At 39.4% G+C, this 131174-nt stretch overlaps 1 protein-coding gene across 1 annotated transcript; it reads left to right on the plus strand.

The window, feature by feature from the left end:
- The first annotated feature begins 21889 nt into the window (after positions 1-21889).
- Uba5 (Ubiquitin-like activating enzyme 5) lies at positions 21890-93988 on the plus strand. Its single transcript, XM_067159315.2, has 7 exons — positions 21890-22121; positions 30351-30486; positions 49139-49335; positions 55947-56133; positions 76230-76357; positions 77372-77583; positions 93624-93988. Exons 1-7 carry the CDS (start codon positions 21976-21978, stop codon positions 93821-93823), a joined length of 1206 nt encoding a protein of 401 aa, XP_067015416.1. The 5' UTR covers positions 21890-21975; the 3' UTR covers positions 93824-93988.
- Positions 93989-131174: the final 37186 nt, after the last annotated feature.

Raw genomic sequence — 131174 nt, forward strand, 5'->3', positions numbered from 1 at the left:
AACAAAAGTAATGGAGTGCAGTCGAACGAAGGCAGGTGATGTAGGGAATATTAGATTAGGAAACGAAGTCTTAAAGGAAGTAGATGAATATTGTTACTTGGGTAGTAAAATAACCAACGATGGCAGAAGTAAGGAGGACATAAAATGCAGACTAGCACAAGCAAGGAAGAGCTTTCTTAAGAAAAGAAATTTGCTCACTTCAAACATTGATATCAGAATTAGAAAGATGTTTTTGAAGACTTTTGTGTGGAGCGTGGCATTGTATGGAAGTGAAACATGGACGATAACTAGCTCAGAAAGAAAGAGAATAGAAGCTTTTGAAATGTGGTGTTACAGAAGAATGCTGAAGGCGAGATGGATAGATAGAATCACGAATGAAGAGATACTGAATCGAATTGGTGAGAGGAGATCGATTTGGCTACATTTGACGAGAAGAAGAGATAGAATGATAGGACACATTTTAAGACACCCAGGACTTGTTCAGTTGGTTTTTGAAGGAAGTGTAGGTGGCAAGAACGGTAGGGGTAGACCAAGGTATGAATATGACAAACAGATTAGAGCAGATGTAGGATGCAATAGCTACGTAGAAATGAAAAGGTTAGCACAGGATAGGGTGGCATGGAGGGCTGTATCAAACCAGTCTATGGACTGATGACTCAAACAACAACACAACAACAACGATCTCAGTGGTGCAATAGATTTATCTCTCTTTTTTTTTTTCAAGAAACAGCATTCGATCCTTGCGTTTGAAGTTTGTAGTTTGGCTTCTAGACAAGTTAAGAAATTCCGACGGGACAAATTTCGACACCCACGCCGCTTGCTAAGTCAATTCTGGTGGGATAGGCCTACTGTATTCAGAGTACACCATGTCTTCTGGTGTGGGTTCTATCAAGTTTGTTACATTAATTTATCTGTCTCACACTTGACCATGACAGTTTGAAAGTGATTGAGGTTTAAGTTTTACAGAGTCCTTATGCAGTCATTCCCTGTCCTGAATGGTGTGAAATTATTGCTCATAGGGTCGATTATTTTGTGTCTTCAGTAGGCTTGGTAGACTGAAATGTAACAGCACCTTTTGGCTCAGCGAGGAAAGCGATGGAAAATCACCCGACTCTTCAAGCCCTCCTAGTGGCTATGATCGTTAGGGTGTCAAGTCTGCATGGCCTCAAACCGTGGTCAGCAGGTTCGGGTTCCGTTGGTGGAAGAAGACTCACTATCAGAACGTTGGTAAGAGAGGTGGTGGTAAACTATTCATAATCACTAGATTGCGTGCCAAATGCCTGGTTTCAATTCCAAATTCTCCGCATTATTCATCTAGAGTGAGAGCATATGACGCTGTTGATGGTGATTCGTCCATCGGATGGAGATGTTATGCCTTCAGCAGACCCTTTGGTTTCTTTTTCAGGGGGGGGGGGGGTGGCGTAGCCCGCTTTCCCCGCATGACCATCGACTCAATCTACATGGCCTCCGACATGCTATTAGTTCTAAGAAGGGAGGAGTGGGATTGTGATACTATAGGAGTATCTGCCTGTCCCCATGCGCAGCATGCTACCAGGCCAGATGTGGTGGTTGGTATTAAATAGCGGTGTGGTCGGGTGATAAGGGTCAGGACAAAACCACATAGGCGGAAATAGAAAGATGCCTACATGTAAAACCTGACATTTTGTAGATGGCACATGCAAGGATGTGGGCTGGACTTTTCCAGGTTGTGTTAGTGAGGAGTATGTATCATGCACAAGTCATGTCCATTTTCCTGCCATATTGTTTGTTATAGGGGGTCAGCCTTCTTGGCACAGCGGGATTCCATGCGCGGGTCCAATGGCATCTGGGCTTTGGGACACAGGACAAGTCCCATTGTCCAGCCGCCAATGTTCCCTGGTGCCAAGCCTCCGTTTCCGGAGAAGGGATGAGCCAAGCCAGCTGTGTAGCTGGGGCTGACGTCTTCTTCTCTCATCCCTTTGGTGTTATTCGGTAGGACTAAGCTGTGTGCTGACACCGGGTTTCACCCTATTCCTCTGGGAGGAAACACAATATATCTAATTGGACGTAGTGCAAGGTCATGCAGTGACCTTCCCCTTGTAACCTAAATCCACTCATTTTCCTAGAACGCCTCGTCAGTGATACCTAGGTGACCTATGACACCTGTTGAGGATCCAACCATCCTTCGGGTCGAGGACTCAACAAAGAAAACGTACATATACGATTATATAATTACTTTATTTAACGAATTCAGTAATTATTTGAGACATGACAGCTGAATGCATAGTCTCTGTCTCCTCATCAAGACGTCCGTGGTTCCAATCGCGGTCAATGTATCTCGGAATTTTAAAATGGAAAGCCACTTTCCTGTTGTTCATATTCGGCGTAAAAAAGGAGTTCCCGTTGCTATGATCATGATAACAACAATCATCTAACATTTTGAGCTTGCTTATTCGCAAATATTCTTACGCATGCTTCAGAAATCGACTACCTCGGCTTAGATCGAACTCCTGAACTCGGATTTTGAGTTGCACAATCTAATTGTGATTCACTGAGATGATGATGATGATATAATACATAGAAACATACAGTGCATAGATAATTATATAACATTAACGAATTTCATGATGTACAAATGATGCTTGAAAAATTGCTTTTTTTATTATTACTAGTACATACGCCTGTCTTCGACAGTCTAAATTACTATCTAAGAAGTAACTGGAAATTTTAAGTGAACCGTTAATAAGTGTTATGAGTAAAAGTTACGCTTCCCCGGTTTTATACCGCGTTTGAATGAAATGAGAACAGGCATTGTAGTATTAACTTACAAACCATATTGAGTACAGTTGTAGATTGGATTGTTTTCGACGTCTACGGATCTACGTACTCTATATAGAGCTGTCCAAAATACCAGGCAAATGCCGGGGTTGTACCTTAATTAAGGCCATGGCCACTTCCTTCCCACTCTTAGCCCTTTCCAATCCCATTGCCGCCATAAGATCTATCTGTGTCGGTGTGATGTAAAGCCAACTGTAAAAAAAAGAATCGTCAGTTGAAACTATTAAGTATGCTACTTTGCCGCATCCCAGGTAACTGGCTGGAAAAAAAAAGGAAAAGAGCTAACGAAGGATTTGAAACTCCGAACCCTCGAGCACTGTTCACCCCGACCACACCCCTAACAAGTGAGCTATTGCAGGGATTTATGTGCACCGGCCAGTTCCACCCTATACACTCACTACCTGTTCCTGCCCTGTATATGCACATCCTGTTGTAAGGTACATGTTCTTCGCACCTATGCTACTTTTACTGGCTTATTCGTGACAGGCAGCATAAATTAATACTGGCGGTAATGATCCCTGCTCTTTTTAGCCCGTAATTACACATGTCGTTTAGGGAGAGGGACCAATGTACTCGTATTTCAGAATTGTACAGTATTAAAATGGCGGGTTGCATAAAACTAGATCGCAAGGGTGAGTGAACCACTCGGGATATATAATTCCTATACCGTCTGTCATTCACAGCGATATTGAGAAAACGAGAATTGGTAGAGTTTCACAGAGATTTTTTAAATCTTTTATTGCAAGTTTGCAACACGTCACACCGACACAGATAGGTCTTATGGTAACGATATGTTACGAAAGGCGTAGGTGTGAGAAGGAAGCGGCAGTGGCCTTAATTAAGGTACAGACCCAGCATTTGCCTGCTGTGAAAATGGGAAACCACGGAAAAACATCTTCAGGCCTGCCGATAGTGGAGTTCGAACCTACTATCTCCCGGATGTAAGCTCACAGCTGCGCACCGCTAACTGCATGGCCAACTCGCCCGGTCAGAACAGGTTTACTGTGCAATCAGATCCATATCTGGTGAGATACACTGTGCAAAGTGCACTATGTTTCCTCGTATATGCTACTGTAGATCAAGGTTTTTTTACTTTCATTTCTTTGCCTCGGTCTCATCCTTTGCTTTAAAGATATGGACGTGACTGAGGTATGCGACTATTACGAGGGCTGTAAATAAAGTACAGTAGTGGAAATATTGATAGAACGCAATATTTAACGAAGTAACAAGTAAAACCGCATTACATTCCTTCAATGTAGTCACCCGCAAAGTCTATTACCTTTCTTCAAATGTCGGGAAGCCGTTGGAGACCGCTGGCGTTCTCTGTTGATGACAGCGACGGAGCGCTCTACTGCGCGGAGTACAGATGCCACGTCAGGAAATCAGCGGCCTCGGAGGGGTTTCTTCAATTTCGGAAATAGGTAGAAGTAACAAGGACTCGCGTCTGGTGAGTACGGAGGGTGTTCCAAGACCTCCCGATGCCACCGTTGCAATAAGAGCTTGAAATTGTTTGCGACATGACAATGTGCGTTGTCATGCAACACGATAGAGCGGAAGTCTCACAAAAAAGCTTGGATGTTCGCGCCGCATATCCGGTCGCAAATGTTACTCTAGAAATCGGCAATAGTAGTCACTGTTGACGATTTATCCCTCAGTCACAGCTTGCTTAAGAATAACACCCTCGTAGTCGTATACACAATCAGCATAAGCTTCACCCGGCTGGGTTCCTGGCGAAATTTCTGTGAACGTGGCAAACCTGGGTGACGCCATTCATTCCATTAACGCTTTAAGTCAACCTCGTAGCCTCGTGTCCACGTCTCATCAGTGGCGACAATACGCTGCAGTAATGCATCTTATTTGTTGCAGTATCTGTCCAGGTGGATGCCAGCCAGTCCATACCGGTGACATTTCTGTATGTCGGTGAGTTTATGTACAACGTAACGGGTCGCAATTTTCCTCATGTTCAGACATTTCCTCAATATGTATCACGCCATTTGGTGACTGAGATCTCCTCTACGGATAATTCCCGGACAGCCCATCGATGATCTACGGAAACGAGATCACTTTTTGAAAGAACATGCTTTTAGAGTGGTGAAATCGACACTCTTCACTTCAACGCCATACAGCAACAACACTCCCAACTGTATGCCCGTCAAATGCACCCTACACATCGACAACAGCGCCTTCTGACCGCTCCCATATCCTATTTGCACATGTCCAATCTCCTGCGAGTGTCTGGACTATGTTGATACTACTTTATTTACAAGACCTCATAGTAGCAGCCGGTCCCTATGATGAATGGTATGAAAGTGTTGTTCATACGGTCGGCTGCAGTACACATTTCGGTGGGCTTGGCACACTGATTTGCTACAGCAATTTCTGGCTCTGCGAAGAAAGCAACAGAGAATTACCTCAATCCCATTTCCCTAGTAGGCCTCTTGTCCGCCTCCATAGCGTAACGGTTAGTATTATTAGCTGTCATCTTCGGGGGCACGGGTTCGATTCCCGGTACTGCCAGAACGGCAGGAGGGCTGGTATGGGGTTGAAATGGTACATGCAGCTTACCCCTATTGGGGGTGTGCCTGAAAAGAGCTGCACCACCTCGGGATGAGGACACGAGTTTATTATTATTATTATTATTATTATTATTATTTGCTAGTTGCTTTACGTCGCACCGACACAGATAGGTCTTATGGCGACGATGGGACAGGGAAGGGCTAGGAATGGGAAGGAAGCGTCCGTGGCCTTAATTAAGGTACAGCCCCAGCATTTGCCTGGTGTGAAAATGGGAAACCACGGAAAACCATTTTCAGGGCTGCCGACAGTGAGGTTCGAACCTACTATCTCCCGAATACTGGATACTGGCCGCACTTAAGCGACTGCAGCTATCGAGCTCGGTACGAGTTTATTTAGCACGCCTCTTCAGTCACAGCTAATCGTTGATATGTTGAGTATATGATCAGCTTTTAGGCCGAGGACTGAACATAGAAGGGTAACATCATTAGCGTTGTGTTCCCAATGGTCCCGATTCAGCAGTTTTAGACCAAACAAACGACGTAACGTGACGCAAAATGAGTTAAACATGTTTTTGGGGTCAAACTGCCACTGCTTGTTTACCAGTAGAATGTAGAACGATGGCACGTCAGCATTACAGAAAATGTTGGTGATATTTCACTCATCCCGGGGAAAAGCCGAATAAGTCAATTTTTCAGGTTTTCTTTCATTTTTGTAGTAACCTACTAATGACAATGTTCTCTATAATTTGACACTAACAAGATAAGTCATTTCGTTATAATACTGAAGAAAGAGCCAAATTTTACTTCCAGATTACTCAAGAATACACAAAAGTCACCGGTGAGAACCAGATAAGTTGAGTTATCTTGTTAACATTCTGAATATTGTTAACAAAAGTGTCTTCAAACAGATAAGTCAGTTTCTCCTGTGTGTAGTGTATTTTATGTTGGTATTGTGGACGTGGAAATTATTGCGAATTTACTCAGATGCCTTTGTTAAATCTTCTTATTCTCCTTAATCTGCTTATCCTCCAGGGTTGGCTTTTCCCTCGGACTCAGCGAGGGATCCCACCTCTACCACCTCAAGGGCAGTGTCCTGGAGCGTTAGACATTGGGTCGGGGATTACAACTGGGGAGAATGACCAGTAACTCGCCCAGTCGGCCTCACCTGCTATGCTAAACAGGGGCCTTGTGGAGGATGGGAAGATTGGAAGGGATAGACAAGGAAGAGGAAAGGAAGCGGCCGTGGCCTTAAGTTAGGTACCATCCCGGCATTTGCCTGGAGGAGAAGTGGGAAACCAAGGTGAGCAATTGAACTTTCGACAATGATTAGTTAGTGGTTCCCTTCCTCAAAGTTTATGCTTTTAAGTGAAACGATGCCATTCGCACTAAGATATTGGAAAACTATAAGATTAGTACCTTTGAATGGGTCCTGTAACTTTAAAGAACTGATAATGATCAAAGCTCAACACCACGGCGTTCTTCAATGTATAATACAGTAGTCCCCAAAAACGTTTGTGACTGATATTAATCATGGCATTGTTGTTATTAGACCACCTCGATATTATCTTAAATTGGTTTGAAGTATATTGAACAAATTTGGAATATGTGTGTGTGTTTCGCTTTCAGATAGTTTGCCTGATATAGCCTTCCAGAAGATTTATTTATATTTGTTTCTGTGTGTCCTATGTCTTTCAGAATTTGGTAAAATATCACAGTAATTATGTAAATAATAGGACAAACTATGCTGCATTAGAAAATATTATCAAAACACATTTCCAGCAATTTCGTGAACCATGGAGAACGGCTGATTGGCCTAGTAAGTGATCCTGAGAATTGAGATTCCACCTCTTGTGAACTAGGAGTGGACATCTCAGACATCTAAGTCGTAGCCCTCCTTGTGCTTAGACGGCCAGAACTATACAAACTACCGGTGGTCTCTAACTTGTTAGAGGAGAGAATCTTACAGGGATTTTGGATAATTAGGGTAACATTCTACTTCGCGGGAAATGTACCGAGCACGTTCAGAATGTTTTAAGCAAGCCTCGGAACTGTAGGAGTGACGGATTCTTACTATCATTTGACAGGCCAGGGACTCCTTGGAAACAACTTTTCAGACGAAAATGAATTGATGGAGAGCTATCAATATCGAAATGGCGCATGGCTTTTAGTGTCGGGAGTGTCCGAGGACAAGTTCGGCTTGCCAGATGCAGGTCCTTTGATTTGACTTCCGTAGGCGACCTGCCCGTCGTGATGAGGATGAAATGTTGATGAAGACGACACATACACCCAGCCCCCGTGCCAGCAAAATTAACCAATGATTTTTTAAATTCCCGATCCTACCGGGAATCGAACCCGGGCCGCTGTAATCAAAGGTCAGCACGTTAACTATTTAGCCATGGAGTCGGACGCTATCAATATTAATGCGACTTATCGAAGCACGAAAGTAGAACTGCCTGAGTCAGTAAAGAGGATGGGTTAGGAGTTAATGATGCTCAGGTAAGGGGATATAGCAAGGAAGAGACATGATAAGTCTTCTTAACAACAGGTGTCAAATGAGGGATGGGATTATTCATTAGGAAAACGGTAACACGGAACATAATTCCTGTTCAGTATGTCATCATCATCATCATCATCATCATCATCATCATCATCATCATCATCATCTGTTTACCCTCCAGGTTCGGTTTTTCCCTCGGACTCAGCGAGGGATACCACCTCTACCGTCTCAAGTGCAGTGTCCTGGAGCCTCAGACTCTTGGTCGGGGATACAACTGGGGAGAATGACCAGTACCTCGCCCAGGCGGCCTCACCTGCTATGCTGAACAGGGGCCTGGTGGAGGGATGGGAAGTCTGGAAAGGATAGACAAGGAAGAGGGAAGGAAGCGGCCGTGGCCTTAAGTTAGGTACCATCCCAGCATTTGCCTGGAGGAGAAGTGGGAAACCACGGAATACCACTTCCAGGATGGCTGAGGTGGGAAGCGAACCCACCTCTACTCAGTTGACCTCCCGAGGCTGAGTGAACCCCGTTCCAGCCCTCGTACCACTTTTCAAATTTCGTGGCAGAGCCGGGAATCGAACCCGGACCTCCGAGGGTGGCAGCTAATCACGCTGACCACTACACCACAGAGGCGGACCTGTTAAGTATGTAAGTGGACTAATGATGTGGATAGATGTATCAGGAGGAAGAATTTGCACTAGGATCGCCTCAGTGTATTCATGATGTGAGGAAGCAGATGAAGATAAGAAGTTTTATGAAGCACTGAGTAATATTGTAGTCAGGGTCAACTGGGGAGTTGAAAAGCTAATGGGTGATTACAATGCAAGAAATAGAAATTGAATTGAAGGATATAATGTGATGGGTAAATGTGCGGAAGATATGGAAGCTAATATGAAAGGAAAGCGTTTACTGGACTTGTTGTCAGTATGGGATTAACAATTACGAATTACCTCGTCAGGGAAGTATGGGAAGATAATAGCAAACAGATCCACAGATCCATACTCCATAATAATTCAAACGTGGAGGGTGTTGTAAATAAACACACGACTGGTAGCGTTTTACTTCTACGACCAAGATTTATTAGTTAATAATTTTTCTTACACACTTCAAAGCTCCATACGTATATCAGTTTGCGCTCCATATACATGGACTAACTCGGTCACACCGGTTGTTCACTATTTCACTTACAAACCAACACAATCACACTAACTACACATTACACATTGTTCCACTACTGTCATTTATACTAACTGTACATTTACACAGTCACACATCTCACACAGCTTAAGCACAATACAACCTAGCAATTTCGTACGTCGTACACTGTCTGTCACAACGGCCACTGGCAATCGTCCATTGGTCGTACACTCACAACATTCTTCGTTCACTGTCCCTTGCCGAACCCTCGTCGAAACCTGCAAACCCCACCCCTACGCAGCACCAGAGACACAACGCACACTTCACAGAAGCTAGACACGTGAGTCTCAACTCCTTGACGACAGAAAGAACAAAAGGACAGGCTCAGCTCTACGGACGGAACACACTTCACGGCACTGATTGCACTCACTCAACTGTCGCACTCAAACTCACCGTCAGTACATACACACGAACAGCACTGGGCAGCACTCAGACGCAACTATCCACTGACTGACCTCACTGGGTCAGCCCTGGGTATCTGTATGTTCCACCTTTCTCCGAATGAGATAGGTGATTTGTGTCGTACCGATACCGGTCCGCTATTCCGCGCTCCTCTGTCGGTCTGTAGTGAGTGTATGCAAGTTGTGTGGTGTTGAGTGATTTTAAACTGTTTAATTGTTGTATTACAGTTAAAGCAGTGATGTAGTTGGAACAAAATATTTACAGGAACTCACCTTATTAATTCAGCAATTTCCAAATGGACTAGTATTAGGTGTCAAAATCAGCGGCCTTATGTTTCCGACAAGTTGTTTCATCAGCTGAACGTTTCCCCTTTCGTAGCCATGACGTGACGTATGGTTGTGGGTTAAATATATGCACAGGGGTCCAACGCTGCTTATGAAAATAAGTCCGCTTGATCTTGCAACCAGCAGCCTATTTCTCTTTTCGGCGTGGATCTTATTGTACACCCATGACGTCTCAGCGCTATGTATAGATTATAAGATGTTCTTACTGAATGTAAAAATGTTACGTCATTCTAAAGCGGCAAAATATTTTCCGGAACGGCGTTCCGGCCCGTTCCGGTCCAACTAAACCACTGAGTTAGAGTACGGGTAGGTGGTCACCCATCCAGTGAGTGGACCACGCCCGATATAGCTTAAGTATGTGTGCGTTATTGTGTGAGTGTCCGGGGGTCGAGACCCGTTTAGAGTTGGTTGACACAGCGTATTAATATATACGGTGTGGCTTACCCTGTATGGTTAACCATACGGGGTTTACTTAGCGAAATGTTGCGTTATGAAGGTTGCAACGCTTGCACCGTATGTTTTGTCGCAACTTATTTACGTAATATAAATAAGTATCTGCGGATGTAATTTAGAAGAAAACAGCATTTGAAATTTGCAGCATTTAGATCATGTTTGCGGTGCACCCGCCGCGGTTTCCGTAAATTCCAGTGCTTTTGGCTTAGGTGTTATAATTTGAGAAAGTGAGGACTTTACATTGTAACTTGGCGGGTAAGGGTGGAGGGGTTCTGGTTTGAGTTACATTAGTATGTGGTGGTAATTGAAACTGGGTTCTGTCTGATCTGGTTCGTGAGTAGGTTTAGGAGTAGGAGTTGGAGGAAGTTATGGGTATCTTGAGTTGACTGTGGGGGGACTAGTGTAGGTACTGGGTTCGATGGGGGAGGGACATTGAGGTTTAGTAGGGGCGGAGGATGAGTGTGTGTGTTCGTGAGGTGCCGCTGCACTCTGTAGTGATTCTTTATTGCCTGTTTAAAATATGGGCAGCCAGGATACGAAGCGGCGTTACTGCCTTGGCAGTTGGCGCACATCGGCTGGTCCCGTGGTACCGTACACACACAGTGGTGGTGTGAGCCACCACATCTGTTGCAGCGGATAGATTCTGAGCAATCAGCTGCAGAATGATGAAGCTTCAGGCAATTGAAGAATTGTGTGTCTAGGTTCGGATAGGAGGGTGTGTGGATTCGAGTTTCTGTATTAGTGTTGTCTGTAGTCGTGGCTCAGGAGGAGGGTTGGCCCGCCTTCTCCCAGTTTGTGTACTTGTCCTTTGTGTGGTCAGATGCTTGGCTGTTTCCGGGGGGGGGGGGGGTAGTTCAGCCACGATCCAGACTTCTGTTAGTGTTGGTGTTGATGTGGTCGGGGGTGGTGGAGGTGTGGGGGGGAGGGGAACGGCAATTGGTGAATTTGGTAGCTGCGGGGGTGGAGGTAGGTCGGTTTGGACTGCTGATTCTGAGAGGAGAGGAGTGGTTTGTATGATTATGTGACGGGTTTTGGTTGTTTTGGTTTGGGAGTACTTGGTTCGAGTTGGCTTACGGTGGGTGACCTGGGTGGTATTTGTGGTTTGTGGAGTGGTCTGGACGCAGGTTTCTGGGGTTGAATGTGTGGGAGTGGATGTAGGAGATAGATCACGTAGATTGGTTGAATTTAGGACGGGGTTGATGAGAATGGGTGAGGGAATACCGATGCGTTGAAGTAAATTCAGGATGATGGGTATTGACTTGTTGCGTAAAGGGGTTATGATTAGGTGATTATTATGAGTTTCCTCTATGACAGCAATGTGGTGGCTAATAATTGGTTGAATGGCTGTGATTATTATTTGACGGATGACTGGGATGGGTCCTGGGTTCGTAAGGGGGATGATTAGGAAATTGCATTTGTGGGCTATTGGGAATGGTGTGTTTTTTCTTGGTGTAGTGGAAGGGATTTTCGAAGGGATGTTCTTCTTGTTCTGATTCTTGAACTTCTTTTTGATCTTCATTTTCTTCTTCTTCCACTTGTTTAGGAGCTATTGTGGGTTGGGTGGTTGGGTTATCAGGTGGGTGGTTGATTGTTGTAGCTAGAAGCAACATTTGTTGGCGGTTAGATATTGCATGAACATATGGTTGTCAGCAGGCTTGTTGGGAACGATGCGTATGAAGTGACTGAGATCTTCTTGGGGACTATGGATTAGGTTAGTGATTGAGGATAGGACTGTACCAATATGCTATATGTACTCAATTAGATCTTGTAGAGAGGGTTTTTTCGGTGCGGCAAGAGTAATATAATTAGTCATTAAATGGGCAGGTATGATTAAAAGTAATTGTAAGGGTTAGTGAGAAGTCGGAATATGGGCTCCACAACGAGCTAGAATAACATAGAGAGGCGAAAGCGCTGCCTGGGTGAACCTAATAGAACGAACGTCCGCCATGTTTCCTGTTGTCACACAAGCAAGGGGGCATGGCCTTTAAATGACGAAAAGTGTAGAAAGTGCGCATTTTAGAATCGCTGGGGGAGAATTAAAGTCCGTTGCCGAAAGCTTGAAGCATGAAAGCGAATACCGCCACTTCATATTTCGGCACGAGGCCAACATCACGATCAGTTGATTGTAGGGTAGTTCGAAATCATCGCACAGTGACATACGAATAGGCCTCGAAATCGGAACAAGAGCGTTACCCTGCTTGGCTGTTGTGGTTAAGCGTAAATTAGAATAAAAACGATGGACATAAATATTTATGACAGGAAACCTTAAAATCATAGGGACCTATAATATGTTACAACCTCATTCTGTTAATATTTTTAAAATTATTGCATCCTCATGAGTACTGTGTTCCTTTTTAATCTGTTTACCCTCCCGGGTTGGTTTTTCCCACGGACTCAGCGACGGATCCCACCTCTACCTCCTCAAGAACAGTGTTCTGGAGCGTGAGACATTGGGTCGAGGGATACAACTGTGAGGGAGGGCTGCACCTGCTGTGCTGAACAGGGGCCTTGTGGGGGGGGGGAGAAGGAAGCGGCCGTGGCCTTAAGTTAGGTACCATCCCGGCATTTGCCTGGAGGAGAAGTGGGAAACCACGGAAAATCACTTCGAGGATGGCTGAGGTGGGAGTCGAACCCACTTCTACTCAGTTGACATCCCCAGGCTGATAGAATCCCGTTACAGCCATCGTGCCCCTTTTCAAATTTCGTGGCGGAGCTGGGAATCGAACCCGGGCTTCCAGGGGTGGCAGCTGCTCACGCTAACCAGTGCACCACAGAGGCGGCCCATGAATACTTTACCACAATAATCGTTTAGTGTAATTATTTATTGTAATATAGGGGGATATCATGTTTCTCCCATTACCATATCATTCTGGGATTACTAGCTTGAAAGTTGTCCATTATGAAGTGTGGCGTAGTTTTAAAAACCAAGGCAACAGACATCTACAATAAAGGCTGTATACATTTCAAAAATAGCAGTAAAATGCTGTATTTATCATACTTGGTGTACGTTTGAACGAAATAAGTGATTGTTTGTGGTTACGTTTTCTTGGTGGTGGGCGTTCCATTTCCTTTACTTGTAAATGTGAATGAAAATTAAATAGGGCTGGAAATGTACAGAGCATAAGCAACTGAATTGAGTGGGATACCATTTATCTCTTTTCGCCCTCACAACGCATTGTTCAGTTAATTCCTTGTTCTTTAAACGAAATCTGAAACAAAATACGACAAATAATTACCGTGGCTATCCGTACTTTCGCTAAGTAAACAATAAAATGGACTTAATTACAAACAGAAATTACAAAAAGGAATCTCGGCTATAATTCAGTAATACTTACTTAAAGTACGATATATCCTTGGTTTAATTACTCCGATTAGTACAACCATACGCTGAGCTTACGGCTGGCATTCTTGAAAGCGAGAATCTATCTTTTCACTTCTTAAAACTTAGGGAATTAAATTGGCAAGCACGATCTCCCTGTCACCTCAACATATGCTCTCGCGCCAATTCGCTTTGTTTTGACAACCGTTAACATGGCTGCCCCTTATCAACTTGCTTCAAGCAGGGAGCGCTGATGTCAGGTATACAGCCCCTCTATGTTATTCTAGCTCGTTGGGGCTCCAGCTACTTAATCCACCAGGGTTATCCATATTTCTGGGTGGGGGTGTGTTTTGAGGTGTATGAAGGATGGATTTCTGGGTAGAGCTGGGAGAAAAACACTGGAATGGTCAAACTCCTAGGAGGACCGGTTTCGTATTATTGGGTGCTGCTTAGTGGGCAACTGTCGGGCCAGGTATAGTTTTCGGATCACTCCGTGACAAGACCCCAACGATTGCTTCATTAAGAGCCTGGCAAATTGCTTTCTTCTTATTTGAGCTGAATAACTGCCCCGATTCTTGGGGGGCAGTTGGCGATTGTTAGTTTGAAGTGTGCTAGGCAGTTGGCCTATAGTTGCGGGTAAGGGGCTCGCTGCTGGCAGGATCTTCGTCTGGGAGCTCGACGCTGGATTCGGTACTGGGTACCGAGAGCTGTATCCGGCTCCATGGCTAAATGGTTAGCGTGCTGGCCTTTGGCCACAGGGATATCGGGTTCGATTCCCCTTAGGGTCGGGAATTTTAACCATCATTGGTTAATTTCGCTGGTACGAGGACTGGGTGTATGTGTCGTCTTCATCATGATTTCATCTTCATCACGACGCTCAGGTCGCCTACGGGAGTCAAACAAAAAGACCTGCACCTGGCGAGCCGAATATATCCTCGGACACTCCCGGCACTAAAAGCCTTACGCCATTTCATTTTTACCGAGAGCTGTATGATGCCGGTGATGTCTAGCGTACTGGGAGCTAGTTTGCTAACGATGTGGTCTGTTCAAGCTCCGGGTTAGGAGTGTGGTGACCTCTCTGGGATCGTCCTGTTCGCCTTAAGCAGGGAGGCCGGCTCCTCGACATGTTCCCCGAACGAAGAATCTCCGGGGTTCTCTCGACAAGGAATGATTTGGATTTATTTTTCAGGTTTTTCTAGTGCCATCGAGAGACCTCTAGTAAGAGGACAGAGTGATGAGAGAGAAGGGCTGGTCTTACGCTCCTAACTTGTACCTGACTGGTTGCTTCGGCATGCGAGCGGGCGGCCAATAACTCGGTGACGTTGATTGCTGGCGGGGACAAACTAACTCGCTCCTCCCAACTTGGAATCAGCATGGCGGGCAAACCGACAGTATCATACTCGACTCTGAATTCAGGAAATCTGTCAGGAATGTGCAAGCATTCTGGGTTTTTTGACGATATAGACCACCATCTGATCTGCAGCGAACTAGGTATCTCTAGGCCAAGGATAGAGAAAGTGAAATATGTCTGCAGAACGGTAAGGGTAGAAAATTTCCAGGATGAGATAATTAGACAGAAGCAAATGGAGATGATCAGTGAAAAGTTCCAAAGATAGACATTCAGCATTTTCAGGCTATAAAAATAGAATGAGTGGAATACAGGGATGCTGTTATAGAAAAGGCACGGGAATTCCTAGGAATAGGCCTAACTGTGTGTAATGAAGGAGAAAAGTGGACATCTTGGTGGAATAATAAAGTCAGGGTAGCCTGTAATCGTAAAAAGAAGGCGTACTATTAGTGGCTCCAAACAAGGACCGATGCAGATAGGGATTTGTACGTAAATTAAAGAAACATAGCGAAACAAATCATTGCTGAATAGAAGAAGTCATGAGGATATTTCGGTAATAACTACGAAAGGCATTGTCAAACGGCAGGATCACCTTTCTGAACAATAATAAAGAATTTTAGAAAGGGAGGAGAAAGGAAATGAATAGTGTTTTGGGTCAATCAGGTAACTCGAAGTACATCCCGGGGAATCACTGGACAAACGGAGGGTAACGTTTGAAGTTCTCAACGTAAAAGGAAATCATTCGGTAAACGTCCGTAAACAAACGAGTTGGTGGGGAAGAACAATACTGGCAGTGAAATTGCACTTGAAGTAATTGTAATTAAACTACTTTGTCGTAAAGCAGCAGAAATAGGTTAAATTAGGCCTGAATTGGTCAAATATTATGGGAAGGCAGAGATGAAATAGCTTTACAGATTAATGAGATGAGCATGGAGTAAGGTACCTTCTGATTAGACAAAAGCAGTAATTGCACCTACCTGTAAGAAAGAGAGAAAGGAAATTAGCTTTGCTACGCTCTGATTGAGATTCGCTTAATACTCTACCAGTCTGGGAGAATACACATCCTAAATAATTGCAATGATTTGCCTGTTCCAGTTTTGCATTCTTGACCTGACATTCAACCCTCTTAGGTTTCTTTCCTGCTGGCATACCGCAATTATTTTTATTCTTAGAAATGCTTTCATACTGCACCTCTTTTCAAATTTCAAGATGTTAGATTTCCGCCTTTCAGCACAGTTTACTATTAACACCAAGTCGTCGGCATAGGCCAAACTGTATAGGCCTACTTAATTTTCACCTAACTCAATCCCTCCCAGCCATTTTATACCTTACACCTTTCTGTAAGCCCACTTCGTGGTCATAGTATTTAAAGTGCCAAGTCTTAATGGGCTGAGATCGTGGTTAGCCGGTTTAAGTCCTGTTGGTGAAAGTAAATGTTCACCGTCAGAATGTTGGCGGGCAGCGTAAGAGAGGTGGTGGTATACAATTTATAATCACTAGGTTGCATGCCAAAAGCCCGTATTTAAATCCAATACTCTCCAACATGTTCGTATGGAACGAAGAGTGCGTTTGACGTTGATGGTGATTCGTGCGTCCGATGCAAACGTTCAGTTTTAAACAGATTCCTTTATATTATTCGACAGGCGTAGGTTGTGTATCGATACCATGTTTCAACCTCTCCCTACCTCATTATGATCATCATCACCACATCTAGACGCACAGGTCACCTATCGGCGTCAACTAGAAACACCTGCCTCTCCGTAGGCCACACGGCATCAACAACCTTTCAAGTAATGATACATGAAAACCATGAACAACAATGGTGACTGTGCGGTGAAAATGGCTCAACGAACACATATTGATGTTATGAAGGGTAGAATAATAGGGCGACTGGAGGCTGGTCAAACACAGAAGGTCGTAGCACGGGCCCTCCATTTCCACAAAGTGTGATCTCAAGATCATGGCAACGATTCCAGCAGACAGGAAACGTCTCCAGGTGCTACAGTACGGGACGTCCGCAGTGTTATAACACCACAAGAAGACCGATATCTCACCATCAGTGCCCGCAGACGGCCACGGAGTACTGCAGATAGCCTTGCTTGGGACTTTGCCACAGCCACTGGAACACTTGTCTCCAGACACACAGTCTACAGACGACTGAACAGACATGGTTTATTCGCCCGGAGACCTGCAAGGTGCATTCAACTGACCCCTGTTCACAGAAGAGCCCGCAAAGCCTGGTGTCAAGAACACAGTACATGGTCATTGGAACAGTGGTCCCAGGTTATGTTCACGGACGAGTCCAGGTATAGTCTGAACAGTGTTTCTCGCTGGGTTATCATCTGGCGTGAATCAGGAACCAGATACCAACCCCGTAATGTCCTTAAAATGAACCTGTATGGAGGTAGTGGTTTGATGGTGTGGGGTGGGATTATGATTGGTGCACGTATACCCCTGCATGTCTTTGACAGAGGAACTGTAACAGGTCAGGTGTATCGGGACGTCATTTTGCACCAGTATGTCCGCCTTTTCAGGGGTGCAGTGGGTCTCACCTTCCTCTTGATGGTTGATAACGCACGACCCCACTAAGCTGCCATTGTGGAGGAGTACCGTGAAACAGAAGGTATCCGGCGAATGGAGTGGCCTGCTTGTTCTCCAGACCTAAACCCCATTGAGCACGTCCGGGATGCTCTCGGTTGACGTATCGCTGCACGTCTTCAAACCCCTAGGACTCTTCAGGAGCTCCGACAGGCACTGGTGCAAGAATGGGAGGCTCTACCCCAGCAGCTGCTCGACCACCTGATCCAGAGTATGCCAACCCGTTGTGCGGCCTGTGTACGTGTGCATTTTGATCGTATCCCATATTGATGTCTGGGTGTATGCGCAGGAAAGAGTAGCCTTTTATAGCACATATGTTTTGGGACGGTTGTCTCAACTTATCACCAATACCTTGGACTTACATATATGTTTCGTTTGTGTTCACCATGTGCCTATGCTATTAGCACCAGTTTTGTCGCCACAGTAACAATGTTATTGTAGACTTGTCTGGGCTGAAAACAGACTGTGTTTTGCTTCCCCTGAATTGTTTCGCAGAGAACACGCACACGCTGCACGGTCGGTCACTTTGCTTGAATATTTAATAATATATCTACAGAAGTGATAAATTACACTCATTTTTGAATTGTTGAAAGAATCTATTGGTTCATCTTCCCAACTGGATAATGTTGACTGATCAAAAGTAAACTTGTTGAAAATTTCTTCCTCGGCTGTACGGGTACTATAGATTTTGTCGTTTTGAAGAATAGAGTGAGATCATCGAATTAGTATATAATACACTAGAGGTTGCAGCGGCGCTACCGTCTGCTAAAGAATCGCTGTAGCGAGCGGAGCATATTGACATCTCAGCTATTTGGAAAAAAGCTCGCTCCGCTGTACTCATCAATGCAAATAGGGGATATTTAAAACTGAGTAGATATTGATATGATAAAAAATTCTTACATGTGAACATTCTCAAAGACTAAAGTAAATTTGCGATGTTTCTGTCCAGTAGAAAGAAAGCCCAAAAAGGAGAAATACAGGAGGAATGCATGAAAAAAAGAGGACGGTGTTCAATTGCAGTTAAGTAAACAAAATCAATTTACTGGTCATGTTAAGCCTTCTAAGAACATACATTTAGAATGGGGGTACATATATTTCTCTATCTTTTGCGTAAATGACGAGGACTTAGGCATAATTCTACCCAACGACCCAAAACATTCTCTCTCGTGCGAAACGAATGACTGAGTTTTTAGGCCTAAAGGCGTTGCCGAGATTTTGGGGCAAAGTAGACAAAATGCAGTTATCGCTGCTGAAGGCGCTGGCTTTCTGAGCCCAAGTTGTCAGGTTAGATCATACCTCAGTTCGGTGATATTTGAAGATGCTCGAATATGTCAGCCCCGTGTCGGTAGATTTGCCGGCTCTTAAAAGAACTCCCGTGGGACAAATATCCGGCATCTCGGCCTCTCCTAAAACCGTAAAAGTAATTAGTGGGACGTAAAGTCAATACCATTATTAGTATCATCATCATCATCATCATTGTCATCTCTGTTTTCCAAACATGATTACAAGTGGAAATACGACACTCGGTTGTGGTTTCAGTCAATTATGGAGTTTTTATTTAGCTTTTCCTGAAATTTTTGATTTGCTTTATGATTTTAAGTTGTAAAATGACAACCTTTAATGGAACATGAGAGTGGTAAATTGTATGATTTAAGAGGCCTGAAAACATCTTGATAATAATTTATTGTTTGTTTACTATTTGCTTCACGTCACACCGATACAGATAGGTCATATGACGACGATGGGATAGAAAAGGGCTAGGAGAAGAAAGGAAGCGACCGTGACCTTAATTAAGGTACAGCCCCAGCATTTGTCTGGGGAAAAATCGGAAACCACGGAAAACTATCTTCAGGGCTACCGACAGTGGGGTTCGAACCCACTATCTTCCGATTGTAAGCTCACAGCTGTGCCACCCAAAACCCGCACCCACTCGCTCGGTATTATGCACACCAATGGCATTACAAGAAAGGAAAAGAAATCCATCAGGTTAATCTCCATGACAAGCCAGTTATACTTGTCAGTATGTCAAGAAATCAACCTTACTTTCCGATTATAATGAAGAGTAACTGTGTATCAATCTACTGGTTACGAAACAAAATTTTCTTTGTTAACCTACTTCTAACATTAGGATCATGCATGTATGAACTGCCAACACGATGTATATGTAGGCCTATATTCGTATACTCTTTTACTGAATTTTCTGGATATTCGCTTTCAAAGGCATGGCCATTCAGTGAAAAAAAGAAATTTTTAATTTCAGTCTTCAAGGTAAGGGCCAAAGAATCTTATTCACACCGACACGGGAAAGAAACCGCGAAGTTAGCACAAGTAGGCTAATCCACATGACGATAAGTGTCACGCAAAATATTACTTTTTACGCACGAAAATGAATTTCAAATAAACATACCTGTAAAATCATACGCCACTGCCCTTTATGAACCTCTCTGTGCAGCAATAAGCTGCACAGGAGATTGGCACTTTCCTTAAGAGAAGTATAATACATCAATTTATCGGAACGCTCCAGTTTTCACAGTGCTAAACAATCCAGCTTTTGCCAAAGAGGGCGCTCGTTCAATTTCACACGCGTTGGCAGCGCCAGTGCTACCTCTAGTGGATATTTTACTTACTCTGTGAGTGAGATCTTTTGAGAGTGAAAAGAAATGTTATTTTTCATTCGACTATTTGAAGCCCGGGACATAGCAAGTTGTAGGCCTATTCCCATGCAGTAGTAATTTGAAACATATGCCGAAGTATACATGACGATGATGATAATGTTTGTCGTTTAAAGGGGTCTAACATGTAGGTCATCGGCCCTTTATGGTGCGAAATGAGACAAAATGTAACGATAGTTTAAAATTCCAAAATTCGTCCACTGACCGGAATTCAAAACGCGATGATGAAGAACGATTGGATGAATGTGATTGTAAAATAATCAGTGAATCCAACTCAGATATTAAAAGTTAAAGAATAATTCCAAAATCCATCCACTGACTATAATTAACAAAGACGACGATGAACAGTGATTATGAACTTAAAACAATCAGTCGATCCGATCCGCGACTTCTCAGAAGGGACTGATTCCAAAGCACAATCCTCAATCGATGATGCTTCTTGTCTAACGGGTTCCAAAATTCAGATCAACGACCCCCCATAATTGTACTTATCGCTAGTAACGTAGAGCCATGATATTTCTCATGCAGCGGTACTAATCACAAGTAACGTAGATGCACGGTGTTCCACACATTGTGGTACTACTCACAGGTAATGTATTACTCACAGGTAATGCAGTCATATGGTGTTTCTCTCATAATGGCGCCACTGATAGGCAACGCAAACCTATAGTGTTCCTCACTTAGCGGTAGTACTAATCAGAGGGACCCTTAATATCCCGCGGTGTTTTTCACATAGTGGGTACTAATCACAGGCAACGCAAACTTACGGCTTCGCTCATATATTGGTTCTAATCACAGGCAACGCCCAGATCCGTGGTGGTCCTCGGAACGCAGACCCAGGATGTCCACAATCAGACGCTGAAACACCCCAGCGATTATAGCCTCATTTTACCTGCTTGGGGTGTACCAACCCAATCTGGACAGAGGGGAGCCTCCGTCATAGAGGCGGATACTACGGGTATTGTAAGCCCATAGTGATCCACTCACAGACTCATGGTATTCCTCACATAGTGGCACTAGTCACAAGAAAAGTCAACTCATGATATTCCTTGCGTGAAGGAGGTCACGGTTCAACATTCAGCATCGCTTGGTCGTCCCCTTTATTCGCCTCTTAAGACAGACAGGGGATACCGTGGGAGTATTCTTAGTCTCTCTGTCCCCAACCCACAGGGTGTTGTGTGTTAGGTAAGCAAGAGCTACTTGATTTCGCTCGAGTCCGCCGACAAGGCGGTTAGGAACCCCCTATTCGCCACCTAGGGTGTGCCACGTGAGAGTACCACCTCCGCCCTCCCCCCTACCCACTGCGGCACAGCGTAGTAGTTTAGATGTCGAGGTATACGTCCTACTTCTCAAAAAATATTTTTCACTATTCAATTCACAAAAAATCAACGCCAGATATTTCGGCCATTTATAAGTTCCGAATCAGGTCGGAAAAATATTTACGCACTTTTGCCTTAAGCAGACAAAACTCACGCCTATTTGCCTTTATATCGAGAGCAGCGCTGCAGGTGGCAAAGCATATTCATGTCGTGCCTGTTACATGTGATTCTCTAAGGGAGTCGTCACTCCCGTCATTTCTTTTCGTCTTGAAAGAAGACTACCTAGCTCGTTTGTCCCAGTCCTGATTCAACTATAGTTATTCTTTGGAACTGTAATGTTGGCAGAAGTGGGTAAAAGCCAGGGAGTAAAGAATACAAAAATATACGAGAGCCTTCTCCTCTTCTTTGATCTCTGTGATTTTGTTACCTGTGCTTAATGTTTGACATATGGTGGGAACGAGGAACACGTTGACAGTTGAAAATAAGTAAAAAAATGGCATCGTTGGACGAACTGAAAAATGAAATTAAAGCTCTGAAAGAGCAGCTTAAGGCTGAAAGAGAAAAGAACAGTCTTCAACATCCTGCTAGAGAAAAGATTACTCAAATGTCTTCAGAAGTTGTAGATTCCAATCCGTACAGGTTAGGTGTCATATCAGGTTATTTACTGCTTACATCATAATTGTCTCAATTTAAACAGTAGTCACATATTTAACCAAAAGTAAGCTAAGTACTATGGTTAAATGAATTGTAGCATGCTTTCAAATTCATAACTTTAATGTAAGGTCAGTTGGTTGCATACCACCTGTTTGTAAGTGTTGGTTAGAGATGTCATGTTACATATAAATTTTAACTAGCGTAATCTGCAGAAGTATTTCTGCCTATACTAAATATTACTTCTGTTAAATGATAATGGTAACTGTATTTCAAACATTTATTTTGAGAATTCTCTACAGTAATTTGTTCTCTACCGGGCGAGTTGGCCGTGCGGTCAGGGGCACTCGGCTGTGAGCTTGGATCCGGGAGATAGTGGGTTCGAATCCCACTGCCGGCAGCCCTGAAGAGGGTTTTCCGTGGTTTCCCATTTTCACACCAGGCAAATGCTGGGACTGTACCTTAATTAAGGCCACGGCCGCTTCTTTCCACTCCTAGGCCTTTCCCGTCCCATCGTCGCCATAAGACCTATCTGTGTCACTGCGACGTAAAGCCACTAGCAAAAAACGAACAGTTCTCTGAATGTGAATAACATTGGCAGTATTCTACACTAGGTGAGTGACGTCATCTGTCGTCTTATGAATTCTTGTCAGTGTTTATGCGTTTTTTCAGATGTAAGGTCATGTTCTTTTGGTTCTAAAACCAAGTTAAACTGGAGGCAACAGTCTCAGACTGCTATATTACTCTAGCCTCCTGACCCCGACTTGGCAGGTTCGATCCTGACTCAGTCCGGTGGTATTTGAAGGTGCTCAAATACATGAACGTTGTGTTGGTAGATTTACTGGCACGCTACAAAACTCCTGCGGGACTAAATTTCAGCACCTTGGCATCTCCAGAAACCATAAGAAAAAGTAGTTCGTGGGACGTAAAACCAGTAATTATTTACTTGCTTTATTATCCTGTGTTAGGAAAAAATCTCATCTTGTGTTTCCCCGCAACACATGGTTTTCATCACTGCGTGTGAGCTAACAAAACTTTTCACACCCCGAGTAAGGAATATATATATGTATTGTGTGAGAAGACTTGCGACTTATGTTGTGACGTGTACTTAAAGACAGATTGGACTAACCAAATTCTGCTTAATGTAATTAGACATGTAAACATATTTTAATGGCCATTGCAGGGGCGTATGCTGGGATCAAGACGTGGGCTACCACTAGACTTAGGTTACACCCTTTTCGATAGTTGGTTTAGTGAACGTGAAACCTTCAGCACATTGAGCTGCAGCCAATAGCCAACGGAGAAGCCTGTTGCGTGTGTTGTGTTGTGAAGGCAGCTTCACGAGCTACTGCCCTGGCCACTGCTGCTGTCAATACTCAACATGTGACCAGTCGAGATAGAAGCCTAAGTTTTAGCAAATTAAAGTCCAGTTTTGTGGCTAAATGGACAGAATGCTTACCTTTGGTCCGATGGTCCCGGTTCGGTTTTCAGAATCAACCCCCTCACACTATTAATTCCCCTGGCTTGGCGACTGGGTATTTATGATGTCTTCACCATTCATTTTATCTTCATTAGGACACCACCAAGCCTATACAAATGCCATGCACATTATTATTATTATTATTATTATTATATAAGCATGTTGAATTTTACAGCGGTCGTATCCATCGTTCACTGGTTAATTAGCTTCTTCGGGAGATCAGTGATGGTGTTCGACCCATGATCACGGGTTCAATTTCAACCAACAAAAGAGAACACTAAACCTGAAAGAATGCATTTCATTTTAGCAGATCTACCTATAGAAAGAAAACTACATTACTCCTATATAACAGGAGCCCTGCAGTGACTTCCTACAAGGATGTAGAAGTAAACGGGAGTGAAATACTAACACTCCGTTACCTATATAATTACGCCAGACATATAGAGGTGAAGAAGTATATATGATGAGTAACACATGGTTGACAGTTAGCAGCGGCGATCTGACGGAACGAAGCCTAGCACATCTATCACCCCGGTCCCAGCACGCATCGGACATACATCAGCAAGCCGGGTGAAGTGGGTCGAGGGGAGAGGGACGAGAGTCAGGGCTGCGATATCAGTCTCCGATGCTTAGCTCCCAGAAATATGTGCGACGTTTTTTCTCGCTGCTTTTAAGTTTTGTAAATAGAACAATGTGTCAGATGCTTACATTATAATGTGCTTTAGACTTCCATCATTCTCAATTGAGTTTTGGGCTTCACCGATAGCCTTGGTAGCCCTCAGTATACGCCAGTGGGCCATTGGCTGCAATAAATTCTTTATTATTTCCCTGTATGCTCCTCAAAAATTTCATTTTGGCCGCTTGGATCTAACTTTAGTTTTGCTCAAGCAGGATCCAAGCTGTTGAAGCATAGGTCAAAATAGGATGTGTAATAAACCTCTTTGCATGTTATTGACACATTCTTGTTTCATACAGTGTCTCACACACTGGTACAAACTTGCAGATTACTGTATTGTTAAATTAATTTCTCCATCCTGTGAACTAATGCTGCCCAAATATTTAAAAAATTTCCTACTTCTTCAAGACGTCCAAGATTCTTTTGAGGATCTTAGCTGTATGAGGGATCATTGTCACTCTATAGTTTTCACACAGCTTCCTGTCTCCTTTCTTAAAGATTAGTATGATGACACCTTTAGTCCACTCCTTTGGAAGAGTCTGTACAACAATTGTAGACCAATTGTTCCTTCTACTGTTATCATTTCTTTAGTGACCTCATCAATTTCAGCTGCTTTCCCTTGTCTCATCCTTTTACTGGCCAACTGAATCTCTGCCATGGACACCTTATTTCCCTTACCTTCCGTGTGCAATGAATCTGATACTTCCCCTTCTTGTACGTTTTAAAGCTACTCAAAAGTATCTTTCCCATCTCTGCAATTTATCCTTGTGCAGTGTCATCATTCTCCTCTTCATCTATACTAATATTATAAAGAAGAAACATTTGTTTGTTTGTAATGAATAGACTCAAAAACTACTGAACCTATTTTAAATATTACTTCACCTCTAGAAAGCTACATTGCGAGTAACATGGGCTGTATTTTATTTTCAAAACAATTCGAGGCGGGGGCACGGGTGGGGGGGGGGACACACACATAAAAATAATAGGCTAATATAGGCAAAGTATCGAATTTGTCGTATAAGGACAAAACAAAGCTCAATTCAATCCTCTTGACGCAAAGAACAAAACTCGGTAAGCCCTACGAGCCTGAAAACCATATTTTAATGCCCTAAAACCAACCGTTACGGAGATATTGGCACCACACTACCCCTGCTCTAGAAATCGGATAAAGTAATGAACTGCCATAACCATGGCAACGTCAGCTCCAGGATTCTACAGCAGCGAAACTATCTACAATAAATCACAAAAACCTAACATGTTACAGACATGAAAATTGATATTTGGATTCCCCTTTAAAAATAAAAGAACACAAATTTTAGTTTTCAGAAAATCCACTTGGGTGGGGCGTGAAAAGAAGTGAGGAAGGAGTTGAATTATTTATATGAGGATACATACTGTATATCTCAAAAAATGATGATGTTACAGACTTTAAAATTGGTACTTGGAATCTCCTTTAAAAATGAACACACTCTTTTTGGAAAGTCCACTTAAGGGGGTGAAAAGAATGAAAAAGCGGGTGGATTTTTAAAATGAGTATCTTCTTCTTCTATCGCTTTACCCCACACCTGTGGTTTTGCGGGTGCGAACTGTGTGGCTCGTGGATTTGACCCTGTTTTACGGCTGGATGCCCTTCCTGACGGCAACCGTATGTGTAGGGATGTAATCTATGCTTCTATACTAATATTATAAAGAGGAAAATTTGTATATTTGTGTGTAATGGATAGACTCGAAAACTACTGAACCAATTTTAAAAATTACTCACTTATAGAAAGCTACATTGCCAGTGAGTAACATGGGCTGTATTTTATTTTCAAAACAATTCGAGGGGGGGCGATGGGGGAAATATTAAAATAATAGGCTAATATAGGCAAAATCAAATTTGTCGTACAAGGACGAGACAAAGCTCATTTTAAGCCCCTGGACGCAATGAACAAAACTCGGTAAACCCTTCAGGCCCGAGGCCCTAAAACCAATCTTTATGGAGATATTGGAACCACACTACCCCTGCTCTAGGAATCGGATAAAGAAACTAACGGCCGTAACCCTGGCAACATCAGCTCCAGGATTCTACAGCAGCTAGATTATGCATATATGTTTGGGCATAGCTGCCAACCAAAATTGATACACATATGACTTACTATCTGGAAAAAATAAACTGTTGTGTAAGACGCTCATTAATATTTAGAAATTTCATGATCCGTATTGAAGTGGGATTACAATATTTGAAATTAAGAGGGTTCCTCCTATTCAATACAAAGATGTTTATTAACATGGAAGAATCACATATCGTTCACATGAGGTACTAGTTTCGGCACCAAATATGTGCCATCATCAGCCACAAAGTCAAATCGGGCAAACACAATAAAACATTAAAACAACTTTAAACACACTATAACACCAAAATGAAATGCAACTTCATCATGTACCATATTTTATTTCATATTCATCTGTGCAAGTGTTATAGTGTGTTTTTAAAGTTGTTTTAAAGTCATATTTCATATTCATCCATGCAGGTGTTATAGTGTGTTTAAAGTTGTTTTAATGTTTTATTGTGTTTGCCCGATTTGACTTTGTGGCTGATGATGGCACATATTTGGTGCCGAAACTAGTACCTCATGTGAACGATATGTGATTCTTTCACGTTAATAAACATCTTTGTATTGAATAGGAGGAACTCTCTTAATTTCAAATATTGTAAGACGCCCATAGCACTCCTTTGGGCGGGGATGGAAAGGGAGTGAAGTATAAAAATAATAGCCCCGGAGATCTCTGTAGTACAGCGACCAGCGGTTGCCGACGGGCCTCCGTTTTTACGTACTGGCTTAGGTTTCAGCATTTTGCGGAGTCTGTTACCTATAGTTTAAACTATTTTCTATCAAATCATGGAGTAGTAGGATCACTAATGTTATTAGTGCCAATATTTTGGTCCACTTTTACGATCATTGTAACCATGAAAACAACCTATATCGCCCATGACTTGAAAACATTTCTCAACATTTATACTCAGATTCATTATATGATGTGCGACATGACTGACAAGCCCTGAGAATTATAATTCTTGATAATTATAGTAGTTTCTTTTATGCATCGCGTATTTCCTTGATCATTTGTAATAGTTACGAAATGTCGGATCAAACAAATACATTCAAAAATATTTACATTTGTGGTACTATCTAGCGGAAGTATACTTACACTAAACCTGCAGCTTTGTAAAGAGAGCAGGTATATCTAGGTGGGAATGAAGGAAAAACATGGTAGCGAAAGATCTTAGAGGTTGACGCTAATTAGGAACTAATATTTAGAGGCCCCCATGAAGAAAAGAAAAAGAAGATACACTAATTCCAAACATGACAAATAATTTCTACGTACTTAAGTAAATACACCAGTGATATAAATATCTAATGAAGTCAGTCACACCGATAGTATGAGTGACTAAAGCCAGTTTCTGATAACCCATACGAAGAACGGGTACTTCTGCTAGTTTTTAATAAAGTTAGCACTTTTACCTGAGATTTTCTTGCTTTTTTTCATTCCTCTTACATCTGTTTGCAGAGAATCTGTGAATTTTTGCCGTTATTTCTTTTTCTCTTCTTGAACCACTTTGGAGTATTTCTTCTTGCAGTTCCTGTATTGTGTTTCTCAGCCATATTTTCATGTTTGTTTCTTTCATTACACTTTACCCTGTCATTGCACTGGGGCGTTTCTTGATCTTTCTTCCTTCCTTATACTCCTCCACAGGTCTTTTCTGGAGCTCCCACCATGACTTAAAGTATGCCCATTCTTCCATCCTTCAGATGTCTTCCTTTAGTTATCTTGTTTTTATTGTGTGCCTGAAACACTCCTTTTATTTCCTTTTTCTGTAATTCCACACCCTTAGCTTTCTCAGTCATATCTCAATCATCTTTTGTTTTATCCCATCTTTAACTTTGTTACCACTGTGATCTTCATAAGATTCACTTAACAGGGCTGTTACACCTACCAACATTTTTCTATTCCCTTTCTCGACCAAAATGTAATCTATCTGGGTTTTGATTTTGTTATTGCAGCTATAGCCTCTTATCTTCTGTTTTTCTTTCAAAATCATGTGTTACCAATAATAAACTCATTTCTTCTACAAAAGTCTGTCAGGATATCTTCTGCCTTGTTGCTCTTGCCATATCCAAATGGTCCTATAATATTATCTCCTTTTCTTTTTTTGATCTATGATTTTCTCCTATGATCATGACTTGTTTGTCTTGTACATGGCTTTTCAGATCTTTCAAGGTATTCCTCTAAATCTGTATTCCCTGTTTGTGGAGCATACCCTTGAATTATATCTGTTACACCAGTTTCAAGTCTCAATCTGAATTTAATCTCCCTGTCTTTTATAGGCTACTTTCCACCAACTCTAGGTTTTCCTTTAGGTCTTGTCTAATTGTGAAGCCTACACCATTTGTCTTCTCTTCCTCAACTGTAGTATAAGGTGTACCCTTTCTTCAGTTTTCTCTCCGTTTGATCTTGCTGATTCCCAGCAATGCAATCTCATTGTTGATCAAGGAATCTTCTATTTCTTCCACTTTTCCTGTCACTGCATTGATGGTCCTTGTCTTGATGTATTCAGTTGCTGGTTACCCATTTCTCACTCTCCCAGTATCATAAGAACTGCGTGTCAACTTTGGGGAACGCCCTAGCTGTTTCCAAGGTTTCAGTACATTTGTCATCATATAGACTTTTATTACGATGGTTTCACAACTCCAAAGGCCATTTTAGAACTACTGCCAGCCAAAACTTGTGGGCCACTTCTAACATGGAGAACAGATGCTTTTTGTTGCCATTCCTCTAGAGTACAGACGCTCCTGTTGATACGGGATTTTAGTGGCATTTCCTCCATTGAGGGCCCATTTTCCTTCTATAAGGACTCTTTGCCCGCAGCCTTTGGTCCTTATAGTGGGTCAGGTTATTTACCGCCGCCCAACTTGCGGTATGGAGATGCTGGCTGTATGATCTACTCTTATCACCATAGCAGATATGGTCAGATAGCTTATGCTTATTGCCAATCAAATAGGGTGAGTGTACTAGTAAATGACTAGTAATGACCAGATAGAACTTGACATTTTGAATAAGTTCCTCCAAGATTCTATCCGGTCACAGAAAATGTGCATAGGCAGCTCGTGTTTTGTTTTCCACTAATTTATAAATTGAAGTCATTAACGGTTGATACAATATTAGTATGCCTTATTGATATTTCCAGATTTGTAAAAACGTATCGCCGAGCTCGATAGCTGCAGTCACTTAAGTGCGGCCAGTATCCAATAATTGGGAGATAGTGGGTTCGAGTCCCACTGTCGGCAGCCCTGAAGATGGTTTTCCGTGGTTTCCCATTTTCACACCAGGCAAATGCCAGGGCTGTACCTTAATTAAGACCACGGCCACTTCCTTCCAATTCCTACGCCTTTCCTATCCCATCGTCGCCGTAAGACATATCTGTGTTGGTGCGACGTAAAGTAAATAGCAAAAATAAATAAAAACGTATCTATACCTGTATGTATGCTTGTACTGCCCCTTACATACTTTTTAAAAAATTAATTAAGAAAATGAAGTTCTTATAACTTTGTTTTATTTCTTATCATTTACTGGTACAAGAGTAGTCAACAAAAAGATCAAAATGGCTATTCATTGGTATTCAAGCAAACAGGAAGTTTGTTACCATGCTGTATTTCTTGTACCTTCTGTTGTATTTCAGGGTACTAAACTAACTAATTAAGCACTCATTCTTCAGACATAAACTGAGGAAAATTTTGTTTTCTCAGATAAATAATTTTAATAATTAAGTGGAAATGTTTAATTTTATGGACCTTAAATGGTCATTTACTGGAGCACTTACTCTACCATGCTTGGCCGTATGTTGAGAGGCAAAGGCAAAACACTGTATATATATTGACATATCACCGTTTCTTCTAATTCCGATACCTCATAGAGCTGCGCATGATGTACATGGTGTAATAGTTGCATGCAGCATTAGTTGGTTGCTTGGTTGTGTATTATTTCAAATATTTCACATACTGCCTTCAATTTGTTTCAGTCGGTTAATGGCCTTGAAGAGAATGGGAATAGTCGACAATTATGAAAAAATTCGAGAGTATACTGTAGCAGTTGTCGGTGTTGGTGGCGTTGGAAGTGTTACTGCCGAGATGTTGACACGTTGTGGCATTGGCAAGGTCATTACACACTGATATTTCATTTCTTGTGGTGGGTCAGATTATGCATCACTTTTTAAGTTTTAAGTTATTTTAATAAGTTGGTGTTTTTCACTTGATAAAACATTTCAGTTAACCCTTAATTACTTGTGTCAGGTCACAGAGATCTGAGAACATTTTCTTTTTTTAAATTTTCTTTGATATATAGTAATATAAATTATTGTTAGCACCATGTCATTTCATCTGCTGTTGAGCTATTTGTCATAGTGCAGTAAGGGTCATTGCTGACTAATTTCTTGCGCATCTGCTATAGTTATGGGATTTGACCTGACACGAGTGTGTGTATTCTGCAAGAAGATATATGTAGAAAGACTAGAAAATAAGTGAGCGGCTAAACAGATATCTTATTTTATATGTAACTGTTATGTTATGGGGTGGCTCCATAGTTTAACTGGTTAGCATGCTGATCTTTAGTTCAAGAGTTCCTGTTCGACTCTCGCCTGGGTCGGAGATTTTGCCCTTCATTGGTTATTTCCTCCAGCTCGGGCCTGGGTGTTTGTGCCCTCTTCAATATTAGATTTCATTGCATGTATTTCCCCCACGCTCACAAGTGGCAGGTCGCCCATGGGTGTCAACTGGAAATACTTGCACAGGCCCTCTCTGAAGACCATACAACATAATATATAACGTTCTGTAATAGTCGTTAGAGTGGTGTGTGTAGCGTGTGTATTAAGACTGATACAAACATCCAGTGCCTGATCAAGAGGAATCAACCACATGAAGTTAACATCCTCGGCCCGGCCAAGAATTGAACCCAGAGCCCTTTGAATCGAAAATCATCACGGCGATCATTCAGCCAAGGATCAAGACTTCATATTATGCATAAGAGTGAATAATTTTCTTCATATTACACATATACTTTTCTATTTGCAACTGTGGGTCTAAAAGATCCAACGCATGTGTTCATGTAGGCCTACCTCTATGTCATGCAAGTATTTAAGCGTTAAAGTGGTTAACTGTAGTTATTTGATAACATTGTCACAATATTGACTAAACACTGAAATCATAAGCAATATTGACAAATCATATGGATATGTTCTTGTTAGTGGCTGATACTTATTTTGCAGTATACGCTATTATTTGATATAGATGTTGATTCCCATATGGGACCTGAAATATCTGTCCCAAATGAGTAAATTTATAATACCAATATAAATGGTCTGTCATTGGACATTATAAATTTTCCAGCTGACTCATTCCTGGTTGACCGGGCGAGTTGGCCGTGCGGTTAGGAGTGCGCAGCTGTGAACTTGCATCCGGGAGATAGTGGGTTCGAACCCCACTGTCGGCAGCCCTGAAGATGGTTTTCCGTGGTTTCCTGTTTTCACACCAAGCAAATGGGGCTGTTCCTTAATTAAGGCCACAGCCGCTTCCTTCCCATTCCTAGGCCTTTCCTATCCCATCGTCACCATAAGAGCTATATGTGTCGGTGCGACGTAAAACAAATAGCAAAAAAAATTCCTGGTTGCCAGTGTTTTGCCCCAGTGTGTAGGTTCCCTATGGGAATCAACATCTATATCATCTAATGGCCAGGCGGGCATCAATTTTTGGTAATGAGATGAAGTCTCTCGTAGTGCATTGTTACTGCCGGTGGCTTCAAGTAGCTTACGCAGTGGCCTCCACGGTATGCACTAGCCATGCGTCTTGGTGGGTGTGCTATTTAACATTTGATGAGCCCAACTTAGCACACTGGTGCGAAATCCTGGCAACCAGGAATGAGTTAGCTGGAAAATTTATAATGTCCAATGATGGACCATTTATATTGGTATTACACTATTATTTTCTTTACAATGTATTGAACAGGTGGAAACCTTTTATCCTTAATCAACATTGTAAATTTCAATTCAATATGGACCATAATGAAATTCTTAACATTAAATTATTTTCTTATTAATCCTGTCTGCACCTAGTTCATATCTCTCTCTCTCTCTCCTGTGTGTGTGTGTTTTTTGTTCGCAAAAGTTTTAGTGATACTTCTTTGTATGGGGGTGAGGAGTAAGGAGGGAGCTAGCCTGGTTCCAGTAATACTGCCAACTGAATGGAAATGAAATCTGAATTGAATCAATAGTATCATCGATCGAAAGGAATTTTTTGAACCTTTACTATCTTAAGCCAATAACTGTGTCACACGCGCATTATATAACATTTCTGGATGCGAATTTTGTTCCTAGCATGAATTCTATATTTTGGCTTTGCTGTGAAACAACAACAGTACTAGTACATAAAGTGTACGCCAGATGTCTCACGGCGACTCATAGTTAGTGTTCAAGGTTGCCAATACGAATCTCAAAGATTGTCGAGGTCTACCGATTCAGCACTAGGGAGTCCAGGTATCACCGAAAGTTTCACAAGTAGTACTTTTCGGTCACTAAACTGGCTATGTAACATTACCCTTCAGGAAAATAACATTACAATAAACAGCTTAATGGAAAAATAATATTGTAGAAGTGATCTTTGGTGTTCCATGTTTATATTTATTACCTTTCTTCTCTTGAAAATGTAGAATATTTTATTGTGCTCTGTATACAAACCATGTGTTTGATATTTTGTTGAATGTAGGTTTACTATAGCTGATGGTTGCATGATCAGTTGCTGGTTGTCGAATCTAAGACACTGTAAGGTAATAGATTTTTTGTTTTGTATTCTTCTGAAAGAGCAGTGTTCAAACTGAGATTGAACTAAGAAGCTGATTGAAGGGATGTGAAAGAGTAGGATGGTGAAAATGTTTTCTTTCATATAAAATACATTCTATAGACTTGACATTAGGTTTTTATAATTGTATGGTGTGTGGTTAGGGCCGCGCAGCTGTGAGCTTGCATCTGAGAGATAGTGGGTTCGAACCCCACTGTCGGCAGCCCTGAAGATTGTTTTCCATGGTTTCCCATTTTCACACCAGGCAAATGCTGGGGCTGTACCTTAATTAAGGCCACGGGCGCTTCCTTCCCATTCCTAGGCCTTTCCTCTCCTATCATCGCCATAAGACCTGTCTGTGTCGGTGCGACATTAAGCAAATAGCAAAAAAATTTTATTGTAGAGGAAAAATAAAGGTGAAACTGATAAGTAACAAAATGGGAAAACTGGACTAATGCCATTCAGATACAGTAATAGAACAACAATGATTATCATCTTTCTCATTATTTATTATAATTATAGAGTAATTTATATTCACTGTACTGTAATTTTATTTAGAATGGAATAAGGCAATGAGACCGGGACTGGAGCACAGCAGTGTACGAAGATGTTATTTACTATTAGCTTCTTCTGGGATTAGGGGTAGATTCTTACTGGCAGTCAGACATTTATGTTGGCAGTTGCTTTGCTTTGCTTGGAGTTACAGGCATAGGCTATAATCTTTCATCCTTGTTGTTCATTAGTATACATGGGTAATTTACTGAAAGGTGTGAAATGGCAGCGATTCAGTTGGGTGGAAATGTAAGCAGTTTGGCCTACGCCACAATGTGCATCTTAACCCTTTCAGTCCCAATGTTGCTTTAGGTTAACATGATATTCAGTACATACTGTAACTACTCCTACCACTACTGTTACTATTAATTTCCTTCACACAATATACTTTAAATTGGTTGAGCGCCAGTTGCTGTAATAAGCAACAAAATTCGCAGAGCTTGCCTCTTATATTAATTATACTCAAGACGTGAGTTGATAAACTCTCACATCTGGCAATATACAGGAATATGGATCAGGAAAATTTTAGATTATGGTTGCATTTCCACAATTGAGGATTGTACGTGGAAATGTAATGACTTATTATTAAAAGAAAACTGAATTCACGACTATAGTTTACATCGCAATGAACTTGCATTGCCGTACTTTAATTTAATATAATGAAAAATTCCCTGTGAGATTTATTGTTACATAAAACTTGATCTGAATTTAAAAGCTATGGGCATTTAGTGAGAATTAATTGCGAGATCGCCGTTGATTAAATTCTTCTTCATGTTATTTATGCATAACGTGTCTGATACTGTAATTACCTGATGTCTGCACACACCACTGTTGAACTTGCAATTCCTGGAAAAACTGTTGGGTCGAAGTTGGCAGTCGTCTTCTGTTATCTCCTCTTCTTACATAACCTGGAGTTGACCTACTTTCCCTGTCCGAGTGTAGTGCCCTCCAATGCGGTTATGTCCACTCAATATTTTTTGTTAGAAATTGGGAACCACTACAGAAGAACCTGTAATATTCAGGCATGCTGTCTACCCTAGTTTCACACATCCGGATAGCTAATATAGAGACTGTTGAAATAAATACAACAGTTCTGTGCAGTGTTAGATGTATCTATAGTTCGCGCACCTTTTAGTGATACATGGACACTAGTGCTGAATCGGTTGACCTCGATTATCTTCAAGATTCGTATTGGCAACCTTTGAAACAGTCGCTTAAGTGCGGCCAGTATCCAGTATTCGGGAGATAGTGGGTTCGAACCCCACTGTCGGCAGCCCTGAAGATGGTTTTCCGTGGTTTCCGATTTTCACACCAGGCAAATGCTGGAGCTGTACCTTAATTAAGGCCACGGTCGCTTCCTTCCCAGTCCTAGGCCTTTCCTGTCCCATCGTCGCCATAAGACCCATCTGTGTCAGTGCGACTTAAAAGCCAATAGCAAAAAAGGAACAAACTTTGCATTGAGAAATGTTATATAATGTGTGTATGACACATGTAAATGTGAGGAAAGGAACGTTAAGGATGACACAAACAACCAGTCCCCAGGGTAGGGATGTTAATCATTTACAATTAAAAACCCCTGACCCTGCCAGGAATCGAAGCCGGGGCCGCCGGGTGACAGGCGGTCGCGTTGCCACCTTCACCGTGGAACCGGACTGTATTAAGACTTATTATAGATAATAAAGGTTTAGAAAATTTATATCGATCAATCATATTATCGATTCAATTCAGATTTAATTTCCATTCAGTTGGCAGTATTACCGGAACCGGGAGAGCTCCCTCCTTACTCCTCATCTCCATACAAAGAAATATTGCTAAAAGATGTGCGGACTATACGTTTAATTTAATTCTCGAACAAAGTTCGCGAATTGCATAGTAGAATTCAATAAAGAATTTGATGAACACTGACTTGTTAACTGCATGTATCGGTTAAATTCGATATATATACTGCCTGTACATCTACAGACCACGGCACTAAGTCTCCAGTCAATCTACAGTAATAAACTTGTATTAAGAGTTCTTTTTTTAATGCTATTTGATCTGGGCGTCGACCTAGAAAGATCTTTTGCCCCTACCTGCACCATATGTGAGGAACCTGCATCTATTTTGTAAATGGCGGAAGTGTAAAGTGTTGAATGTGAGGAAAGGAACGTTAAGGATGACACAAACAACCAGTCCCCAGGGTAGGGATGTTAATCATTTACAATTAAAAACCCCTGACCCTGCCAGGAATCGAAGCCGGGGCCGCCTGGTGACAGGCGGACACGTTGCCACCTACACCGTGGAACCGGACTGTATTAAGACTTATTATTTCGCAATTAAATGTTGCTGCTTCTCCATGAGATTACACAGATCAGAACACTCCTCTTAGATCAGGCCAGACCTCTTAGACCTCCTCGACCACACAATTTAGACCACCTCTTAGAGGACACAACTATCCTTACATCAACTTATATAAACTCGTGATGACCACTCAGATCCCGTCTATCTGGTCATCCCTTCCACATCGACACGCACTTTGCAAAATCAGTCATGTGTCAAAATAGCTTCCCCACACGTACAAACGGTCACCACCTAGATATGTCAACAGAAAATTTGCTTGCCTAATACCACCTCGGTTAATTGGTTGCAACATGTCATGCCAGCTCATCTGCCTACAGATACCAGTTAAAGTATGACTATTTCAAATCAACAAATCTCACTTTATTTACAGAATAATTACAAATAGAATTCCCTTATCCAGTGATTAAATGATATAATATGCATTATACCTAATTTTATTACAGTCTAAATGATGAAAATTAGAATATAAAATCTAATGAATCGGGTCAGTTAATGAAAATAATACTAATAAAGGCTCAATGAAATCTGTAAACCTGTTGTACAGTTAAAATACATGCACTAAGCTTTTTATTTTCCCCTACGAGGCAAGAGGGGCGTGCAGCTGTGAGCTTGTATCCAGGAGATAGTGGGTTCGAGCCCCACTGTTGACAGCCCTGAAGATGGTTTTCCGTGGTTTCCCATTTTCACATCAGGCAAATGCTGGGGCTGTACCTTAATTAAGGCCAAGGCCACTTCCTTCCCACTCCTAGCCTTTTACTATCCCATAGTCACTCTAAGACCAATCTGTGTCGGTGTGACGTAAAGCAAGTTGTAAAAAAAATATATATATTTTTCCCTGAGTTCCAATGTTGCTGTGAATTAACTGCAGATGTAAGCTTTCATAATCCGTCAACAGATGGCAGAAAAATCAAAGTCGTATGTAATTTATCTTACGTAAAAAAAAGGTTGAAAATGGTGTACTGCGTGGTATCTACATTCTGTATATTATAAGTGAGAGTATGTTGCATTAAGAGTGTGTTTATTTTATTTGGTGTAAAAAGCTTTAAAAATGCTGTGTGTACCAGATAAATTTAAATTTAAAAACATTATTTTGTTATAAAGAGGTTTGATGTTGTTAATCTAAAAGCAACATTGAGACTCAAGGGGTAAACCGTGCTACCATATCCTAACCTCGAAAGATACAGAAATTGAGGATATTCTTGAGAAACTTGTTGACGGGACAATGCCAGACTTCAAGATAGTGATTCAGTGGTTCGATAGGAAGGTAATCAAATTTATTTCTACACATGTAGGTATAGATCCAGAAGATAAGTGCCAGCAATGGAGCCAGTAGGAAAAGAAAAATGTGGAAATAGACTGTCCCCACCAAGTGATGAAAGAATATAATCAGTTCACGGGGGGGAGTAGATCTAGCAGATATGTTGCTTGAGCTATACAGAATAGACATTAGATTGGTCAAGTGGTATATGGGAATTGTGTTTTGGTGTATTAGTGTTGCAGTAATCACTGCATGACTACTGTAACATAAACCTAAAAAGCAGCGAGGAGAAAAATGTATGTATTCCCTTGTAAAATTTCACTTAGAAATATCTCAAGCACTGACTAAGGCAAGGATGGATCTGAATCAAAAGCGTAGCCGACCAAATGACAGTCCAGTTCCAGAACCCAATCAAAAAAAGTTTACTCCAAGACCAGTCGATGATGTCAGGTATGATGCATATGGATCCATGCTCAGTATGAAACGAAGAAAGGCCAATGTAAATTTGATCCTAGCGGAATTACCCAGCTGACCTGCTTTAAATGCAGAATTAATTTGTGTTTGACAGGAGCTAAGAACTGCTTTTTCTAATTTCATAACAAGTGATTGAGGAAACATTACATTTTGACACATGATTTACTGCTCTATTTACTTTTGTAGAATTAAATAATGAAAAACTGTTAGATTCAGCTTACTTTGTTTGCTAGATATAATTTTGTAAATTGCTTTGTGAAATATGTATGTCGCATTTGAATGTTACCACTGGCTCCCAATTTTAACTGAGAGCAACATGCTGAATTTTCTAAATTTATGGGGGAAATTTTTGAAAATTGTTAAGAAACATGATCAAAACATGATCACTGTGTTCCAAAACAACTGTTCTAAAGGAGAAAAAATTCCTCCAAAAAATGATTTGGTGGTTAAAGGGCTAATGGCAGACTGTGCTGAAAGCCTGCAATCTAATATCTTGGAACTTGAAAAGAGGTGCAGTGAGTATGATACAGAAAGTAGCATATTCAAGACTGCAGTGATGTCATTAAGTAAAAATCCTAAGAGGATTCAATTTTAGGTACAAAACTAGAATAGGTAGATCATTTCATCAAAGATAATGCAGTTTGCTCGCACTTGCGATCAACTGTATTCTGTTACAGAGAAGTCCCAGACGTAACACTCTTTACACTGGTCTTTCTTCAGACCTATTTTGCTGTATAGAAGTGAAAGCTAGGTGGATTAAGGATATCTTATTCGTAAATTAGAGGTAAGAGATATGAACGTAGCAAGAATGATTGCTGGTACAAACAGGTGGAAACAATGACTGAAGGGTACTTGGAAAGAGAAAATAATGCCTAAATTAGGAATGTGTACTCTATGGATGAAACTCTATGCATAAACCAGTTTTGGTGGTGGGGTCATGTGAAGCGAATGGAGGAGGATATGTTACAATGGTTAGACTTGGTTTGTAATGATTTTAGTTAATGAAAAGAAGTGTGGAGCTAAGTGAGGCCACAGAACTACGTGTAAATAGAGGGTTGTGGAGATGCTTATTTCATTCACAGGGGCTGTCAGACTGAATATTGAAAGGCGTTAATAACAGTCTATATTGAAGGTGTAATGTATGTAAGTGGTACATAAGACATAGATCTAGAAATGTTAACAGTCATCAGTGTTAATTACTCTTTTTTTTTTTTTTTAATCTTGCAGAATTTGGACTAAATATTTCTGGAGATCTTCCTTAAATTTTCTAGTTTCAGTATATTTTTGCTATTGATTTAAGGTACAAAATAAGGTCAGTATCATGTAGTTTGTTTATTATAAAACATACAGAAACCACATATGGCAAGTAAGAGTCCAGTACTCAACATGTCAGGACACTGCACATTATCAATCATTTTCCTTTCTTTTGGCAATCATCTAGTGTATTTACAAATGCTAAGATAGATGCTGAAATGCAGTATTGCATCAGCTATACTTGTGTGGTGTTTAGCTGTCCTTTCAAAAGGGGTCTTGGACAACCATCAATCAATCAGGCATCAATAATCTGCATAAGGACTGTTGCCAGGTGACAGATTCCCTATCAGTTTTTTTTACCTAGCCTTTTCTTAAATGTTTTCAAAGAACGAGGAAATTTATCAAACATTTCCCATGATAAATTATTCCAATCCCTGATTCCTCATCCTATAAATGAATATTTGCCCCAATTTATCCCCTTGAATTCTGACTTTTTTTCATCTTATGATCTTTCCTACTTTTAAAACTTCCATTCAAGATTATTCGTCTGCTAATGTCGTTACCATCTCTCCACTGACAGCTCTGAATATACTACTTATTTGAGCAACTTGTCTTCTTACTCCCAACTTCCATCATCACCATCATCATCATCTTATCCTTCCAGCCCAAAATTTGCAACATTTTTTGTGACATTTCCCTTTGGTCGGAAATCACTAAGAACAGTTTGAGCTGCTTTCTTTAGATCTTTTATAGTTCTTGTATTAAGTAATCCTGTCATGGGTTCCATACTCTAATTTGGGTTTTACCAGAGCCTTGTACACCTTCTCCTTTACATCCTTACTACAACTAAATACTCTCATAACCATGTGAAGAGATCTGTAACCTTTCTTTAGAACCTTATTAGTGTGATTACTCCAATGAAGATGATTCCTTATATTAACACCCTGGTATTGTATGATCCCCATGAGGTACTATCACCCCATCAACACAGTTATTAAAATTGAGAGGACTTTTCCTCTTGGTGAAGTTTTTTTTTTTGCGAGGGGCTTTACGTCGCACCGACACAGATAGGTCTTATGGCGACAATGGGATAGGAAAGGCCTAGGAGTTGAAAGGAAGCATCTGTGGCCTTAATTAAGGTACAGCCCCAGCATTTGTCTGGTGTGAAAATGGAAAACCACAGAAAACCCTTTTCTAGGCTGCCGACATTGGGATTCAAACCCACTGTCTCCCGGATGCAAGCTCACAGCCTCTAAACACACGGCCAACTCGCCCGGTCTTGGTGAAAATTACAACTTGACTTTTCATCCTGTTTACCATTATACCATTGTTTGCTGTCCATCTCACAACATTGTATAGGTTTTTTTGTAGTCTCTCACAATCCTGTAATTTACTTACTACTCTATACAGTATAACATCATTTGCAGATAGTCTTATCTGTTTCCAGTTCTTATATCATTTATATATAGAAGAAAACAAAGGTCCAATAATACTGCCCTGTGGGACCCCTCTCTTAATCATTACAGGGGTAGATAACACTTCACCTGCTTTAATTCTCCGAGTTCTGTTTTCTAGAAATTTAGCCACCTATTTGACTACTCTTTTGTCTAGTCCACTAGCCCTCATTTTCGTCAGTAATCTCCCATGATCTACTCTATCTATAGCCTTAGATAGGTCAATAGCAATATAGTCCATTTGACCTCCTGAATCTAAAATAAGCTATAACTTGCTGGAATTCTACAAGTTGAGCCTCACTGGAATAACCTGTCTTAAACCCAAACTGCCTTCTATCAAACCAGTTAGTAATTCCACAGACGTGTCTGATATAATCATCCCGGCCCCATGGTGTAGGGGTAGCGTGCCTGCCTCTTACCCGGAGGCCCCGGGTTCGGTTCCTGGCCAGGTCAGGGAATTTTACCTGGATCTGAGGGCTGGTAACGCTTAGGTGAAATTACAAAGTATTTATCTTCGTAAGAACATCTTAATAAATACCTGCATCAGCCGTCGCTCCTCCAAGGACACAGATTTTGTCAACAACAAGATTTTGGGGAAGCTCTTTTAATAATAGTAAGACAGCAATCAGCTTCAATGATCCTGAGTTAATTGAATTCAGAGACACTTTTATAAAATTAAAACAAAGGAGCAAATGAAGAGAACATCCTTGTAAAATATAGAACAGTGACAAAGGAAAATTATTTTTCAAAAACATTTCATTAGTAGACAAGCAGAATATCATATATCATAGTGAAAAGTGCTGGAAACAAAAACATCTTTTATGACATCTGTTTCAATGAATAGATATAGTTTTAAAATAGGCTAAAATAAGTAAATCCATTTCCCTCCCATTTCACCACCCCATTCAACCATCCACATTGATTTTAATTTATTTCAATTTTTTTTTTTTAATTCACGTAGATTTTAAGTAAAACAAGGTACTTAATAAGATGTTCTTAAGAAGATAAACACTTTGTAATTTCTCCTAGGTTTTGTAATACAGCTGAAGATGTTCCAAATGGAATGAAACATGTACTGTATATGAATGATTGATTGATTGATTTGCTTAATGCAAATATAAGTATCAAAAAGGTGGAAATTTACTGTTATTGATTCATTGTAAATAGGATTTGATACGGGAAATGAAGCTCATTTCTTGCAAATTAAATTCTTATCCTTGCCCTGCAGGAAACTCTATTTACTGATGATGCCACCTTGAATTATGGAAATTATCGTATATTCAGAAGTAAAACAGACCAAAAGATTGTAAATAAGACCCCTTTATTTGGTGTGAGCTTCGTAGTACAAAAAAGTATACTGAACTCAATCCAAGAAGTTAACTCCAACAACAATCGCCTAATGACCCTGAGGATTCAGTGTGCCAATTAAAAAAAATGTACATTAAGAAATGCACACAACCCTAACAATATAGAAAACAAGAACCACCCCCAAAACGTGGATAAATTTTGGAACAAACTTGAAAAGGTAATGTCAAAAATTCCAAAGGATGACATCAGAATTCTGTTAGGCGATTTCATTGCACAAATCGGCAGAGAAAAGGAATATAGGAAAACCTTCAGACTCTACTGTACCCGGCGCACAAATTTACCAACAAAAACGGTTCAAGACTCATTGAACTATATCCACAACCCTCAGGAAGCATCCCAAGAAACAAAAAGCCTGGAGGTCCCCCATTGAGTCCATTAGCAAATTTGAGATTCATCATGTAGCTATCTCATATCCGCTACAGAAGGAGGTACAGGATGTATACAAGTGAGAAGAGGAGCAAACTCTGATCATTATCTGTCAAGAGTTAAAGTAAAATTTACTCCGAGAAAATACCACCCCAAGAAAATCCAACATAAATTTGACATAAAAAGGATTCCTGTTACGGATCTAAAAGAAGCATGGGAAAATCAACCAGCGAAAACATGGGAAGAATTCCACACTAAAATCATACAGAAGGCATGAGAAATGGCAGGTACCTTTAAAAAGGAATACAAAACACCCATGATGGAACTCAACATGTGACCAAGCCCTAGAGATAAGAAAATCTGCATTTCAGAAATACAACAATAGAAAAACCCAGAAAACTCAACAAGAATTTTGTGAGACCAGTAAACAAGTATCCAAAATCATCAGGCAAGAAAAAAGAAAGCACCTGAAAGAACAGCTGGACTCAATTGGAGAAAACTTTAGAAACCACAACATAAGGGATTTCTTCAGAATGTTCACAGAAAAAATCTGAGGATACATTCCACAGAACTTATATTTCAGGAAACAAGACAGAAAATTGGCGCTTACTAATGAAGAAAACTGCCAAGAACTTGCACGATACTTCTCAGAACTTCTTAACTTCCCCAGACCCACTGAAAGATTTCTTGAAGCATCCAGTTTCACTCACTCAGAATCACCTCTACCAAACCAGGAAGAAATTCAGAGCCACATTAAATGACTAGAGAACAACAGAGCCTCATGAAGAGACGAAATTGTTGCAGAATTTCTTAAGAATCTTGGTCCAGATTCACTTAAAGAACTTACAGAAAATCTGGAAAAACGAAATACTCCTCAAAGACTGGAATTGTGCCTTGATTCACCCACCTCACAAAAAAGGAGACAAAACTGATGTCAACAACTATAGAGGAATCTCCCTCCTTGAAGTTGGCTACAAAATTTTCTCTGCATGCCTGTTGAAAAGAATACAAGAACAACTAGAGTATAAGACTGGTGAATATCAAGCTGGGTTCCGCCCTAACAGATCGTGCTCTGAACAGATCTTCAACCTCAAAACCGCTCTAAAATTCAGGGCCCTCAGAAACTTTCCAATCATCTGCACCTCCACAGATTTCAAGAAGGCTTATGATTCAATTGATTGTCAGTCTCTGTTCAGCATCCTGAAAAAACGCTAAACTTGACCAAACAGACCCTCACTGACACGAAGTCAAGAGTGAAATTCATGGGAGAAATCTCAGACGAATTCCTGATAAAAACTGGTGTCCGGCAAGGAGATGGATTGTCACCCCTCCTCTTCAACCTCGACCTAGATAAGGTGATGTGGGAATGGGAAAAAGAACTGAAAGTGCAATATACCTGGAACCCAGTAAACATTGGGACAAAAAAACAAAATCATCTTGAAATTCCATGCTTAGCCTCGCAGATGACCTGGCCCTTTTGTCCAGTGATGAAGTTACAGCGATAAAGCAAGTTGAAATTCTCCAAGAATGTGCCAGCAAGGTTGGACTTCATATCTCCTTCCAGAAAATTGAATTTTTCTGTTCAAAACTAGACATCCATAGTCTCATTACAAAATACGGACAAATCAACAGAGTCTCTCACTTCAAATACCTGGGTGAAATCCTCGAACCAACCAGACAAGAAAAAATAGCCCAAACCACCCTGTCCAAAAAATCAGAAGAGCATATAGGAGAACAAGAGAGATCTACAACAAAAAATGTATGTGTCTCCACGTTAAGATTAAACATTACAATTTAGTAATCAAACCTGAGGCTTTATATGCAGGGGAAACTCTAATGCTTCATAAAAAGGGCAAGCTCAAAATATCCTAAAAGAACAAAAAATTATGAGGAAAATTTTAGGTCCAAGACACACGGAAGAAGGGTACCGCCTCCAATCAGGGAAAACCACAGAAAAATTATCTAATATTGTGGCAGACCTCAGAAAAAGAATGCTAAAATTTTATGGACATCACTAAATTCTTGAAAGAGTTGATAAACTGCAGAATTTCCCTTGGAAACAACAAACAAAAGTGGACATGAAAAACGCACAAATTCAAGCTGAAGATATTTTGAATCAAAATATATATAGAAAGAAAATCGACAAGTGGAAAGTTATTCCAGAGAATGAAGTACCAAGAAGATCATCTTTAGTGAACAGATGAAAGCATCCTGGATCCTCTGCAAACGAAATCATAAATAAAACTTAGTTTGCTCCGAAAGGGACCATTCACCCCATCATCATAATAATAATAATTCCAACTGAGAGAACAGACGGCTGTCAACACTGCACAGTTCACTACCCCATGTTTTAAACATTAACATGTAATCACGATGAGCTTGTAAATTCTCACGTTCCTTTAAACGCTGATTTCCGTGCTTCCAATCATTGAAGCCAGTCGTTGCAAATTGGGATGTATACTCTATCCACTGTACTTTGTATATTTGGTTCTCGGTATTAATTACCCTGAATCTAGTATATTTTTCTCGTAAAACTGTTGTGAGATCTATAGGTGTGTATATAATTTGCTCAGTTTTTTAAGTGTTAAAAAAAGGATGCAGAAATGATTATTCAGATATTTATTGCTCTGAACATTTTTCTTTGTAGTTTTGCTATGAAATGCAGAATTAGGTTCCTGCTTTACTGGCAAAAGGACGAACACCTCTCTCACATGTTATTAACTGAAATGTGAAGCGTATAAAATCTTCATAACACAGATCATGAAATGCAGTGTATCCACTGCAAGCCATCCTCAGAGGTATGGAGCTATTCAACTCTTTCCATTCCTACTGTGTGAATTCAGAGTGGATCTTTATGGAGTCTCACAACGAGACCATGCTGGCGTGTCTCCACCAATTTGACCCTGTTTCAAATTCATGCAGGCCATGGCGAGAACTTTCACCGATTCAGATTGCAAAAGACAACTCCAACTCAATTTCAAAAATGGGAGAGTGCTTCACAAGATCAGCACAGGGCACATTCCCAAAACAAGCACACTGCACAAGGAGTAAGCTCTCCGCTTCACAATCTCATGATCCACCGATCGAATCTTAGCTCCATAGTGTTATTTGTTACTGTTTTTTTACAGGGCTGCGGTACTCTACCAAGTGCGTTTTGTGATGGACAATTTGAAATTTCCTTGGGGATGCAAAACATGGCCTTTGTTAAGTAAGCTAGATGCTGTATAAATTATTGCTTCTCTTGTTTTTATTTTTATCAGTACCACTCTGATTTATATATCAATCCATAGTCATATTGATGAGTACTGTACTATAAATCACAAAGAACAAATATATCAACAAAGACGTGTGAAAGAGATTTTATGGATGCTTTAGTCACAGTTCTTTACCCAAACATACATAAAAAATTACTTAAATGCCAAATTTCCATTGTGATACCAAATTTGTAATCGTCAGTTATAACTATACCTACAAAGTTCTTGAAACAGTCAGCATTTAATAATAAGGTAATCATATTTTCAATATATATCATCCTATACCCTACAGAGAAGCAGATAACAATATGCACATTTGTCAACCAATATTGTTAAATATATATCGCTGCATGTACACTTCAGAAAATGGAAATTGCAACACCATGAAGGCATTGGTCGTTTGTGTTGATTTTCAAGATATCGAACGATGCCATGTAGGTATGTAAACGATCAAAGTTTCAAACCCATTGGATTGTTGCTACAGGTCTCCCCACGTGATTGGTCGCGGAGGAATCAACTTCAGTATACGGACTCTGGTGTAGCGTAGTTGACTTGCAGTCTGTACAGTGAAGTGTTCCCTGTCAAACATGCCTCAACGACAGAGAAGAACACGCTATCAACAACTGTCGCCGTTTGAGAGGGCTCGGATAATTGGGCTGTGTGAGGCTGGATTATCGCTAAGGACTGTCACTGCACGTGTTGGCCGACAGGCATCTACGGTACAACGTGTATGGCAGCAGTGGTCAAATGAAGGTACCCACACTCGTAGACCTGGCACAGGCCCAGCGCGACAGACAACTGTGAGAGAGGATCGCCGCATCATTCAGATGGCCTGGATGGAACCCTATGCAATAGCAGCGCAAATTCGAGCAGCTGTGGCACCCCACATTACACAACAAACAGTTAGTTGGTAATTGCCTGCATGCAGCTGGCTTATGAACCCGTGTCCCTGCAGAAGGTGTTCCATTGACCCCACAACAGCGACGTGTAAGGTTGGCCTGGTGTCGAGAAAGATCGACGTGGGTCGACGAATGGCATAGGGTCGTCTTTAGTGATGAATCGCGCTTCTGTCTTGCCCGCAGTGATTGCTGGAATCGTGTGCACCGACGTACTGGGGAGAGGGGCCGCCCAGATCTTATTGTCGAGAGGCACACAGGGCCAACACCAAGCATTATGGTCTGGGAAGCTATTGGCTTTAATGTGAAATCACAATTAGTGCTTGTTGAGGGCACTATGACTGCTCGACAGTACGTTGATAGGGTACTCAATCCAGTGGTTGTCCCTATGATGGTGAACATTGCTAATGGGATGTTTCAGCAGGATAATGCCCGGGTTCACACTGCACTCTCCACGACATCACAATCTTAGAATGGCCCGCCAGATCCCCGGACCTCAGTCCTATTGAGCATGTGTGGGACATGATGGGTCAACTGGCCAACCGTCCTCAGCCACCCACAACTCTGGAACAACTGTCCCGTGCAGTGCAGCAAGCATGGGCCACAATTCCTCAGGAAGCGATCCAGGGCCTTATTGACTCCATGCCTCTACGAATTAATCAATGTATTGCAGCTCATGGTGGGCACAACCTGTATTGATTGTTGTCCAAACTTGCACTCAGAGGGACCTGAAAGTGTAATCATCGAATTACAACCGAACACTCGTCCTGCATGTTCAATTGCAGCAATGTAGCACCACTCCTTCTGGGTGTTGCAATTTCCATTTTCTTCAGTGTATCTTTTTTGTGCTTGTACCATAATGCAAATAGTATACAAAGTGAACATTACAACAAACCCACACAAAAACAATATGCGGGCAAGATTTGATCTGTGGATCATGAGCTTGTGAAGCTTCCTCATTGTGGGAATGTGTTGCATGCTGGTCTTGTGAAGTGCTCTTGAAATATTCAGATTCCTTTTTCTCGGAATTGGGTGGGAGTTACACTTTCCAATTTGAATCACTGAAAGTTCTCATGATGGCCTCTATGTGTATAGAGAATGGATCAGATCAATGGGGACACATTAGCATGGTCTCCTTGTCAGTATACTAGTAATTGTAAACCAAAATAGTGCTCTGGAATATGTCAAAAGTGTTAAAAACTTCAAATTTCTGTTACTCCTCTGTAATGTCCCCACTTTCTCAATAATAAAGTTATGTCAGACATGGTAGTCTTTGTTGGTTTATACTTTGTAAATGAAATACACTTGTTCAAACTCTGTTTTAACAAAAGTACAGCTTTACATCCTCCAAAAAAACTGTGACTAAGTTTACAATATCAGAATCTTCAGTGTGGTGTCAGTATTGCTTCTGTAAATGGTATTCCTCTTTAGATTATACAGGATAAGTCAAACAGCAAGCCAAGTTAATTTTTTATTGTTAGGCATAGTGATAGGTTCATAGTTGTTAACCTTTTAAAGACTTGCTATGAAGATCATAAAGTTTATAAACGAAGTGGGAAGGAGCAGACTTTTTAAAGAGAGAGGGACATAAGAAATGCAATGAAAGCCTAAAAAGTAAGATATCAACCTTATTGAGGAGTGGCCAATCTAAAATTGAGTTGATCTTTTACTACGAAATTAAATGAGTGTGTACTGAGTCGTGATCAAATTATTGCCTAAACATATAACCTTGTTAGTTTTCCAGTGGGTCGAAACTTATGCAAGATTAAGAAATACTAGTTAATACCTGTAAAAGGAAACATGTGTTTTCTTTTCCAGGTATTTAACAAATCAGTGCCTGTAAGAAACTGGATTCAGACTCTCAGGAACAGCTGTTGTTATGTGAAACACACTCATTAGAATTGTTCTTGAATTCATATTGCTGATGCTCATCATGTCTCCTATCCGATACTCTTCTCACTGAACTTATCCTTGTTTTCTTGTTTCCTGAGACTTGTTTCCTTCAATTTATACCAAATGCTGTTCTCTTTTTGGCTACAGATGCTTTAGTAATATATAATTAGTAGTACAGTAGACTCCCTCTAGTTTAGCTATCTCGGGACCGGACCCTAGATCAGACTAGCTGACAGTATGCAATAAATAGCAATATTAACCTTAAGTGAAATACAGCACATAAATAAAGAACCAATTATAAGGCAAGCAGTATTAATGTGTCTTTACCGAGTGTCTCACCTGAAATGAGTTGATGTCTTTATGATGTTTCCATACACAATTGAAGTTTCACTCCCAATGAGAGATATAGTCGTGGTGGAAAATAAATGCAGAGAAACATATTACAAAAACTCAGAATTTAATTTGTAAAGGTACAATACACTTCGTATAAACATCACAGACTGTCCTAAACAAAAGGAACTCGCATTATATTATAGTACTGTGTCATATAAACTCTGCAGAATACAAAAATTAAAAGAAATCGGTTATCTTTTCTTGTTTTTTGTGGCAAATGCTTTTTTTAGAAGCAAAATACGCCACTTCTTTATAAACATTACATCAACTGCTGTTGCTCCTTTCTGCTGCTCGATGTAAGTCACTCTTCTTTCAGCCTGACTCATTTTTCATTCAAGGACAGGTACTGGCCAGAATTTCCATTGGTCGAACTACAGGGAGTCTACTGTATATGTTCAAACTTTTAAGAGCGCATGCTATTTTGGGTATAATGCAGAATCACACATATATTTGAAAGGCCAATGGTGTTTCCTTTTCCAGCTAATTCTCTTTGATTATGATAAAGTCGAATTGGCTAACATGAATCGCCTTTTCTTCCAACCTCATCAAGCGGGCCTGTCAAAAGTAGAAGCAGCTGCAAAAACATTATCATTCATCAACCCAGATGTCACTATGGAGACACACAACTACAACATCACAACTGTAGACAACTTTGACCACTTCATGGATCGGATAAGGTAGGTTACATGGTTGTTTTTTAGACATTTTCTGAGGGAAATAGAGAAAAATATGGGTCCCATTGGCTTATATTTCATATCATCTGGTAACCAAAAGAGTGGATTCAAATAATGCATTTCTGGTGTTTATTATGAATTACTTACCTTCATTTTCTTTCACTTTGTCAGTATAGTGGGAACATCAGTGCATGTCTCAATTGTGACCTTGTGGCACATAAGAATAGTGATATTTTGTAGCAATTAGTTGGATGCATAATGAAACCTTTTCAGGTAAGATTAAAATGTGATATTGATAAATCTGTAATCAGATCTGTTCCTACATGAACCATGTTCGATAACAGGATACCTGTAGAAACTCTTTGTTGAATGTGTTTTAATTTCATTGCTCATTGAGTATTATTCAGAAGTATAATACCTCCCTCTGGAATCCTGGATCAGTGGTAGTGTGTCAGCCTCTGGATCCCAAGATCACAAATCAAACCCAGCTGAGGTAGTTGGATTTTTGAAGGGCAGAAAAAGGTTCATGTCAGTGTGACGGAGTGATATAGGAATGTAGAAGATAAGTATTATTATGTGTGAGGACTGGACCATCAATATTTCATACAGAAGAGAGAACGCTGTGTTCACGCGATGTGGAAAATGTGCATTTGTATTAAATTTGCTAAGCAACCTACATTAATTGATTTAAACTCAAATTAATAGGAATATAAAGAAGAATAAGATTAAGTCTTAACACTCTTCACTATGTATTATTAAAATTCTCATAAATTATAATTTTTTTTTTTTTCCTAGGGGTTTTACGTCGCACCGACACAGATAGGTCTTATGGCGACGATGGGAGAGGAAAGGCCTAGGAGTTGGAAGGAAGCGGCCGTGGCCTTAATTAAGGTACAGCCCCAGCATTTGCCTGGTGTGAAAATGGGAAACCACGGAAAACCATCTTCAGGGCTGCCGATAGTGGGATTCGAACCTACTATCTCCCGGATGCAAGCTCACAGCCGCGCGCCTCTATGCGCACGGCCAACTCGCCCGGTAAATTATAAAATATGAAGGCCTTATTTCATTCTCAATTTTAAATGTTTCAAATGTTACAACGGTTAATTGACTAGCTCTTTTCGCCACCAACAGAGAACATGTAAAATAGCCATGAAAATTCAAAACACTGACTTCACTAGCATAGTGTGCACTCATTAAGTGAGATGTACAAAATTTAAGAAAATATACAAATCACTATAAAGTCTGGACTAGAATGAATAAATTTCATTGTTTGTCCGTATTGAACCAAGATTACAAATTATAATAAAATTATTATAAAATTATTATAAATTATAATAAAAGTTAAACTAGAATATCAAAGATGTTATTTTATACACAGCATAATGTCTCAAATCACGAAGCAATTTGATCATTTCAAGTTTAATTTGAGCAGTTGGTATAGGCACAACATCCCTGAACAGAAGTTCTACAAAACATAACAATGCCATTTAAACATTGCAAGAATAAGATACACAAAATTACATGAGGTGCTTTGATGAGAAACTTAATTTAATATAACTGCAATACTGTCCAGGCTCGGCACTGAGTAAGTTTCACGTTACAAGGAGAATGAACATAAAGGTTTTTGCACTATCAGATACTTGGAATGCTGGAATAAGATAGCTAGTTGGAATTTTAGAGTCAAAAGATAGGGTGAAAGAAACACACAGTATGTGCAAACACTCTTTTCCCTACGTCGTACCAGGAACAGAGTTGGCAGCTGATAGCAGTAAATAATATTGCCATATAGTAGAGTCCATCTAGGTAACACATAGTCTCCTCTCTTTCACAACAGTTGATCACAGACTGATTTACAAGTTGATATTTACTGCTTTTATTGCACAACACGAAGACAGAGAAAAAGGGGAGAGGTATGAAATCACTTTGCTGAACCAATCACAAAATAATCAAACATTCAGGAACAATCTCAGAACTCGTAAATCCGCTGACGTAGGAGCTGAAGCCAGGTTGAAGGTCCTGTGATCAATTTGAATGCTGATGGGATGAACTTACGTTATTGTAGCATATTGTGGGACGTGAGTGGAGTCCTTTGAGAGGTAGAATATTGCTGGCAAATGAGAGGTGAGTACAGTACATGCCATTAGATCAGTATGTAAAAGATCTCTGGTGACACATTTGGGGTTTACTCAACAAAATTAATTAAAATTCAGCCATAGATCACCCAAGAGAAATTTGGTTTACTGTGCCATCTGGTAGAGTAAAACAATGTTGAAATTGATGTGCAGGCAGCCTAAGTGGCGTGAAATCAAAATGCCTGCAGATGGTAGCCGAGGCCATATGATGATGTTGTTGTTATTATTATTATTATTATTATTATTATTATTATTATTATTATTATTATTATTATTATTATTATTGCTGCAACCTTGTAAAGATTAGTAAGATTAGTGTTTATAGTAGGGGAAATAGACCAGTGTCTGCAAACACTTCCGAGATTGTAAGAAGGGAATTTTCTGCTGTATGAGTAGGGTTTGAATCTTGTTGAAACTACCCATGTGATTTTCCTTTATCTGTTAACTGATGGAAGAATGGCATCAAAATGTCATCCTGGAACCTCTCTGCATTTAGTGTCATCTAGAAAAAAATAGGCCCAATTATTCATCTTGCACTAACAATACACCAAAGACTGATCTTCCTATCATAATGAGGGACTTCATAAACACCATTAGGATTTTCTGCATGCCAATCGTGAAAGTTATGATTTTTCACAAGACCATTATGATGAAACCAGACCTCATCCGAAAAGAATTCAAGCTGTAGGTCGAATAAACTATCATTCAGTGATGCAAGATAACACTCACAATATCTTACTCCTGTGGCTGGATCAGCAGGTTTTAAACAATGGGTCTGTGTAAGCCTGTACGGTTTGATGTGTAGCTTTGTATAGCTATGTACAGAAGAAACAAAGCTGTACTGGTTGTGCTAATTTTGTGATTTATTTGGTAATTTATTCGCTGACCGTTTAAGATTCGCACCAATCTCATCTAGCTTTTCCTCTGTTAAAACTGTTCGTGTGTGGGCATGTTTTTTATTGAGCATTGAGCCAGTAGTTTCAAATTTATTTGCTATTATGTGAATGTGACGCTTCACCAGGAAATTGCTGAAGAAATGCATCGCATACCTGTCGAGCCGACTTGTACTTAAAATAACTTCTACATGTGAAAATACAGTGTTGCAATGATAACTGTCTCACTTTGTTAACAGCTAAGATTCAGACTGGCAACTGATGCTTGCGAGGTCGAACATGTGCACACTACTTGCAAGGTCAAGAACTATGCTTATGCCTCGGAGAATAAAAACACCGCTTAGACGGTCTTTGTTTATATGGGAGACCCTGTGGAAACCCAACTTGAAGATTCATTATAGTTAGTGATGAATAAGGTTTGGATGTTAAGAGAATGTCATATTTCATTCTTGAGGTCATTCTACCCAAAATCTGAGAAATAACTGAGAATGATGGCTCGCTAACCCCCCTTTTAAAGCAATTTTATGTTACATAAAATGCATATTTTGGCCATGTTTATTGCTTTGGTCATATTTTGCTCATTTTAGTGTTATAAGGTCATATTTGGTTATATTTTGAGAATTTTAGTTGAAATTGAGGCTTCGTTTTTAACAAGGTATGTCTTATCTGCATCGATTTTCAAACACAGGATTTCAAAATACTGTAGTAGATATATTTTTCTTTATTTTTTTTGTAAGAAATAAGTAGCATGTTTAAAAGACATGATTGCGAGAAAGAGATGCTGTACGGATGCATGCCGACAGATACCAAGAAGCGTGCTAATACTTCATTTTGGTTATTTTTAGGAAAACAGAATGTGAACTGTGCCTCAGGGCTATGCTACTGAATTAATGTATAAAGTTTTAATTTACTTACTGTAGCTTTGTCAGTTTGCATGATTAGATCTATCTGTTCTATTATCGCTTACCACTTTACAACATGTTTAATGTTAGTAATGCACTAATTCTTGCTACCTGTTCCTAAAATGCTTGTCATTTTTTTACCTTTTTTGGTCATATTTTGCTAGTTATGGCATATTTGCTTGCATATTTTGTACTTCTTTAGGTTATAAACTTCTGAACCCTAGTGATAAAGCTATTCTGGCTGCTTCATACTGGAGTGCTTTCAACGTTTGAGAATAATTGGGTATGATCATAATCATCAGTATAAAATGGCAAATAACGGGATTATTATTCTGTTCCACAATGAGTGTTCCCTAGGCTGTTGTGTCATCAGATAATTGTGTATGTGTGTGCGCGCGTGCACGCGTACAAATTTTACACGAAATAGAATCTGTCATTACAAAACAATATTCCAGATTCTGATTTCATATTAAAGCTATTTGTTGTTTTAGAAGAAGTACTGAAATAGAAATAAAATTAGACATTATCCTATACAATTAGCTGTTTTATTACAGTCATTGTTAATTGTCATAAGTACTGAAATGAGTATAAAACAGACATTACTCTACTACCATGATTAACTGTTTTAGAATATTTCCTCTTTGTTTCAATTGATGAGTATTGTTGTCCCTCCTGCTTTTGAAATATGGTATCTGTTTTAAGTCTTTAATTATTACAACTGGTCCTGTTATTGCAAGCTGTCCACTTCATGGCTGTATCGATGAGTATAATCATATTAATTTAAAAAGCCACGTAATGAATACTTTTTTAAAAAAATTTCTTGCCTAAGGCAAAAAAATAAAGTATTGTTTAGGTTGCTTTTTAAATTAATTTGATTGGTTCTGTTGTTGCAAGTAATCAGCTTCATTTTCCGTATCAAAATTTAATCACTAAATTCTCCGCGATGGGCCAGCACATGAGTTTAACGGGACATCAATTTACAACCATAGAGCAGGACTTAACTATATTACATAAAATAAACAAAGGAGCTCTCCTCAATACTTTATAAAATCTATATATTTGTTTAGAACAAAAAAGTAATCAAGACAATAACCTCAATGAAACTACTGATAATAGAAACCCTTTATTTGAAGGGACATTATCAAGTCTCGAAGCATTAGGCAAAAAACACAATACAAATAGTAGAAGGATAAACAAGACAGAACCTCCGCCATTTTGTACATCCCCTCTACCCAGCCCTCCCAAAGTTGATGCCGTGACTGTAACCGACACACCCCCTCCCTTCTCCGCAGCCCCACTTCCCCGTAGGGAGGAGCATACAACAGAATACACACACCATTACTTCACCAGACACAAAGCAGCATCAAACGTCCCTCCAGGGTCACAGTAGAATCGGAATTCAGCTATAGTAAGGTAAATGAACTTTTTTATACATTCTATTATTACGCAAAGACACATGCTTTCGAACAAATTCCCACCAACGTATTTTATTTCATTTCAGAAATTTGAAACGAAGCTCCCTTCACATTAACAGATCAGCAATCAGCTCCAAAGTTTCCACATTAGACTCGGTCAAAAGCACTATAAGCAAGCACACAACATACAACAACTTACCTTGAAAGAAAGGAGAAAAACTTTCAACAATTTGAACAATGTTATGAAGTTAAACATTTTTAAAAATTTTTAATTGCATACAGACTTTTTATGTAACAAAGTGAAAAATTTTTTTGAACAACTATACTAATGAATAGACATAGTTTTAAGTCAATCAACCATCTGCTCCCATACCAGTAACACACTAACCCCACATCGTTTTTAATATCATCTATCTTACTTCGTATTTAGTTTTAAGTGAATCAGTGTATTGTAAATCTATGTATTTAAAATCTTAACCATTCACCTAAGCCACTGTAACAGCTGAGGATGTTCCTGAATAAGGAACGAAACATGTACTGTGATATATAAATAAAAAAATTTGCCAAAAGGCAAAATAAAGTATCAAAACGGTGGAAAAATCTCAATACTGTAAAATTTAGTGGTCCTGTTGTGTTGGGAAAACATTTCTACCTCTAACGAACTGTCTCGGGTTTGATTTCTTATGCGTGTGAAGATTTTAAACTCCTCCAATATCTGTTGGATATCTTGGGAGGCCAAAACCCTATAAACAGGTTTTTATAAGCTAGATGTTTTTAGTTAGAGCCTCCGTGGCTCAGGCGGCAGCGCGCTGGTCTCCCACCGCTGGGTTCCATGGTTCAAATTCCGGTCACTCCATGTGAGATTTGTGCTGGACAAAGTGGAGGCAGGACAGATTTTTCTTCGGGTACTCCAGTTTTCCCTGTCATATTTCATTCCAGCAACACTCTCCACTATCATTTCATTTCATCTGCCATTCATTAATCATTGCCCCAGAGGAGTGAGACAGGCTTCGGCAGCTGGCACAATTCCTATCCTCACCTCTGGATGGGGCTTCAATCATTCCATTCCTGACCTGGTCGAATGACTGGAAACAGGCTTTGGATTTTCATTTCATGTTTTTAATTCTTTAATTGTTACACTCCTTTGTAAGCTGAGAGCACTGTATTGATGGAGGCTTTTAGAACAAACACCTGGACCACTTGTTATAACTGGATAATTCTTTGGATTAACTTAACTCCACTGTATTTTCATCAATATTTGTTGTATTTCAGCCATGGAAGCCTAACTGGAGGTCCTGTGGATTTAGTACTTAGTTGTGTGGACAACTTTGAGGCTAGAATGGCTGTTAATTCAGCTTGTAATGAACTTAATCAGAGCTGGTTTGAATCTGGTGTATCAGAAAATGCTGTCTCTGGTCACATACAACTCATTGAGCCTGGACGATCTGCCTGCTTTGCTGTAAGTTATGATTGTTTCCTAACAATTTTAAAAGTTTGGGAGCTATTCAGTTATATAATTATGAAACTTAAGGAGGTGATTATTGCTGATATTGGATGCTTTTCATGCAGTGTATGATTTGGGCATATTTTTGTATATATAAGCATACAATCACAGTTTATTAACACTTGATCCAGTAGAGTAGAACCTCGATTATCCATCTTAATGGATGACACATAGCAAATGGTTAATCGAAAAGAATGGATAATCCGTATTACGAATTTTAATGGAATTTAAACTACCTGGGTATCATCATGAAATGCATGAACCCTGCACTGTTATAACTAAGGGTGTGATTTCGTGGTGTTCATTTTACCTCCATTTTGGTGCTCATTTTGCAACGATATTGATGCTTATTTCCTCCGGCAGCGTGTCGGCCTCTCATCGCTGGATACCGTGGTTCAAATCCCATTCACTCCATGTGAGATTTGTGCTGGACAAAGCAGAGGCGGGACAGGTTTTTCTCTGGGTACTCCGGTTTTCCCTGTCATCTTTCATTCCAGCAACACTCTCCATTCTCATTTCATAGCATCTATCAGTCATTAATAAATCACTTTGGGAGTGGCGACCCCCATCGTACTAATAGCCTATATCTGCTTCATTCATTACATCCCTGACCCGGTCAATGACTGGAAAACAGGTTGTAGGTTTTCATTTTCATTGATGATTATTTAGTGGAAATACCAGTTACAACACAACAAATTATATTACGCAAAGCAAATATTACAATAACAAAACAGGCTTACTATCTTTTATTATTGCATCTTAAATCCGAGGGCGGATTAAATGAAAATCTACAACCTGTTTTCCAGTCATTGAACGGGTCAGGGATGGAATGAATGAAGCCCCCAACTTCAGGCGAGGATAGGAATTGTGCCGGCTGCCGAGCCCTGTCGCACTCCTCTGGGGCAATGATTAATGACTGACAGATGAAATGATAATGGAGAGTGTTGCTGGAATGAAAGATGGCAGGGAACACTGGAGTATCCGGAGAAAAATCTGTCCTGCCTTCACTTTGTCCAGCACAAATCTTGCATGGAGTGACTGGGATTTGAACCATTTGAACCAGCCTTAGGGCTGAAGACTGAACATACACACATACAGGTTTTTACACTAATTGAACTCATAAATGTCTATGTAACAGTACATGTTTGATGACATAACCTCACAGGCAATGCAATCGTCTGACTACGTAAATAATAGTAATACTTGTACTAAATGGATGTAATCACTTTATAGCCATACATTACAAGTCATAATAATAATAATCGTAAAATAATAATAATAATAATAATAATAATTCGAGCTTGATACTTTTATTATTTACCCATGGGTGAGAGAATATTGTTTTCAAATTATATCAGTTTATCACACTTGCGTCAATGTAAGGCTGGTATTCAGCCAGAAGGCTAGTTTTATCCTCCACAGTTCCACCAACAGCTGTCATAGATACCCTAGGCGTCACTGAAGAGGCATTCTAGGGAAATGAGGAGTGAGGTAGTTTCCCGTTGTTTTCTTCACCGAGCCAGAAGTTGCTATTACATATCAGTCTGCCAAGCCCATTGAAATGCATGCACCAACTGGCTTTATCTATATAAATAAAATTGTATCTGTTTGTCTGTCTGTTTGTCTGTTCCACCATCACGTCGAAACGGCTGGATAGATCTCAACCAAACATCATATTTAGGGTGTACTCATCCCGGGGAAGGTTTTGATATGCATATCATTTTAAAATCCTTGAATAGACGGGGGGTTTATAGGAAAATTAGTATGGTTTTTCCACCATCACGTCGAAACGGCTGGATAGATCTCAACCAAACTTCGTATTTAGAGTATACTCATCCCAGGGAAGGTTTCGATATGCATATCATTTTAAAATCTTTGAATAGACGTGGGTTTATAAGAAAACTAGAATGTTTTTTCCACCATCACGTCGAAACGGCTTGATAGATCTCAACCAAACTTCATATTTAGAGTAAACTCATCCCGAGGAAGGTTTCGATATGCATATCATTTTCAAATCCTTGAATAGACGGGGGGTTTATAGGAAAACCAGAATGGTTTTTCCACCATCTCGTCGAAACGGCTGGATAGATCTCAGTCAAACTTCATATTTAGAGTATACTCATCCCGGGAAAGGTTCCGATATGCATATAATTTTAAAATCTTTCCATAGACGGGGTGTTTATAGGAAAACGACAGTGGTTTTCCTCCATTTTCTCTTATACTATTGACTTTCTGTAAACTTCGTTTACTGTACGTGAAACTTCTCTTCATTATAAACAACTTTCGTTATGTTCATAATTTACCTTACTCTTCACATGACGGAGAAATTTACAATTTTCTGCTGGTATCATGCTCTGCATTTAGTGACCGACAGACCGACAACGAACCTACAGGTTACCATGGCAACGTCTCTGACTGCATGCCAGTAGGGAAGTAACGTATTGCCATTTTCCTCATCATGCTTTTAAATTCGTGGTTGTTCCTTGGGTAGAAGGCAAGAGAGGCGTCAATCGGCTCATCTGCGGGATATTGGCGGAATATCGTTGGAGGTTATAACCGCCCTCGAATAGATTAAGTAATAACACCATTAGTCATCTTCTTATTTGTTTACCTAAGAATCACTGGACCTAAATTTCTCCTCTGTTACCGCTTTATTATATCCATAACTCACACTAGCATAATTTATTGAGGGGCATTTGATTTTCCAATACATTCACTTGGCATTTACATATTTGTCGTTATCCGGCTGTCCTCAGTTATAATCCATTTTCTATTACTTTCAACATTCTTAACTGTATTATTTTTTCCTTAATTACGCCGTATGTACGTGAGTGCTAGAAACTACTGGATGCATTTCCACCAAGATTCGTATTTAGAATACACCTGTCCTTGATAGGTTTTAGGGCAAATATTGTTTCTAAATCCCTGAACTGACTGGGGGTTTATACGAAACCGAAACAGTGATTTTGCTCTTCCAAAAAATATAACAACCAAACTTTATGGAAGTCTACCTACCTTGGTAGAAATTAATTTCTAAACCTTTTTTCTCATGTGCATCATTTCGATACGAGGATTAATAAGGGAGATATCATTAACAGACCGTTTTTCTGTACAAGTCCCATCGGACTTGACTCACGAGCGGGTGCGTGTAAAGCGTATTCCTTACAACTTGAAAACTACTGAAGACATTCGAACCAAAATTTATATTTAGCATCCACCTGTCCAAAGGTAGGTTTTAAACGTAAATAACATTTCATGTTCCTGAATGGACGGGCGGTTTATAGGGAACTGAAATGGTGATTTTACTCTTCCACAATATATACAAAACAAGACCAACCTGACTGGAAATCGACCAAACCTGATAGAATTCCACCTCTAAACCTTTCTTTTTTTCATGTGCATTTTTTCGTCAGGAAGATTAATAAGGGAGATATCATGAATGGTCACTTTTGCAGGTTAAGTCCAGCGGACATAGCCCAAAAGGTGTTTTACATGGAGCAGATTCCTTATCTATATAAATCAAATCGTAACAACTGTGTGCCTCTACACTGACTATTTTGGCGAAATTTTCGTACAGCTTTCCGTTTAAGGGGTAATAATAACCATCTCCATAATTTTTGGTTTAGTTTCCTGAAAGTCCTAATTTTTACCCGCCTCCCCCAACATCCACATTGTGGCATAATCTGCCAGAAGAATAAGAAGATAATTGAAATTTGACAAAATTATACGTTTTAGCCTGTAAGGAATGGAAAAATCCTATATCATTAAATTTTTCATTTTTTATCCCCGAAGAATATCGAAATATGCAGGCAATTTTAATGATGGTGCAGACCTTCGTAAATTTCTATCACATAACGGATTGCACAATCTCCGTTCAATTTGGAATGATCTACAACCTTGGTCTTATGACTTTTTGCCGTATCTGTATCCCTTTTACGTTTAATTTTTCTCTATTAATCGATGTTAAGTCAACTTGGAATTTTCACATGCATAATTCATACTTTCAATTATATGAAATACAGAATCATCAAACTCTTCACGAAAATTGGCCCACCCAGTAGCCATATGTGAGCCAAATGCTACGTATGTAGCTGTCACATTATTATCCGAAAAGTAATGTAATGTGAGATAATCTTACAAAACCTTTACCCTGTTCCACGTTTCTAACTCAATCTGACCCAAGAATAGATGACATATCATAGGACCAGCCATTTAGGCCACTAAATCCGGCGTGTCTTATGGTATAATCCTTTGTCGATATGACGTACGTTTAGTAGCAGTTAATCTGTAAATGAAGGTCTTCAATATTTTAAACACGCATATACTTTCGTATGTCGATCGATATATATATTCACTGATGTCGATTTTTAGCGATCGAGAAAGGGTGGGTCTGCTATTGTAATCAGTACTCCCCACACCGACTTTGACTGGCAGTAGGAAAGGGTTCCTTCTCCAACTCCTGTGTAACTGTCATTAGTAAGGAAGGCCTACAATTGTAATGAATAGTTCCCTTCTCGATTTGACTTGCAGAAGGTAAGTGAGCATGCAGTTTTTTTTAAACTCCCCTACCCGATTGTGTTTGGCAGTAGGCAAGGGTGCCCGCCATTATAAAGGAATGTCCTCATCTAAAATGTGACTGGCATTAGGCATAGTGGCCTGCTATTTTGATGGAAACTCACCAACTTGGTCTGACTGGCAGTACGCTGGCTGGCAGTAGGAAAAGGGGCCTGTCATTATAATGATAACTGCACAACTCAATTTCGAGTGATAGTAGGGTAATTGCCTACCATTATAATAGAAACTCCTCAACTGTAATCTGTCTGGAAGTAGGAAAGGGGGTTGACATTTTAACGAAAACTCCCCAAATCGATTCTGTCCGCGTTGTAGGCAATGGGGCCTGCAATTATAATGTAAACTTCCCAACTTGATTGTGAATGCCAGTAGGCAAGTGAGCCTGCCGTTATATCACAAATCCGTAACAAACACTTTACATTGGAAGCAACGTACGGGGACCTCCCCATGCTCTTTCTCGGATAACGCTAAGAGGCATGCAATTTTAAAACAATCTTATTTACTGCATGTACACTATTTACTTCGATATTCGAATACAATGTAGAATACCGTAGCGAAGCACGGGTACATTCGCTAGTGTGTGATATTTTCACACCATTCATAACAGAGACTTTCTGCTTAAGGAATGGTATTACTAGCATCGTTCATACCTCGGTCACTTTCATATTATCAGAGCCGAGGGTGAGACTGAGACAGATCAATGAAAGTAACAAATTTATTCTAGCCCATACCAGAAGATATAAGGCAACACAATTTTACTACCAGGTAAAACACCTGCTGTGGGATGAACAAATACTCATGAAAACAAAAATGACATTGTACAAGTCCTATTATACACCAATTCTTACATACAGTCTCGAAACCACAACACTGACCAGTAGAGATAATTCCAAACTTCAGGCAGCTGAAATGAAATTCCTATACACTATGATCCAGAAAACCAGGAAAAACAAGATTAGGAATGAGAAAATTAGAGAAGAAGTAGGAATTGATGATTCTCTCCTCAATAAGATTCAGATATCAAGACTGAAGTGGTTTGGTCACATGAAGAGGATGCCAGTAAACAGAACTGCAAGGAAGGAATTTGACAGAAAAGTAGAAGGAAGACGACCCGTGGAAAGGCCACGAAGGAAATGAATAGATTTAGTTAAGAACGATGTACTGCTGAGAGGTCATGATTGGGACAAGTTGGTGGAGGAAGAATGGTACAAGGACAGGATGAGATGGAGGAGGCTCATATACTACACCTGGGAAACTGGAGATGGTTTATGATGATGATGACCAGAAGACATAGTGCAATGTAAACACTACATCTCACCAGCAAAGGCATATTCACTTTAATTTGGATGGTTAAAACTGCTAGACCTAGTCAATCCAGACTAATGGTCTTGTCACTAGCCAAACCTGAGTTCCTAAATTGGCAGCAGTCTTGTGTAGCATCTTGAGCTGTCGTCCAAGCAGCGCCATGTAAAATCACTAAACTATCTTTTGCAAAGGGTCAATGAAAGCTCTACCTTTGGCGGTTAGAATGCACAAGATAAATATTCACTTTAACTTTCCTTGCTTTGCACTACGACGTGTTGTACCGTATGTTTCTATTAATCCAGGAGACTGACAGCGATGCAGCTTGGCTGCTTTCTGATTGCCATGTACTGCGAAATATGTACAATATGTATTCCGATGATGTGAAGGAGTGTAACCTTGGCAGAGAATGAGACGAAAGTTACACACCCAGATTTGTAGAAAAAACAGTTGTTATATGACATTCAAGTTTTATACTTGTAAAAAACAGGGTTTGTTTATAATATGGATATCCACCCCAAGCTACTTAGTATATTTTAGTTATAGGGTCTAACATGATTATGTTTCTATTATATATTGAACCCGAGTGACTTAGGCCCATAGTCAGTCATGATTTGATTGATAATATATATGGTACATTTATTGAAATACAGAAGGGACGTTGAAAATATTTCGTTTATGTAATGTCAAAATCAGAGCGAAGGAAGGACGACAGACTGGAGCCTGACGGATTAGCTCAACACGACAACTTTTAGCTACTTCACAGCAGGGAATATCATTAGTTGGCATACAAGGAAATACAGAGTCCACAAATAAGTCTTGGTCAGAAAGAGGAAGGGGGAGAGTCATACAAAGGAAACTCACCACATGAGTAATACCTTGGGATATTTTTGGCAGGACGGAAAGTCCGTGACCTCATGGAAAATTACAGCGGCTGAGTGTACGTTCGCTAGCCTAAGTTCGAGCAGGTGGAGATTTAAATCACGTGACCGCTTGCCGGCCAATAGTAAAAATTTGATGGGAGACTCAGTGATACCATCTTAAGGAATGATGGATGAGATATTTTCGTAACCACAAAAGTAATCAGTAATAAATTAATATGAGTACGCGGATGAATGTAATGAAGTTATTAGATGTCACGCATGGAAAAATAATCAATACTTATTGGCAAATTAATTAAATTGAAGGCTGGATTTCTTGGAAACCAGACAGCTTGAATCTCATTGGCTGAAAGAAGACCACGTTGTAAGAGACGCTTACGAAGGCGCGAAATGTGAGGAGCTAAATCCACCCATATCTCCTAAATCTGTGATCACCAGGAGTTCATATTTTATCCAGCAGATATGCTAGCGGAGTGGATAAATTTGATGTAAATTTTAACTTCCAATTCGGAGTGCAAGTACCGATATTAAAAATCCACCCCCTCCCTAAGGGGCATGACGTCAACGAATCCGCGGGAAAAAGGCTTCATCCATATATACGGGGCAAGGGATCCTCGCCACACTTGTCTTGAATCGTTGGAGCTGAATTGACGGTCGCCAGCACACGTGAATTGTATATCGGGAGCTGAACTGTTGGTCGCCGCTAACTTAGAATTCTACGGACGTACAGTCATTTAATGGCGCGAGCATCCGCCAGTGTTTGTAAAATGTGATCGCGCTTAAGCAACAGGAATTAGAAATAGTTAACGTAGGACAGTGTTTGTCATTTGTGAATATCAGTGATGTAAAGTAATTACACTGCAAGAGAGTAGTATAAAGTATATCACCATAAGTACGTACATAATAGACTGTGTGACGAACAGTACTTTAAGGAAGTAGTAGCCTGTACTTTGCTATACCGAACCGATGTCATGAACACGTCAAGAGTGCCGTACGAAACAAGCGTATCGCGACGGGCGTAATAGCTGACACCTCGTCGTACGTGTCCAGGTCCATTGTGCGGTAGGTGGACGAAGATTAAATAGTGTAAATATATTAAATTCTTGGGTCTAGGATAGAAATTTGTTGTATCCAAGTTAAAGTATACAGTGTTAACGTTGTAAATGGTGAAGGTTTGTGGTAATCAAGATATGAGTGTAAAATGGTAGTGTGCCAGGAAATCTTTTGTGAAACTACGCCATCAAGAATGGAGGAGTAAAACGCAGAGAGGGGCCGGATGGAGCCTCTCGTCTGCAAAGCTGCAATGGAATACCGATAACTAAGATGAATACTAAACTGTAAATAATATTTGGGAAATGTTATCGTGATGGGAAAAATGGGAATAATTTGATTATACTTGGTTACCTTCTGTAACAAGATGGGTCGCTTAACGACCCCATCCTAAATTTGTAGCACGGACAGTAGTAAATCATAATAATGTAAATAATCGGGTCTTTTATGTATTCAGTTTGTGGGAGATGTAAATTTGTATATATAGTGTAGTACGTTAAGTCATGCATGCATTCATATTTTCTTTGTAGTCAATAATTTTCTTTACATTTGATTTTGGTTATGCTAGTTAAATAAGACCCGATATGTGCTTTTATGTTTTGTAAATCTTAACGAGCCATTTAATGACATGGAAGGAAAATCCAGCTTCGCCATACCAGTGGTGTTTTGTTGTAATTAATATAGTCATATTTTCAAAGTGAAGTTGTTAAATTTGTGAGATGCGATTAATATAAGATATTCCAAGTAAACCATATCTGGAGTGTTTAGAGCCAGAATAAATTGAGTTTGTACAAGGGGTTATGCGTTAAACATATTACGAGTGGACTACCGTATTACAGGCGAAATTTTGTTTAAATATTTAATAATAATAATAAATAAATGATATAACTATTTTTTTTAAAGAAGATATTTTTTTTAAATATGATTTGGAGATAATAATAATTCATGTGATCAAGTGTTGAGTTTATTGGGAATCATTTAATGACGGGATGTCGTTTTTTTATTTCGGAATTAAAGTGCGTGATAATTTAATTTGGTCAATTAATAATATTGAAATGTAGATCGGTGCTAATAATCCGTACATGTTAATGAACGTGTGGTTTAAATTACGGTCCAATATTTTTTTACGTATAAATGTCGCATTTTGAAGTTGCGATTCATTAGCCGGAACATGTAGTGCTAATATTACGAGACCATGATTGTCAAATTTTGGTAAATATAATTTCAGATGTTACGATTATTTGTGGAGAATGAACTAAAGCGTAGATCAAAACGAGATAGAAAATGTGAAAGAATCTGCAGTCAGATAATAAAAGGTCGTACGATGTCAGAAATGAATAAATAAGTCAGTTGATAATTCTGTGAGAAATAAATGAATCGAGGAATATTGAGATAGAGAGGAAAATAAATTCCGTACGAGAGACACTTAGGATATTGATATGAGTGTAAAATGTACGGGCAGTGTCACAGAGAAATACTGAGTTACAGAGCGGGGAGCATTCGAACCCGTGACAGCATGTACGAAATAAATAGACTGCACAGATATTCGTTGATATACAACGGATCCAAGGATGATGAGAGTTCAGATTCCACATAAATGGTCGTATATTGTATTCATTGTAATGACGAGCGAGGACAATCATGATGTCGTGATAATAATAATAATAAATATTGCAGATAAAGGATTGGACCGCCTTAATTAAATGAGCGTTGATAAAGATGTTAAACGGGAAACTAAATGATAATATGCAACCGATAATAATAATAACAATGTAAGGACGATGTTAAATCATCGCGGTCGGATTAATAATAATTGTCATAATAATAACGGTAATGATGTCGTTGGTTGATCAGTGAAATATTTGTAATTGCGACCGATATCTTAATATATATTTTGGCGGAAGTGACCGGTCCATTAATAATAATAACCTCTTAAGTGACGTGAATAATAATAATATCTTGAGTCACCTATTCATTAATAATAATAATAATAACCACGAGAGGGATATAAGAATAATAATAACTGTAATAACCATTTGTGTTTGCATCCCGCATAATAATGATGATATTAATCAAACGTGACAGTGCCAGGAACCGTTGAATAATAATAATAATAATAATAATAATAATAATTTCGAGGATGATAATTTCATGAATATTGTGACGATCGTGGATTAAATTATTTGGTGACGATATCCCTCTATTCGGATGTTGAATAATGCGAATGATAATATTAGAATCATTTTGTTTACCTCGTTTTTGTACGGTTTCCGCATGGGACGATGTGACTGTATACTTGGCGTGTTTGTTTATTTCGCTCGCGATGCGAGGGGGGTCACTGGCACGGTATTTTCCCACCGCTTCTCGTTATCTCATCTGTGGCAGTAGTCTACTGAGGCTAACTGGTGACATTTCAGATCACATGTAAATAATGTGTAAATGCTAATTCAGTGGTATGGCACCAGCTGGATATCGTAAGATAGGAACTGTCCGTGGAATCCAGTTTTCGCATTTCACGAGAAACATTACCCAGTCCGAGTACCGGTCTCGGAAAAATGTATATAGCCGGAGTACATCATCTTAGTTAAATCGGGAAGCCGACCGTAACATGGGTTATGCTCGGGCTCCCGATAGAAGGAAGCTATATCTTTGAATAACGGTTCGATTCAAATGGAATCGATCCGTAAATTATACCTCCAAAATGTCATTTTATTTCAGAAGCAACGCAGCAAGATATTGGTACCACTTGCGGTATGGCAAGTGATTTATATATGTAACATGTGTGTAAATTCAAATGTTGTTGCCAAGTGTATCAAAGTTTCATACGTCAGATGGCGTAATAAACCGCTCCTTCTGGCAAATTATTTCAAAGGAAACCACTCTCATAATCTTTTTATTGTAGTTAGATGATGCCCTTTTTAAAGTAACAGTCACTTCCTAGTCCTATCATGGAGTCCTTAAATTCAAGTTACAATCGAGCCTTCCCCCTTTTTAATTTTAAGTTGCTCCGTTCATCCCCGTGTTCTATTATGCCGTTATACTTATATTTGATGATTTAAATAATGAACCGACACCCCTGAGATAAATGCTAGTCTGGGACTCGGGAGGTGGACGGGTGCAATATGTCATAAGTTTCCCTATTTGGCTCATGATGGCATTCATTATGCCAAAACTGGTCCCAAGTAATAAATGATAATGTGGGGATTTAAAATTTCCTACATAATTTGTGTTGAATTCTATGCATTGCACGCTAGTTGTAGGTGTACTATTTTGCAGATATCAGCAACAAAGAATTTGATCATCCACCGATTGCAAGCTCTGATGCCGTCTATGGAAGCGTGCCTTTGATTATGGCAGAGGAAGTAATGATTACCATAAAGAAGATGAAGAATGGTAAAGCAACTGGCCCAGATGACATACCAGCAGAAATCTAGAAAATTCTTGGCAAGCCTGCTGCAGAATTCCTTGCCGCACTCTTCAACCAGATCATCATCGAGAACAAACTTCCCCGTGCATGGACAACTAGCACGACAGTCCCAATCTGGGAGGGTAAAGGAGACGTGAGCGACTTTTCAACATACCGCCTTATTCGACTCCTCTGCCATACACTGAAGATATTTGAACGAGTGCTGGACAACAGGCTCAGAAACATTGTCACAGTAATATTCAACCAGTGTGGATTTGTTAAGGGCTGCAGCACAATCGATGCCATCCATGCCACATGTCTATTGATGGAAAAACATAAGGAGAGGCAGAAGAGTGTACACATGGCATTTCTGGACCTAGAAAAAGCATTTGACTGAGTCTCGCATGACCTCATCTGGCGAGCTCTTCGTAGTCATGAAGTCCCGGAAGCCTATGTAAGCTGGGTACAACTTATGTATCATAATACAACTAGTGTGGTCAGGAGTCCAGCTGGAATCTCTCCGCCTTTTGATATCACTATAGGTGTACATCAGGGCTCAGCTCTATCGCCTTTATTATTTATCTTCTGCTTGAATACAGCAACGGCTGACATACAGACATCGCATCCCTGGACCCTTCTTTATGCGAATGATGTGGTACTTGCCCAGCAAACACGCCTTGGACTCCAACGCCAGACACAAAGTTGGAGTGACAAATTAGCTGAGAATGGTCTGCGCCTCAACACCCAGAAAACCGAATACCTAGAATGTGGCTCCCAAACTAGTGGGACCATAAGGATCAATATTCAAGGCTTGCAGAAAACCGTGCATTTTAAATACCTAGGGTCAGTTGTCACTTTGAACTGTGATGCCACTTTTAATACCCGAGTGCAAGTAAATGCAGCTTGGCTCAAGTGGAGACAAGTCACCGGAGTCCTCTGAGATAAAAAGATGCCTCACCATCTAAAGGCAAAAATTTACAAGATTGTGGTATGCCCAGCAGCTATTTACGGGGCAGAATGTCGTCCAATGACAAAAAAGCACGAGCAGACTCTTCATACAATGGAAATGAGGATGCTTCGATGGACTCTTGGACTAACTCGATGTAACCACATAAGAATGAAGATTTTCGACAAAGGCTTGGCGTCGCTCCAATTGTGGAGAAAGTGAGGGAAGTGCGTCTCCTGGTACGGTCACGTTATGAGAAGGCAGGATGGCTCAGTTGCTAAAACAGCTCTCCAAGTTGATCCGGGAGGAACACGACCATGTGGAAGGCCTTTAAAGCGGTGGACTGACAATATCAAGGCCGACATGCATGATGTTGGTTTAAAACCTGAAGATGTCAGCAATAGGACGAAATGGAGATGTAGCAAAGCAGCCGACCCCATACTTTGGGATAAACGCTAGGAAAGAGAGAGTTGTAGGTACGATTCAGGAAATGGAAAAGACCAGGTTACATACTCCATGCTTCATGCGCTGTGGACTGCAAATAGGCACATTACATTATTCGTCAGCAATGGAACAGACAATAAAGTATGTTTGTGATTGTTGACTTTGAATAGCTTCCCTTTCTTCCATGCTGTACTGGATACTTCTAATATTCTAATATTAGTAGTTAAAGTTAAATGATTTTACACAATATAAAATTTTAGTACCTTTCAAGAATTTGGTGTTCACAGAAAACCGATCAACCTTATTGAGCCATTTACAATCAAAACTGAACTTTGGCAGGGGGATGGTCTCTCACCTATTTTGTTTAATTGTGTACTGGAGAAGGTCGTGCGAGAATGGAGAAAGAAATGCCAACTGAACATCAAGATTGGTAGAAATATAAAACTAAACTGCTTAGCATTTGCAGACGATCTTGCACTACTGGCAAATAATGTGGAAGAGGCTAAAGTCCAAATTGAACAACTAGAAAACATTGCAGCAAAAGTGGGATTACAAATTTCATTTGAAAAGACAGAAATTATGCCAACCTTTGAGGTGGACACCCCTGTCATTCAACTAAACGATAACAAACAAATTAAGGTTGTAAAAAAGTTCAAGTATCTTGGGGAAATTATAACTTGGAACCTAAATGAGAAAGCCTCAATAGAATACAGAACAACAAAAATGAGACAAGCACGAGTCACATAGTCAACATATGAGAAATCTCTCTCGATAAATGCCAAATTCAAACATTATGGTTCAGTAGTTAAACCTGAAGCAACTTATGCAAGTGAAACTCTGTTTAAGTTGAATACCATAGCAACAACAGATAAAATCTAAAAAATGGACAGAAGGATTATCAGGACAATCATCAATAAAAATCATCAAGTAAATGGACAATGCAGACTGCTGCTGAATGAAACAGTCTATTGGGAAAATGAATCAATTGTGGATACAATGCAAAAAAGGAGAATTGCCTTTTTCAGCCACATAGTAAGACTACCAGAGACCAGACTACTGAAACAATTATTCAATTTCTTTTGGAAAATTAAAATCAAGAACAACTGGTTCGTTGAGGTCCAGAATGATTTAGAAGAGCTGAATATAACAATGAGACAAATTGCAGAGAGAAAGGAGAAGAGGATTCTGAGAAGTAGAGATACAAGACTAAAATTAAAAACAGTCAAACGAAAACAGTACACCATTACAGATGAAGACAGAGTGGCCAGGTCAGAAAAAAATGAGGTAGTTCTGGGAAGAGAAGAGTAAGTTGAGAAAACATTACAACTAATATTGTGAAGACTGTAGTGTATATGGATTTATTTAAGTGCTGCAGTGTGGGCGTAAAATATGTAAATAAATAAATATAAAATTAGTAAAAATGTATGAAGTCACGTCTTCACTGCAGACTGCCAATCTATGTGCATGGATTATTGTACAGTGACCCCAAAAAAGAAATGATTTCAAGATATAGGAACTATCTGTTTAATTTGTTTTTAAAGTTCTGGGGTCTGAAGATTTCTCCATGAGAGATGAAGCTAGTCACTCGTGATATGAAGAGTGCACTCATTCTGTTTTGGAGTCACTGTATATTGCTTTTAAAAAATTAAGATTAAATTTTCTTGCACATCAGTTAATCCGCAGAATGGTGAATCAAGGGACAGGTAATCAAGTTTCTACTGTATTGCTCTTTCTAGCAAACTTCTAAAATCTGCATATATGTAAGTTGGCACTCCTTTTTCATTGAAAAGAATACATGAGGAATAATTTTTTTTAAAATATGTTCTTATATCATCCTTTCAATCATGAGTAGAGTTTGTGATTTTTAGCATTTGCGATAAATGCGAAATATGCCGAAACTTTGTCAGTGTATGTGCCTTCATCTTATATGACCCGTACGGGTGGTTTTTAGCGGTTTCGAATTCGCGATAAAATGCGAAATTATACAATTTATGCGAAATAGATGCGAAACTCTCAGTTTTATACGAAATAAACATATATATTTTTAAAAACGATGCATTTTTCTTAAAAATAAGATAAAAATGTTATTTATTTCAGGAGAAATAATTATTACGGCGCCCATTGCGATTGTAAAGCGGTAACATGCTTTGACGGACACTTCCGTCTTGGTGCACGGAACATCTGTAAGTTCATTATCGCAGTTAGCTGGTCGGAGAGATTTATTCTCTTTGTTTTGCAGCCTAACCGATTGATGTCAGATGATACCTGATGCTATTTTCTCTGTGTAAATAGTAACTCTGAGCTGAAATACGGAAAATTAAAAGCACCTCATTTTGCCGCTCGTTGTAAACAATCATGGCGGCATCCAAGCGCGGCATGGATGAGTTTATTCGTACCTGGCTTGAAAATAGGATGTTCAAAAGTGGAAAAGATTCTCTGGAGAGTGAAAATACTTCTTCTTCTTCTTCAAATTATAGTGATGAAAGTGATTCCGATTTTAGTTCCGAGATGATAGTGCCAATTGAAACTATGTGACAAAACCAGAATGCAACAAGAGCGAGTGAGAAGTCTAGTTTTCCTTTTTTTGGAGGGGGCGGGGGAGTTGCTTTACGTCGCACCGACACAGATAGGTCTTACGGCGATGATGGGACAGGAAAGGCCTAGGAATGGGAAGGAAGCGGCCGTGTCCTTAATTACGGTACAGTCCCAGCACTTGCGTGGTGTGAAAATGGGAAATCACGGAAAATCATCTTCAGGGCTGCCGACAGTGGGGTTCGAACCCACTATCTCCCGGATACGAGCTCACAGCTGCACGCTCCTAACCGCACGGCCAACTCGCCCGTTGAGACGTCTAGTAAAATGATACTTGGAATTATGATCTTGTTGACAATAAGCCTCTTTCTGTAACATGTAAACCAGTTTTTGAAATTCACTCTATAGTGAGGAGGGGGTTGGGTAATAATCCGAAAGAAATGGACTTAGGGAATGAATTTCTAACCCCACAGTTCTGGAATCACGTTACTAAGGAAACCAATGCCTATGCCCCTACATTTCTTGCTAATTTATCTGCTTCCCTTGAAACCAGTAATACCTACGAACAAAAACATTGGTTTCCTGTTACTTTAGACGAGCTAAAAGCTCACTTTGCTTTGTGTATTCTTATGTGATTAATCAAATTTATGTTAAAGTGACGAAAAAATAAATAGTATGTAAGGGAATATTTCCTTTCACAAGTAGGCCAAAGGGTTAAATCATTCAATGTGTGGAATTTCTTTCACTGCCTAAAGAGCACTGCAAAGACCAGTCAATCAAACAGCAAATACACTTTCAAGCACCACGTTCATTCTCTTTGTGTGTTGACCCTTGATCTTAGTCGGTTATTCTTGACATTGGTGTTGAGTAGTAGTTCTGTTTAAAAATACGGTAGCGATTTATTTTATTGTCTGTTAGCCATGGGTGGAAGCGAAGTGACGATCAAACAGCATGCCGAAAGTTACAAATCGGGACATTTTTATGTAAGGATACAGATGGCCTATATTGATGTGCCGACTCTGCAATCAAAAACTTGAAGAAGAAAAAAATGTTTTGCAGGCCTTCCTTTGCCTTGGCAGCACTTCTGTCCACTTGGGCCTCTACGAACAGTGTCGATGTAGAGTTTTTTTAAGCAAGTAAAACATAATTGTAACTGATAGGCGGTCTCAAATGAAGGAGGACACCTTTTAAACAATTGGCAGGTTGTACTTAAATCATCATTGAAATTCCTCTTCCTTGTAGGTGTGTTGTACTGTGATAAATAAATACGTTCAGAATAGTATTTTTCACTTTGAAATTGTGTTTGTAAATTTGAAAATAAGCATATTCCTGTGTGTTCGTTAATACTTCTTGCAGTCTTACGTTGATGTTTGTCTTATTTTTCCATAGTGAATTCAAAACTGCATGACGAGCAGTGTGTGATTAAACAGTATGATTTTACTCCCAACTGTTGTGTGCGCAATTTAGCAAATTATGCCTATTTTTAACCAATTTGCTACAAAACGCTAAATTTGAGAAGTTTAGATGCTACAAAACGCTAAATTTGAAAATCAAAATGCTAAATCTCTGATTTTTAAATGCTATAAACCACGAACTCTAATCATGAGGTACACTGTGATTGACTGAAAATTTTCATATTCTCGAGGACAACTGCAGGTGAAAGGAAGGAGCACATGATCATAGATGATGGTTAGATTGGCTGTAGCACACAGAGGTTTATTTACACTTAACCAATAAAATGATGCATTTTGGCATCAGGAAGGGCAATCGGTCATAAAACAGGGCCAAATCCACATATGTGTGACACAGTTCGCCCCCGCGACCTCACAGGTATAGAGAAAAGCGGAAGAAGAATAAAAGGATGCGTTTCCATGCTTTTAAAACAAATTTAAATGGTAACACAACATATTTCCTTAAATGTAGCTTGTCACTTTCATCATGTAATAGAGCTATACAAATCATTGGTAAAGATTGTATTGGACAAATCTAAAGTGTAAGGCAAGAAATATATTATTTGGAGGAACCTTTTTTTTTTTTTTTAAGTTTGCAAGATTGAGGTTTGTAAACTGTTTCCTTTCATTCTTCCAAGTGTCTTCATGGCCTGTACAGATATGCCTTTGCTATTCTTCATTCTTCTAAGCTTTTCTGGATAATGAAAATTTCTTGTGCACCAGATGAATTTCCCAAGAGTATGATACCATACTTACAGACTCACAATATAAAACATAAGAAGTGAGAACAGTTGACCAGCTATTTGAGTCTTATTGTTACTGCACAATAGCTGGAGCTTAATTATTCCGAAATGTCTGTGATATATATCCACTCGATCTGAGATAACCAGTCTCCTAAGGGAGCTTAAAGGACTACATTGCTGAGCTCTCTGATTCAACTTATATTGTGTTTTCCTCTTCTGGTTCACACAAACCTTAAGGACATCCATGGAACCTGTCGAATTTGACTCTCGTGGGTGGTCAGTCAGATGGGAATTTTCTGTGACTGTTATGTTACTAGAGGGGTCCTATGTTCCTGTGTTGTGTGTTGCATAATGGTACTGTAATATTTGAACTACAGTCATTTAAAATCATTAATTTTAGACAAAATTAATTTCATGTTGCCATTTAAGCAGCATTTTAAATGGAAGCTTTGAGAGAACTATTATCCTGCTTTTTGTGTGGATCTTGGAGGAGTAGTCTTCTCTCCCTTTCAGTACGATTACCATTAGGAAAATGGAGTAACTCGGCAATCTCTTGAGTGTTTGATTGCAACCACAGTCAATAACATAATTGTTGTTGCTAGGCCTGCAATAATTCCATTCCTGTTTGCAGATGATTTGGCTCTACATTCCTGCTCTGAAGGATGGCAGTTGCTAAAAGACAGCTGCAGCCGGCTATTAACCAAGGTTCAACTGTAGTTTCAACTTTGGTTTGTGCTCCTCAACCTAAAATTTTGCTCGCAAAAAACTGCCTTACTAGAGTAGATTCCTGTAGGTTTCCGAGACACCATTTTGACGGGAGACAGATGTGGTAGTCCTGCATCCGTCAACTGAAAGTGGTCTGTTGACTGTGTGGAGCTGCTACAATTTTACTAAGCCACTGCAGTTTCCTGGCTAGACTATGGAATTGCAGCAAGATCATCCACAATGAATCTTTTGAATAGTATACACCATTGAGGTGTTGGCTGGGAGCTGGAACTTTCTGGCCTAGCCAGATTCCCAATATATTTGCTGAATCAGAAATTCTATTTAGAAGATAGCAGAGTTTTTAACTTATGCTGCTAGAATTATACATTGTCTCTACAGCTGAACTATGTGCCTTTTCAATATCTGACATCATCAAGGGTACCGGTACAAAAATTGTCCAAGAGCCATATGGCTGGTTGCAGTCTGAATCGACTGCTTGGGTTCATATTTGGATGTGCTGTAGGCAGTTGTCTTGTCTGGACCTCAAACGAGGTTCTTCTGTGACTAATTATGAAGACAGATTTGCATCAAGAATCAAACATGAACATGGATACCTCTGTCTACTGGAGGTATTTCTAAAGCTTCCTTTATTAGTACTTGAGATGCAAAACTAGTATTCACAGACTGATCTAAGTTGATGAAAATGTTGGATGTTTGTTCATTTTATAATAATGACATGAAATCTTGCTACCTAACGAGTTTAGCATATATGCAGCAGAGCTTTTTACATCTTAGAAATTCAGCAGTTTATGCTAGCATACAAATGATGCCACTTTCTTATGTTACCAACTCTTTGAATTTATTACAAATGATAGATTATTTCCCATAACACCCGTGGTGCATCAGATCCATGACTTTCTAATCAGGTTGTGTGATATTGACATCAGAATCACCTTCATTAGCCTTTCTTCCTACATGGGAATAGCAAAAAAAAAAAAACATCAGTAGATCAGAATGCAAAGGAGGTAGTATCACTACCACCTAGACCTATGGATGCGTCTGTTAGAAATATTTCTTCTCAGCTGTTCTGAAGGGTCCCGGTACCTTGGGAATTGTTGTGACTAGCTATTCAAACTCCCAAGAAGTCTGGGCAATTAAAAGGACAACTGTGGAGTGAATGGTCTTCTTTCTGGTCTTCGCTGAGTAAGGCTGTAAAACAATGTTAAATTGTACAAGATCCTACAATTGAACTTATTGTTTTGTAATCTCTATTCAATACAGCCCAAACATGAAATTTTTGACTCTAAATGAGTAAGGCTGTAGTTTCATGCTGGTCATGGATGGGTCATGGAAGAACAATACAGTCATTCTCACCTCCTAAGGAGAGATAACCCCTCATTGTGTTTGTGTGGAGTCGATTTCACAATAGCCCATTTCCTCACTGAGTCTATGGATATCCCTGACCTTAGAGGAAACCTTAACCTGCTAATTTCATATTAGCCAGTTATGAAGTGACTAGTGATCTCACCATATGCATTATGGGTAAGAATGGTCTCTTTTTTTTTTTTTTCCCAAATGTTTACTAGGGGAGCTAATGTTTTGCTTTGAAATGTTTATTTCTATTTCAGTATTAAATTATATTACTTTGTACTTTTCTTCTTTCCAGTTCTTTAACTGATCTTCCATTTGATATTAATTTTTGTGTTTGTTCATCATTTAATATTGTTTACAGGGGTTGATAATCATGTTGTTTTACCCCTTAAACCAACTATCACCACCACCATTACACCTGAACAAAAGGATCATTTAAATTCAGATTGGCTAAATTTCTCATCAGAGCATAAGCTAAATAATCCTCCTCCTTTATTTCTTTGTCCTTCCCAATGTTGAAAAATTAAAGGTTTACTGTATATTTTAATATTACCAACTTATTTATAAATATATTTCTGCAATAATTGCTATTTCCAGAATTCAGTAATTAATCCTGTGATCTCATGCTATGTGTACTAAATTTTGCAGTGTGCTCCCCCTCTGATAGTAGCATCCAATATAGATGAGAAGACATTAAAGCGTGATGGTGTGTGTGCTGCAAGTTTGCCCACAACAATGGGAATTGTAGCTGGATTTTTGGTTCAGAATACTCTCAAGTAAGTCTGAAAAAAAAGTTCACGTTTATAAGTGCATTATACACTCACGCTCATAAAAACCAGAACACCTTGAAAGACTAGAGATAGGAAGTTCATATTAATGGGAGATGTGCATTAGTATGTTCTGAAGATATTATTAGCATTTGAAACATGTCAGCCCTCGGATTCAAGGTCCACATTGATATCTCAGCGCACTACCACCGACTGGTAAAATGTGGCTGCGGCTCTCGTTGTCTCTATAAACCAAAGGTAATGACTAATGTGCATAAACATGCTAGACTGCAATGGTGTATGGAATGACGTCACTGGGGACAGGAATGGGAATAGATAGTGTTTTAGGACGAATCCAGATTCTGTTTGTTTGAAAATGATGGCCGCATTTTGGTTTGCTGCAGATGGGGTGAGGCATCACATTGACTACATTCGCACAAGACATGCAGCGCCAACTCAAGGCCTTATGGTGTGGGGTGCTATTGGGTACAACCACAAATCACAGTTGGTGCATGTCCAGGCATTGTGACAAGTTTGCCTACGTGAATGACATCCTGCGACCCATAGCCATACCCTTTCTGCACGGCACCCCAGATGCCATATTTCAGCAGGTCAATGCGCAACCACATGTTGCTGCATGAACACGTGCCTTCTTGTTGTCACAGGATGTCAGACTGTTGCCCTGGCCTGCGTGTTCACCGGACTTGTCGCCAGTCGAACTGTGGAACCAAGTGAATGCAGCCTGGATGGCTATACCTCAGGACGCCAGTCGTGCCTTATACACATCGATGCCATCATGCATGGAACAAGTTATCAGTGCCCATGGAGGACCCAGTGCCTACTAAGCAACAGGACACATGCTGAACCTAGGTAACTGGAATGCTAATCGTTTCTGCAGAACATACTAATGAACATGTCCTGTGAATATGAACTTTTTTTCAATGTGTTCTGTTTTTTATGAACATGAGTGTATGAAGTATTGTATGCATACAACTAACATTTTCTTTTGACATATGTATTTAGGTATTTACTTGGATTTGGGCAAGTGACATACTATCTTGGCTATAGTGCATTGGAAGATTTCTTCCCTACAATGAAACTGAAACCAAACCCAAATTGTGATGACAGAAATTGTTGTAAAAGGCAAGAAGAATGGAAAGCTATTGCCCCAGCTGAAGAACCTAAGGTTTCATTGAGCAAGGAGCAAGAAGTTGTTCATGAAGACAACGAATGGGGTGTGTATAGTAATTTAGTTTTAGAAGTAATAATGGAAATGCAAGTGTTACGAAAAATCATCATACTAGTAGGAAGTTGTTGGCTGACGAAAATAAAAGTAGCTCTTCTTGATAGATGGTACCTATAAGTACTCAAATAAGTGAAACTGTAGCCTATATTCTACCATCCTAGGGATTGTTATTAAGATGCAGGTAACTTTTTCTTCCAACTGTTGTGTGAACATTATAGGCTGCAGTTACAATAGTAAGTTAATATGTTGAGTGGAAAAAAATATAAACTGATTTCAATTATCAGTCCAAAGTTCCAAAACTACAGAGAATAGAGTTGAAGTATCAGATATAATTGTACACTAACCTGCACAAAAAATGCAACACTCAAATTGCTTAAAACCACTGAGATTTACTATGAATTTCAGTCACTGCAGTAACTGCAGCTCCTCGTACATCGGACAAACTGGCCGCAACTTCAATATCAGATACTCCAAACGTATCAACGCCATTAAATACAACAGATTCTCTGCCATAGGACAACACATACAAGACTCCAAGCATAATTTCACCAATATTGAAAAAGACATGAAAATACTCAAAATCATTAACAAAGGCCCCCTCTTAAACATTACTGAAAATTGCTGTATTCACCTTGACCAATACTTCAACCCTAATTTCAATTTAAATGACATTTTTGAAAAACCCAACATCCTTTTCGATTTCCTAATTCTTCTTCTCAAAAATTCTAAATTTCAAAACCCCAGTTCTATTTTCCATGCCTTACAAAGTTCCTACCCACATTTTCTACCTCCAATAACCCACCCTAAACTACCCCTCCTTCATCTCCCCATCTTATCCTTCCTCAACACCGTTTAACTTCAGTCTCTCTTATTCTTCTCTTATTCCACTATTCCTCTTCCTCTATTAATTTATTCTATCTTTTCTTTTCACCTAAAAAAAAAAAAATGCCACCTTCATTTCGGTTCTTCTCATTCAAATTTTTGCCTTGCGCCGACTTTGACTACTTCAATCACGACCTGAATTTTTTACATTTTAAAAAATAGTGCACTGTGCATATATGTTTTCATTTGTTTCCGGTATTGCGCTTTTTACTATATTTTTTTCTCTTCACAGTTGTCTTTTCACGTCAACTGTTCCAAAATTTCTACAGGATCACAATTACTTATTCAATTATATTGAATTATATTATATGTATCTATACATACTTACATTCCCGCAACCGAAGCAAATACTGGATCATTAAGCTAGTCTTCATTTTACGTTGGCGTTTGAAACTACAGTGCCTGATGTTGAATATATCGCACTGATCACCGGGAGCTGGCAAGTTACTGCAATTGATCTACCGTATTTCACGGCATAATCGTCGCCACCGCGTAATCGTCGCATCCTTTATTTTCAATACAAAAATCGGACTTTAAACCTTTAATTACATAATCGTCGCACGTCCAAATTTTGTTCACTAATCTGGTTAAAAGGTAAATGGAACTGCAACGTAAGTTGCACATGAATGCGCAGTTTAAATACGTGTATGGTTTACGGGCAATTTGGCAACACAGTCACGTTTGCGACATGTTGCACAACGTATAAATAAATAATACCGGTATATGTACGACGCATGGCTTACCGGTAGACTATCGGCAGTTTGACAACGTGGTCGCGAGACAGTGTACTATTTATTCACCACCTACATATTATGCTTACCGGTAGGCTATCGGCAGTTTGACAACGTGGTCGCGAGACAGTGTACTATTTATTCACCACCTACATATTATGAGTTCCCATTTGAAATACGTAAGGCTGTAAGTTATCGCTTATCGGCAACGTCGCCAGGAAATACTGGCTAGGTAGGTTGAATGGACCTCGAACCAGCCCTCAGATACAGGTAAAATTCCCTGACCCGGCCGTGAATTGAACCCGAGGCCTCCGTGTAAGAGGCAAGCACGCTACCCCTACACCATGGGGCCGGCTCCTGTGTTATTGCGCACGAAGTGAAATCCAAGACGATAACGCAGATTTCCACGGAATTATTCAGCCGAATTATTTACGATGTCTCAGTTGTCATCGCTAGACTCTTATCTTACCTACTACTACGTCATACGTGTCCGGGCATGGGATGAAAACTTTTATCCAAGCAGTCAAGATAATTATTAGCCAATGCTATTAAAGTTTTATTTTATAAACTCGTCAGTCTTGTAATGTAAAATCATCAATAACTGGGAAGAAATATTAACCTAATTACCGTATGTTTAAAAGAAATTGAAAAAAATTAATGTTTGTTACTGACGTCTCGGAATACAGTCAACTATACAGTAGATCTACACCGCGCTAGCTAGAGCTCCGGTTTGCAAGCTTTGCGCAAGCGCAGTAGTGTGTCGCAACCAATGAGCTAAACTGATAAATTGTTGCTTGCTTCCTTGCTGCTTAACAGTATTGGCTGCTCTGGAATGGACAGATCACAGATGCATTTATTTGTTTCAGATTTACGTGCTTACTGTAGACATGTGTGCGTGAGAATTCAAGTTTTTAATTTGTGTTTTGGGTGTTTGCAGAAATAATTTGTTTTAATAGTGAACAATTACGGAAAGTCATTTATATCGCAAATATTAACGTGTGAAGCATTTATAAGCGATTATGGGTAAATATAGAAACTATTCTGCGGGCTTCAAGCTAAGCGTAATTGCCTTCGCTGAACAGCACGGGAACAGAGCTGCAGAAAGAAAATTTTCTGTGAGTGAAAAGTTGGTGCGTGACTGGCGGAAAGTAAAAAACAAGCTAAAAAGCACAAACCCTTCTAGACGCGCGTTTAGAGGTCCTAAAACAGGGAAGTTTCCTATAATTGACGAAGAAGTGTTTAGGTACGTCAGTGAAATACGTAACAATGGCTGCAGTGTATCATATGAAATGTTACAAATTAAGGGACAGGAGGTAGCGCGCAAACACAACATACCGGTAACTCAGTTTAAGGCGACTCGTGGGTGGATTAAGGGGTTCATGCGACGACACAATCTGTCAGTGCGAAGGAGAACAACACTAAGCCAAAAGTTGCCTGCTGATTACACGGACAAGATTGTAAATTTTCACCGATTTGTCATACGTTTGCGCAAGGAAACTTCGTACTTGCTTTCTCAAATCGGTAATGCCGATCAGACTCCAATCTTTTTTGATATGCCTCGTAACAGCACTATTGCGCTAAAAGGATCACGGAGTGTATTAATGAAAACCAGCGGTAGTGAGAAGTTGCGATGCACGGCAATGCTAGCCATTACAGCTGACGGGAGAAAGTTGCCGCCTTACATCATTTTCAAGAGGAAAACGATGCCTAAGAATATACAGTTTCCCCGTGGAATTCATGTACGAGTGCAACCAAAGGGTTGGATGGACGTAGAACTCATGCTGGACTGGGTTAAAACTGTGTGGAATAGAAGACCTGGTGCACTACTAAAACAACCAGCTCTGCTTGTTTTAGATAGTTTCCGAGGTCATCTCGTGAACGAAGTGAAGCAAATTCTCACTACAAATAAGACACGACAGATAGTCATTCCTGGTGGCCTAACATCTGCTTTGCAGCCACTAGACGTATGTGTTAATAAACCCTTTAAAGACCACTTACGTCGATTTTACAACGAGTGGATGATGAGCGGCGATCAGCAATTGACGCCCGCTGGAAATATCAGGCGTCCACCCTTGGACTTGTTATGCTCGTGGGTGAAGAAGAGTTGGGATCTTATACCACCTGAACTAGTCTCCAAGAGCTTCAAAAGGACTGGGATTTCGAATGCACTAGACGGTTCCGAAGATGACGCAGTATGGCAGGGAGACGAAGAATCTGATACTGGTATTAGCAGAGGCGAGGACGGCGCATCAGATAGCGAAACCTGCGATAGCGACACCTAAGATTTGGAATAAATTGCGTACCGGTAAGTCCGCATTTCACAACAAAGCGATAATTTTTTGCAAGTGTAATATTTTAACTTTAATACTCAAATTAATGACAAATTAACTTAATACGTTCATTTTTATTTTCAGGTTGGAAAATCGTTCACCGAATTGTTGCGAAAAATTATGAATTTTGTTTTAGACTATTTTAATTATTTTGATGTATAAACGCGAGTATTACGTGCATCTTAAATTTGTATCAAATACAATTTAGTTATAAATACATTTTTTGAGTAATACAAATACTGGTATTAAATATTAATCGTATAATGGTCGCACCCTACAATTTTTTTCGAAAATTTTGGTATAAAAAGTGCGACGATTATGCCGTGAAATACGGTACTCATCTTCAGCTTCAGCACGATTATTGATCTTCATATGTGTTCGATTGTGTTATGACTTTGTACCTGACAGTGTATACAAGCTAGCTCATTTAACCGTTCTCCGCTTTTCATAAACATAAGTCTTTGCCTAACACTGCGTGTGCCATACTGCCGTTCAGAAAATTAGGCACTGTTTCTTTTAAGTGACTTACATTTTACTTCTGAATTTTACAGTGTCTACCCCCGTCATTTTTATATCGCCTATTCTACTGATCCGGAGTGAACTTGATCTTTTATTTTATTTTTCCTATGCATTGTTTTTCATGTTTTAATCGGCTGATGATGATGATGACCTGGACTAGGGTCGAAACCGGTATCACTTCTACTTATTAAATAAGAATGTAAAACCAAACCAAACCCCATGGCACTACAGCCCTTGAAGGGCCTTGGCCTACCAAGCGACCGCTGCTCAGCCCGGAGGTCTGCAGATTACGAGGTGTCGTGTGGTAAGCACGACGAATCCTAAATAAGAATGTAATCACTGCATTTCTTATTCTCGTGTATTGAATAGGTTGAACCTCTTTATTTATTATTTCAATTTTAACTGTGATACTTTTCAATACGGAATAATAAAATTTTTATCTTTAAATGAAAACCGCTTAATCGAGGATTTAGCATTGATGGAAGTGACATTTCTGGCAGGGGCGGCTTTTCAGGTGAAGTAGGTGAAGTGCCACTTCACCACTTATTTTTACCATAATGAATTACTTAAATTTATTTTTCTTATGACATTTGTTGGTTTTACGGAAAGAAAATGTTTTATTGTACGGCGTTTGGAGCACCTCATCACCTGATGAGAACCAGGGGAACTCATGAAAGCGCCGGCTGTCGGCCACAGTACGGCGCGTGAGACTGAGTGAAGACGAGAGATTCCGCAGCTGCCTGTACCTCCCAAGTGCTCCCTCCTAACGCTTGGCCTTGGCGATTGCCATGACAACCGTGACATCACCCGCGTACTTTCCACATAGCAGAATGTGCTAGTGAAGTTGTCAGAAGAGCAGAATGTTTCATCTTCCCTGCGTCATCCTGTGTGAAGTACGAGTACTTACGCATCGTGGTTCATTCGTAGTGTTGTGCTCTTTTATTTAAATATGTATCCTATTTATGACATAGTGTGCATTTTATTATAAACACCATTTTCACGTTGGAGAAACTGTCGTAGGTACGACATCATAATTGGTGTAAAACCTTCAATAATTATGTTTAATATATTTTAATCATAGTTTATTTAATGCTAAATTATCTTTTATTAAGTGTTTAACATGACTAGTATATGGTTTCTCTGTAAATATGTAGTAAAACTTTGTATAACCTCAAATACTTATTGTATAACCTAAAAATCTATATGGTCGAAAGCAGTAGAAAATTCCATAATGTTTGTATGTTAGACTTATTGTACTATAAGCTTACTGTAAGCTTTTATTTTCCAGATACATGTAGAGACATTACGAATGTTGTAGATATTTCCATGTACATTTTTCTATATCGAAAGAACATTCGAGTACTCATTCGACTAGCTGGTCGATCGATGTTTCGAGTGTGTTTCATCAGAGTGTTGTAAGAACTCTTCCAGAAGTCGATCATTCTAGATGGTTGGTCGAGTAGTATAAATATCGAGTTGTCAGTCAGTGAAGGCAGTTCTCAGATCTAAGTTCGCAGATCTTGGTTCTTGGGACTCAGGCAAGTGATGGACTGGGAGTGACTGTTGGGCTCTGAGGTGGAGTCTGAGTACTGGACTCAAGTGAGTCAGGTGGCAGATTCAAGAGAGAGTATGTTATAGTGCGCGCGTCAGTGTCGTTGATATCTGTACTTGTCAGAATCGACTTCAGGCGGCTCTGCTATTGAGTGTTGTATATAGTGTCATTTGCTGCTGTGTATAACTGTGTGTTGTGACGTACATTGTAAATAAAGTTATTTATACAAGGAAGTGAACGTGTTCTCGTGTGATATTTATATACGTCAAATAAAATTGCAACGTAGAACGATAAAACGAAGATCAGAATGAAGTTCTACGTTTTGATCGCCCTACTGAATCGCTGCAAATTTGTGCTACAAAAGAAGTGAAACATTCTGGTAAATCTTACAATCTTAGTTTCAAACGATCATGGTTTAAGGAATTTCCATGGTTGTGCTCCTCTCCAGCTCTACAGAAGTTGTTTTGTTGGGCCTGCTTGCCTTTTATCAATAAAAATAACGTTTGGAATAGAGAAGGATTTTCAGCCCTTTTGAACATAACACGTTCTTTACATAAGCACTCAGACTCTGCAGAACATAAAATATGGCAGCTAGATTTCAAGACATTGGAAACAAACCAAAATATGATCTCTGATGTCCTGAAGGAAAATGCCAGACTGTATATTGTAATTGTACAGTTCAGTGAAAATGTACATTTAAATAGACTTTTCCTTCAGTTGGTAATTGATGCAGTGCTCTATTTAAGCAAGCAAGAACTAGCTTTTCGTGGTCATGACGAAACATTAAATTCAATAAATCGTGGTCACGTGCTGGACCCTCCGCCAGTCACAGGTACGAGGTACGAGTACAAAACAACCCAAAAAAAAACGTAGTTCCTAAATCTTGTCCTCCTCTGCCACCCCGGAGGCCCGGGTTCAATTCCCGGCTCTGCCACGAAATTTGAAAAGTGGTACGAGGGCTGGAACGGGGTCCACTCAAGCCTCGGGAGATCAACTGAGTAGAGGTGGGCTCGATTCCCACCTCAGCCATCCTGGAAGTGGTTTTCTGTGGTTTCCCACTTCTCCTCCAGGCAAATGCCGGGATGGTACCTAACTTAAGGCCACGGCCGCTTCCTTCCCTCTTCCTTGTCTATCCCTTCCAATCTTCCCATGCTCTACCAAGGCTCCTGTTCAGCATAGCAGGTGAGGCCGCCTGGGCGAGGTACTGGTCATCCTCCCCAGTTGTATCCCCCGGCCCAGAGTCTGAAGCTCCAGGACACTGTCCTTGAGGCGGTAGAGGTGGAATCTCTCACTGAGTCCAAGGGGAAAACCAACCCTGGAGGGTAAGCAGATTAAGAAAGAAAGAAAGAAAGAAAGAAAGAAAGAAAGAAAGAAGTTCCTAAATCTGTCGCTCGAAACCGAAAGGGTAATAGCTCTTCACCATACTTTACAGCCACAAGCCACCACTGATTTCTGGACGGTTGATCCAGGAAATTGTTTCTTCGAGGAACGGATAATGCGGGATTTTTACAACGTGATTTAATTAGGATGCTCGCGGGACCACATAATTTGAACGCATAATCCTGTAAAACGTACTTTCCGGGAATGGATAATTGAGGTTCCACTGTGTATTTTAAAGCGTTGCGATGTTCTATATATCTATGAGGAAGTTCCTGCCAGTTTTTCCGATATAACCTGACCCACATCTCTGACATTCCAGTTTATATATCCCAGAATTTGTGTATTTATTGCTAGTATTTACTGTGTGTGAGGGTTAAATAATATTCTTTCAATAGTTTTGCTGGTTTTGAAAGCAATTTTTAGGTTCTGTTTTCTTAGGATGTTGGTGATTATGTGTATTATTATTGCTAAATGTGAATGAGGCATATTTTTCTTTAGTTTTTGACTCTTTCGTTAAAGTAGTTGTGGGCTTGTTAGTAGATTTATTGATTAGCTTCTTTATAAATATTTTGCTGAATCTGTTGTTCAAAGCTATTTCGCAGCTGGTCCTGATTTCTTTTTTCAAATTTTTCTTTGAGCGCGGGATTTTTAAAGCTCTTTTTAACATGCTATTGTAGGCAGCTTTTTTGTGAGCTTCGGGATGTATTGAAATTTGTTTAATGGTGTTAGTAGTGCAAGTTGGTTTCCGGTAGATGTTAAATGCCAGGTGATTATTCTTATGGCATGATAGTCTTATGTCTAAATAATTAAGCGAGTTATTGTTCTCCATTTCCATAGTGAATTTAATATTCTGACCTAAACTGTTGAGTAGTTCCAAAATTTCCTTTCCTTCATTAATGCTGCTATCTATGATGGCTAGCACATTGTCAACGTAACGTGTCCAGTATTTTATAGCTGTGATCTTACCTATGGTGTTTGTGTGTTCTAAGCGATCCATATATATTTCTAGGTAAACCTGTCTGTTGGTAGATTTTATTCTCGGAATTAAATAATTATTAAAGAGAATTTTAATAGGCCTATGAACTCATCTATTTCATCAATGCTTAATTCACTGAATTTGGTTAAATTATTCCGTATCAAATTTTATCGTTCTACGTTGCGATTTTATTTTACGTAAATAAATATCACACGAGAACACGTTCACTTCCTTATATAATTTACTTTATTTACACTGTACGTCACAATGCACAATTATACATAGTTGCATATGACACTATATACATCACTCAATAGCGGAGTACCCTGAAGTCGATTCTGACCCGTACAGATATCAAACAACACTGACTCGCGCACTCTCTTGAATTCCCCGCCTCACTCACTCACTCACTTGAGTTCAATACTCTGACTCCACCTCGGAGCCCAACAGTCACTCCCAGTCCATCACTTGCCCGAGTCCCAAGAACTAAGAACTGACTTCACTGACTGACAGCTCGATATTTATACCACTCGATCAACCATCTAGATCGACTTCTGGAAGATTTCGTACAACACTCTAATGGAACACACTCGAAACATCGATCGACCAGCTAGTCGAATGGGTACTTGAACTTTCCTTCAGTATTTAAAAATGTACACGGAAATATCTACAACATTCGTAATGTCTCTACATGTATCTGGATAACAAAACCTTACAGTAAGTTTCCAGAACCCTTCATATACACCAAATTATAGTACAATAAGTCTAACATACGAACATTATGGAATTTTCTACCGCTTTCGACTATCTAGATTTTGAGGTTATACAATTCTGTACTACATATTTACAGGGAAATCATATATTAATCATATTTAACATTTAATAAAAGATAATTTAACCTTATATAAACTATAATTAAAATATATTAAACATAATAATTGAAGGTTTTACACCAATTACGATGTACCTACGACAATTTGTAGTGGTTTTAACGGGGATATTGGCATACTTATTGACGACATCAAATGAAAGGATCTTGTGGTGTTCTGATACCTTTATATGTTTTATTCTTTCGCAAAGTTCTATGGATTTCTTTATCATTGTGTTCGCTTGGTAGTGATAATGTGTACTAAGGAAATCTTGAGTAAATTGAGAAAATTTGTATTAATAATTTGTCGTATAGGGGTGCTAGCCTTATGAATTTTTGGTAACGATTTCGCTACGGGTAACCTAGGGTTCATGGCAATGAGTTTTTTTCTCTTCAAATTCATTGAAAAGGAAAGTACTATTATTGACTATTGATTTTAATTCTTTTTGTATGTTATTCAAGTGATCCTTCTTGATTACGTCAAACGTGAAACAAAAAGACCTCCAGCTCAAGACTGTTTTAATGATCAACATTTCACAGTTTTTTTACTTTCATCATGCTTCTTAAAAAAACTTTTTAACTAACATTTCACATTGTGTGTTTCCTATGTTTTTAATTCAATTTACATGTCTTACTGAGGATGACCCAATGCCGGGTCGAAACATGTCTATTTATGTGTGAAGTTTTGTCTTAATTGGGCGTAAAATATGTGGTATTGACTAGGAGGATTTAAATAGTTTTGTACAATTTTGTAAGAAATTAACAAGTTACGAAACCAAATTATATCGCACTGAAAGGAAAACAGGTTTTCTTCGAAGGCAGTAGGAACGCGGTGAAACTGTGGTACGCCTTCTGATGCTCAGTCCATTCCTCTTATACAAATTTCTGATCCACCCTCAGCTTGCTTTAAGCTCTGGCATAGAAAGTTCTTTTGTGATTTCTAATGCTGTTAATTGGCACATTTTGGTAGAGATGCCGTATCCCAATTCCCGCCTATCTGTTACGTATTTGCACAGAATACTTTCAATTTCAGTAAACTTTGCACTCTGCCCGCAGAAAGCTCTACGATCACCATTACTGTTTAAAAGAAAATCTTTCTTCTTTCTCCAGTCTCGAATACCAGATTCATCTATGTCGTTTTTCAGCTACCTTTATAACTTGTTTTTCACTTACAGTAAAAGACTGAAAATGCTTTGTTGAATCCATGTTGACACATGGCTCTCTATGAAAATGAGACTGTTAGACTAACTGCCGCTGAGCGCTTGCGGTAAAAGGAAAGTGAAGGTGTGTTTGGGGTTGGGGGAGCACGCGCTGAGAAGCTCGGTTGCCAAGTCACGGCAACCACGAGTGTGCCGATGTTTGATTTCAGGTTTGTTCCGTACTTGGAAATAATTTTACTGAGCTTATAAACTTTACATATAAATTGTAAACATATAAATTTTCCACCTATTCAATACATAGTTCTATTTACACTGCATGTATTTACATTACATGGGTTGCTTGGGACTAGTTTCAACCCTACTTGGGGTCATCATTAGCCATATTAAAACAATACACAAATATTTGATGAATTCCTAAAACATGTTTCTAATGAGCAGTAAAAACACTATGAAACAAATATACAATTAACACTATGATGTATGGTTGAATTAGGCGAAGTGATATGGTGCTAAAAATGTTGCATATGAAAGTGAAACATTACGTGTGACAATAGATGAGCCATATATAATACAAGTACACAAATACGTAAAAAGGTCTGGGTATAGAAGTACAAATGAGATGCTCTGTGTTGTGGATCGACTTGAGTCGAATTTTTTAGACACATGGTGTTTCAGATAGAATTCAGTAGGTCCTGGCAATACATTACGGTTGTGGACCGAGTGCTATGGTACTAAGAATGAACACAATATAACATGACACTTACAGTATATTAAAAAAATACAAGTATACAAGTAACAAATATGAATATGATTCTCTCTGGAAGAATCTATGAGGAACTGATTATACACTGAAGCAGAAATTTTGAACTTGGCATATTAGGTAACCAAGCTATGTTGATATGACTGCAAGATTGATTGTTGGAATTGTGTAGACTGAATATGAAGTTTTAGAATTCTTCTGGTGTTGTAAGTAGACACTGTGCGTGGTGATATGAATGGGTGGAGCTCTCTGTTCATAGCGGAACAAATGGGAACTATTAAAGTGAGAAAAATCCAGTAAAAGAATAAAGTGCGCGGAAAGAAGAATAGATAACAACGAAGTGAATGGACACTCACCTTGCGCAGTGGTGTGTGCAGCTTAACTAGTAGTGTGCAACTGGAGTGAAGATGTTAGTGCCGGAAGAAGATAGATGGGAGGGGAGGAAGGTGAGGGGCAGGCGCAAGTGGGTTGGGCAGATTGGTAGTGGGTTGGGGGGGGGGATTTAAGGTGGAGCTGAAGGATGTGGGAGAAAGGGTAATTGTTTAGGAAAAATACCTTTAATTAAACTTAGGTTCGAATTCTGGTTAGCTGAATTACTGTTTCTGAGAACAGTGATAAATACATCAAAAAGGATGTTTTGGTTTCTCTGAGATTTCATTAAGATAGTAAATTTTGAAAATTTGAAAGTTTTTATGTTCACAATTTATATGTAAGCTGTATATAAGCTGACTTTTAGGAATTTTTTACACACATTTATACTATAGAGCAAATCTCCATTATCAGATGAAATGCATAAGAGAGATTAATGTGGTACACACATATCCACTTGTTATTTTCAAAGAAACTCTGTCGGAAAACTTGGCTGAATCCAGTGCCAACCCTTAAAACTAAAATACACTAAAAACATAACATTCCCTAAGACGCATGAAGTATAGCGCCACGAATTGAAAGGCTTGAGTAGGACCCGCACCCAATTTTTAGAAGCGATATATTTTTTTAAAGTGCGGGTGATATTTGGTATTATACAGTAGTCGAGATCTCATGATGCTACGGACACTAACAGTGCGGAGATAAAAGCAATGATTGGGCTTCTCTACTTATCGGGTGTTCTGAAATCATCTCATGTGAATCTAGAAGATCTATGGTTAACTGATGGTACTGGGTTGACATTTTTGAGTCACCATGAACCTAAAGAGGTTCAGGTGTCATCTTCATGCTGTACGATTTGACAATATCCACACGAGGGCAATAAGGAAAGAACTCGATAGGCGTGCTCCGATTAGGGAGCTTTTAGATGATTTTGTTCAGTGCTGCAAAGATAACTTTTCACCAAGTGAATATGTGACTGTTGACAAAATGCTGAAAGCATTTTGCAGGCGGTATGAGTTTTGACAGCACGTTGCCAATAAGCCGGCGAAGTATGGCTTGGAGATACATGCAGCAACTAATGCTAGAACTTTCTACACGCTAAATATGAAGATATACACTGGAGAACAACCTGAAGGGTCTTTCCAATTAGACAACAGTGGAAAAAGTGTCGTGGTAAAGCTAGTTCAACCTATATCCGGAACTGGACGAAATGTTACAGTCGACAACTGGTACACTAATGTTCCTCCTGCTTCCAGTCTTCTTGCAGATCAAAGACTTCCACTGGTGGGTACTATGAAAAGAAACAAAAAGGAAATCCCAGCATTCTTTGTTGAAACAAAAGGAAGACCCATGAAAAAGCAGTGTATTTGGCTTTACAAGAACTCTCGCACTACTGTCATACGTTCCAAGGAAGACCAATCGTCCTACTGTTGTCTGCACTTCACAACGATGACAGCATTGATGAAAACTCTGGTGATTCAGTGAAGCTGGAAATGGTGATGTTTTATAATTTAACCAAAGGGGGCGTAGATGTAGTGGATGAAATGAAGGGTACCTACTCCGTTTCAAGAGTCTGCAACAGATGGTCATTCACCCTCTTCTACACACTACTGAATATTGCTTGCATGAACAGTTACATCATTCTTCAAAGCAAATCCGACTCAGCTATGATATGAAGAAGTTTTCTGAACGATTTGGGCAGAGAATCGTGCCTAGAGTATATGCATTACCGTGTGACACTTGAAAACATTCCTCGAAAGCTGAAGCAACGTCTGGAAGAGTTTCTTGGAATTCAGTCAGAGGTAGTGTTGCCATTAGCATGAAACAGGAAGACCAAGACAACATGTGCGAATTGCTCTCACTTCATCTGCAAGGGACACACTGTGTTTTCTTATGTTACTAGCTGATTTACCTGTGCTTCACTATGGAATTCTACATTGTATACAGAATTCTAGGTTAGGTAGTGTACACCTTGTGAGCAAGAGAGTATTATATTGCATAGCTCGTATCGTTACCGTAGAAACGGGACAGGGAAGTCACCAAACATCTTTTCTCAATTGAAGACTGGGTTAGGGAATTTTCATTGTAATGGTAGGCCCACTTGCCTACCATCAGTCACAGTCAGGTTGGAGAGTTTTCATTATAATGGCAGACACACTCCACCTGCTTTTTTACATCCTCAGAAAGACTGTCTAGTGATTTTCCCAAGTGAAATGAACATAGGTCATTACAATGACGTCAGTAGGAATGGCGCGATTAAAAGCAATATGAAATGATCAAATGAAAAACCACGCATTTTCTCACTTTTAACGAACAGTACTACGCTGCCGATCTAACAGTCAAAAGTTCCAGAGCTGGAATGACCAAGCCGCAGACAGCCGTGATCCGTGAACACACTTAGTCTTTTTTCAGCGGGTGGAGGGGTGGGGTCAAATAGTGGAGAATCCCAGGGCTAATCTATGCCCTTTTACCAATCTGTTTCCAATGAGTACCCGATGAGTCCAAAAATCTCATTTCACTACACTGGTGGCGGAAAAATCTATCTGACTTGGAGGCAAATTTTTCCTCCAAGCCAGAGGAGAAAACCCCTCTTCACTGCTAATTTGGAATAAAATGAATGTAGAATTTAATGAAAGTGAAGAGGAAGACGCTTTTCTTAAGAAACGGCTCTTTTCAGGGTTGAACGTTCAATTATTTAGTGAATTGTGGTGCTATAATTTGGAATAGGCCTGAATTGTAATTCTAGACCAGGTCATACTACTATTACAAGTGAGCCTCTGCCAAATATGCACACTGCTCATTCAAAACAGCGCGTCAGAGTAGGGATCGAACAGCTGGAATACTATACTGAACCAGTGTGTTACGTACCAGCAGTATCAGACAGTGTATGAACCAGAGGAATGGCACACTAAAGAAAAATGTTTTTCAACTCCCCAGCTATTTCCCACCAGTATTCCGTCACGCTGTTATACTCAATAATCAATGTTATGTGCTTTCGATATATAAGGCTTTCACATTTAGTTTTCTTCCGACTCTGAAATACTACTCTTATCATAGTCGGTACAATAAAACTGAATAAAACATAAATGATCGGAAATCGTATTCTCTATAACTTTTGTTATGTACCGGTAGTACTTTTCTATATGACCAATAACATAGGTATTTAAAAATTAATTTAGGCGCCTACCCCTAAACTACCATTTTATCCAGGGTCAGTAAAATTTTTTATAGTTTAGACTATAGTTTCTTCTTCCCCAACTCTATACACCGATTTTCATTAAATTCTGTTCACCCATTTTCTCGTGGCTTGGCGTTGATGTGGACTTAAGAAAAAAAAAATCGAAATCCATGAATATCTGTGTTATCATAGCCAGTACGGTAAAAATGTATAAGACATAAATGATCAGAAATTTAATTCTATGTAACTTTAGTTATGTAGTATTTATCGATAGGACCACTAATAATATAAATATTAGAGAATTGAATTTTAGGCGTTCCCCTAAACTACCATTTCACTAAGCGTGAATAAAATGATTTACAGCCTAGATTGTAGTGACTCATTCCCCGAATCTACATACCGATTTTCATGAAATTCTTTCAGCCGTTTTCTCGTGATGCGTGTACATATATACAGACAGACAGAAATTACGTAAAAGTAAAAAATATATTTCCTTGTTACTGTAGACATGACCGATACAGAAATACCACTCTTTTCAAATTCTGAGCAGTGTACAGACAAAACACTTATATATATATATATATAGATTTGTGTCACAGGAAATCAGGAAAATAAGTGTGAAGAGGAGGAATTATAAAACCACTGCAGTATATGGTTGTGCATCATGAAGCGATAATTTTATTAAATCTTAGATTAACAATAAGTACTTTCTAGCAGGTAATGTCATATTCAAGGTTGATTTATTTGCAGTTCTTATGTATATTTTCACAACTGTTTGTCACCATGTCATTTCATAACTTTTAAGTTGATATATATTTTATAATTTGTGATAATCACCGTACAAGAAATTGCTATACTAGTTTGATATACTTGATTGTAAACTTATATACGATGTTGCTCAAATAAAAGAGAAATAATTTGTATGAAATGTAATATAAATAACCCCCTCCCCCCAAAACATAAAAAATTAAATGCAAAAATTGAGATATATACGACAATGAACTGTGATCGCTGTGAGTAAATATAAGGTGTGTTCTTATCGACCGCGCGCGCTCTCTCCCAGGTTAAATAACTTTTTCCTCCCACCTTATTCATTTTCTACTGATCATTATTTATGTCCAGAATGATTTGTATTTTTACTAGATTTAAAAAAAAATTATCATCGTAGCATAGATATCCTGCGATTTAAGACCACTCTGGTAAAGTTAAATAACTTTTTTCTCTACCTTATTCTTTTTCTAACAGTGAAACCTAGGGTAATGATTATTTTAACTAATTCTGCTCTCAGTTTGTTGTATAAAATAATGGTTGCCTTTCTTCACAGGAATCTGTTTGGTAGACGAAACAAACCCTGCTGAGCTTGAAGACGACTCAGGTAGTCAGGGAGATGCTCTAGGACTGGTAGCAGGTGTGAAGACAGCTTATAGTGTACCTGCCCCTAAATTTGATTCTTCTGATAATTCTACCACAGTGGATACTGAATTGAGTCTTGATGAACTTATGGCTCAGATGAAGTCCATATAATATGATCCTGATGAAGACCTGTATTACTTGTAAATGTTGTAACAAAAAATTGTATATGAATCAGACAATTATATTTAAAAATATTTTACATAAATTTGGATCATATGACGTATAGTTTTCTGTTGAACAGAACAACTTATGAATTATACTTTAAAAGAAACCAAAGCTTTCATAGCTACATTATTTCTAACATTTTGCTCTTGGTAATGCTCATTTTCTTGGTGTATTTTCATTTTTCAAGATATTACAGTATAATGCAAGTTTTCAACACAGTCTGTCATTAAGACCAATCCATTATGGAGCTTGTAAACTTTGTATGTAATACACATATCAGAAGAAAACTTTGCATCATGTATGAAGTATATATTTTATGACTTACAGATGGTGATGGTGATTATTGTTTTAAGGGGCCAAACAATGTGATTATAAGCATATGGCTTTTTCAATACATACATGAATAGTAAAATAAAATAACTACAATTTAAAACTTAAACTCTGGACATGTTAGTTGCCTGAGGTGTTAAAAAGAGGAAGTCTTTTCAGATCTCCTGCATAAGCATATATAGAACATTCCTGAATGATGTGCTCAACAGTCTATCACCTCACATTCACACTGTAGAGAAGAAATTTTCTTCCATTTGAACAGGCAGTCCCCACATACTATATGTTTAGTCCATATGTGGTTAAGTATTGACCAGGCTTTCTTAGGTAGATCAAAACCTGGAACTCGTTCTGTAATGCAAGGTACATCATGGAGTTCTGAAGATGTGAATAGTTGCCATTCCTGGGACCATTGTTTGTTCAGGTCGAAATTGCTGCTGGTAATGAGGTTTTCAGCCAGGCGAAGTAGAGGGTGGTCTGAACATAGCCTGCCAGCAAGTATGCCGTTGAGATCTTCATGAATGTGCAGTTGTTGACCGTGAAGCATCTTACGATATTCTCAAATAAGAGCACTGCATGTTTGAAGATGTGGTGGAGGGATGTGGCATAGGATGGGGAACCTCTGCAGTGGGGGTGCTGTGATCAAACCCAGAGAGTTATTCAGCTGGATATCAATCTTCTTCACATAAGGGGCACACAGTACTCAGCTGCACAATAAACAAGTCCAAGGGCTGAGCAACAAAGAGTTGTAGCACTTGAACCTTATGTTGTTCTACAGTTTCTGGAGGATTTTGATTTGGCTCTTGAGCTTGGCAACAGTATTGTCAATATGCTGTCTAAAAGGCAGTGTTCTGTTGAGTGTAACACCTAGGTATTTGGGATACCCATCTTAGCTAGAAGTTTGTTATTGAAGTAACACACACACTAATTCTTGCTCAACAAATTAATATGTCTGTACAATGTCACATCATTGGTTTCTCAGTTGGAATTTTTTTACATCAATCTTGACAACTTTAATATTGCTTGGATATATGCTTCGATCTGTCTTAGCTTACCATCCACAAGGTCATCAAGCCATTATTTGTCCAATTTTTTGTTTCATCGTTTGTGATTCTGTTAAAGTCTTCAGATTCCTTGATAGATCAGAGATTCCATAAATGCTGGCAATGTAATTCTGCTATTAGTTGGAAAATGTTGATCCTGTACTTTACAGCATTTAGTCTGCCATGAACAATCACAGGAGAAATCCTAAGTAAAGCAATGACAAACATCAAGCCACATCCTTGCTGCATATGTCCCAAGATGTGCAGCATTGCTGGATTCCTTCCAGATGTAGTGTTAGCGGTTGTCTGGGTTCAGGTATATGTGTCATTTTTCAGTAAATAGCGCCCCATCTTAGTTCCAGGGAGGCCATTCAGTATGATGTCTTGGTCATGATGTTGAACGATTGACATCGATAACAGTTTGATTGGACACCCAATGTGTAATGGCTAGCATGAATGCCGATTTGAATCCTATGGCATTCAGCTTTCTCCGAACCAACGGCCAGAAATAGCAGTTGTTAGCACTAGCTGCGTTTGTAGAATATGTCACCAACACTTTATTTAGATTGATGCTATCATAGCCCAGAGTAATAGACATGATATTCTTCTGTTATGCTTTGTTAATAAAGCCAAACTGCAGGGAATGTCTTCAAAAAGACTTGGCTCCACTTCCTCAGAGTGAATTATGACAACTAGAATGGAATTTGGTACTGCCTAAAGGAGAGTTACACTCATAAGGTCAGCTGTGATTCGTAGATTCCTTAAAAGCAGTAGATACAGTACAGGGATGCGAATTATTCTTGCTTGAGAGTCTCAACAAAAATCTTGAAGATTTCATAACCTCTCTCAAGTAAAAGTGAATAGTGCTATGCACTAGTGCAAATCACATTATATAAACATCTCTCTTCAATTGTAGGGCTTGAGCTATTATAAAGAATTACATTTTAGGTTAATCTGTTGTAACACATGCAATATCTTTTCAGAATTTGTTCCATCAGAATACTGTATATTGGATCTGTATATTAATTGATGACAATTACTGACTGCCTAAGGAGAAACCAGCATGGTGAGGTTATTTCGTTTAGTGTGAAAGATGTATGATACAGGAGAAGTGCCATCCGATTTTCAGCAGAATGTTATACCTATTCCCAAGAAAGCTGGTGCTGACGAGTGTGAAAACTACCGCACCATTAGTTTAGTCTCATACCTGCAAAATTTTAACATGTATTATTTACAGAAGAATGGAAATCCAAGTTGAAACTGAGTTGGGAGAAGATCAATTTGGCTTCAGAAGAAATGTGGGAACACATGAAGCAAGCCTGACTACATCTGATCTTAGAGGACCGAATAAAGAAGGACAAGCCCACATACATAGCATTCAAAGATCTAGAAAAGGTATTCGATAATGCTGATTGGACCAAGCTATTTGGGATTCTGAAGGTGATCGGGATCAGATACCGAAATAGAATAATTATTTACAATCTGTACAAAAATCAGTTTGCAGTGTTGAGAATCGAGGGCTTTAAAAAAGAGGCAGCAATCCAGAAAGGAGTGAGGCAAGGCTCCAGTTTGTCCCTGTCTTATTTCCAATGTTTACGTAGAACAGGCAGTAAAGGAAACCAAAGAGGTATTTGGAAAGGGAATCAAAGTCCAAGGAGAGGAAATCAATACCCTGAGATTTGCTGATGATATTTTATTTTATCTGACTACAAAATGTCTAGAGAAATTGCTGAATAGTATGAACAGAGTCTTGGGGAAGGAATACAAGATGAAAAAAAATAAGTCCAAATTGAAAGTAATGGAGTGCTGTTGAACGTCAGGTGATGCAGGAAATATTAGATTAGGAAATGACGTCTTAAAGGAAGTGGATAAGTGTTGTTACTTGGGTAGTAAAATAACTAATAATGGTAGAAGTAAAGAGGACATAAAATGCAGACTAGCACAAGCAAGGGAGGCCTTTCTTAAGAAAAGAAATTTGTTCATATCTCGAACATTGATATAGGAATCAGATAGATGTTTTTGAAGACTCGTCTGGAGCGTGGCATTGTATGGAAGTGAAACATAAGATAACTAGCTCAGAAAGAAAGAGAATAGGAGCTTTTGGAATGTGTTGTTGCAGAAGAATGCTGAAGGTAAGACGGGGAGACAGAATTACGAATGAAGAGATACTGATTCCATACTTTGCAGCTTTCCCAATTTAGGCGTGAGACTCCCGATTTTCAATAGTTTTTCCCGCCTCCCAATTATTCTGTTATTTCTCCTGATTTTAGCTTATTTGTTCGTGAACTGCAAACATTTGTTTTCAAATCCCATAATTTAACCTTTGTACGCCAGTGGCCGGAAGTCCTTCGCTCATTGGCCACTTTCAAATGAAATATCAACGTTTATTAATATGAGAAATGCGTGCGAATGTGCGATGTTTATTGAAACCTGTATATCGATTGTCAATTTCTCTTTCTTGCATGTTCGCATTCATTCACATCAGTCTATTTGATTCTCGAGACTAGTCGCTAGACTTGGCGTAGTTTTTAGTAATTTAGGGAATTTCAAAAATAACAACTAGTGACTTTTCTAGAGAGTTTAGGAGCCATTTGGAGACAATTCTGGCGAATTTTAATTTATTACTTGATAAAAATAGCATTGTGCTTCGCATAATCGTGCGGGCGCGTGATGTAATATATTAATCTATGCATTCGCTCTAAGTAATGGCATCTAAGTGCATGACTGATTCGCACTCGTGGAGCATGAGTTCCTACTATTTTCAGAAGGCTTATCAGAGACCGATCATCTCACTCACATACTTCCTGTGAGGTAATGGAGAGAGTGTAATTTTTAGCCTTGTAGCCTTGTATAGCAACAGTCGAGTTTTAAGATAATAGATGTTATGATAAATATATAAATATATTATATACCATAGTACTCCTGTATTCCGCAGGACATGTAGAATAAGCAGTTCTGACCTATTGTATGTCCTGATTTCTCCTGATTTTCATATCAAAATATCCTGATTATTGGTTTTGTAAAGTTCGCAGGTATGTGAATCGAATTGGTGAGAGGAGATTGATTTGGCTAAATTTGACTAGAAGAAGAGATAGAATGATAAGACACATCTTAAGACACCCAGGACTTGTACAGTTGGTTTTTGAGGGAAGTGTAGGTGGTATGAACGGTAATGGCATCTAAGTACTAAGGTATGAATATGACAAGCAGTTTAGACCAGATACAGGATGTAGTAGTTATGTAGAAATGAAAAGGTTACGGATAGCTGCATCAAACCAGTCCATGGACTGATGACTCAAACGACATATTAATATACTGATGTAACTGCTTATTTGCAAAAGGAAATTACATAAATAGAACTAACCACACTTTAGGAACTCTTCAAAATCAGACAAAATATAATTTGCAATTGAATAAAATTTGGTTGTTGTTTATCATTCCCTCTGAATTATGCTTTCTCTTGTTTTTTAATAAAAACTTTGTATTTGACTGTAAACTTATACCTAACTACTTATTTAGCTAAATAGCTTACTTACTTCTTCACAAGCATACTAGAGGCAGGTAACCTATCTACTCTTCAAGAAAACAAAAATAATAGCTGCATTAAAAACTTCTAAGGAGCCAACAAAAGTTGAGAGTTAACAGCCAGTAGCACTCCTCAGTGTTACAATGGAGCATCTGGAAAGGCTGCTACATAACAGGATCTCTGCGACTATCAGAATATTCCAGTCAAGCAAGGTGGATTTAAACTTGGACGAGGATGTGACGAACATGTTTTAGCACTACTTACCCATATTGAAAATGGCTTTGAGAACAAAATGGTAAGCGCGGGTGTCTTCTTAGATCCGACAGCTGCATATGACACCATGTGGCAAGATAAGCTGCTCCTCATATTTATCAGCATCGTCCCTTGCCTGAAACTCACCACATTACTCAGTAACATGCTGAGTAATAGGTACATTAAGATTTTTTTCAGAAGGATCCAGAAGTAAAGTACATAAGGTAAATGGTGGACTCCCTCAGGGGCTCTGTATTGGCCCCTCTACTATTCAACCTGTACTCATATGACCTCCCAGTAACCTAATCTAGACAATCCATCTACGCAGATGACATCGCAATGGTCGCCCAACACCAATGCTTCAGTGAGTCTGAGTCGATGCTTACATCAGACTTAAAGATTCTAGACAGTTACTTTCGTTAGAACAACCTTAGACCAAACCCTCAGAAAACTGTTGTCTACCTTCCACTTGCGGAATAGAAGTGCCAGGTACAAACCAACCATACCATTCAGAGGAGAGAATCTACAGTACTGTAGCAACCCAAAATATCTGGAAGTCACCCTGGACATGTCCTTGACCTACAAGAATCACCTCTGTAATGTGTCAGTCAAGATCAAGACCAGGAATAACATTCTTCAAAAGCTGGCAGGTACATACTCGTGTGCTAATGCTCAAATCCTGAGATCCACTGCTCTTGCACTTTCTTATTCCGTCACTGAATATTGCTGCTCAACCCGACTTAACAGTGTTCACACTGGACTAGTAGACACCCAGCTGAACCAAGCAAGTAATATCATTACAGGGTGCATCCAACCAACTAACACACACTGACTTCCCACCCTAAGCCACATACCACCTCCATCCCTAAGATCACAGTCTCTGCTTAACTTATGGAAGAAAATAGAAAACAATCCTCTCCTCCCTATTCTTTCTGACATAGCAGTTTCTCCAGCTAAAAGACTGAAATACTGACACCCTTCTTGGTGTACTGCAATGAATCTACAGGACACCTCCTTTAATGTATCGGATGCCTGGAAAGAACAATGGCAACAGTAATCCTCGTTACCACATCATTAAGAACCCCTGCAAGTGCCCAGATGGATTTTTCCTTCCCAGATGGCAGTGGAGGATGCTAAACTGAATTAGGACTGGCCAAAGTAGGTGTGGAGCCACTCTCTTCAAATGGGGATAGAAGACATCACCGCAATATGACTGTGGAGAAGAGGAGCAGACAGTGGATCACAATGCATTTGAGTGTCCTTTGCATGCTTATAGAGGCTCTATGGAGGACTTACACTATGTCTCAAGCGAAGCTCTTTTCTGGCTCCCTACGTTTTATATGGAACTTTAGTTATGAACTTGAGACAGCTGTTGTACATATTGTATATAATATTGTATTCATCATATACTAAATAAATAAATATTTGAAAAGGAAAAACATACGAATGAAGAAAATAGAACAGTAAGCTACAGACAGAGCCTGAGAAGTACAACAGCTACTAGCCAATGCTAGGCTGCCTTGGAATGTCTTATAGTTCTTCTCATGCCTGGTGTACTTTTGCTTTCAAAATTAATATACTGGGAACATGCATTAGTTTTTTATTTTCTGGGATATCTGAAATATTTCCAAGGCCCTGACTTTTTTTTCGGTACCATAGCCAGAAATGTGCTCTAAAAATATTAACACTCAAAAAATTACGAGTAGGACACAATCTTTCCCATCCGCCATAAATTGAAACCTTAGGCTCAAATGAAATAACACATTGTACTATCTACCTTGTAAGTTGACTGGGGCAAATTAAGACGTCCTACCGCATTTCTTCCACTCCACATTTGTCTATGCTATTCACTGTGTATGGAAGGCAAAACTACCTCCTGACTCATTCAGTATATATATCGTATGGCTTTACAAGTACAAAAAAAAAAAAAAATCAAATGGAAATGTCCAAATTTGACAACCAGTCCAGAGCACTCGGAGTCACTTGATGTAGAAGCCTCAGATCACCATTAAATGCTCGAAGTGGACACTCCTTAACGATGTGTTCCATTGTCTGCTCCTCCGCTCCACAGTCGCAGTCAGCAGACGAACGGAAACCCCATTTCTTCAACATGTAGCCACACCTCCCTTGACCCGTCCTAATTCGGTTCAGCTTCGACCAGGTTTGACGTGGCAGTTGGAATCCTTCAAACTCATTCAGTAGACCAAAACATCTCAGCTAATTGCTCACAGAGTACCTTGTAATGTCAGAAGAGTGCTTATTCTTCATAAAGAGTTTCACGAGATGTATCTTGTCAGCAAGATATTGAGAAGTAGTCGGCTTCTCAAGACTTGTGGTCTTGTTTCCTATCCGTAATACACACACTTGCCATTATAAAAAACAAATAAACCATACAGTATTGTCAGTACTTGAAGGTATTCTAGCAAATAATCCCTATTCTGGAGTATATAACACTGCTGTTAAGGAAATAAATCTTGAACCAACAGAACATAATTAGAAGTCAAGTTCATTGGTAGTATATCAGTATTATTTAACAAATCTAATGTCAAGAAGATTGCTGGAATGTTTATTTCTCATGAGCCTATCTTTAACCTGCAAATACTAAGTTTGAGTCAGTATGACAAAGAACTAAAGAAAGTGTACCAGGCTAACAATGAGATCTTCCACCAGCTTGAGCTTTGTTGTTACAAGCTTTGTATTGAATGTTTCGTTCAAATGACTTTGTCGCTGCCTGGTGAAAATTAGGTCTTTACACTGAACTGTTTTGTTTTGCTTATGATAAAAAGATACGACCTGTAAAGCATGTGAAAACCCTTCAGATTATAGAAGAAGTCAAAAGAAATCCAACTGAAAGGTAGTTCACACAAAATTCCTATAAAGGAAAACATTAAATGGTTCTACCTTAGTACAAATTGAGTCTTAATAAAATGTATGAACTGGTACCCCCAAAAAAAAGTGCCTTTATTTGGACTTCTTTAGCCATGAAAATAAATTACAATGATAAAACCAATACAAGTGACAATGATATTAAGAAAACACTGAAGAGAACTTCTACAAAAACTAGTTATATTGAAATTTGTTGTCTTGATTGTGAGAAGTTCCATTTAGCAATCAGCCACATAGAATAAACATGAAAAGCACTCATTCCTAAAAAGTTGTTCGCTTAGTTTGTCTTATTGACGATGAGGAGTATGTAATCATACTATATTGAATCTGTTAGATTGGAGAATAAGTCATTGATTGCTTATCTTTAACCTGCAAACACTAACTTTGAGTCAGTATGACAAAGAACAAAAGAAAAATGCTGTATACTTAGTATCACTGCAATTTATAGTACCGGTATTTTAATATTTTCAGATACTTTGTACAATCATACTTACAGAAATTTTGTAAAGAGGAAAAAGGAAGTGATCATTGCATAAAAAGGATATCAGTCTGCTCAGAGATGTTATTAAAATTGAAATTAGGGTTATTTCTCTGGTCTAAATATATAAAGATATTTTCATAAATGTTACCTTTTTTTTTTTTTTTTTTTTTTGCTTTCCATAGAATCAGTAAATCATTATCAAAAGATTTAAATTGGTGATCTCTGAATCCAGTTCAACAAAGGTCGCATGGTGTAAGTCACATTTTGTCCTTTGTAATTGTTCTTTCCCCATTTCATAATTTATATTTTTATGTAAATCTCATTTCCTTTTCTCTTTATTTAGTAGACTCTTAAGTTGGAGCAACATACAGTTTTACTCACCAACAGTGCCGGATTAAGGTGTTTGGGGGCCCTGGGCTATTTAAAAATGTGGGGCCCCTTCTTCGTAACCAAGCCCCCCCCCAGAAGCGCCAGGGAAGGTACCTGGGTCATCGGGGGTGGCAGTCATTATTGCTACCACTACACCAACAAGATCAATTTATTACAGTATGCGCCAAAATATACAGTACTGGAAATTATGTCAGTCTTACTGTCATTACCTTACTTATCCAGATGATAGTGTAAATGTTACAAAATGTGCTCCATTGTGCTGTAGGCAGTGTTCATAACGATCACGCACAGATTTTTCAACATATTCTGGAACATAGGTTGCTGCAGAGTCCCGAAGAACGAGACGATCTTCTGACTTAATGCAAGCACAGTTTTGGGTGGATCTGGATAATTGAAAATTTGCTCCTTTAACACTCCCCACACGTAAGCATCAGGTGGTGTGAGATTAGGGGAATGTAGGGGAACTCAGCCCCGCAGAAAATTACTCGTCCTGGAAAGTTTTCTTGCAGCGTAGCCATAGTCTGTCGAGCAATGTGGCAGTTCGCCCCGTCTTGTTGGAACCACTGTTCCTGGCACGACAAAACTTTCTTGGATCCTGAATAAATGGCCTGATCACTATGTTCCTATGGCGTTCCTGGTTAACAGTAAGGGGTGCACCGTCATCATTCTCTACGAAATACGGACCTAGCACACCGTTTCCTGACACTGCACACCAAATCATCACACGTGTTTTCTGGACTTATATTGTCTGGCATCTCGAAACCAAGAAAGCGAGTTGTTTGGCGATTGATAAAACCGTCCAAGTGAATGTGACTTTCATCAGAGAACAACACGTTGAACAAGAAATCTTGATCCTCGTACACCATGGCCAAAAATCGTGCACAGTATTCCATCCTGACATGCCTATCATGCTCCGTCAATCGTTGTCCAACCTGTATTCGGTAAGGAAATCCACCTATGTCTTTAAACAATTGTCGAAGTGATGTAAGGCTGATGTTTAATTTCAGGGCTGTTCGCCGAAGACTTTAGAGACTGCAACACCTGACTGAGGACACGTCCATGATTTTCATATATGATTTTCATATATGATTTTCATTTGTGGACACAGTTACTGGCCTACCAGACCTTCTCTTGCGTTGACACAGTACACTACCCGTAATACGAAATTTTTTAACAATAGATAGCATAATTGTGTTGCTAGGTGCTGGCTTATTGAAGTGTTCATGATATTGTTCCGCCACTAACTTTAAACTCGACCCACCTTGATAACCGTTTCCGTACAAGCGAAAATAATACTCCACTATAAACACTTTTTCCTCCGCCGCAAGACCCATTGTCACTTCTAATTACAGAGCACAACGTTCTTTACACAGCTAACAATTCACCGTGGCGATTTAACAACACAAAGACGTTCAGGCGTGCGCATGCACACTGCACGAAAATTAGTACTGTATATTTTGGCGCATACCGTATTTACGACTCCGAGTATTCCATACAATGTGACTGAAGTTTAAAATACACATTAGGATTCCCTTTCATTGTTCCTAAAACCATCCTTCCTAATGCTCATTTCCGTAAAGACCTAATCTCTCTTAAAACAGTCACTTAGATATTACACTATTCGCTTACCTGTAGAAGATTCCAATTCACCAGCAACAGTCTCTTCAGTCGTCGATGCACTTGTAGACTTCCTCACAAAAAATGTTGATTTTTTTTTTGGCAACTTTTCAATTTCTTTCAAATGTTGTTCTTTTAATTTAAGTTTTTTGGCACCACTAGGATATTTTCTGTCCATTTTACAAGAACATTACAGTTGTAACTTACGAATGGTTCAATAATCAGAGGTGAACTGGAAGTTCTCTTCCTAATGCAAAGATATAGTATAGCATGCGCATTCCACCATGCATCCCCTGTCCCCTCCCGCTTACTTCCTAGACCTCTTCCCCCCTTTCCCCTCTGCCCGTACTCGCAAGCTGCCAGATTAAAATTTTCGTCAACAATAACCTTTACAAATACTTAGTGCGTAAGTAGCGAGTATTCGTGTCACCGGATGGTAATTGATTCTAGCAGTCATGAAATACTAACGCGGACAGCTGATAAGAAGGAAGGAAGGAAGAGTGCGTGTTCGATATTTTGCAAACGTAAATATTCATATACATGCACGGAGGTGGAACAGCAGGGCCATTTTATACAATTTTAGGTTCGGCCAAGGGCCGGGACCCTTTGGCACGCAGGGCTGCCCCTTTAGTCCCCCCCCTTAATCCGGCCCTGCTCACCAACCAATCATTGTTCCATGTTGACACTGTATTTTAATCATTTAAATCTTTGTTTATCCATCAAATGTTTTTTCAGACACTTCAATACCAATGAACAATTCTTTGATCTAACAGATTCAATATAGTATGACTACCCGATTGTCAAGATGGCATACTAAGTGAAAACTTTTTTAGGAATGAATGCTTTTCATGTATTTTCTATGTAGCTGATGGCTAATTTTAATGGAACTCTTTACAATCAAAAAAACAAATTTTAATATGACTACTTATTATAAAAGTTCTTTGCAGTGTTATGTCTTAATAACATTGTCGCTTGTATCAGTGTTGTTGTTGTTGTTGTTTTTTGAGTCATCAGTCCATAGATTGCTCCATGCCACCCTATCCTGTGCTAACCTTTTCATTTCTACATAATTACTGCATCCTACATCTGCTTGTCATATTCATACCTTGGTCTACTGCTTCCGTTCTTACCCCCTACACTTCCCTCAAAAACCAACTGCACAAGTCCTGGGTGTCTTAAGATGTGTCCTATCATTCTATCTCTTCTTGTCAAATTTAACCACAACAATCTCCTCTCACCAATCTGAATCTGTATCTGTATCTCTTCATTCATAATTCGATCCATCCATCTCACCTTCAGCATCCTTCTGCAACACCACTTTTCAAAAGCTTCAATTCTCTTTTTTTCTGAGCGAGTTATCGTCCATGTTTCACTTCCATACAATGCCACGCTCCGAACAAAAGTCTTCAAAAAACACCTTTCTAGTTCCTATATCAATGTTCGAAGTGAGCAAATTTCTTTTCTTAAGAAAGGCCTTCCTTGCTTGTGCTAGCCTGCATTTGATGTCCTTCTGCCATCGTTAGTTATTTTACTACCCAAGTAACTTCCTTAAGGACATCATTTCCAAATCTAATATTTCCTGCATCACCTGCCTTTGTACGAATGCACTCCATTACTTTTGTTTTGGACTTATTTATTTTCATCTTGTACTCCTCACCCAAGACTCCATCCATACCATTCAGCAACTTCTCCAGATCTTCTGCAGTCTCAGATAAAATAACAATATCGTCGGCAAATCTTAGGGTTTTAATTTTCTCCCCTTGGATTGTGATTTTGTTTCCAAATTCTTCTTTGATTTCCTTTACTGCCTGTTCTATTTAAACATTGAAAAGGAGGGAGGGACAAACTGCAAGCCTTGCTTCACCCCTTTCTGGATTGCTGCTTCTTTTTCACAGCCCTCAATTCTTATCACTGCAGACTGATTTTTATATAGATTGTAGATAATTCTTCTTTCTTGGTACCTGATCCTGATCACCCTCAGAATCTCAAATAGCTTGGTCCAATCGACATCATCAAATGCCTTTTCTACATCTACAAATGCCATATATGTGGGCTTGCCCTTCTTAATTCGATCCTCTAAGATCAGATGTAAAGTCAGGATTGCTTCACATGTTCCTACATTTCTTCTGAAGCCAAATTGATCTTCTCCCAACTCAGTTTCAACTTGTCTTTCCATTCTTCTGTAAACAATACGTGTTAGAATTTTGCAGGCATGTGATACTAAAAATTAATGGTGCAGTAGTTTTCACACTTGTCAACACCGGTTTTCTTGGGAATAGGTATAACAGTGTTATTATTGTTATTTATTTTCCTTGCTGAAGAAGGCTAAATAAATGCCAAAACATGTGTACTAATTCTTAAAGTTTGACTTAATTTTTCTTGATTAAGGAGGAACATTTTAATTATTTTCCTTCTTTAAGAATGTAATGTGATATACAGTCAATATGGAACAATTTAAACATGCGACTTTTAAATTCCAGTAAAAAACAAATTTTAAAACTGCAAAATGGTTAGGTTTACCTGCTTTCATGCTAAATACCATAATAGGGATAAAACAAGAGGTAAGTGAACAGGAACAAAAAATGTGGGACATCCAGAAATAAGAGAAAAACAGAGAAGGAATAGAGGTATTCTGATATGGAAGTAGTCCTCTTTTCTTGGTATCAGCAAACTCAGGTGTTGAGAATTCCAGATGATAGTAACATGTTGCGAGAAAAGCTCTAAGAACTGCAGATAGAATAGGAGTTGAAAACTTTTGGTTTTTCCAGTTTGGTACGCCAAGGCTGGTGTATAGAAAGCTCGCCGATGAGAGTGCTGGAATTGACGGTTTGGCTGTTTAGGAGTGGAAAGAAAATCTCCCAAAGCTGGTTGAAGGAGACAAACCAAAGAACATACATAACACAGGTGGAACTGAATTAATTTTCCATTGCTCACAGATCGCACATTAGTACTTAAAAGGAGTAACTTGTCAAGAAGGAAAAAGTGCAAAGGACTATAAGACTTTTGTTGTGCTGTGATTTTGTTTGTTATATGTAAGGTTCCATATTTAAAACCCCATCCTTTTTTTCTCTATAGGGTAGAGGCAGGACACCAAGCTTGGGGGAAACTTGCTTGTCCTCAATTTTTATTGTACAAGAACAGATTGGATGATTAACTGGAAACTTATTTAAGGATAATAATTTGCTTATAAAGAATTCTGCTCACTTCTTTTTACCTGCATTTGCAGGTTGATTACCATCAGTATGCACCTGGGACCCAATCACTGATTGACTTTTGAATGTGCTTTTCCCCACGTAATATTGCCATCAAAAGTGGGAGACACCAATTTTTATTTAACAGGCTCCACATAAACAGTTCAATTATGCTTCAAAACAGTCATTCTGATTGTGCAAGAAACCCTATTTGCAGATTATGAGCTTGATTATGTTTCAACAAAAACATTTACAGTAGAACCTTGATTCTCCTTTTTTGGGTGGACCAGAGGAAAAAAACTTACAACAGAAGGAAGTGAGAAATCCAGGAATGAATTAAAACCATTAGCAATTTTTTTTCCTATTTGCTTTATGTTGCACAGACACAGATAGATCTTATGGCAGTGATGGGATAGGAAAAAGCTATGGTTGGGAAGGAAGCGACTGTGACCTTAATTAAGGTACAGCCCCAACATTTGTCTGGTGGGAAAATAGGAAACCACAGAAAACTATCTCCTGAATGCAAACTGACAGCCACATGACCCAACTGTGCAGCTACTCATTCTGTCCATTAGCAGTTTGATTGGACATCACAATAATTAAATATGTATTATCAACCAGGCTTGAGTCATCTTTTTTCAAATTTACAATTAGCTTCATGTCGCACCGACACATATAGGTCTTATGGCAACAGTGGGATAGGAAAGGGATAGGAATGAGAAGGAAGTGGCCACGGCCTTAATTAAGGTACAGCAGGTCCTATCCCACTGTTGCCATAAGACCTATCTGTGTCAGTGCGACATAAAGCTAATTGTAAATTTAAAAAAAGATGACTCAAGCCTGGTTGATAATATATATTTAATTATTGTGATGTCCCTGCTGACACAACTAAGAATATCGAAGTTCATCTTCAGTTATTTCTTGGCATACAACATATACACAATCCTTTGCACCAGCTCCTTTGGGTAGTACCCTTTGAAGCACTTGAACACCCTACCCATCTAGAGGCTGGAGGTCACTGGTACAGTTTGGAAGATAGAAAATATCTTTCACATTTGTTAAGGAAGAAAGTTCCTGTGTGTGTGTGGTTGCCACAGTTATCAAGAAACGAACGTATCGTTCTCACTTGATGCACCTGTAAAAGTGCCCATTCCATGAAGAATAGCCAAAGAGAATTCTGTGGTCATCCAGGCTTCACTGTTCACATAGCACCGAAATGATACATTCTCGATGTTCTTTCACTTTTCCTTTCTCCTGAGATTTCTTTCCAAAACCTCTCGCAGTGCTTCTATCAATATTGTAAGAATTGTTTTCAGTGGATACTGTTAAGTTCTGTCATTAAGAAAATTAAGGAAACTATATGTATTTTCACAGACCTACGTGTGGAGCCCTGTGAAGGCAGGGTTCACCCATTCTTTATCTATCTATCTATCTAACTATATGTATGCATGTTTAGTTCTCAGTCTAAGGGCTAGTTGAATCCCTAAGAGATGCACTGTCAGTTGTTATTTATAGCCTAGGCATCACTTACGAGATATGAAATGATATAATTACGTATTGTTTTCCTCACTTGGCAGAAGGTGCTATTACAAATTAGTCTGCCAAGCCCATTGAATTGCACACACCAACCAATCCTATGAACAAAACTTTGATACCAACATGAGGAATTGCATTACAGCAGAACCTCGATTATCAGTCTCTCAATTAACCGAATCATTGAAATATCCAATGGTTTTTCTATGTTTTAAACAATTAATAATACTAGCTAAAATTCTATGTGCCTGCTTGAATAAAATACAGTGTTGCATCTCTTATATAAAGATATAAAGCATCCATTCACAACACATGGTATTCTTGTCTGTTGAGTGAGTGGGAGCCTTATTGACTGCTGTTGAGAATGACTTACTGTCATCCATCATTCATGTAAGTTTTAAAAAGTAAATTACAAAGCTGCATTTTGTCAACTATAGTCAGTTTAGCTTCAGTTCTCACTTTGCACATAAATGTCTTTAGCAACACAATGTAGTCAATATGAGAAAATGCGAAGAGCTGGACGTTGAAGCAAAAGTCAGTATAATGAAAGTTTAAAAAATGGCAAACTGGTGGCCATGGACAGTGGCAAGGAAAAAGTGACTGTACCTTAAACCTGTATTCCTGTACAAAACTGCACTTGAATTAGTAGAAACTCTCATGCAGTTTATGGAGTGAAGAGATGACACTTCATTCTCAGATATTTTATCCTGGAGCATTTGAATGGTCAGCAGAAAAAGAATTGATGGTAGTAAAGTTTAGAAGAACATAAAAATATGATACCAACAAGTCAAACAGAGTATCCGTCCTTCCCAATTATCCGTTCCTCCCCTGATCTTCATTATGACAACAGATAATTGAGGTTCTACTGTACTAGTATTGCCTATACCTCAGTAACATTCATATTGTCAAAGCCAAGGATGACCGGGCAAGTTGGCCATGCAGTCAGGGGCACGCAGCTGTGAGTTTGCATCTGGGAGATAGTGGGTTCGAATCCCGCTGTCGGCAGCCCTGAAGATGGTTTTCTGTGGTTTCCCATTTTCACACCAGGCAAATGCTGGGGCTGTACCTTAATTAAGGCCATGGCTGCTTCCTTCCAACTCCTAGGCCTTTCCTATCCCATCACTGCCATAAGACCTATCTGTGTCGGTGCGACGTTAAGCAACTAAAAAGAATCCAAGGATGAGACTGATTTAGACAGGTCATTGTTCTAGCCCACAACAGAACAGTGCACTGTAAACACTGTCTCACTAGAACCTGGGCTTTAACACTAGGTTTACCACAGCGGTCAAAATGACCGTTTTCAGGTTTGTTTTCTCTATCACTCTCATTATACGGTTAGAACATACAAACCCTTCGGTGGCTTTTAACGATATTTAGTGTACTTTTCGGCACATAGCTTCGAAAAGCCGTAACTCCTTTCTAGTTAGCGCTATGAGGTCATATACCTACTTTTACCGGGCGGTCATTTTGACCGGTATTGCAGTAGCTACCCCATCAGACTTATGTGGCATTCATTTAGAACGGGATATCACTCTAACAAGCTGTTACAGTATACTTTATTACCGTAGTATAGGATAGAACTTATTGTTGTGCTGCGATGGGACAGCCGATGGCTCTTTTCAAACATGATACAAATACACTGACAAGAAAATATAGTCAGTATTTGTTCAGTAATGAAAGGTATGCAATCATAACGAGCAGTCAATCGTCGTGTTCACTCGTTACAAACATTCAAACTAGATTTCCCGATTGTAATTCCCCCGAAGAAGCATGTTCCCGCGTAGTCTGCAAATGGATGCCAAAATTCTGAAGCATAAGCATATAATTTCCCCATCACAATCAAGCGATGAAGCTGGAACTGATTTAGACCTCGATAATTGCGAAGACCTGTATAACTTGACAAATGGAAAGAGTTCGGATAGTGATTCTAGTTGCGTCAAGCCTGCAGAATTTCCACATGAACATGAAATCACACAGCAGCCTTCGACCTCAAAGGTTAGGGAACTAACCGCCAAATGGCGATGCACGCACACTAGCAAAGTTAGACATTTTGTATTTACGTAATTCTGTGCACAGTGTAAGTAAGTTTGGTATTACATTTTTCAGGTGAAGTAAATACTAAGTAAGATAATGAAATTACTAGCAAGGAGCACGATATCAACTACAGAAGGCCGAGCTGTGGTATGTCAACATATGGGCGTGGTCAGCATATGACGGTCGGCGAGGAAGAAATCACTTTGGATGGAACAGTGCGGACTCTTGTCGATCTACAAAGCCTGCCAGACCGTTGAGGACAGTAAAATATGCTGAGGGAAGTCCGATGTCCCACAGGACATACAAAACCCCACATTGAAGGAACTTGTGCCGCTACAGCTTGTCGTCTTTTTATTGACGAATCCAAGCAGCGCCACATCGAATGATATACTGAGGTTGGAGCCCGCGAAGTTCTGAACAATCCTGAACGGACACTTTCTTTGGAAGAATTGGACGCTGTCATCGGTATTTTATACGCATGCGGAACGTATGGAGCTGACACGAATGTTCTCGATCTGTGGTCACAGAAGTGACGTCCTGGAATTTTCTCCCAAACTGTGGCACGAAACCGTTTTCTGGATATCATGAGGTTTCTTCGATTCAATGACAAATCTACCAGCAGGGATCACCTGAAAATTGATAGATTGGCGCTTGTACCTGTTGTGCGGGACAAATTTATATCTAATTTTACTATTTGCTTCAGACCAAGTGAGAACATTACCGTGGATGAACAGCTCTTTCCATCGAATGCTAGATGCCCATTTATGCAGTATATGGCCAATAAACCAGAAAAGTTTGGTATGAAATTTTGGTTGGCTGAGGATGTGGACGTCAAGTATGTTGTAAACGGTTTTTCTATCTTGGAAAAGATGAAACGCGACCCACCGATCAGACCCTAAGTGAACACGTATTATTTCGTCTTGCTGAGTTTTTCATCAATCAGGGAAGAAGTGTGCAAAGGGAACAAGATAATTGAAAGGTGTGCAATCTCTAAAACAACTGGTCTGTTGTTAAGTTCACTTCAAAGGTGACCAAGCAAAGTGTGTGTGTGTGTTCAGTGTGACAAATAAATTGAAAAGCAGAAAGTAACATTCATGCAGATATGTATACAATGTAAGGTAAATTGTGTAAGAAGAACATTCTGCCTTACTAGTGTACTTATTTGTTTATTTATTTATTTATTTATTCATAATAGTGTTTACAAGTCATGCATGATAATAATTAAATTATGGTCTATGATGTTTTATACTAAATTTGAACCTTTTTCAGACATCAATATCCCCAAGAAACGAATACCTGCCACTATCGGTCAAAATGACCGCTTCGGTAAAAGTAGGTAGAAAGAATGTTTGGTAATCCTAATGTTAAAGAACCAAATAAAATAAAATTAGGAATAGGTATTTTGCGGGTATCTATTAGGTTCTACAGACAGAAAATATTACGGTATTTGTGAGACAGAATTCCTTACCATTAGGGCTACATGCATTATGAACAAAACGTGATGAAATATAGAAGACAACTTATTACAAAATATGTATTATACATCCACAAGAAGCGAGAAAATAATTATAAAAAGATAATTTCTAAAGAACAATATTAGAAAAATAATTAACCCTTCACCCCCATGGATATTTTCTGGTCATTTATTGTTTTTTTTTGCTAGTTGTTTTACGTCGCACCGACACAGATAGGTCTTACGGCGACGATGGAACAGGAAAGGGCTAGGAGTGGGAAGGAAGCGGCCGTGGCCTTAATTAAGGTACAGCCCCAGCATTTGCCTGGTGTGAAAATGGGAAACCACGGTCATTTATTGTAACTGCCATACCAACTGCCTAGATCGACAGAGCTTATGTCATCAATTTAAGACATGGAATGATATAATAATGAACACACATTAATAGCTTTGTTCGTGCAGCAATACAAAACTATCTCGAACTGTCAGGTATATGCGCACATGTACTTTGCTGTATATGAAGTCACACCTGGCTTACAAAGCACAGATAAATATATTTGTTCCATATTTTCTTGACAATAAATAAATTCTTAATTAAATGCAGTAATCGCACATTCTGTTTAATGAACATACATGAACGGTTAATTTGCATCGAGAACATATCCTTAATTAAAGACAATATCATGATAAAACACATGTGAACTTTCAATGTAAGTCAGTCTAGGTACTGTAGATAAACTGGGGCCGATGACCTTAGATGTTAAGCCCCTTTAAACAACAAGCATCATCATCATCATCATCATGAAGATCCATTTTAGTACTGCGTTCAGTAGAACACAACATCAATCAATCAATCAATCAATCAATCAATCAATCAATCAATCAATTCCAATAGAAATTAATTGCAAAAATTATAGCAATAATTATTACTACGTGACCGTTCGCGCAGGAAAGAATCTGAAACTGTTTCCAACTGTTCCTAAACCATGCAAGCGCTCTTGAAAATGTCACAAATTATAACAGATTTGCTGTACGAACAAAGCTAATAATAATGTAATGGTTACAACTAAAAATAATCAGCTTAAAACATTTAGATGACAAAAGTGATGCTGTAATTACTGTATATAAAAACTACAATAAATTACATTAAATTGTATTTGTAGACTGTAACACTTATGAACTCTACATGTATATATATCAAGAGTTTTGTCTGAACATTGCTCCGAATTAAAAATAAACGGTATTTCTGTATCAGTCACGTGCACAGTAAGAAGGAAATGCAATTTTTAATTTTTTTCGTGATCTCTGTATGTAAGTATGCGTGTTTCGAGAAAATGGCTGAACAGAATTTACTGAAAATCTGTCTGTAAAGTCTGAGAATAAAGCACTACAATCTAAGTTATACATTATTCTATTCACGCTGGGTAAAATGGTAGTTTAGGGAAAACCTAAAATTTAATTCTAAAATATTTTTGTTATTAGTAGTCGTATTGGTAAATACCACTTAACAAACGGTGTAGAGAATACAACTTCTGATTATTTATGTCTTATACAGTTTACCATACCAGCTATAACAACAGATATATTCATAAGTTTAGACTTTTACTGCTTAATCCATAATCAACGCCGAGCATTGCTAACATGGAAATATTCTTCAATCATGTTAACTGGTGATGGTGTTGGTTTTTGTTGTGATTGTCTTAAGGTGAAAATCTGTTTTGTCAACAGCCCATATTGAAAAGGAAAATTGAGAATATGACTATCAAAATGAAAAGAAAATCATGAAAGAACGATCGCTTGAAAAATAAGACACAAGGGAGTCATGAAAGGAGGAAGGACTCCCTTTACATTGGATGCCCTAATATCACAGAATCAAAAGAAAACTGAACACTATCGATATCTCATAAAATTGATAAACAAAAAAAATACACTCACTACTGTTTATTGTGATATGTTCTCTCTCTTTTACTGCCACTCACCTCCAAGAGATGGTAGCGTGCCATTCCCCTGGTTTATACATGTTCTTATAACTACTGGTACATGACACACGGGTTCATCATAGTATTCCAGCTATTCGATCCTTGCTATGAGGCGCTGATATGAATGGGAAACTTAATGGAAAACAGCAAAGAAGTGTTCACTGCTGTCTGTGGCCACATCATTCCAGCTCTGGAACTTGGCATTGTTAGAAAGCCAGCCTAACACTACTGTTCATGAAAAATAAGAAACAGTGCTATTTTTTATTTGATCAAGCATTTCTTATGACAACATTACTTTTAACTGAGGCATTTCAGTCGATTTCTGACAAGAATCCCGATGTCATTGTAATTATCTATGTTGAGTTCCATGTTTCCCTGTGTTTGTTACAGCATCACAGGAAAATGAATGGGTGGATTTTAATAAAACTTGGTATTTTTAGTTTAGAATAAGGTTGAGTAGGGTCTTAGCTGTAAGTTCTTAAAAAGCTAAAAGCTAATGATTAAAATATCTTTCAATAAATGGAACTCAAATATTGATAACAACTTTATTATTTTATTATACAAAGACAATCATCTACACCTTACAAACAATGTTATATCCAGGAGAACTGCAACTCTACATCAAAGGAAGTTAACTTGTAGCTGCAGCATTTTTGGCGACCAAGGCCTATGGTAACGTCTAATGTGATGCCACTAACGGTACAGTTTCTATTTCAACACACATGATTTATACAAATCCACAGCAACAGGATCTTTGGCAACCAAGGCTTACAGTAACAATGAATGTGACATCACTTCCATCACACATTTTGTCGCATTACACAAATTTTAGGATGACAGAATGTCAGATGTCAGAATTTCAACTGGAGGGGGCCTAAAGCATAAAACTCTATACAGTTAAGTCCTGCAAAACTTAACCTAATGTGGATTGAGAGGGTGTTGAGTTTTACAGAATAAACGATGGGTTATACACAACTCATAGCATTTTACTGCACATTCCCCCAATGAAAGTTCTAGCACAATATAAGACACAGAAAAGTACAATATATGCTAAAATGTTAACTTAAAAAGAACTGAAGTAGTTCTTTGTAGAAATAAATGCCATGATGCTTGTCTGTTTCTTGGACTCATTTTGTCATATAGGTGATGGAGAAACAAAATATCCATAGCAGATGCACATTGTTCCTCCACATAATGGAGCATTCCTTCAGTGATCAGTAGTCCTTCACTGTGAGTCATCTTTCAAACTCTTCTGTTGTCTTCTATCTCTTAGCTTTATTATTCATCTTCATTTTTTATCTTTATTCTCCTTCACTAGTGCAACTACACTGCTGTGCAAAACTGAAGGACAACATAGATAAAGTAACATAACATATCAACTACTCGGTGGAAATGAATGTAAGTGTGGTAATATGTTGCCAGAGGTCTCCCACACGTGCATAGAAACCTGATGTGGGGTCAACGTGACTATAGCGCAAAATGGGTCTGGCCCCACAAACGAGGCAGTTAAAGGAACGGTACAAGACAGTGTGAGTCAATCAGCAGCTGTTACAGTGCACTGTAGTGGTGTTATTCACTACAACATGGCCTGGAGCTAACATTTGGATGACTTCACATGGAGAAGAATCATCGGAAAACTGGAAGAAGGACGAAGTGTGATGAGTATAGCCCAGGAGTTTGGTATTGCTCACAACTTGTTTCACATGCATGGACAGCATTCCGAACCACAGGCACTGCTGCACGAAGGAGAAAAGGGGGTCAACCATGGTCAACTACAGCAGCAGATGACCACTATATTGTGCAACAGGCAAGAGACTCATGTCAAACAGCGGGTCCAATTGCAACCACATTTAACAGGACTGCAAGGCACCCAATCTCACGCAACACAGAGGCACAGTGACTGCACGGGGGTGGTCTGTTCGCCTGGTGACTTATGTTGTGTTCTGTTGACATCCGCACATCGACGACACCGTTTGCGATGGTGCCAAGAGCATCAGGTCTGGACCAAAGGTGAATGGGGTCACGTGCTCTCCTCAGATGAGAGCAGATTCAGTCTGAGTAGTGATTCTAGATGTACCCTCATCTGGCGAGAGGTGGGAACAGCCAGAAACATTGTCGAACATGATCATTTTGGTGGTCCAAGTGTTATGGTGTGGGGAGGCATAATGTTGCATGGGCGTACCGACCTCCAAATCTTTAAACAGGGTAAACTCACTGGTCAACGTTATTGTAACAATGTACTCCTTCCCCATGTGCATCTTTTCAGGGGTGCATTCGGCCCTGACTTCATTTTTATGGATGGCAATGCACGATCGCATCGAACAGCGCAGGTGGAGGAGCACTTGGAATGAGAGGATATTCGGCGAATGGACGCCTGCCCGCTTCCCTCCCCCCCCCCCCGACTTAAATCCCATCGAGCAAGTGTGGGACATGTTGAGCAGACATATTGCAACATGTCCACATGCACCAATAACCATCCAGCAGTAGTCAATTGCGCTGGCGGAGGAATGGAACGCCCTACCACAAGAACTCCTTATCAATCTTGTAGCCAGTCCATAGCAGTACTTCCTATGTATGCTTCAAGTTTCATCAAGCTATGTTACTTAGCAGTGACACAACATGCGAAAGTTACTTTCGTCGTTAAGTTTTGCACAGCATTGTACTTCACTATCTAGAAGTTCAAAGTTCTGATCCCTCGCCATCCATCCTCCAACATCACCACCAGGTTACACCTTTGCAGCCTGGAATTCTCTTCAATAAGCCCACTATTTCACAATTTTCTCCCTTCCTCTCTGCATGTCTTCAGATGCATAAATACATACAGCATTGTAGTTCTGTTTGACATGCGAAAATCATTACCGATTAAAAGAAAAGTAAAGAAGGTAGTGCTCATCAAGTTGTTGAGTTATCACGAGTCAAGTTAGTGGGATTCTGCTATACAATGTATCTCTCTTATGGTTGGTTTTACTCAAAAATAGCTTATGGAAAATGTTTGCTCTATACTTTTTTTTTCCAATACAGAAAGAACTGAGGGAAATATCAGTGGCAGTCATATGATAGTTGTCCAAGAACCGGTAATTAATTCTATAGACCGTAAATAGTGTTGCTATGGAGATTGTTTCAGTAACATATTAAAGGCTGTGCATTTTGTAGTGTTTGTGAGTGTAACTGCAGTATCTCAAATGGTGGTGGGGGTGGGGGGAAAGGGAGACATTTCAAAATGTGCTCACAAAGAAGCATACAGACACTGCCCAATGTATTGAAAAAACAAGAAACTTGATTTCAGGTGTAAGGAGGACAACACTGGCAGTATAACATTTGCATAAGTATTGTTCATGTCATTATTACTGAACATAACCTCCCAGTTAATTGTTCAATTACGTTGGACTGTTATTTAGGAAGATGTTCCTGGACTCAAAAATTACCATGAAATATGGCTCTGCCAGAACTAAAACATCAGCCATCCTTGCAGAAATGTGCAATGAAGAAAAAAGAAAAGGTTATTGCTTGCCTAAAAATTGTGTTTATTCAATTGCAACAGATGGTAGTAACCAAACTGATAGAAAGTGGTACCCAATTGTGGTTACTTTTTGCAACCCACTTCAACAAATTCAGAGTTGTATTTTAGGAGTTTCTGTTTTCGAAGGAAGTGCAACAGGCATTAACCTTAAGAATGCCAAATACGATCTAATCGTATTTCAGAAAAATGGCCAAAATTGCCAGATACAATCTAATCGTATCATGGGATTTCTTAACTTAGCTTTTTACTTAGAAGGCAGATGCGATTGTTTCTGTCACGACCATCTATATAGTTCAAGCTAACTATTCTTTGATACAGATGTTGAGTCCCATAGGGAACCTGAAATATTTGTTCCGAATGAGTAAATTTATAATACCAATATAGTTGGTCCATTATTGGACATTATAAATTTTCCAGGTAACTCATTCCTGGTTGCCAGCGTTTCGCTCCAGTGTGCTAAGTTGGCCTCATCAGTTGGTAACTAGCACACCTAACAAGACGCATGGCTAGTGCATACCGTGAAGGTCACTGCATAGGCTACTTGGAGCCACCGAGTGGATTTTCCAAACAAAATGTTTGTGTTTCTTTACCTTTACAGGAAATTCCAGACACCAGTTTTCATATCTGTAATATGTTATGTGTCTGAGATAATTTGCAGATATAGTCTTTTTAAAAATTCACCCCATTTGTCACTCCTGTTCATCCCTACTCATCGGATTATCCAAAAACACAAAAATACGTGTTTCTTTATTTTCAAAGAAGATTCCAAATACCAATTTTCATGTCTGTTACATATTCAGTTTTTGAGTTATAAGTCTCCTAGTAATAGGTGTTCAATCCCTTTTCCCCCTTTTTTCATCCCCCCAATGGGATTTTCCAAAAACAAAAAAAATACGTGTTTCTTTATTTTTAAAGGAGATTTCAAATACCAATTTTTACGTCTGTAAACTTTTAAGTTTTTGAGATATAGATATCCTCATTTTAAAAATTCACCCCCCTTTTCACCGCATTAGCGATGTATTATTGAAAAATCCTCCCTTAGCGAGCACCTACATGTTAATATGAACGTATCCCCAAAATTTCATTTCTTCATGTCCAGTAGTTTTAGCTCAGCGATGATGAATCAGTCAGTCAGGACAAATTATTTTATATATAGATAATCAAACATGAGAAGACAACTTTAAATTTTTTTGAAAAGTTAGGATTTTTATAAAGATTTTCTGTTTCTTAAATGTTCAAAGGCACATACTTTTGGTAGAACAAACCTTCTGCTTAAAAAAAAAACAAAAAAAAAACAGGCAGGTACATCAAATACACGTTTCCCATGTAGTTGGGGAGTTTTGATGATAATGGGAGGCCACATTTCCTTCCAGTTACAATCTAATTGGAGTGTCTTCATTATAATGAAAGGCATACTTTCCTACTGCCAGTCACACTCAAGATGGGGAGTACTCATAATGGCAGGTCATCTTTCCTACTGCCAGTCACATGTGAGTTTGGGAGTGCTGGTTATAACAGCAGGCCAACTTTGCCTATTACCAATCACAATCTAGTTGGGGAATTTTGTTTATAATGGCAGACACCCTTGCCTACTGCCTGATACAATTGTGTAGGGGAGTTTTGACCAAAATTGCAGGTTCCATTGCCTACCGCCTGTCAAAGTTCCTTTATAATGGCAGGCCCCATTTTCTACTGCCAGTCACAGTCGATTAGGGGAGTTTTGATTACAATTGCCAGCCCCTCTCCTACTGACAGTCACTATTGAGTTTTAATTATAATGGCAAGGCCCTGCTTTCTAGATCGCTACAAACTGACAGATATATGAAAGACCGAAGGTTATTTTTTAACTAAGATCCGATCAGCTGTAGCTTTGTAAAGTAGAAAAGTCAAAATATATGTGCGTGCATGCTGTCTCACGGCATGCCTTGGGCACGACTTGACACCAGTTGGAGTTGTAATACTATTGCGTATGGTTCAGTGTGGGCAGTTGAGTGTGAAACAAGATCTGTGATTCAATTTTTTACAGCAAGGAACATGTCAGCTGTGAACTTTTATCATCAGATATGTGAGGTGTATGGCCCGAATGCAGTGAGTGACAGCAAGTTGCGTAAATGGGTGAGATTATTCAAGAACGGGTGGGAAAATGTCCATGATGAACAGCGATTCTGTAACCTCAGATGATTTGGTACGCGCAGTAGACGCAAAAATCCATGAAGACCGGCTTTTCACGATTTCTACTTTGTCACTGCAATTTCTTAAAGTTTCAAGGTCAGAGCTATATAAAATAGTTTCTGACACCTTGCAGTTCAGAAAACTGCATGCGATGGGTTCCCTGACTGCTTACTGGGAAACACAAAACCAGGAGAATGGCCTGTACTTTGACCTTTTTGTCCTAATACAGTGAGGAAGGAGATCGAAGTATGGACCATATCATCACAGGAGATGAAACATGGGTTTCGCATTTGACTTCTGAATCGAAGCAGCAATCAATGGAATGGTGACACGTTTTTCTCCAGTCAAAGTGAAAGCCAAACAGACAATGGATGTCTGCAGTAGTAATTTTTATGGATAGTAACACAAAACAAGACACAGTTCGTTATTTGCAAAGCATGCAATTTTCCTCAGTTACTGATAACAGTAATAATGCCAATGATGTCAAGCTTTATCCTTTGGCTGTTTATAATCTAGAACAGGGTTGTTAATAGAGAATGCTGATAATACAGGTGCAGGTACTTTTTTGCTTGTTAAAAATGAGTTTTCTACTCTAAATACATTCTTGGGAAAATTGTGTAGCTGTTGCTCCGGACAATACCAACATGATTGGCAGTAATAAAGACTTTTCGTGGTTAATAAGGATTTTTGTGATGAAGAAATGAAGCATGCCTATTCTTCCATCAACCGGGCAGCAAATAAAAGTACTGTGCTCCGAAAATATTATGGTAAATACACATAAGAAATTTAATACTGTTACCATATGTCTTTTTCAGGTAGTTTATAGATTTATTACTCAAAATTAATTTTGGTGGAATGAAGAACTTCACAGTTATAAATTAATCGAGTCAAAACTGAAAAGAAATGGCTTGAGATATTACAAAAGTAAAAGTGAAACAACGAAACTCCCAGTAAGGTTATACATGCTGTTTTATCAGTGCCACACAGCAATGCACAAACGGAAATAATCTTTAGCATTGTAAGAAAAAACCAAACTGAATTTCAGTCCTCACTAAGTACAAATACATTGTCATCGCTCCTCGTTGAGAAACTAGAGATGGCATCAGATGTTGCTGTATGTTTCAAGAAAAGTTTCACTTAGAAGCAGTTACAAGAGGTGAAGCATCCTACAAACCAATACATACACCAGAATAACTAAACAAGTGTTTAAACATGAACATTTCTTTTAGGTTAAGTATATTTCAAAAGTTAAAATTTGAGGCACTCATGTCGATGTTTCCCTTTATTCCCTTTATTCTGCGATACCCTGATTGCTGATTCCCCACTACAAAGATTCACAGGTCTGAATTTAGCATGTAAATGCATGTGAACTGTGGCTGCCTACCAAATTAAGCATTTTTTTGCCATTTGCTTTACGTCGCTCCGAACACAGATAGGTCTTATGGCAACCATGGGACAGGAAAGACCTAGGAATAGGAAAGAAGCGGCCGTGGCCTTAATTAAGGTACAGCCCCAGCATTTGCCTGGTGTGAAAATGGGAAACCACAGAAAACCATCTTCAGGGCTGCCGGCAGTGGGATTCGAACCCACTATCTCCCAGATGCGAGCTCACAGCTGCACGTCCCTAACTGCATGGCCAACTCACCCGGTAAATTAAGTTTTTACAAGATAAGTTTTTACAAGATAAAACTTCTAACTGAATCTGTAGAATTTCTCAAGTCCGCTTTCGTCTCTCATAGATTTCTTTAACTGGATGATACCAATAATGGCAGCTCTCTTTTATCTTAAATTGATGCCTTTCTACCCCCTGTGGGTGGGGGACGCAGATGAAGAATACACTCACGGTATCCCCTGCCTGTCGTAAGAGGTGACTATAAGGGGCCCAAGGGGCTCTCAACTTGGGAGCGTGGGATGGCGACCACAGGGCCCTGAGCCAAGTCCAGGCATTGCTTACACTTACTTGTGCCAGGCTCCTCACATTCATCTATCCTGTCCGACCTCCCTTGGTCAACTCTTGTTCTTTTCTGACTCCAATGGTATTAGAGCATTCGAGGCCTAGGGAGTCTTTAATTTTCATGCCCTTCATGGCCCTTGCCTTTCTTCGTCCGTTACTTCATTTTTCGAAGTGACAGATCCCTTCTTTTTTCTCCTTTTTTTCTCTCTGTCTACCCCCTGTGGGTGGAGGATACAGACGAAAAATACACTCACGGTATCCCCTGCCAGTCGTGAGAGGCAACTAAATGGGGCGACCAAGGGATGATTTTATTAGAACCATGAAACTACTTTTGATTAGTACCATCACATGGGGAACACCATGGGTTGCCTTTACTTGTGAGTGTACTACTATACCAGGTACACGATAGGTTTGTGATTAGTAGCAGCAGAGAGTGGTTCACTGTGGGTTTCCAGTACCCGTGATTAGTACCATTGTGAGAAACACCGCGGGTCTGGGCATTGCCTGTTATTAGTACCACTATATGACCGACATCGTGGGTCTGTGTTGCCTGTGATTAGTACCCACTATATGAGGAACACCACGGGAATACCAGTGCCCATGATTAGTACACCTAGGTGAGGATCACCATCAGTTACCGTTGCCTATGAGTGGTGCCATTATGTGAGAAACACCATAGGTCTGCGTTACCTGTACGACATACAATACTTGTGAGTAGTACCATCATGTGTGGAACACAGTGAGTCTATGCTACTTTTGATTAGCACCCCAATATGACAAATACCATGCTTCTACTTTCCTAGCGACAAGTACCATTATGAGGGGCCGTTGACCTGGATTTTGGACCCCTTTAGACAACAAGCATCCTCAATTCAGGATTGTGCTTCAGAAGTGGTCCCTTGGTCAGTAATACTATTTTTTATGATAGTTTTTGGGTCGGATCCACTGACTGTTTTAAATTCATATCCATCCATTCATTCTTCATGACATTTTTTATTTTGGTCAGTGGATGATTTTGAACTTTTAATTTTTCGTTTCATTTCGTACCATTAGGGGCCAATGACCTAGATGTTAGGCCTCTTTAAACAACAAGCATCATCACCATCATCATGCCTTTCTTTGGTTGGAAGATGCTGAGAACTGTGAAGACAGTTGGCTAAAGAGATTAGACATTTTACGCAATCAGTTTGATCCCATATTTGTGAAAAAACTGAAGTGTGGTTTATCAACATTTATAAGTTCGTGATTAATTTACATGCAGAGTGCAAAGTGCTGTGATGTCATAAAATGAAGTAATATTTTGCCATTTCCATGCCCTCGATATTTGAGTAAAATATCTGCTTCTTTCAAAGAATATCCTTTAGAAAATGGGAACTTGCATTTTTGAAACATGTTGTTCAACTTTCTGGAAGCAACAAAGTTGTGAATCTTCAAGTTGATGAAATTCATGTAAAAGGAACACTGTAGATCATAAAAATGGACAATTGTTTGAGGTTGCTGGGAATAAAACTGCATTTTTAGTTCCTTCTCTGCTTGGTCATTTCAAAGAGGTAATAAAACTTATTACAGTTAATACAACTTACAGGGTCAGATTTAGCAACAATATGTAAATATGTCTTATGAGAAATATATTTATGTGGATTGAAAACAGTGTGACCGAGCTCGATAGCTGCAGTCGCTTAAGTGTGGCCAGTATCCAGTATTCAAGAGATAATGGGTTCGAACCCCACTGTCGGCAGCCCTGAAGATGGTTTTCCGTGGTTTCCCATTTTCACACCAGGCAAATGCTGGGGCTGTACCTTAATTAAGGCCATGGCCGCTTCCTTCCCAGTCCTAGCCCTTTCCTGTCCCATCGTCGCCGTAAGACGTATCTCTGTCGGGGTGACGTAAAGCCAATAGCAAAAAAAGTGTGTGTTATACTGACATTAATAGAGTGAATCATGTAATGTTTCATGAACAAATTGAAAATTGTTCCATGCAAATATTTGTTCTCTATGACAGTGTGCACGTATTTAAAACAATATCACTAGGAAATAGTTCCTACACAATTGTAAAAAACAACAGGAAATTACAGATAGTGTTTTCACCATAAAGTCATCAGACATACTAACAATGAATGTTATAAATAAAGAAGTATTTAATGGCATTGTATGCAATTGTTTTGTTGATTGACTTCTTAAATATTAAGCTTACTACATAGTGTGGTCCCGGCAATGATCAGAGACAGCCATGATGTAACTAATGAATAGCAGAAGTAATTTCTTGTGTCTACGAATATGTTTCCACTTAAATGGCAAGTGGACAGGGTAGATGATTTCAAAAGTACAATGAGACAAAGCAGTAAGAACATCTCAAGAGTGGATTAGTTTGATACCATTCAAGGGGATTCAGCATTTCAGAGATACCTTCTGGTATCACAGGTTCACGAAGCATATTTTTGAAATATTTGTCTGGAAGGACATAGGAAAGAAGAATAGCTTATGAATTAGTGAAGACTTTATTCTGCAGTTAGCACAGGTAGTTACCAAGCATGGTAATTATGCAATATATCTAAATAACAGGTTTTAATATAATTTCATGATTTAACAGTTGCACTAATACAGGGTGGAGCGCAAAATGTCAAACATTAAAATAATGGTTGATAAAATGTGTAAATCTGGGCTCAGAACCAAGTCCTTTTGTGAACAGAAACATTATTTCATGCATGATTTGACAGATGGCAGCACATGACGCACATGTGTACTGGCTTCCAGTTATACAGGATGGAGGACAAATTGGACAAAAGGAGGTTGACGCGTGAACAGAGGGTGAAAACAAGTGTTGTTTAATATGTAGTTTGGACTTCGGAAAGATTTTGTGTTCATCTTGGTACCTGGTGGGCTCCCTGCCAGTAGACAGTGTATACAGGGTGATTTTTTTCCACAGTGTACAACCTCTAGGGATTGATCAAGGAGAGAATACGGAACAGAAAGGTCTAATGAATGTATGTCCGGAAATGCATGGTTTGATTTTTAGGGACCATTTATTCAATCATCCTTTGTTACCGAGATGGCAGCCTAATACGCACTGTACCATGCAGCCACAGTTACAGTATGTGTTGAAAATGGTTTCCATGTGCCTCCACGCATGCGTATACACACCGTAGCATGTTCTGTCTTACACGTTCACATCAGCCAGGCTGCATCCGAACAGTGTCGAAGGCAGCATGAATACGCTGCTCCAGTGTTTCCTCATCTGGAATGGGTTCTGCATACACGATACTTTTGAGATGGCCTCATAACTGGAAATTGCACGAGTTGAGATCTGGTGAACGAGCAGGCCATGCAACTCGACCTCCTTGTCTGATCCATCGACCAGGGAAGACACAATTGAGATGCATCCGGATGTTCACGGGGAAGTGGTCTGGAGCACCATCATGTAGCAGCTACATAACCCTGCGAATCATCAATAGGACGTCTTCCAGCAGAGGAGCCAAGTCACCCGCAAGAAACTCCGATAGTTCTGGCCTGTTAGGTGACGTGGAAGGAAGAATGGTCCCAAAACACAGTCACCAATTATCCCGGCCCACACATTCCGGCTGAACCGCTGCTGATGATTTGCTGGCACCAAACCATAAGGGTTCTGCATACAATCCCACAGATAACTGTTATTAAAGTTGAAGATACCACTCCGCGTAAAGGTGGCCTTATCTGTGAATAGGATGGATGCCACAAATCCTGGAATCGTGGTTACCTGGTGAATAAACCAGTGACGAAACTGCTCTCGATATGGAAAGTCTGTCGCTAGTAAGCCCTGCACACGCTGTAAGTGATAAGGGTAGTAACAATTTTCATGGAGAATGTTCCACACAGTCGTCTGGCTTATCCTGCACTGGCGGGCCTATTGCCTGGTACTGACACGGCGGTCACATTCCACAGTGTTAATCACGTTTTCCTCCATGTCTGGTGTCCGAACAGAGCGGGTTCGTCCTTCATGATTTCCTGCTTCCTTAAAAGGCCCTGCCTCAGACAAATGGTGAAACACTGTTGCAAACATTGAATGCTGTGGTTGTAGGCGGGGATAGGTCTCCAGATACAACCGTGCTGCCCGCCGCCTGTTGTCATTTGCCTTGCCGTAAATAAACACCATGTCGGCAAGCTCTCGAGTCGAATACAGAGACATTGTGTACACCGCTGTAACACATCCACTACCCAGTGAGTCAGCATGAGAAGTGGCTCGGACACAATTGTATCAATGACTATGGCAGGAAAGGGTGCTAGGGCATGACATATGAGGAACAGTACCACCCTCTAGGAGAAAACCACACATTTAGTAACTGTGGCAGCATGGTACAGCGCGTATTGGCCTGCAGTCTCTGTAACAAAGTATGATTGAATACATGGTCGCCAGCATGGACACCATGCATTTCCGGGCATAACGTTCATTCGACCATTTTTGTTCCATATCCTCTCCGCGATCAATCCCTAGAGTTTGTACACGGCGGAAGAAATCACCCTGTAGACTGGCCAGCCAATTTGAAACCGAAGGCAATGTCATGGAGAGAAAAACAGCCCTATCTCAAGCTGGTCTACTTACCAGATAATATTGCTGCTGTGAAGCGGCTGTGGCTCGGAGCCCCTCCAAATTCACCAGAACTACCCGTGTTCAGCTGGGCACTCTCATCGGACAATTCAGAGAATATTGCAGTCTGAGCTTGGCCTTTTCACATACAAAATGACAACAGCTCATAAACTAACCGCAAGTACAGTTTGCTGCATGGGCTATTGCAGAAGGTGATCCCATACTGCACAACACATGGTTCAGTGATGAGGTATAAGTTTATCTCAACAGTGTTATGAACAAACAGAATGTTTGGTCTTGGTCGAAAGAATGGCCTGATATTGTGCACGAGGTTGAAAGTCATGGTGTGAAAGTGTGTATGGGCTGCAATTTCCAGTCATAAAATTATTGGGCCAATCTTTTTCAATGACACAGTCAACAGTGTGCATCACATGAACATGTTAAAAAATAATTTCCTTCCACACCTCTTTGCAACAAGGCTACCAACAGATACACAATGGTTCATGCAAGATGGTGCTTGTCTGCACACAGCAAATGTTGTCCTGGACTTCATGCACAAACATTTCGGGCTCCATGTGATGTCTCATCCATATCCTGAATGTTTTCAGTGTGGCTCAATCTGGCCTACACATAGCTCCGATCTTAATATCTGCAACCTTTCCCTAGGGGGATATACAAGGAGATAATCTACCATCAGAAAATAGAAAACATATTGGAATTGCAGGAAGCCATTCTGACATTTTTCCGACGGTTGAGTGATGACGTGTCGTACAGTGGTCACAAACATGCAGATTCATCTCGAAGCTTTTGTACACCAAGAAGATGGACACATTAAACATATCCTGCATAATGACTAATCATGCACAATTCAGTGAGCATTGTAATGCCATTTTTTAATAACAATAATAATAATAATAATAATGAGAAGAAGAATGTTATTGTCTTTACGTCCCACTAAGTACATTTTTACAGTTTTTTAAGACGCCGAGGTGCCGGAATTTAGTCCCACAGCAGTTCTTTTACGTGCCAATAAACCTACTGACATGAGGCTGATTTATTTGAGCACCTTCAAATACCACCGAACTGAGCCAGGATCAAACCTGCCAAGTTGGGGTCAGAAGGGCAGCACCTCAACCGTCTGAGCCACTCAGCCCAGCATGCCATTTTTTATGAAATATGTTGTATATTAAATATGTCTAACTCATTGGCTGAATGGTCAGTGTTGAGGCCTTTGGTTCAGAGGGTCCCGGGTTTGATTCCCGGCTGTGTCGGGGATTTTAATCGTGTTTGATTAATTCTTTTGGCTCGGGGACTGGGTATTTATGTTTGTTCCAACACTTTCCTCTTCATATTCAGACAATACACTGCACTACCAGCCACCACAGAAACACGCAATAGTGATTACATCATATATATATATAAAATAAGAGTTTTGTCTGTACATAGCTCAGAATTTAAAAAAGGATGGCATATGTGTATCAGTCATGTCCACAGCAAAAAGGAAATGCACTTTTTAAATTTCCATAATTTCTAACTGTCTGTCTGTATGTATATATGTATGTACACGCATCACGAGAAAACGGCTGAAAGGAATTTAATGAAAATCAGTTGGCAAAGTCGGTGAATAAGCCTCTACAATATAGGCCATAAATAATTGTATTCACGCTAAGTGAAATGGTAGATTAGGGGAAGGCCTAATATTTATGTTGATATTGGTCCTATCTTAATGAAAATCGGTACGCAAAGACGGGGAATAAGTCGCTATAATCTAGGCCATATATAATTTTATTACCGAGCTCGACAGCTGCAGTCACTTAAGTGCGGCCAGTATCCAGTATTCGGGAGATAGTGAGTTCGAACCCCACTCGGCAGCCCTGAAGATGGTTTTCCGTGGTTTCCCATTTTCACACCAGGCAAATGCTGGGGCTGTACCTTAAATAAGGCCATGGCCACTTCCTTCCCAGTCCTAGCCCTTTCCTGTCCCATCATCTCCATAAGACCTATCTGTGTCGGTGCGACATAAAGCCAATAGCAAAAAAAAAAAAAAAATTCATGCTGAGTGAAATGGTAGTTTAGAGGATGGCCTAAAATTTAATTCTCAAATATTTGTGTTATTAGTGGTCCTATCTTAATGAAAATCGGTATGCAAAGTCAGGGAATAAGTTGCTATAATCTAGGCCATAAATAATTTTATTCACGCTGAGTGAAATGGTAGTTTAGGGGAAGGCCTAAAATTTTCCAATATTTGTAATTAGAGGTCGTATTGATAAATACTACATAACTAAAGTTTATAGTATTAAATTTCTGATCATTTATGTCTTATACATTGTTACCATACTGGCTACAATCACAAAGAAATTCATGAATTTGGATTTTTGTTACTACTATACGTCCATATCAGCGGCGAGTCACGAGAAAATGGGTAAACAGAATTTAAAGAAAATCTGTATGTAAATTCGGAGAATAAGGAACTACAGTCTACGCTATAAATAATTTTACAAATCACAGAGTCGAAAGTAAACTAAATGTGAAAGCCTACAATATAGAAAACTCATAACAATGATCAACAATAACATTACATTGACCATTGTTTGTTGTGAGGTGCTTTGTGTCTTCTGTTGCCACTCATCTCTGGTAGATAGGATTACTGCTGCGTACCGAGTATTTTTATTTATTTGCTTTACATTGCACCAACACAGATAGGCCTTTTGGAGATGATAGGATAGGAAAGGGCTAGGAGTGTGAAGAAAGCAGCCTTGGCCTTAATTAAGGTACAGTCCCAGCATTTGCCTGGTGTGAAAATGGGAAACCATGGAATACCATCTTCAGCACTCTCGACAGTGGGGTTCGAATCCACTATCTCCCGGATGCAAGCTCACAGCTGTGCACCCCTAACCACACGGCCAACTCGCCCGGTCGTACAGAGTGTAACAGCCTGCCTGAATATTAATGGGAAATAGCTGGGGAGTTGGATAACTTTCTTCTTTAGCATGCCATTCCTCTGGTTCATAAATTTTCTGATACTACTGGTACGTAACACATTGGTTCATCATAGCATTCGAGCTATTCAATCCCTACTCTGAGGCACTGACTGAAATGAGCACTGTGCATAACGGAATAATGGCAGAGAAGTGTTAACGGCTGTCTGCGGCCTGGTCATTCCAGCTCTGGAACTTTGGACTGTTAGAATGGCACCATAGTACTGTTCGTTCAAAGAGATAAAATGTGCGGTTTTTCATTTGATCGAGTATCTTACACGGTAACATTGCTTTTAATCGCTATATTCCTACTGACGTTTTTGTAATGACCTCTGTTGACTTCAGTTAAGAAACCACAAAGTCAGTCTTTCTGAAAATCCCATAGCGAAGCACGGGTACATCAGGTAGTTTCATATAAGGTTGGCATCAGGAAGGGCATCCAACCGTAAAACAGGGCCAAATACACATGTGCGACAAAGTTCGCACCCGTGACCCCACAGGTGTGGGAAAAGCGGTGGTATTAGAAGAAGAAGAATTTCCAATGTATGACATTTCAAGTGCCATCCTGTAGGAAAGGTAAAATTAAAGATGAGAGAAGCAGCTTTGATCACAGAACAACAATAATAATATTAAAGTTATTTGTTTGATCAACATCAAAACTTTCAATATAATTTCATCCTTTTGTGATGTAGAGCTAGTCTGTAATATTCACTGGTAATCTGCAGGAACTCAAACCTACAGAGAAGTTGTTGAGAGACCTAACATAATAAAAATCTCCTCCGAAGGGATGGGAGGATTTCATTTTCTGACGTGGTTGAAGGACATTACAGGAAAACTGTACTATCTGAGGGTTGTTACATCTGTTAGATGTCTACAATGCAAACTTCCAGTTGAGCAAATAGAATTCAAACACATGGCACTACCCAAAAGATGAGATTGAAATGAAAACCTTCATTCTGTTCTGAGGTTTGGTTTGAGAGAATGTGTTACTGGCCCAAGGACATTAAGAAAACGAAAATTCAGACAGTGTAAAATGTTGCAATATAATTTATGATCTTGTAACCTAATATTTCAGTATAAACTAAGGAATCTGCTGATTATGAAAGTAAGGATATGTCTCAGTATGAAAAAACCCATAATACTACAAATGGAAAACACTCTTTTGTACACGTTCCTTAATCCCCGAATCACAATAGTGCTGTACAACATTACCAAATTTTTGCCATATTAATGATAATACGAAAATATACACCGTATTTACTCACATATCTGCCGCCATCGCACATCAGCCACACACCTAATTTTTTGACCAATTATTTGCATAAATTTTTGTGCCGATTAAGAGCCGCACATCCAATTACTGGTTTTGTCACAATAATGCACGTCTGCAGTAACAAACAG

The sequence above is a fragment of the Anabrus simplex genome, chromosome 1, assembly GCF_040414725.1.
Source record: "Anabrus simplex isolate iqAnaSimp1 chromosome 1, ASM4041472v1, whole genome shotgun sequence".
NCBI lineage: Eukaryota > Metazoa > Arthropoda > Insecta > Orthoptera > Tettigoniidae > Anabrus > Anabrus simplex.

Excerpts from the sequence above, each read along its gene's own strand:
- Uba5 (XM_067159315.2), top strand. The coding sequence starts at position 21,976 with ATGGCATCGTTGGACGAACTGAAAAATGAAATTAAAGCTCTGAAAGAG. Across the intron at positions 49,336-55,946 it reads CACTTCATGGATCGGATAAG|CCATGGAAGCCTAACTGGAG; the intron begins GTAGGTTACATG and ends GTTGTATTTCAG. Across the intron at positions 56,134-76,229 it reads GACGATCTGCCTGCTTTGCT|TGTGCTCCCCCTCTGATAGT; the intron begins GTAAGTTATGAT and ends TAAATTTTGCAG.